This window comes from Aulostomus chinensis, chromosome 15 (assembly GCF_037954235.1).
Source record: "Aulostomus chinensis isolate RoL2024-O1b breed Wild chromosome 15, RoL_Achi_v1.0, whole genome shotgun sequence".
Classification (NCBI taxonomy): Eukaryota; Metazoa; Chordata; class Actinopteri; order Syngnathiformes; family Aulostomidae; genus Aulostomus; species Aulostomus chinensis.
In genome coordinates this window covers 9,350,187-9,461,744 of record NC_141334.1, presented here as the reverse complement: position 1 = coordinate 9,461,744, position 111,558 = coordinate 9,350,187, and the positions used below count along the sequence as shown (strand labels likewise).

General features: G+C 41.8%; 6 protein-coding genes across 15 annotated transcripts; 1 reads left to right on the top strand and 5 right to left on the bottom strand.

Moving 5' to 3' along the window:
* Nucleotides 1-609: 609 nt before the first annotated feature.
* Nucleotides 610-5,353, top strand: LOC147248558 (stanniocalcin-2-like). The gene is made up of 4 exons (XM_086179186.1): nucleotides 610-1,287; nucleotides 2,494-2,636; nucleotides 3,895-4,106; nucleotides 4,342-5,353. Exons 1-4 carry the CDS (start codon nucleotides 1,155-1,157, stop codon nucleotides 4,646-4,648), a joined length of 795 nt encoding a protein of 264 aa, XP_086035312.1. The 5' UTR covers nucleotides 610-1,154; the 3' UTR covers nucleotides 4,649-5,353.
* On the bottom strand, nucleotides 1,120-8,364 carry bnip1b (BCL2 interacting protein 1b). Its single transcript, XM_086179188.1, has 11 exons — nucleotides 8,164-8,364; nucleotides 7,761-7,853; nucleotides 7,575-7,666; nucleotides 7,218-7,325; nucleotides 6,702-6,820; nucleotides 4,339-6,555; nucleotides 3,827-4,089; nucleotides 3,593-3,657; nucleotides 2,488-2,606; nucleotides 1,634-2,074; nucleotides 1,120-1,342 (listed from the first exon to the last, which is right to left on the bottom strand). Exons 1-6 carry the CDS (start codon nucleotides 8,245-8,247, stop codon nucleotides 6,359-6,361), a joined length of 693 nt encoding a protein of 230 aa, XP_086035314.1. The 5' UTR covers nucleotides 8,248-8,364; the 3' UTR covers nucleotides 1,120-1,342; nucleotides 1,634-2,074; nucleotides 2,488-2,606; nucleotides 3,593-3,657; nucleotides 3,827-4,089; nucleotides 4,339-6,358.
* Nucleotides 8,365-9,646: 1,282 nt separating this feature from the next.
* Nucleotides 9,647-40,652, bottom strand: crebrf (creb3 regulatory factor). Of its 3 annotated transcripts, XM_086226105.1 has the most exons (12): nucleotides 40,513-40,639; nucleotides 40,281-40,385; nucleotides 39,865-39,976; nucleotides 31,708-31,953; nucleotides 29,037-29,162; nucleotides 26,681-26,856; nucleotides 23,670-24,832; nucleotides 23,342-23,539; nucleotides 22,625-22,814; nucleotides 22,416-22,489; nucleotides 22,001-22,120; nucleotides 9,647-20,430 (listed from the first exon to the last, which is right to left on the bottom strand). In XM_086226105.1, the coding sequence occupies exons 4-12, from the start codon at nucleotides 31,714-31,716 to the stop codon at nucleotides 20,312-20,314; spliced, it is 2,175 nt and encodes a 724-aa protein (XP_086082231.1). In that variant the 5' UTR covers nucleotides 31,717-31,953; nucleotides 39,865-39,976; nucleotides 40,281-40,385; nucleotides 40,513-40,639; the 3' UTR covers nucleotides 9,647-20,311. The 3 variants fall into 3 exon arrangements, with proteins under 3 accessions (XP_086082231.1, XP_086082232.1, XP_086082230.1); XM_086226106.1 differs by lacking the exon at nucleotides 40,281-40,385 and having other exon boundaries at nucleotides 40,513-40,635; XM_086226104.1 differs by lacking the exons at nucleotides 39,865-39,976; nucleotides 40,281-40,385 and having other exon boundaries at nucleotides 40,513-40,652.
* A 235-nt stretch (nucleotides 40,653-40,887) lies between these two features.
* pcyox1l (prenylcysteine oxidase 1 like) lies at nucleotides 40,888-51,859 on the bottom strand. Of its 6 annotated transcripts, none has more exons than XR_015119560.1 (9): nucleotides 51,519-51,859; nucleotides 50,362-50,568; nucleotides 50,085-50,259; nucleotides 48,890-49,101; nucleotides 48,302-48,442; nucleotides 47,380-47,794; nucleotides 43,797-46,688; nucleotides 42,389-42,535; nucleotides 40,888-41,563 (listed from the first exon to the last, which is right to left on the bottom strand). XR_015119560.1 is itself a non-coding variant. In XM_086227204.1 (8 exons), exons 1-8 carry the CDS (start codon nucleotides 51,625-51,627, stop codon nucleotides 46,439-46,441), a joined length of 1,326 nt encoding a protein of 441 aa, XP_086083330.1. In that variant the 5' UTR covers nucleotides 51,628-51,859; the 3' UTR covers nucleotides 42,646-46,438. The 6 variants fall into 6 exon arrangements, 4 of the variants coding, with proteins under 4 accessions (XP_086083330.1, XP_086083331.1, XP_086083327.1 ...); XR_015119559.1 differs by having other exon boundaries at nucleotides 42,389-42,532; XM_086227204.1 differs by lacking the exons at nucleotides 40,888-41,563; nucleotides 42,389-42,535 and having other exon boundaries at nucleotides 42,646-46,688; nucleotides 47,380-47,505; nucleotides 47,689-47,794.
* A 247-nt stretch (nucleotides 51,860-52,106) lies between these two features.
* Nucleotides 52,107-64,598, bottom strand: tcerg1b (transcription elongation regulator 1b (CA150)). 3 transcript variants are annotated; one of them, XM_086227031.1, is made up of 21 exons: nucleotides 64,428-64,598; nucleotides 63,259-63,514; nucleotides 63,005-63,157; nucleotides 62,458-62,743; nucleotides 62,136-62,378; nucleotides 61,020-61,079; nucleotides 59,285-59,485; nucleotides 58,766-58,872; nucleotides 58,370-58,455; nucleotides 58,092-58,252; nucleotides 57,726-57,807; nucleotides 57,415-57,550; nucleotides 57,189-57,278; nucleotides 56,938-57,056; nucleotides 56,567-56,717; nucleotides 56,184-56,348; nucleotides 55,700-55,882; nucleotides 54,379-54,558; nucleotides 54,187-54,270; nucleotides 53,455-53,555; nucleotides 52,107-52,907 (listed from the first exon to the last, which is right to left on the bottom strand). In XM_086227031.1, the coding sequence occupies exons 1-21, from the start codon at nucleotides 64,472-64,474 to the stop codon at nucleotides 52,706-52,708; spliced, it is 3,093 nt and encodes a 1,030-aa protein (XP_086083157.1). In that variant the 5' UTR covers nucleotides 64,475-64,598; the 3' UTR covers nucleotides 52,107-52,705. The 3 variants fall into 3 exon arrangements, with proteins under 3 accessions (XP_086083157.1, XP_086083156.1, XP_086083158.1); XM_086227030.1 differs by having other exon boundaries at nucleotides 58,370-58,458; nucleotides 64,428-64,595; XM_086227032.1 differs by lacking the exon at nucleotides 61,020-61,079 and having other exon boundaries at nucleotides 58,370-58,458; nucleotides 64,428-64,592.
* Nucleotides 64,599-65,319: 721 nt separating this feature from the next.
* On the bottom strand, nucleotides 65,320-76,261 carry LOC147248553 (clathrin interactor 1-like). Its single transcript, XM_086227281.1, has 12 exons — nucleotides 76,120-76,261; nucleotides 72,263-72,367; nucleotides 71,720-71,816; nucleotides 71,079-71,187; nucleotides 70,652-70,828; nucleotides 70,026-70,194; nucleotides 69,445-69,661; nucleotides 69,255-69,336; nucleotides 69,093-69,170; nucleotides 68,623-68,942; nucleotides 68,114-68,297; nucleotides 65,320-67,995 (listed from the first exon to the last, which is right to left on the bottom strand). The coding sequence occupies exons 1-12, from the start codon at nucleotides 76,158-76,160 to the stop codon at nucleotides 67,625-67,627; spliced, it is 1,950 nt and encodes a 649-aa protein (XP_086083407.1). The 5' UTR covers nucleotides 76,161-76,261; the 3' UTR covers nucleotides 65,320-67,624.
* Nucleotides 76,262-111,558: the final 35,297 nt, after the last annotated feature.

The window sequence follows — 111,558 nt, the reverse complement described above, 5'->3', positions numbered from 1 at the left end:
AACAACAAAGACTTTTTAATACGTAAATCACAGTTTCCTTTTTTCTGTCTCAGGATTCCTGATTTTTATTTTCATTACCTAATTCAGAATGACGTTGCACAGGACGTCAATTTGATGCAAGTGATGTAAGAAATAAAATAAAAAGATCGTGATATATTGAGGCATTTTAACGACCTCTGCTACAAATGGAAGAAATCCAACTAAACTGTAAGTCCTGTAAAGGGGGGGAAGAGAGGCGTCTTGTCCCAGGCTTTGTGGAAGGAGAGGCCCACCGCATCTCAGGAAACATTGGAGTTTAGTAAAAGTTATGTGTGAGGAACTGCGGCACTCCGACAACATGGATCACACGTTTGACGATCTCAAGCTCTCTCTTTCACTCTGGGTGCTTCAGATACGTTTCTCGCTGCACGGCTCCTTGCCAAGCAAGCAGCTGCTAACCCTCAAACTCTCTCCCGCTCTCTCTCCCACACGCAGTCGCGTTTCCATCGCTTCAGAGGACACGCTGGCTCGCCTTGGTTTCAGGGATTCTTACCCTGCGAATGCCACACGAGCCAGGACCCGAGTCCTCACCCTGAACGCGAGGACTTGTTGTTGCAGGCCTGGTTTTTGTCTCGAAAAGTGGGTGTCGAGTCCCCTTCCATGTGGCAGTTAAGAGCCGTATGTCCCCACAACATGAGGAATGCCGGCGTCAAACACACAGGCGCGCGGCTGGCAGGCGGGTTAATTGAGTGTGGATGTCTTGAGTGGCTGACCCCCGCGTGCCCCCGCCGACTCCGCGGGAACAGAACCTTATAAGAGCACTTTATCACTCGCGCCCCTCCACACGAGTTAAACTTTCAGGCTTTTTCTCTCGTCAATGGCGAACTTTTTTTCTTTTTTTTTTGCTCCGGCGCGCATGCACGGGGCTCCGATGTGATTGGTGGACGCACAAGTTCCCTTCACTCCAGCCGTCGTGCACGCGCGGTTCTTATATATGTACGCTTTTACACACTGTAGTGGAAACTCCTCTGATCCGCGGCTAAACTCCTGCTGCCACAACACACACACACACACACACACCCACACCCACACCCACACCCACACACACACACACACACACACACACAAACACACGCACATTAGAAATTGCAACCCAGGCAGCTTCGGTCTCAGACATGAACTCACCCGCGGTGCTGCTTGTCCTGCTCCTGTTCCCGGCCTGCCCTCGAGCGCTGACCGTAGATCTGCATGACGTCCCGGAGAAACAAGTGACTCCGGCGAAAAGGCGCCTCTCTCTCCAGAGCACAGGTGAGCTGCACCGCCCGGTCAACTTTGGGAGCTGCTGTTCGCGTTCAGGTGAACTCTGGGGAAATATCAGGTGTGCTTTCTGGTCGTCTCATTCTTTAAAAAAGTAAAAAGGCACCTCCTGGATGATGCTTCTGCTGTGGTTGCTATGGTTTCGGTGGATTTAAGTGTCCAGTTTGCATTAAATTATTGTAGCTTTCATTGAGCCCCATGAAATGTGTTACTGTTACATTGTTTTCGGGTCTGTCTGCTATACTTTGGGGTTGGAGCGTCTTCGGTTGATGACACGTGGGTTGCTATGAGTTTGACTGTAATGTTGACATGTAAGTCTATAGACATTTATACTCACGTAGTTCTGCTGCTTCATTTTTTCGTAAAATGAAACAGTAATCTGCATTGCAAGGTCCAATAATCGTCTATGTTGCCCCGCCTGTGTCACGGGGCTGCAGGGCACCGGAGTGCGCCTCTGAGCTCTCCCGCTCCGTCCCTGGCTGAAATTCAATGCGCAGCTCCGCTACATTCCCTCCGTAGCAGCCGAGCTGTGCATGACGGCTCCTCCGACCAGGAGCTGACCTGCAGGCAGAACACCAGCAACGGCAGCAGCAACTGCTTTATTTTCAAGTCACAATGTTCAGAATGCATGGTGGTTTACAGCAGTAATCCTCCCATCCAGAGACATCTCCTCACAAAACGATGGTCCAGTACAGGTGCTGCTTTCCTCAGAGCAAAGACGTGCTTGTCCATGGCTGACGTCTCCCCCTCCTCTCCTCCCCCTGCACCACGTGAGAGGCTGTGATAGGAGAGAGTTTTAACAACATTTTAACAAGAGGACTAGGCCAGAGTAACCATGACCAGTTTAATGTTTGAGTACCCCCATCTCTCTCTCTCACACACACACACACACACAAAGTGGCACAGTGACATGCATAGACACCACTGAGAAAACAGCACAAATGCAGGACCCCCTTGTACTTTTTTCTCACACACACACAATCAAAAACATTTTTTTACCTCCTCAAAATGGGTGAAGTGATTGTTTGTTTTTGTCAGCATGATAATTTTAAAAGTTCTGAATGGATTTTGATCAAATCTGGTAGGATATAGGATGAGGAACAATTGATTCAATGTTTTTAATTGAGAGAACCAGGTGGTCAGACTTGGATCATGAGTTGACGTCTCCTGTCTGGTCCGTCTTTGTCTAACCCTCAGTGGAGATCCAGAGCTGCCTGGTGAGTTCAGGGGATGTCGGCTGTGGGACGTTCCAGTGTTTTAACAACAACTCCTGTGAAATCCAAGGGCTGCACCACATCTGTCTCACTCTGCTGCACAACGCCGGGCGCTTCGACTCGCAGGTGGGGGGGGGGGGGGGGGAGGGGGGGGGGGAGAGAAGAGTCCGACTTCATCAAACACACACGGAAACAAACTCAGCATCGTTTCAAAAAAATGTTGATTTGTAATAACTGACAACAGCAACTTAGAACCAGCTTAGATGACACATTGAAATACATGTAATGTTCTTTTTATTTAATCCCCTCAGTCGACAACAGTAATTTGTGAGGAATGCTCTCTGTATAAGGAGAGTATAGCTTTGCATGTTCGCACTGGTTACACAACAAACTAAGAAATGAGAGAGGGAACCGCTTGTCTACTGGAATAGAAGTGTATGAGTGAGGGATGCCAGCGTGAGGAAGAGGAACTATAACGTCTAATTTCATGTGCACAGAGGGTATTTATCTGTGTCTGGTTGAGAGGTGTCTGTTAAATGTACATGTTACCATGGAAACATTAATAATCCTTAGAACTGTTGTGTGTTAAAAGACAATTTGGTGGTTTGGTGTTGGAATTTGTTTGGAATTTCAAAGTGTTTTAGGTAAACTGAGCATACGGCTGGATAAAGAAGATGTAGTTTATACCGGATGATGCGCTTGACAGTTTGTAAACAGACATTTTGGCTGTTGTTTGTCGTTGGTAGCTGTGGTGCCCTATTAGCTTCGAGCTAAATGTACAGTATGTGGGTATTTTTCTGCATTTTGGAGTCGGAAGAAGTGATGCAGGAGGGAAAACTGGTCTTTGTGAGTACTTGAAAAGCAAAATACACTATACACACCTTAAAATAACTATAAATATTAATAATAATAAAATGTGAATACCTTCAGCTTTTGGTTTACCAAAGTTTATGAACTGGGAATGCATCTCTTCAAATTCCACTGCTCATTCTAGATTATTTTAGTTGAAAAAGGATGAAAAACAAGAGTAGATTCTCTTCCCTCGCAGATTTAATGATCAGAGTGCTTTAATAAAGACAAACCTAAAATCCTCCTGCTGCAGTGCTTGGACCAGCTCCTTACGTAGGTTGAAAGGGCTCAGTCTCTACTGAAGAAATCCCAATGCTTAGTTTCAGCTGATTGTACATGAATAAATACATAGTTGTTATACTCATTGATTTTTCTGCACTAAGAGAAGTCCTACACAGTATCACTTTTCAGTCTTAAATGGCTGTGATAGAGCCAGGTTTGCTATTGTGATGGAACAGTGCACACACCTTCCCTAACTGAGACGCCAGAAACATCCTACTAATGCCGGCCTTCCTCCCCTTCCTCTTCCTCTCAGGGTAAGTCGTTTGTGAAGGACGCGTTGCGATGTATGGCGCTGGGACTGCGACAGCGCTTCAGCTGTGTTAGCCGCCGGTGTTCAGCGGTGAAGGAGCTGGTGTTCTCGCTCCAGAGAGAGTGTTACTCCAAACACCAGCTCTGCCTGGCTCTCAGGGACCACATGGACACCATGGGAAACTTAGTCCAGTTCCACCTGTTGTTCCCGCCAGGGTGAGAGAAGGGCGCACATGCACACACACGCGCACGCATGAGATGTGTCTTTCTTGCTTTATCATGCACCACATTTATGCAAAGTAAAACACAATCTCACAGAACGACCATAAAACCGTCATCGTGACAGGCCTGATCATGGGAAATGAAGGACTGATCAGTGTATCAACCAACATTTGTACAAAGAGTGTACAACAGTGTCACATCGTTGCTTTTTTCTCATGTATCCTACCAGGCCGTATGTCGAGCTGATGAACTTCCTGTTGAAGTGTGGCGATGAGGTCAGATTGTGGGTCAGCCGGCGCCTACAGGGTCAGTGTGAGCAGCACTGGGGGGCGCTGTGCAGCAGCTTCAGCGACAACTGTTCTCCCAGCCAACCGGACGCCCCGCAGCACATCACCGCCTCAACTCCCGTCTCGCCCCGACCAGTCACTGCGGAAGAACCCCTGCAGCAGCCAACCAGATGGGCCACGCCAGAGGACAGGAATGCAACCGACCCTTGGCTCCCCGCGTCTGCCGAGTCTAACGTGACGTCTTCATAGACACTTAGGAGTCTTAGAGACAATGCAGGCAGGTTGTATGAAGATCCACAGAACGTGCACTTACTCCGATTGTAATAACAGATTTAGTATAGAAGTAGTACTTTTATCAGTGTAGTATTGCTGTTTAGCATTTATGTTAATATTTCTCTTTACAACCGAATTTACATGGATGAAACTCAATAATCTACCTCACAGTAAACTACAGTGGCCTCAGCAAAGGACACACACACACACATACGTAAAGTCAAAAGGGCTGGTCAGTGTGCCAACTATTTAAGACTGTTTTTTTTTTTTTAATTATGAGGTATGTTATATTAAGCATCATACAGTATGAGACACTATCCAACGTAACCTTGGAGACGGTGCGAGTGCAGTCTGCAGGGGAGAAGCACTCTTAAGTTATATTATAAATATGTGTTTTCTTGATGTTCTCTTTTGTCATACACACCCCAGGTTTCAAGCTATGTTTTGTAAGTTTTTATTTGAATTACTGTGAAAATACATTTATAAGCAATTTTGATTGAAACTAAATAAACTACGATGATAATACAGGACAGAGAGATGGCTAGTAATAAATGAACAGACGCGAATGTGGAGTATTTTGCCACCTCCTAACATTATTCAAACGTAAATTCAGCATACACCCAGTTTAAGACTCAAGTCAGTTAACTCAGCTACTCACATTTTAGTCCAGTATTCCAAGAGCTGAACAGTAATGAGGGAAGGCACACGGTAAACTATTCCATTACTGTAACAGCACATACACACATGACTTCTAAGTCACACACTCTGTAATTCAAAAACAAAAGTAAACATAGTTCTGACCTTGGTTGCTGCGGTAACAAACATAGAAATGCTTCAAACAAATTTTGTCATGTTCCAAACGTGCAGACAATCACACCCGCCTCACGCGGAGCCTGAGGTGTGAGCGTGTTGGAGATGAGACGGCGTTCACACTTACCTACACTGATGTAGTTCGTCACGCTGTGAGCACAAAGTCACGCGGAGCCGCTGACTTCTGTGAGACGAGGCTCTGGCAGCCATTCAGCCAACAAGAGTAACAGTGTTTGCGCTCACACCTGGTTGAACAAGCTTGCTGGAAGCAGCTGCTTGCTTAACATCTCTGTGGTTCCGTGAAATCTCAATGATTAGGTTCACATGGACTGCAATAAGACAACTACTGACCTGATTCGAATTAAGACAATATTTCTGACAGATTGATTAGCCTCGTGGCAAGGAGGTTTCGGGTTCAAATCCATCAGCTGGACAGCCTGTGAGGAACACGTTCTCTCTGTGCCCGTGTGGGTTCTCCCCAGGTGCTCCAGTTTCTTTAGTTAACTGGAGGCTTTAAATAATGGTTCTCTGTCCCTATTAGACAACCCTGTGGTGGACTGGCAACGTGTCCAGGGTTAGTTTCCAGTCCCGTGACCTGACTGAGGCTCAGGTAATAGAGAAAGCTGTTTACACTCTGGCAGTAATAAGGGCGGATATCAGAGTATTGCCGTCATGTACACGTGGTCATTGTGTCAGTTTTAGTCAGGATTCTCTTTCTGCTTTCTGTGTTCTTCCATTGGCTGCTGAACCTTTCAAAGCTCACATCCACTGTGTGACAGTCCAGTCTCAATGCTCCATGGTGTGTCACACCCTTTCACGTCCAGCTGAGAAGAACAACTGGAACATTCTCCTTGAAGAGGAGCAAAACCCGACCGGTTAAATGAAGGGGAAGAGGCGTTTCTTGAGAATGTACAGCACGGTGGCCAAGAAGAGCGCCAGAGCCAGGAAGATCAGCAGCTTGTCTGTCAACTCCCGCCGATTGTACTTGAGGATCAGTTTCCTTCCCAGGTGGATGGTTCCGGTCATGTTCTTAAACTCCTCGTTAGTTTCCTGTACTGTCCGGGAGGAGGTGGCTGCGGTGAAGAAAAGGGTGGTTATGAGAAATATGCCAAAGCAGGTGGAGACGAAAGTGAAGATAATGTATGTGTACACTGATTTCACCGTTGGTACAAATATGATACAACCACCGCAAAAGCATACAAACGCGTGTTTCTCTCACCGAGCGTGCCGATGCAGTCCTCGCTCTGCTTCACCTGCTCAGACATCATCCTGCTGATGGACATCAGACTCTCCGTGATGTTGCTGCTGGTTTCCACTAAGCTTTCTTTGGTCGCCTTCCTGTCACAAAAAGACAAATATCAGACCAGGCTGCTGTCAGTTTAGCAGAGCAGTGTGTTGGACAGTCCAGTAGGAGGAGAACATTCAGGAGTAAAGACCTCCGCCGAAAAATGAGTCCGATCTTCTTTATCAGGAACCATCACTGTTGTTTGCACATGTTTCAAAAAGTATTTGAATTTTCTCCTTAATTTTTCTATACAGGCCCAAACAATGTGAATAAAAATGAATTAAAAAGTAAAAAGAAATTAAGAAGTCCTTTCTCTCAATGGCAAAGACATTTCTGGATCTGCCCGCCAACTTGTTTTGTACTTCCTTTTTCTCCCTCACGTTTCTGAAAATCAGCCCAGGAGTTTTTTTTTTCCGCATAAATCCGCTGGGGTTTAATGAACACACTGACCTCTGTCTGGTGCTCTGGGTCTCTGGCCCACGCAGCAGCTCGTCCTTCTCCATGTTGTCTATGGACAGTTTACAAGCCAGGTTAGCTTTCCTCCATGCTGTCTGGTTACTGGAATCCAAAAAGAACAGGACCAGAAAAATAATTAGGAATACATAAAAAAATTAATTATTATTGTTACTAGAAACGAGAAGAGGAGGCCGCCATCTCTCAACAGCCCATTGAATCAGAGTGACAGAGAACCAAAACTGAGGTGTCTGTTAAGTGAGAAATGTTATGTGAGTCACCCAGAGGCCTGGGTTAATGGTGGCTGGACACTGGCATTCAAGATTCAAGGGTGGAATGATGACATCATGTCACCTGATCATTTGCCTTCGCTGGCTCTCCGTTTCCGCCTGGATGGCCAGTCTGTCCGACTCTCTGTCCTGCTCTCTGGCCATCTGATCCAGGTCCTGACAACAACAGCAACAACAATGACAACATGGCATAAACATGTCAGATTCAGGAAGAAATCAATCAGATGCAACACATGAGAACTTGTCTGACCTGGATTCGGAGTCTCAGCTGGTTGAACTTCTCTTTGACCTGAGAGTTGAGTTCCATGAGAGAAGACTCAGGACCAGGGCAATCTCTAATGTCCTGCAGGTGCAAGAACACACACACACACACACACACACACACACACACACACACACACACACACACACACACACCGACTTATATCAAACATGACCAGCAAATTGGCTTCAGCTCGGCATTGTTGGTTAGGCTAATATTAGCATCAGTGAACATACACGGTGTGCGGGTTTAGTGACACGTATAAGCTAGCGTTAGCCTCACTTGGACATTGTTTCGTCTGTTGTGAGAATTACATTCTTCTACCAAACGGAGCTAAAGCAGGGAAAAAAAACATTAATCAAGACATAAGGCACATTTTCCCAGTCGTTACCTGAATGATAGCCTTTATTTCCAGGTCATATTTTATAATTTCCTGGGCACAAATTCGGACGTGGACGTCTCCTGAAGACGCCATGTTTGTTTTCCTACGGCAAGTTGAAAGCCCAAAAGATGACTTCTAGGCAGACGCTGAGCGACGTTCCCCTTCAGAACGCGTTTAATTACTTCTGAAGGAACATTAAACTTGTTCCCTTTGAGGCATGAAAACCAACATATCGCTTAAACACACAAGACAGTCAGCAGTTAAGAGGGAAAAATCTCAATTCCTCAAATACTGTCTCCGTCCTCTTAAAAATTAAAAAAAGGGAAGAAAAATCAAGGTAAACGTCTCTGAATGTAGTTTTCTCTAAGTATGGTACATGATAGTCATGTAGCCTACAGCACGCTCACAAGCAGCCTCCTCACAGCAATAAGCAAAGAAAACAAGAGACTTCATTGAAGTGCTATGAAATAAAAAGAAAAACTGGCGAGGGTTTAACTTCATGGGGTTGTGGTAACGTTTAAGGGATCAATAAAATATTTCTGCTCGTGAAAAACATACATATTAATAAAGTAATGATTAAATAAATAAAATTTAAATAATACTCAAATTAATCAGGATAATATTAGAGTCAATTTTGGGCAATAACTGTAATGATATTAACATTTTTTATTGGAACTGTTTCGATTAATGCCTAACAGTGATACATCGCTGTTACGCAGACACTGCAATTCACATACAGGACTCGAAGTTTGGATTGCAGTTGAAAGTGAAACTGTTTGTCCATACCAGCATGTGTGTGTGTGTGTGTGTGTGTGTGTGTGTGTGTAGACAACAGCTCAAATGACAGTGGAGAGTCCAGTCAGGTGACAGTTGAAGTGGCACTCCCTTTGTTTTCCACCTTGCTCTGGTCCCCTGAGGGCTGCTTCTTCCAGCAGTGCAGCTAAACCTGAGAACCATCTGGTCTTCTTATGAATTAGAACTTCAACTTCCACAATGCTGAACTTTAACTTTAATCGGCAAAATCTCTCCAGCTCATCTCTGAATCCGAGGGAACATTTGAAGAAATTCTCTGAAGTTGTTCCTGAGATATTGCTTCAAGAACAATGCAACATAAAAACAGTGTGAACACATCATGCCTCCTGTCACTGGCACAAAGGGGTAAAGATGGTGAGTTTGAAGCTGTAATTCACATTCTATTTGTGGGGTAGAACGTAGCATCATGCATACTGTTATAAGTTGGCATTTTACTTTTTAAAGGATCAGTAATAGATTCCATTTTTGGAGAAATCCAACAGTGGTGGAGGGTGAGCAGAACTGTTCATCTGCCTTTTCCATTCTAGTGAAGACTGGACAGCATCTCAGGAACGAAGGTATTTAACCAAGTTTGGCAAACATCCACCGGGACTCAAGGATAACCTGAAAAAACTCTTCACAAGAACACAAAACTAACATCACGCACTGAGGAATGAATCATCCGAGAGTCAAAGTGGGGTGCTAATGGTTTTATTATTTTGATATTAAAATCAATAAACATAATCAGACTATTGTGGTTACAAGCAGAGCTGTGGTACCAACTCCTGGCTGATACAACAGAGAAAGAATGATTTTTTTAAAAAATAAGAAATGAGGCACCAAAAAAAAAAAAAAAAAAAAAAAAAAAAAAGGTGTCCGCAAGATGCCGAGCAGCCAGACACAAAAACTCTGAAACAGAAGAGTTGTTACAGCACAACCCTAATAAAAAGAAAACATTAGATTTCCATGCCTGTGCATAAAGCCACCCACTGTGCCTCCATGAAAATAAAGTGTACAATGTCAAAACAAAAAACAATAGTATAAACCCAGCACGACATTTATTACACAACATAAATAGAACAACTGTCAAGATATTGTATTCGAACAGGCATATATGTGAACTACAAATATAGACGTCATTGCTAAGGAGAGGATCAAGTTAGTTTCAGCAGGATACACTTTCTGCAGGTTTTGCTTCTTAATGAAACTAAAATCACCAAGGGATCTATTATAGAGCACTTAGCAATGAAGTACAGCCTTCCTACTGAGACCGGGAAGAGGAGCACACACAGGACTAACTACAGAGAGATCCCATGCTGTTGATCGAGTCCCAGAAGTTACCATTACAAGACCAGAAGCATCATAACAATGGCATGTGGAGCTCAGGATGGCCGGTACGTCACACATCCTCTACATGGTAGGACTTGTACGCCATGCCGCCGTTCTTTTTGAAAAACAAAACTGAACCGATGCTATTTCTTGTTGTCGAATGTCTCCGTGCATTCTGGCAAGTCTGGAAGGAGATGTAAGTCATTGCAGTGTTGGATGAAGAGTTGTGTGAGTAGAGACGGGGTGGGGGTTGTTTTTATTATCGAGGGTGTGTTGTTGTTGTTGTTTGCTTTAGTAAAATCAGTCTACAGAAGAGGAGATAAATCCCCCGCCCTCTGATTATTCATCTCAGGGGAGGGTGAGGGGTCTCTGCCCACCAGCCTTTAGTGACCCCGGTTAACCTCAGGAGCTCCCTGACGAGACAAACCAAAGCTCTTCTGAGACTAAAGAAACATCTCCGGTGCAGCGGGGAAGTTCTCCCTGAAAACTGATCTTTAACACAAAGAAAAAAAGTCTCTACTAAAATTTGAGTGAAAGCAGGCGAGCGAACTCTGAACCCAGCTCCAAGAACGTGGAAGGTCAGAACCTCCGCGTAGAGGCCAGATAAAAGAAGAGTTGTGTCAAGGTGTTTGCTGCTGCCCCCGTCTGGCTGCCTCAAACCTCCGATGACAGAACGCTTCACGGGCTTCACCACCACCACCACTTCAAGTCACAGTGAAACCACAGAGAGCCACTCCGTTGAGATCTACTCGATCACATCAAATAGGTCACCGACGTGTCTGTCAGCAGGATACAGACAGAAACAGATGGACGGATTCCGATGGAACTTGGTGGAAAAGATAGGTGATATTGACAAGGAGCAAGTGTTCAACCTTCGGAGGGGAGCTGGAGGGAATCGGGTCACGGGTCATTGGCAGCAGACAGCTGTTAGCGGTGGTTTTCTGGACACGCTGGACAAATTTTGTTAAAATTCCTTGAGTTTATACAAATGTTTCAGCTTCCAGAAATCATCTTGATTACATTCTGGATCTGCAGTTCCAAAACCTTGTTTTCATGATGGTCAGTAGGTCTGAAAAATGGCAGCATGTTAATAAATAATCAGGACAATCACCAGAGGATGGTATGGATCGTGCTCTGGACCAGTGATCTGGAAGACCTATTTTAGGCAGGCGGGAAGAAAATGTATGACGCTACAGGGATAACGAGATGATCCGGGGTTCAATCTGTCTCGCTAACTCACACCATTCTTAAAATGGTCTGGAAACAGCCTGTTGGGTTTGAAATGTGTTTGCTTGAAAAACAAATGATTAGATTTCCACCTTTCTGGTAAACGTGACTCGTGGCTCCCATCTGGAGAATCGAGGATTAAAAATGTAATATTTCTCATGACAAATGTTGCTAAAATTAAATCACTGGCAGTACGCAGATCCCGTAAAAAAAACAAAAACAAAAACAAAAAACTGGAAATTCTGCCACTCAGCACTACTGGGAAAGGGTGCCGACTCGGCAGAGATCCACAGTTAAGAAATCGAACTGAAAGACTTGAATAGCGTGCTGATATTTATAGGGGTTGATTTTCCAAAACTGCTCGCATTTATGGGCCCTTGCGATAATGTTTACTGATCTCATGTTTTATTTTTCCGTTTCCATGAATTCAACCGTCAGAGGGACACAAACTTCCTGTTTTCTTTTCTTAATGAGTTTTTGGGGTTTTGTTTTCCTGCACAAAGCGACATTAGACTGCATTCCGTGCTGGAAAATAAGATAGCAGATTATTTTTGTGTATCTAAAGTGTGATCTTTTTCCTCAAATTTCATATTTGTTTTCCTGTCGATGTCATAATTCAATACCTTTATCAGTTTGCATGATTTCCAAAGCCTCTTGTCAGCCATTTATTTGTTTATTGTGGCAGAATTTACGAACATCTGAGACGGTTTTGGCGGTTGGATTCGTATTTATGTCCATTAATATGTAACGCAGTGACATCACGGTTCTACTGCAATGAAACCTAAAAAAAAAAAAAAAAATTCTATTCAATAATGCAAGGAACACTGTGCACTCGTTGTAAAAGTCTCCAAGTGTGATGTGACGTGTCATTTTTGGCAGGAATCGTCAAGTATGGTGTGAAAGAGTCATTTCAGATTTCACTGTGACTGAGAGCGACTGGTGAAGCCTTCTTCAGTTATGGAGTGGAGACTCAACTTATTGCCTCTTCTACGCAGTCGTTTACTGGACGAAAGAAATAAATATCAAATAAACCGGTGTGCACACTGGGACCAGAGAAGGAAAATAAAAGGCAAGAAAATATAATTTAGAAAAAACAAGGTTCTAATGTGCAACATTTCAAAGCATAAATATCAAACCATAATATTAATAATTAAAAAAAAAAGGATTTGAACATACAAAGCAGGACGGAAGCCATACAAAGATACAACATTCATGATCTTTCTGGATCCTGATGACAAGAGTCTCCCTCTGTGAGCCTGCCAGCAAAGTCTGAACGACAGAACTCTCCATCGCGTCTGTCTGTACGATCCTGCTGAGGAAGACTAGTCTACATTCATCAGCAAAGCAGCAGCAGCAGCAGCAGTTATACCTCGCTATGTCAGCATACAGCAGTCACAAACACACGGTTGACCGCAGTCATCAACACAAGGAATAATATGGCTAATACAGCTTTTTAGTGTAGCCATGTTAGCACCCAGCCACTGTCAGATTAGCACCACAGTTAACCTCCATGCTCAGTTTGTCGCCTCATTCGTGCCAACACTGACTTCAGGAGGGTCTGGCACTTCATAATAGCAAAGTTAAGAAACGGAAAAGTTTTTCTTTTTGTGTTTTTCTTTCTTGAAAATGTTTGGAGGGCCAAGTCTCCCTCTGCCTTAGACACAGTGGAAGTTCTCTCGTTTACTCGGACACAGCAGCAGCAGCCGATACAGAAAACACGATAACGTGGCATAGTGGGCAGAGAAAGAGTTCAAAACAGAACCAGGTTTCCCAAAACATCAACACATTTGCCAGGTTGCCGATTATGTTCTTGCTCCTGTCAGACACGGAGCCGCCAACAGCTCAGATCTGCTGTTAGAGGTTGACTTGTACAAAATGCATCCACCTGGGGTTAAAATAAGGTTTTCTGACTCTTTCTATGCTTCCGGTTTAGGTTTTGGGAAACCCAGCCCCTTAATTCCTGTGGGGAAACCCCCTCCAGACTGACAGAAGGTGCAGATTTGTGTTCTCATATATTTGATTAAGGCACCTGGTTCAGCAGGCATCATATTCAAAATATTGTTTTCCTCCTTGTTTATGTAAAAACCAAGAGCGAGGTGAGGAACGGTGTGTCACCATCGCAGGAAGGAAGGTGTGATACAGTAGGGGTGTGTGGTAATTATATTGTTATTGTCATGGACGTCCTACAACTCTTTGTGCTCATTCGATAGCAGCAAATGTGAATTCATTCGAGCAGTGAGCCCAAAAAAACAAAACAAAACAAAAAAAGAATTTGCAACAACACATGGATGACGTTTCTGATGATTGGTCAAATTGATTCTCAGACTATGAGAACCTCGAGACGTCACTCGAAACTCTCGGGGAATCGGCATGCAAGTAGAGGATTCCCGCCGTGTTCTCCACACACAGAACATGTCTGGTTCTAATTTTACATCAGGAAACACGGTGAGGACAGTAAAGCATACAGCCTCCAAAGATGAGGTGATCTTACAAGCAACAATGGCGACCCTCGCGAGGGCCAACAAGACAGGAAACATTTGAAAGACCTTGGAAGAAAACTCAAAGCAAAACTCAAAGAGATGTGACAACACAGCCTGCAGGAGCCGAGGTCAACTCCTTTCTCAGAGCTCCAAATGAGTCCAGATTGTCCGATAAAGCTAATTTTACAAGAGAGTCATTTCCAAATAACTTTCAACAGTTTCCAGGGAGAAACCAGAGATACTATCTGGGAATTTCCAGTGAAGGTGGACACATGAATTCGTTCATCAGTCTCTGGAGGGCAGGTGACAAGATAGAGAACAGGAGTTGAAATTTCTCCTTTTTGACACTAACAATTCATTTTAACCATTTTATTAATGAGGAAATAATTGATTAAAGCTCCTTAAATGTCACTTTGCTGATCCATAAAAAAAAACGGCCCTTTTATAAACTCTGCAATGTAGATTATTTTTCCATTTTCACTGAGTTGAACTTTTCTTCTTTGAAAACATTGGGCAGTTTTCAAGAGAAAACTATTTGAAGTTATTAACTGGACTGAAAAATTGTGAAATAGTAAACCAAAAGGTTCATAACAGATTTTTTTTTTTAACCAATTCCCATTATTGTTCCGCACCACATTGTCATTGAAAGAAAAATCCAAATTTACCAGCAAATATTTAACAGAAATTAAAATTTTGTGGTTAGATACTCATGAATGGAAGTCATTTAATTTGATTCGAGAGATTCCTCTCGGGCCAATCTTAACACTCTAATATTTAGGTATTTCTGAAGTTCGTTTCCATGACTTTTCCAAAATTTTCAGATTTTATTTCGCTTTCAAAAACTTGTCCAGCCCTGGAAATTGTTATTTTCAAATTATAACTTCCCAGGTTTTTCATGAAGCCTGGAAACTTTTCTCTACTGACTTATTTTGAACCACAGGAGAAAAAAATAACCCTGCAGGTTTTGCTTCTTGGAATACGACGATTGAAAACTGCTGCCATTTAACAGAAATTAGTCATAGTGCACGGAGTTCTTTTGAGGAAAACTCAGGGAGAGGATGGGCTTGTAAAATCAAAGCGTTACCGAGTAATTCTTCTGGAGATATTTTATCTGTACAATTTAAAATCAAAGTGATTTCTACTCGCTGATATCAGCGAATCAAAATGATTTTTGTTCCTCTTTGACTCTGGCCCACTGTTATCACATGCAATGAGTCTTTGCTTTTACAAAGGTTTGCTTTACAATAATGATCACACAGGTCAACAACACAGAGATGAGAGTCTGTGTGGATCTTCCTCTGATTGGTCCGGCGGGGACGGTTACAATCAATGAAAAATGACGATGGTTATTGAGATAACAATAATCACATGGACAAAGGGATTTTACGAGTTGCTCTGAATACAGAAGCCAGTTTAATTCTTGGATTATTTCTTGGATAATGACAAACAATCAGCACCATGTGACAAACCCGCGCGGGATCACGTCTGGGAATCAAATCTGTTGCGTGGTATTTCGGAATATCGAGTTGGCAGAGGGCGGAAATGTTTTTTTTTGTGAATTCTTGTGACTAGCCTGTTGGCCTCGTTTGCGTACAGAGCATTGCAACATACTGATTGACATTGATAGTTCAAAACACACACACACACACACACACACACACACATACATACACACACAATATTTTGTACAGAGTAAAGAATGGCGACAATAATTGGAATACATAAATATATTTTCTTCTGATTTTATATTTCATCACACGTCAGATAGAAGAACGATATTACCCTGATTTGCTGAAGAAGAGCTTTATGGATCCACTTAGTTTTTATTGGACAAGAGTAGCACAAAGTTACACACTCTATTAGCTTAATTATTTGACTGTATAGGATTTATGTCACCAGAAATAAAAACAATACGGAATAGTTTTACTGGCGTTGATTTTCACTCATTTTCATGACTGTTAAAATGCCACAGAGTCTCCTGGTTTGAATGTAAAGTTGCACAGCTTTGCGCCTCTCGTGTTTATAAGTAAAATCCTGCAAGGGCTCTTTCTTGAACCAGCCTCGTGAACGACAAGAAAACGCACACGCACGCACACACACACCAACACTTCTCTTGTGCGCCAGTCCACTGTCAGTCAACCAGCGGCCCTTTATCCACTGATGACCCCTACAGATCTGGGCAAAATTACAGCCCAAAAAAATGCTTCAAAGATGTGAAGCTGTATTTTCTCTGTCTGCTACTTCAGTCAAGGTTGTTTTGAGCCACTCAGGCTGAATGGTTTTGTTGGTATATTGGCAAAGCAATGTCGTAAACCTCGGGCACACCCCTCAGCGACTGACATATCTGCCATGTTTTTATTTTTGTGGCTGTGAGAAGTTATTTAAGAAGGCATTAAGTGTCCAGATTGAGTCTTCATTTGTAATTGGCTTGCCATACAGTACAGTGATATAGTAACTTCCCCCAAGGCGGCCGGGAACAACATCTTTTAAACTGGCTCTTCCTGGCCGCCCCAGGCTAAACCCCTCCGCATTAAGTCACAAGTAGAAATCAGTTTACAAATGATAACAATATAGCTCTCTGGAGAAATGTGTCTACACTGTACATCACCCTGAAGAGGAAGTCAAAGCAGAATCAGTTTTTCCATAGGAAACCTCTACTGAAGGCAAATGAATCATGATGCCAAGGGGGATCAGCATCAAGATCAATGTAGGGGCCCTGGAATCAAAACCCTCTTTTTTTTTTTTTCTTTTTTTTTTAAGACCACAAACAGATTATCCACATGACCCTTAACCAGGACATAGACCTATCCTGTCACAGAAACAGGCATATCCAAGACACAGGGCTTTCCAAAGCCATGCAACGATACACACTTGCATGCAACACCTCGTATTACTGCATGGCTCTGGAAACATGTAGACCTAACGCTCATCAGGCCGTAGACCTAGTCCTTGCTAGTCTATACACCTAGCCATGTCAGGTAATAGACCGGCCCTAGCAAGTAGTCGTCAAGTACACTTGCAGCATTCACACCAGGCCTTTTAGCAGCAAATGGAAGAAAAAAAATGCTTTTCTTTTTTTTTTCTTTTTTGGACAAAGTGCTTTTGTTTTTAAACATATAAGATAAGAGTATACTTTACATATATCTATAACATTTAGAGGATACATATTAACTTATAGTCTATTTACAAAAATGTATCACTACTAAGAAAATAGCTATGGACGGGAGCAAGTCATTAGGCTACGACGAGACTAAAAAGTCAAACAAGAATCATGGATCATTCGAGTTTCAGAAAAAAGCACCATTTCTCCCTTTTATAGACGGAAAGAAATCAGTAAAAATATGTATGTGTGTGTGTGTGTGTATACAGACACACACATATATACGTGTATATATATACACACATGTATATATCTGTGTATATATATCAGTGTATATATTAGTTTATATACAGTATATATCTGTGTGTGTGTGTGTGTGTGTGTGTGTGTGTGTGTGTATGTAGAACTAGCTGTTATTCAATCACACGATACAGGAAAACCACATCAGAGATCAGAGTTCATTCGCCACCTCAAACCGATTCAGCCTCCTCAAACTCTGCAGAACGAGCAGCTGAATTTGCAAATTCCCAGGAATGACAGCGTTCCCTCTGAGGAGGCAGTAGGGAGGCAAGCACACAAGCATCATGCACGTTTTGAAAAACTGCCAATTTGCGTCCTGTTTGTCAGTGACCAATCGAGAGGGATGGGAGTTGAACATCAGGAGAGGCCTCAAAGGCAGCGATGTCAATCCAATGGAAGATTAAATTCAACCGATTTCATGATTCATGTGAGAAAACCTCAATGAAAATGCGCGCCGTCCAGGTCAAATGGCTTTCTGACACAACACTTGCAACAACGCTGCAGCTGTATCCTTGCATCCTTGCATCTAAAGACATTTTCCTGCAACCGTCCATGTCCTCACTCCCTGTGAAGGTCATGGCTTCACTGCATTGTGTGCTCTAAATAAAACCAGTCCCGATTCTGTGTATTTTCACTCCACTTCACTCCAGGAAGGAGACCAGAGGGGTCAAGCCAACAGACTGGGATTTAACCTTTCACCTCTGTATTTGGAGAATCTGACCAATTACGACTTCCAATCCACCAAGCTAGCAGGCAGCTAAAATACAAAAATATAACAAGATTCTTTTTTTCTCAATTTTTTTGTGTTTTTTTTTTTTTTTCTCTACGCAAGAAATGTGTCATGCTTGAAAATGAATCAGTTGTCATGAAAAGTGGCATTTGACCATTGGTAGATATATCATTAATGCTTCTATATACAGTACTTAAACACAATTCAGTTAATAAATTTGTTGATGAACTTGACCTTGTCTACATACAGAAATTATACAAAGGAACATAACATTTTGGTTATTCTTGGTGACATTTTGACATACAAGCAAAAATGTAACATAGCTTATCTACTAGCGCTCTTGGTTTTCTGTCCTAGATAGCGCTATAAACACAATTAGCTTGTGGAGGGAGGAATCAGTTTAGGAATGAAGTGCTTCCAAAGCAACAAATCTACTGGAGAAGCCCACAGATGGGGTTAATTTTTCGATTTATGAACAAAAAATAAGTGAATGAATGTTCCTTTTCTGTACAGAATTGGACCCAAGCTAATTTCACAGTTCTATTAAGTTCCCTGACCCTCCCACATTTCTTACATTCAATACGGCGTCAGGTAAGCTGTGCAAAACCTTACTTTAACTGGCTGGTTGCCATTTTGTTGCATGTGTCTTTGGTACAAAAAACAATCAAAATATAGTGTGCAAATATTTTTTTTTGTAACTCTAAACAAAAAATATCTTGTTAACCCACCCCGGATCCCCAAAGACAGAGTACCAAAAACCATAAGGAATCTATTGCAGAGCCCTCCTATATACACAGACTCTGTGGCATCACGCAATGAGAGCTTCCATTTTTATGTACATTCAGAATATCTTTAAACAACTGAAATACACAACAAACCTCACAGGCGTCTCACTCAGTGTAAAGTAGTCCTCTCCTTGGCTGGACCTCGGGGACTAATCATCTCTTCTCTCTCAACCCCTCTCAAACACACGCGCACACACACGCTCACTCAGTCACACACGCTCACTCAGACACACTTGCGCGCGCGCACACACACACAGACACACACACACGCACACATACACAAGGCACAATGAATAGAACTCTGATCAAACACTAGTATGAACACACCAAGCCTGGTCATCTCTACTGTACAAAAAGGGGAGCCGGTGCCGTTTGTCAATGGGAGACACTTGTATGTACAGTTCCTAGAGGAGATGGATCGCCGCCTGTGCCATCTTCATCAATGTCACCACCTCCATCATCATCTTCCTCACTGTCTGCTCCCACACTGGCAAAATGCCCACTTCACCCAGTCCAGTTATAACCAGCATAAGGCCAAAAAGCACCGAACTATGTGCGCTTCCTCTCCACACAGTCAACTACTTCCTGTTGCTTAAGTTAACATTGTCATATTTAGCCATTTCCTGTCAAACGTATATCAGGAATTTCCTGATGCTTTTGTCCGGAGCATTACTGATGCTGAGTGGTAACAGCAGCAGAGCTGACTGCCTGACAGGGGATGGCATGAACATATTTAGGCCTTCAATACAAAATATTTCCAGCCACCCCGTAACGCCATTGAAGCAAGCTGCTTTGTTTCTCTGCAGCTGCCTTGGCAACCATTGCCATCAAAGTGCTTTAACTGTGTCAATTTAATATCCTGGAATTTTAATTTGTTACAAAGGGAGGTGAGAGCCTCTTCCAACACATAGCTGGAACTTTTCCAACCTGATGTTTTCTGCCTTGTAACGATTCTGGTGTTAAAGTATTCCAGTGGTTACACTCGTGTGACTGTCTCAGTCTCAGCCCTGGACGGGCTCTGCAGGAAGCAGACCTCCGATAGGACCCATCCCACGCAATGCTCAGTTAATCACCATTCCAATCACCATTGGATCTAGGACGTGCCGTTAGCTATACATAACCATCACTTGCCTTTAGAGACGCTTTCCCCAACACACGCTCATGATGGGTTGGGAGACAGTGACGTGCTGTCCCTGCACGCAGGTGTGCAGAGACAGAAAGCTAGGGTGTACGCCATACAGGTGCATGGCTAAAACAAGCACACATACGTACACACAGGGAGTGGTATGTGTGTTTGTGTGACTAAAAATGTGCATGTACTCTGGGTGGGAGGGGCATGCAGAGGGAGCATAGTTACAATGGGACAGCACGGTGGTAATATTTAGTCCACTCCTCTCAGTGGACCACTGTTTGACTAGATTTTGGAGGTGGGGACTCTCAGGCCAACCAGTCCGCCGGTGGGATCTCCATGTCCTGTGTTCTCCAAGATCTTGTTGACAAAGTCGGAAGTCTGTCCAGCAACAGGTGGCGCCACTGCACGCACACACGCACAAGCACACACACACACACGCACACACACACACACACACACACACACACACACTTTAATTAGTCAATTTCCAATTAGAGTAGCTAAAGACTTTTATATATTGTTGATTTTTGGCATTTTCTAAATAAATTAGTCATCCTCATCCTGTTATTTTTTGGTCAGGTTTCAGATGCCCAAATGTTGGAGCATTTTTGTCTCATCTCAGTAAAAGATAACTATTTCAGTCTAGATGTAGTCAATGAAAACTGACCTAGATTTCTTTGTGGTGATCTGATATGTCTCTTCAAGTCATTTGACTAAAATGCCAAATAATCTCATTTTAGTTATGCGATTCTTGTTCATTTTAGTCCAATTTTAGCCAATGAAAAAAACATTTTGTCAATTTCTGTTGAAAAAAAGTAGGCTTCATTTATGCAATTATTTTTTTTCTCTGCAACTTATCTAACTTTAGTTAGTTGCTAACCCTGTGACAGACAGCAGTCATTTTCATATTTGACTGATTCAGAGAAACTGTTTCGAGATCTGCTCAACATTGGTTGAAGAGGAGCCTTTTGGATGTGTAAGCACGTGTAATCCCACATGAGGACAGACTAACGTGAGGAAGTATGAGTACGACAGCATTCTGATGCTGTTCAATCAGCGACTGAATGAAAAACTTAACAGGAGATTTTTTTTCTCTACTCCTCACAAGATTATTTCTGGGAACAGATTATATCAGAGCTAATTAGATTAGCAGGACTGGCTGTTCACAGTTGGTTCTACTTTCAGAGGGAATTAAAGCCAATCTGATTTTATGCAAACTGGCTGAACATACGATCAGCAATATAGGAAGTTTTGGCAAATAACTTATATCAGATAATTGTACCTGACAGGATCACAACACAAGACAACATCATTCAAATAATGTTACATTCTGTTATATTTATAAACCGATGATCAGATCCTCGCGGATGACAGGCCGTGCACGTTTTACTGGTGAGCCGAGAAGGCAACATGAAGGAGATCAAATGTTAGTACAAGACGCGTACAGCTTATGGTGTGTTTGTTTCCTTCAAAGTGCTGACAAAATATTTTAGTATCAAAGAAAAATAAAATGTGTCAATTTTCTAAGTTTTTTTGAAGCCTACGAAGCTGCAGTACCTGCTGTCACCAAGAGGATTGAAGTGGTTACATTCTCAGTCTCAAATGTTCCACTCAAGAGCAGCTGCTGAGTCAATAATGACACCTAGTGGTAAAATCTGGTACACTGGCGTGATGTCTGGTATTTCCTTCACCAGCTCAAACCTACTGGCTGCATCTTTAAGACAGGAAAATAAAATAGACTTCCCTCCTCCGCAGCAGCAATCAGTCTGCTGTTATAATCCAGTGACTATTAGCATACACACGTTCCAACAATGCAGCTTTCAGGTCTGACACCTTTTGTTATCTGGAACAAAAACTGCCACCTATTCTTTTTACAGATGTTTTAACACATTTTACTGACACTGATTTTACTTTATTCTACTTCTAATCTGACTTTGATCGACTGACAATGAACCTTCATGTAATTCTCACCAAGCGTTTCCTGGATGAGCCTGTCCAGGGTGTCACTCATGTTGGTTGGACGAGGAGAAGCGTCCTCCACGCGCACCACTATCTCCTCCTTGATGGCGTTGATCACGAAGAGCAGACGATCTACAGGAAGACAAACACGTGCACTAGTTTCAACACAAAATATCTGCAAGTCTTAATCTTCAAGAATTTCAACATCAAAGAAATTGAAGAAGAATATTTGATTCTAGGAACAGTACAAATGATCAGATAGTCGAATTTAAATGTGACGCAGTTTAACAAGAGACACTTGGTGAAGTAAAATCCAATCATGATCATTACATTTATAGTGACTTTCCAAGGAGAAACCCTCGAAGTCATGGAAAACATTTGGAAGCAGAGGTGGAGGAACCTGTGTGTGGTGTCATACGCCACATACCGTATTCTGTGCTGAGCCCCCACAGCTTCACCTTGTTTGCTTCGTACTGGGCCTTCTTTTTTAAACGGCAGGCTCTGTTGAGAAGACACTTCTTTTTATGAAACAGCAACTGACACCCTCCTCTGACACCTATTTCTGACACCTACGTCTGTCAACTGCATTCATGTTGTGTGCATGACTAAAAATGTTTGGATTTGTTATTTTTTTACCTGGATGCCAGCTTGTTCTTCTCCTTGCGAGACCAGGGTCGTGCGGTGAGCGGTAGCTCGCTTACGGGAGTCAAGTCGCTGATCACCTTGTTTAGTTTCCGTAGCTCAGTGCCAATCTGCAGCAGCTTCCGTGGATTGGGTGTAAGGTCTTCCACGTCTGTGCGGCGAGACTTCTTCAGCATGTACTTTCCTGTATGAATAGACAGCCAAAAGAAGTTGAAAGACAACTTTGTGATATCAATGTTAATGTTCAAGCAGGCACATTATGAAACACCAGCAGCATGTCACTGGGCAACTACAGCTCAAAATGAGTGTTTATCTAATAAAAAATGTCAGCCTGTTTTTGATTCCTTGAGCAATTTCCATTTTTCACTCTTTATTAAGAGATTGATCCTGAATATTTCTGTCAGGACGCCATTCAGACAATGTGAACTTGATCTCACTGCTGTCAGAAGAACTCTTCGTTTCGTGACACCCTCTGATGGCAGGTCAGACTTCAATAATCAAGCAAATAAAAACTGTCAGAGTGAAAAAATACATCACCATTCACCCTCAGCAACTGAATGAAATTCAAAACAAATGCCTCTAATAGATAAATGACTGCAAGAGAAGATAATTTCTTTTGATCATTATTACAGCCCAACCCAGCAAGTTACTAGTCCAGATCACGGATCTATTTTTCTGAGCAGTAGAGTTTATCTGAGTGTGTATGTATACCATGGAGAGGCCCGTTCTTCTGGTACAGGTTGCTAGGCAGCGTATGTCTGTCCCACTCAGACGGCTTTAGCATACGTTCCTGTTTGGAGGGGGTGAGCTGCTCGCTGTACTCCCAGAAGTAGCGGCGCTTGCCTCTCTTCCGGCTTGAGACTCCTGCTGTCAGGCCTTTAATGTCATCCATCAGCTCAACATCACAGCCTGGGGAAAGAGAGAGCACAGAGCGGGGAGACGAAGAGAGCGACTTAGCATAATAGCAACATAAATTTAAAATAAAGACACGATTAGCCTCATATTTTTTTCCCATTAGAATAATAGTGTCAGGTTGTACCTGGCTCTGAGAAGGCATCACTCATGTCATCGTCCTTGTCTGCCTCATAGTCTTCATCCTCCTCCTCTTCCTCCTCCTCCTCATTCTCAGACAGCTCATGCTCGCTGCCAAAACCCTCATCGTGGTCTTCGTCGTCTAGTTCCAGCCCATCACCGTCCTCCTCCTCCTCCTCCACCTCTTCTTCCTCCTCCTCCTCCTCCTCTTCGTCATCCTCTTCCAGCTGGGAGTGGGTTCTGCCAGCCAGTCGGCTGCGGGTCAGGAACAGAGAGTAGTTGTGTTCCTCTTCCTTGCTCTTCTCTGTGCCTTCAATGACCAGAACGCCGCCACCGCCACTAGCCCCCGCCACACTATCACCACTGCTCGCCAGTCCAGAGGTGTAGCCCTCCATGGCCTGGCTCGCCTCCACCAGTTGTGGTACGGCGGCAGACCACGTCACAGGCATCTCTCTCCTCGCTGGCCCCTCTGCCCTCCTCTCAAAGCTGCCAGAGCCACCAGCTGCTGCACCAGGTAGTGCCACCAGGGTGGCACTCGCTGAAGTCGAGGCCTTCTCATCTTGTGTGTGGGAGAGAGGCAGAGGAGGATCTGACCTCTCAAAATCAGTCTGGTGGGGCATGTCAGGTTGACATTTAGGCACAGCACTCACACGTACTTTAGCCTTTCGGACAAAGTCAGAGCAGTTGGAGGCTGGAGCCGCCATCTTGGCTCCCCGCCCCTGGGTCTTGATTTGAACTTGGGTCTGGTCCGAGGTGGCACTGAAGTGGTTCTGGGTCTTGGCCATAGTCTCAGTGCTAGAAGGCACAGGCCTAGTGGCTTTCTGGGAGCCCTCGGGGAAGTCTGGGAGAAGGTTGCGAGAAGGTCGAGAGGAGGATGTGGAACTTGGTGAGGGGCGTGCAATTCCAGGGCCCAATAGCTGGCCGGGGATGAGGGGTCTCTTACTATGACAGGGAAGCTGGGGCGGTTGAGGCTGGGGGGCCGGCATGGTCAGGTCAGAGGGAGGGTAGAGCGCCTCACACACAGGCTGGGAATCCTCACTGTTGAGCTGAGCCAGCGTTGGCGTTCGACCAATAACTTCCTCGTCCTGGTAAGGGCTAGAGAAGTCATCCAATCCCAGAAAGTCGACCTCTTTGGTGCCCCAGATGTCACAGCTGGCCAGCCGTGTGTATCTGCAGAGAGACGTGCAGTGAAATATGACCTGAGCTTTCATCACCTTCGCAGTGCCCCATTTTTTATGCTAACTCTGCATATGCAGGTTGGAATATTGCTTTGTTTATAAAGAAGAACGGTGATGCATCTTAAATTATGCAATCTTTTTAACCCTTGGGGAGAGAATATTCCTCTAAATATTTACAAAGCTCCTCAAGTAATAATTAAACAATCACAAAATATATTAATGTAAAAGAAGCTTTGATAATTAAAAGATTAATTATTTGTTAAAATGGCAAATGAAAAGACTGTTTCCGGTCTTTTAAATGTGAGGATTTGAGTTTGGTGTCACTGTCAACCAAAAAGACCAAAATTAGTATGATTTTCTTTGACTTCGTATGATGCCAAAGTGCCCAATCAACTACTTTAAAGAAGAATAAAACAACTAAAACCAGATATGGAAAGAATTATCCATGCAGATTAATATGCAAAATACAGCCACATCAATTCCAACAGACACTTTTAAATAAATCAATGAATCCAGCACGAATTATATCAGTTTTCTGCACCAAGGAATGACCATTGCTGGTACTGTGTTCTATTTTTTCTGCATATCGAATCCATGTAAGTGGGTGAGATGAAGATCTCTCAGTAGGACTAACACAGACTTTTGATCTCAGAGCTGAGGGTATATCTAAAATTAGCAGCGTATTAACTGGACAGTCATAGTCAATTTATTAACCTCTGTAGCTCTGACACACAACCTCAATCAACTTTCTTTATTAGGAGTAGTTTCTCTCTGAATGCTGGAGCAGCCAGCACTTCTCCACCCCAGCCTTCAGAGACTGTTGTTTACCCTCAGCTGCCACTCAACATCACGGGGGAGAAAGTACAAGTACTATTTTGGCAGCAAAGCTTCAGAATAGCTGCAGGACAGACGGAGCATCACCTGAGATCCCAGCAGACCTGGGCGGCCGGCTGTTTTGTTATTCACTTGACTCTCAAACCCCTTCCTGCCCACAAGCAAAGCCACTACCTGTTTGAAATCATCTATCATGCCTGCATCAGAACATGATGAACTGCCTTGACGATTACCAGCCAGTCATGGTAAATCGGTGGTTCTGCCAGAAAGACCTTTAGGTATCTGTCCAGTCTGATAACGTCAGTTAGACTGAGCCCTCATGATGCAGGGGAAGCTCAGGAGAACATGACTCACTTCACTGACTTGAGCTACTGCTGATAAAAATTGTCAAGAAACCAGTTAGATTAGTTTAATAATTGGCTAAAACTAGTTTATTAATTATCAGTTAAGTTAAAAAGAAAAAAAAATTTGCTCCAGCTTCTCAAATACAGACCTGTGCCACTAATGTGTGTTTGATATCAAATGGAATCTTCAAAGATTTAGACTGTTGGCGAGATGAAACAAACCTCCGTCGCTGCCTCTGGGAAACCGTGGGAGGTATTTTCTGACATTTTAAAACTAAAAGGTGAATGACAAAAAAAGCAAATGAAACAGGCTCTAAAATGTAGAATGTGATACTGTGTAAAAAAAAAAAAAAAAAAAAAAAGATGTCCGTTTAAAGTTGAGTGCCATCTAATTACTGAGCTATCTGAAATTCTAAAGGCTTTAAATTCTTGTCTTGGTGTGTTTTGGCCACACACACACACACACACACACACACACACACACACACACACACACACACACACACACACACACACACGACTATTTCTTTCAACAGCTTGTTCTCAAGTGCAGAAACCCTGTTACTGTTCTTTACAGAACAGTTTTTACGACAGAGAGTATACTTTGCAGGTATTTAGATCTAAGAATAAGCTGCACAGCTCATAAATAAACGATGGAGTACCTGGTGAGGTCTTCCCAGTAGGAGTCCCACTGTTCGAAGGCTGAGCTGCTGTAGATTGTCTCGCATTCCCCCAGACCCATGAGCTGGTCCACACTGCCCTCCAACTCCTTGCCTCCGTCCCCGACCCCCACCACGCTCTCCCCATAGGGGCTCTGCCGGTGGGTCATATCTCTGTCCTGTAGGCATGACAAGCAGATGGTGGATTCCTGGATATTTCTACAGATTGTTTGTATTTATACGGAGGATTTAGGTGCATTGAAGATTATAAAAACTGAATATATATGAGAAATACTTGAATATGTGAAAAGTGTAAAGTTTAAATCCCATTTAATCAACCAAAGTTGTGATGTGATTGCAGATTATCACATTTGTTTGGACCGGTAACTCAATACTTTATACCCGTTATGGCAAATATCACATTCAAAAAAGAGGGAAGCAGACTGATCAAACGGAAAATGAAAATGAGAGGGTGAATGTCAATGCAGATTTATGATCATATCCCTTCCCGGTGTTAACCAAACGTAACGGTACGACAGACGTAGCACACATCTCAAACCAAAGATCCTGTGAAAAAAAGCTTTAATTTTACACAAAGAAGGTAACATCCTCGGCCGGCTGGAGTAAAAACTGGAGGGTGGAAACAAAGATGACAGGCCATACAACTCCTGCTCATTCCATTAATGTGTTACTGCGATGCAAGAAATGGGGAGCACAACAGTGACTCAACATTGTTTAGTCTACTGTGGGCAGTAAATTGAGTGAAGCAGCCTGAGTGGTGACAGGTGAGCTTTGTGTTTAAAGCCACTTCATATCACCTGCCTGCGTGCCTGGAAAATGTCATGCAGGGAAGCTCCAGCCTCTCTGCTTTAAATGCCTCCCGGCAGATGAGGTGACTGCAGGCGAACGTTTATCTACTATTTTTCAATTATTGAAACTTGAAACCATTTTTTCCCCACGTGTGTAATAAAGAATCCCAATTGGGTTGAGGAGGAGAGGAGTCGTGAACATCCAGGGGAGATTCTCTGCCTGGTGTCATTGCTTTCACTCCCACTAAGTAAATGGACATGGTATATATGACAGTATAACGTTTAAAAACACATGTGATACAATCCTAATGGTAATGTAACTAACAGTAAAAGGTGATGAAACTGACTAAAGAGTTCATACATAACTTGTTAGAGAAGAATAGCAGAGTTAAAAAAACAACAACAACAAAAACACTGTAGCTGCTTTACAATAAAAACCCTTTTTTCCAGCAGGAAAAGATTATTTTAACACAACTTCAAATATTGCTATCACAATATAAAGTGATACGTCCTCCTGTGATACAACACCATTACTCTAGCATTAATAATTAAAACAGGTGACATTATCAACCGATTCCTCTGTTTCCATTTGAAGAAGTTTAATTTGTGTTAAAGAAGCTAAGATAATACGCTTTCAATTTTTCTTTTACGTTTCCAAATTCTGTGACACTAACAGCCCAACGCCATGTTTAACACACAATTCCTGCTTACTTTGTGTGTTCTTTTTTATGTTACACAGATATTGTGATGTATCATTAATTAGAGGTTGGGAAATATATCGATTATCGGAGAAACACTGTTACTTTGATAATAACATAAGCAAAGTATGAGGATCAACACAACTGTTTGTGACTGTACATGATTAAAGTTGACTAAACTGTATCAAGGGAAAAGGCAGCCCAAACCAGCTCTACATGTGTTCTTGTTCTTTTGTCTGACACACAGCAAGCTTCTTTAGTAATGATTTGCTCTTTTTTGGCTCCACACAAATAAAAATAGCTGAGCTGCGATCACCAAAGAAGCACAGACAGATGCCACTGAAGAGGCTGACAAACATCATGTTTAATCCTTCATTCCAAGCAGTGTCTGGATATGAACTCCAGTTAAGATAACTGTTTCTAAATCATGCTCAAACTAGCCAAAACAATAATCAGCAAGCTCTTTATTGATTTTTCACATAAAGATGCACTGAGAAGACTATAATCGGAGTGATGCATGAGGAAATTAAATTTTGCCTGGCGACCTTTTAACTTGGATCCTCCATTCGAATGCTACTCAGTGACAGGCAGCCTGAGCAGCTGTGACGGATTTGAAAAGAAGCCAGGCTCAAAGGATGGTGGGCAAGGCCTGCTGCCTGTGTGTAGCACAGCCTTGGTGAGAAATGAATGTGTGTGAGCAAACGTATTTTTGTATACACTGGAGGTGATAGAAAGAGTTGTAAACACAACTATTAATCAGGCCTGTAATCTTATACAAGGTTTAACAATTCTGTGTGGTCTGATTTGTGCGTGTTTGTGTGTGTGCGCGCATGTGTGTGTGCAGCCACTTACCAGTTCGTACATGAAATCTGGGTCAGAGCTGTTGGCGAGCAGCTCAGTGCTGGTCAGGGCCTGGTCAGCAAACGAGTAGTTCTGAAAGTCGTCCCCAAAGGGAGGCTCCATCCCACTGACGCTGGGCTACAACACGACAGAAAATAAATAACCCCGGAGGTAAACACACAGTAACGGAACAAGGTTGATAAATCAAGTTTTCCTGTTGTCTTGTGTTGCCCTGCTTCGTTTTGCTCCTAGTTTCAGAGGAGTACCATATTATTTTTATCTCTTCTATCACTTTTTTTGATTTGACATTAGATAAGTTTCCTATCTACCACAATTATATGTTTATTATGTTTAATTCCTCTTGCTCTCAAGAGGTGTCTAACACACAAAAAATGTTTCAGCTCCGCCAAGATTTTCTCAATAAACCTGAACCGTAAGCAACAAGTGTGTGAGTGTGTTTGAAGGGTTAACCAGAACTCCCTTTCTTCTGCTCTGTACTACATTCAAATAGACTTCTTTTCAGGTTAGATTATAATTCTTTGGAATTATGCACAAGTAGTTTGGTATCTGTTGTTGATAGAACATGCTGTGATTACCAGCATTTTCATTACTTGTTGCCTTGGCAACAACGGCTCCTCCTGGGGTCCACGTTGAGATTAGCAGCACATGAGTAATATGGGCTGTGCTCCTCAAAGAGAGGAAAAGATGACTGCAGGATGTGAGGAGGAGGGACGAGGACGTAACTGATCCCGATCCTTATGATTGTCAATATTGTTTGACAAAGGAGAAGGGTTGTTATAATATTCAAGCTGCTTAAAAGGAGCCTGAGATTGCTTTTTTTTATCATATATAACATGACAAAGCACTTTGGAGAAACATGTTATTAATATTGCATAACTTTTGTAAGCCAACTGGAAAGTTAGTATCGCTATGGGTTCCCTTGACCAAAAGCTGCTGAGATTTTCACAGTGACCATTGTGGGAAAAAAAGATTATGAGATGCTTTGTTCAGCAAGATAATCGTCCAACATATGAATGCCACAGGATTTTTAAAGCATATATGCAAATGCTTCAAGTCAAAACTAAGCAACTACACTTCAAAGTGACCACAGTTAGCTTCTTCCCCTTTCAGCACGATGATGTTTAACGGCCATGACAACCTCTGCAATGTTGTTCGGCTACTTGTTAGCAACCATCTGTTGTAAAACCTGTAAAAAGCTTTGATATTCACTAGTCTGGTAATTTCCCCGAACAAATAAAACACTCTTGACTCTTGACTCCCCCATGTTTTATGCCATTGAAAAAAATAGCCAAGGGCCTCATATCAGGCATTTGACCACAAACTCATCGTTGATTTGCTTACAAATTGTTTAGCATGTTTCCTTTATTCTAAAGGAAACAAACAGGAAGTAAGGAGCAGGGGGATAATTATCATTGGTTTGGTGGCATTATGTTTAAGGCAGGGGTGTCCAAACTGGTCCAGCAAAGGGCCGTGTGGCTGCAGGTTTTCATTCCAACCGAGCAAAAGCAACACCTGATCCAACAAATGAGCTGTGAGGACACAGCTTAGTTGATTTAAGTAGATTCAGGTGTTGCTTTTGCTCGGTCGGAATGAAAACCTGCAGCCACACGGCCCTTTGCTGGACCAGTTTGGACACCCCTGGTTTAAGGTTTCATTATCAGGCTGTTGTAACCCACAGAACGCAACCGCACGGAACTGAGATGTATTCCAACTATTTAAAGTCTCATGTTTTGTTACTGTGGGCTCATAATCCAGTACAAACTATAGAAAGGATCTGGATCAGTATTGGGATCAGCACCACCATCCCAATATCAGATATGTGAATGAAGTCCCTCAGTCAGTGAATCACAGAAGAATCCAGACTTGATACTCCATCTTTATAGCAAAGCTGGTAAAAGGACGGGGATTTACTTAACCATCATCTTTTAAATTCATATTACCAGATATCTGAAGAGGAGTCAGGAATTGTATTGCTGAGTAATTGTGTTTTAGGTCTCTGTAGTGTCTAATATGACTATAATGTGATCCAACACAGAGCTGACTGCAGAAAAGAGAACCATCATTTGAAAGGGAAAAACCCTTCAGGGACACAGATCATGTTCTCTTGTGACTGATTGTGTAATGATTCTATTAAGTTAGCACCATGGGGAATTAAAAAAAATAGAATCAAAAATGTATCCTCCAAACACACTGCGTCATTTCATACATATATTTTTAGGATCCAGAGAGTTTCTTGCTCATATTCAGTCACTCACTCATTAGCTGCAGTAACAGAGTGCACTGCAGCCAAACCGTCCCCCCCCCCCTCGTGCAGCATCTTCAGACGTCACACTGAACCAGGGTCAGTCACTCTCCTCCTTCATCTCATTTTATATCTATGATAACCTCTGGTTTCTAATAAGGTCTTGTTTGTTCTCTGATTTTGCAGATTTGGTTTTTATTTCCCTTGACAGACTCAACAGTCAATTTTGCTTTAAAAAGTAAACGATAGTACAATCACTGTAAAAGCCCACATTATGATGGTTCAAAAATATCATGTTTTTTCATACTTTCAGAGCTGATTTCATAAATAGGCATCAGCTGGAATCTGATCTTTTCCCCACACTTTCCTCTTTTCTTGTGTGCGGATGATGATATTTTCTCCCTTCATGGTCCGTCTTACCTGAGGCATTGCCAGGCACAGCTTAGAGCTCCAGCGGGGGAACCTCTGGGCCTCCTGTCCAGTCCCAGTGGTGTGAGTGGGGTTGTCTGATCAGCACAATAAGTCACAAAGGCAGAATGTGGGTGGATGCAGCCAGCAGTGCTGGGGGAATGGGGAGATGGATGGGTGGGGGTGGGGGGGTCAGTAACTGGGCGGAACTTGGTCTTGTCTGATGTGATCTGGTGTGGTTCTCAGTATGCTTCAGGTCTGTGATAAAAAGAGGAAAACAGAGAAAGTGCCCATAAGAGATTAGGATCAGATGAGGTGGAAACAAACAAGTCCTCAACAGGTTGTAACCAGTTTGTTTACAATACCACTAAACTGAGAGTGAGATGTGATGTACTGACAAGTCTGCAAACAAAGCAGAACAGACGGCACTGTGTCACAGTGAAATATGAAGGAACAAACACTTGATTTGAGCTAAAAACAAACAAAATGTATCATTTCCAGTTCAGTGTTTGTTCATGAAATGTCTATCTGAGCTCAAGATCCCTATCTGAGCACCTGAAGTAAAATATGCATACTGGGCCAAGTATCACTTAAAAGAATGATGAGAAATAGCATTGCAAACTTACTACAGTACCTAGACACTGACTGTATTCTAGCATGTATGGTCTGCAATGCTGCTGCATCTGTGTTACTCGGTGCATGTCATAACCCATCGCTTGTAAATGACCAGGGCAGGACCGCTCACATCTGAGACTGATCACCAGTCTCTGTCACTTCTGATTAAAGTGATATTTCACACCAAAACTGTAAACTGTCTTTCAAATATTCACTTTTGGGTGAAATCTCACACGCAGTTTTCCCCCTTTATGAGTTCCTGATGGCTCCAGATTTCAGAGAAATGGAACCATTTATGTTGATCTTGACCATAATGAAGGCCAGCTTATAACAACAAAAACTGTCTGCAATGTCTTACAAACTCTTAAATACATCGTCCAAAATCACCCAGGTCCTCTTTATCCAGCTGTATGCTCAATAATCCACAAACACTAGGATTTAAGCGATTTACTTTGACTTCTGCAGTTCTAGCTCAAGGAAGATCATCAGGGATTAATAATCCTACTCCACATCAACTATCGAGCAAATGACAGCATCAAACTTTTCAGACATTACACTTGCAAGCAGTGTATGCAAAGCAGTTGGCTGCACAGCAATACCCACTGTCTCAGACAAAGGTATTGGTGAAGTCGTTTGAACTAATAGGTTACTGCCCTGACAGTATGTCATAAAAATACATCAGCCTTTTAAATAAATCTTTCTGGACTAATTGTCTGTCACCAAGTACATACATTGGGTTTTTATAGTGGTATCAAATTGGTATTGACAATCTGGTTTCAGTGTTGAACAGGAGTCACAGTTGCAGAGTTAAGATGCAAAAACTAACAGTTTAACAGCAGTTTACATCCTTTTCATCATGCACCTTATTGACATTACTCTAAATGTTCTTCCATCAATCGTTCTCTGTGGTTTTTATTTTTTGTTGTGCTTGTATAAACCAGTATATTAGAATTCGATACTTACAAAAACAGGGATCAATTCCCCTCCCCTCTCATCAGGAGCCTCGCTATTTTACATGTCTAATGAGCTAATTTCTGTTTCTAGGTCACTGATGGACTTCAGATGTTGTTAACTGGTCATGACCCTATCCTCCATATACTGGGCCCTCTCAACTATGACGACAGCGAGGCAGACCTTTGTCTCATAAATTGTCTCTGTATCTTTAAAGGGACGCATCATGAGAAACACTGTCCTACTGCTTCTAAAAATGCTTCCATGTAGCCTGCAGGCCTCTGTTTGCCTCTATGTTGCCTTCTGTCTCCCTCTCTAGTGCATTACGGCACTGATCCATGCTAGGCTAATAATCTCTTATTTTCCTCCCCTTTATTTTCTTCACGACTACTTTAACATAACAGTCTTGACACCTAAATATGCTGTAATGTTCTGGCGTCACAGAGAAAGCAGCTAAGCAGTCTGTTAGCCTGCTGTCTGTAGGCTCAGTTCTGGGATTCTAGTATCATAAAGCTTCCTCATAACAGCAACCAATGCCTGAGTGCAGTTTAAGTTGAGGTCAATCCTGTAAACTAACTAATCAGATCACCACCATGAGTTAACAATAAAATCAGAATTTATTAAGAGCAACAGCACAGTATTTTATAAGTCAGTAAAATTCCTTTCCTCTCATGACAATAATAGGAAACCACCTGTGCCATGGCAAAAAAAAAAAAAACATCCAAAGATTTACAGCTGCATCCTTATACACTTGTGCACATTCTCTCATCTCATGTTATATCATTTATTCCATTTGTGTTTCAGACGATTGTGGGAACGTGCTCACAGTTAGCTTAGCAAACACAGAGCTAATAAAGCCACGTGTTTACCAGCTTCATGGATCAGTGAAACCAGGTGACCTACAGTTGAACCTACTTCATGATACAGGCCTCTGAGAGTTTACTGAAACACCTCTCATGAAAACATTGAAGGTGTGAGCAGTTTTGACATAACAGGACGGTTTCTGGTTTTCCCTGCCAGACACAAGACTGTATCAGCAATTACACGAGGATGATATGATACGAATAGAAACCAGAGTATTGTTAATAGCACTCTCGCTGCATAGACAGAGTGTCTGGTAATGAGTTTGTGTGTACATATTTGTCTGTGTGCATTTAACGTGCACAATGGCCATCATTGTCCTATTGTCCAGTCCCCAACAACACCAGTCCATTAGCAAAGAGCTCATGACGCACACCAGCTCTGCCAACTGAGTGTGTGCATTCCAACTGTTGCCCAAATTATATGTTCAGAAACTCTACCGATCACAAGTAGCCTTGCTCGCAGGTTTTTCTAACAGTCACACTGTATCTTCTCTGGGTCAAGCAGCATCGCGCTAAGACTCAGCTTCATAATTTGATCATGGATTCCCCTCTTCAAATTTATTTGTCACTCTTTCACTTCCGTGCACCACCTACTGCCTGCAATGCTGAGGCTGAATCTTTGTCCCTCCACTGCTTTTGCATAGCAAATAAATGAAAATCTGCACAGACACATGACCCCCGCAGAGAACAGCTGACATGCTCACAGACATAAAACAATCTCACTCCTCTTAGGTCAGTGGACGACATCACTTCCTCTCTCAGAGGGTGCTGACTGACTCAAATGAACTTCTCACCCCTGAGATCGGTCCCCAGCGTGCAAAGTCACTTTATGAGGCAACAGGAAGTGGCAGAAATCACAAAGATGTACATTGTGTGCCTTGCAATTACAAATGCAAGACCAACAAATTCCAAAGAACGTGCAAGTATAATTATGCATGCAAAAACAAATAAACACTATCATTCCACAACATATTTGTAGTTTTGGCAGCTCTAAAATACAAATGAAGATGATTATCACATCTCAGTGCAAGTTTCCTTCCTGGGCAGCTGTGTCTTGTTTCACTTGTAGCAGAAAGAGAAAGAAGAAACAAATAGTCAGACCGCAACACCAGCATTAATCTAGGCTCTGTTTTATATCACTGAAGGAAACGTGCAGAGTCACAACGCTCCTCACCTTTGCAGTTAAAGCTGCACAGAACATTTTCCAGTAGCAGAAATTTATATAATTCAACTCAGTGTTCAGTAGCTGACACAGCCAGTGATGCAGAGGTGGATATTTATGACCAAGTCTGGCAAGCCCCACAAGGCCTGAGCTGAATTTCTCTTTCAAGCCTTGGTCAGACTTAGTTCAGCAATCGTTGATCTTAGAACTTCTCCTTTAGCCCTTATAGGTTGGGATTTCACAGGGTTTAGGGTCACAACAGGATCTTTGGACTTAAGTCCAGGTTCTTGTACAGGGTTCTGATTTCATATTTTCTCCAGGCGTACTGAATAAGACCTTTCTGTTTTCCTATCAAAGGCGAGACAGAGGCCAAAACAAAAACCTTAAACATACAGCACGACAGGTAAAATGAACTGATGAAGAGGGACATTGCTCAACAGTACAGAATTTTTGCAGCATCATGCTGACATCTCAGAACAGCAAAGGGGATAAACAGTTTTACTTGAGTCTGAAAGGGACGGCCAGCTTTTGTCCACTTAGCTCAGGAAATAACATTCTCGCTCTCAGTAATTTGATTGACTTTAGATTATACCATTATGTTAAACTGTGGCCTCACCATTCTCTACCACTGCACCTAACACAGACATATCAAATCTCTTCTCACAAAACGTATGTGTTTGTTCTTTATAGAATTCACTGGAAATTCCATTTGACACGTGAGTCTCAATGCACTCTACAAATAAAGAGTTTCCTGAGTCAATGTCAGCCTGACACATGCAGCAAGCTACCATAATCTCAAAATGGACTCCAAAAATAGCTCTCTCCGCGTCCTCTTTGTTTCTATGCTTTAGAAACAAGCATCAGCCAGGACGCGGTCTAAGCCAACAGACCAATTAGCCAAGTGACAGAAAAAAAATTGACTGCCCTGTGAAAATTACGAGTTTAGATTGATTATGAAATTCCAAAGATTGATGGATTACACCAGAGAAAGCTAAAGATTTGGTTTCTTTTTTTCCAGCAACTTTCTCTGAACATTTAAAGATATTTCTGTCTTAAAAACTGTCATTTGGAAAATACATATAAATATAATACATATAAATTAGTATTCAAAATAATGATATATGCCTCATTATATCTGTCTTGTATCACAACTTTCCATCTTTGCATGCAATCGTATCTAAAAATAACAATAAAAAAAGGAAAAAAGACATTTTCTACATCAAACTTCAGTGCTTCCTTCCAATTCTGTCTGTTCAGGTCTTATTACAAGGAGGAGTTTAGTTATGACTGTGCTGCACTCAAATCATAATTCCACTATCATGCAAACAGCCCACATTCTCTGCCTCAAAACACTGGAAGTGATCCAAGTAGGCCAATCACCAGTGCCTTATTTGGAATGAGTTGCCTACTGATACCAGCCAGTTCCTGATCCCTTCAGAGATCTTAAAACAGAACATGTGAGAGAATCTCTTCAATCATGACATGTCAATAATCCAAAGTGTGTGTGTGTGTGTGTGTGTGTGTGTGTGTGTGTGTGTGTGTGTGTGTGTGTGTGTGTGTGTGTGTGTGTGTGTGTGTGTGTGTGCGCGCGCGCGTGCCCACATAGTGTTTCAAAAGAATACGGATATTGACAAGCAGCCAATGTGGTGCTCAGGTCTGGGCTTTTAATTATTCAGTCATGTGTTATTTTATTTTTCGGTGATATAAACAGACAGCAGGCAATACAGCTTATAAATCCATATTATCATGTATTGACTGACAGTGGAGTCCTATAATGGTTTATGATGGCATTATCTTCATAATCATATGAAATGTCACTCTGCTTATACAATGCTGAACAATACATAATATTAGAAATATTTGAATATATCACGACAATGTTCACAGCAATAACAAAACAGAAATGATTGAGAAAAGGGATAACTTGCATCCCTCAGCAAGCCGCTAGTGGCTCTGGTGGGAGCTCACGGAGGCCCTGTTCAGTTCAGACATGGCATTAGGATGCATCCTGAGTGATCCCATCACAAGTGGACAGCTCTAAGTACACAAGTCACCAAGTTCACCACAAGTGAGAACATTTTGCTCTGTCCACTGCAATACTCACTATACAACTCTTCAGGGAGCAAATCTGCTGTGGGTATGTGGCTTAAAACAAGCCAAACAAAATGTGGTGAGTTTACTACTTTGCTGGATTATTTGTAGATATTTGTGCTTCACTAATTACCCTAAATCAAATGCATTCTAAAACACAAAGCCTTCAGTACCTCTTTGATTTGTTTTTGATAAATAACCATTAAATGTAAAACCACAATGGACAGATAATCACTCACTGCTGCAGCCTTCATTCCAGGTGTCATTATCTAATTCATCTAAATAACAACATGCTGTGCTGTCATTGACGTCCAAACTGGGCTGCAAGCCACACTGGGGTATAGTTTTTATTTTGTTTTGTTTTTTTTATATATTCACACGACAAAGATTTCAACTTGCCAAATAAATGTGTGAAAAATAACATAATGACTTGCAGCATTGCCTTATTTACTGAACAAAGGCAGTGCTAATATCATTAGCACCACCTGTGCTTTTTCTGCTTTCACAGGTCAAAATGTCTTCTGTGAAAAAGGTCAATTTATCTGATTCATCTTCTATGACGCCAGCACGGCTAGTGGGATTCATATTAGAAACATTCACATAAATAGCAAATGAACATCGATAGGTAGAGAGAACAAAATATGAAAGAGCCTGTCATGCATAAGAGAAAAGAGACAAACATCTCTTGTTCTTGATTATGTTATTCGGTATGATTCAGTGTAGGACTGTGTGATGGAGCCATCGCAATCAATAGCAATAAGAAAGCTCTTTAATACAAAGTTTTGCAATAATTTTTCTACTGTGGCACAATCTATCAAATCAGAGCTGCATTCTGACGTGATCTTGTCAATTCAGCTACCTCATAAGGTCAGGATGTTTTGAGCAGACATGGAGGAGATTGAAATTGTAAATGCAAAGTGGAAAGAAGCATCCTACTTATCCCAAGACAACAGAGAACATCATGTTCTTTTGCTGTTGTCTTTGCTTGGAAAGAAGCTACAAAGAGAATTAAGTTAGAATGTGAGTAACGTGATGAAGTTACAGTAGCGTTATTGTGAACCATCTCTTAAGTGAATTCATGTAAGAAAAATTCCTGTTTTGTGATATATATACTGTTTACATTAGATATAATTACATATACTGTGAGAGGGGATTTTGGTCACACTGCTAACCTCTAATTCAAATTCAAACCACCATGACAGCATACTCTGAAAAACAAAAATTAGGTTGCACAAACAAACCCGCTGCATGCTCTCTCTCTATCTCATAGGAAGGCCCATATGATAATAGAGTGCATTATGAATAGCACACAAACAGCCTCGTCTGTTTGGTAAATAAAGTGATTGGATTCCATCTCTAACTTTTATTATAACAGGATGTTAAAAATGAAAGGGAAGGACATTTTTTTTAAAAATCTATTCTTTAAGATTTAAACTGAAATAAAAACACTTTATTGTGATGTATTTTTCAACTGTATCGCCCAGGCCTAATTCAGGGTTTGCTCTATGTGTCTTCTCCACTATTGTTAGGGATTTGATATAATCTGGTTCCCACAGTTCAACCGCTGCTATAAGCATGCATAATTCCAAATAATTTTGATTTTTTTTTTATTACTATAAGTGGGGTAAAAGATGTGAAAAATGTCTTAAATTTGATGCATGGTGACTTTATTTGTTAAATGTACAAAATAATGATCAATCTGCAACTCAAGCAGGGATGCTGCAACTGCTAATGAAAGCCCACCATTACACTGCAAACAAAAGACACAAAGAGTCCCCACAAAGGTTATTGGCAATATTACATGATTATATCCTGATCTACTAAAAAAGCACTTCATATCATATCCCTGCATGTCTACTAAAGTACTCTGTTAACAAATCAAAATTACAGGAGACTGTAAATTCATAAATGTCTTCATTGTTCTCAGACCCTGCACTCATCACAGATCCTCAGCAAGGCAAAACAAACCTCAATCTAACCCAAAGGACCAACACCCACGTAATCCCTCTTTCCTATTGGCCAAAAGCAAACAACGTCCCGCCTCCAGGCTTTTATATATGGCCGCCAAAACTGTCAATCTCTGCTACTGCTTCATAATAAACATCCCGTTTCAATCTAGGTTGAGGCAGAAGATAAACAAGTTGAAGGCCTACATATCCGTGGCCTAGATAGATTTATTTAAAAGATAGATAGAGTAAAATCTGACACTCATCCGCAAAACGTGGAGGCAGGAGAGGCTTACACGACTCGCCGTGACATTTGTTAGCATTTATAGCGTCCACGAAACACCAGAGTTAATCTACGCAAATCGGCGGATAAACAGCAGGTTGTTCATGAAAAACCTAAAGTAATCCAAAATCGAGTGACAACACAACTCAGACGATCTTCTCAGTGGATATCGGGTGTGTTATTGACTTTCTAACATAAACACAGAGCGAGGCTGTGTCGAGGTTTGAGCAGGAGTGTTTGGTGTTGGGGGGCGTGTACCTGCTGAGAGCTCCGGCTGCTGCAAGAAGTCCGAGGGAGCGTTTCACTGGCCCATATACAGCGATGTGTTCAGTTAGGACGAACAATTACACCAGGAATATTTATTGTGGTTCTGTTGAAATAACGCAGAGCTTGGTTTGGGTAGTTTAAAAGTAACAAACCTATCCTCTTACATAAATCCAGTTCATAACCAGCCCGTAACAAGACACTCCTCATGTGAAGAGGAATTAATATTACGTGGATACGATTAAGAAAACGATTGGAGTGTTATTTTTAACCGGTTTAGCTGACTGACATTTGACAGTGACCGAAATGTATACCCGCTCACCCTGAAGCCATAGCTAGAACTGCACGCAAACTCTTCCAGCAATAAGCTAAAACACACGACAAGCAACAAGCTAATCGTGTTTACTCGCCTCTAAATGTGTCTTTTAGTGCGGAACTGGAGAGTCTTGCTTCCCTTTCAGCCGTAGCTGACAGTCAGTATGGCCTCCGTCCGTCCGCCCCCTTCCTCATCCCAGCTGAAGCCCGACACACAACAACAACCAAGCTGCCGTTAGCTTCGGAGCTAATCCTCCGCCACGGTGAAACAACCGACTCACTGCTAGGTAAAGTTCCTCCAAACCAACCAATAACAATCACACTCACTTTTAGGACGTCCATGCATACGTCTCGCTTCGTGTTGGACCTCGTGTAGGTTCCCGTGTCGGAGATAGGCCCCCGTTTCAATGGAGTCCACACGCTGTTACAGCTCTCTCGGGTTTGTTTTGTTTTTCTTCTTCCTGACGGGTTCCTGGAAAGCGCGTGACTGCTTGGCCACGTGGTAAGCCTCGGGGCCAATAGGAGGAGAGCTCGGGGCTGGTTGATTCAATATTTCACTATCACTAATATCTATGTAATCTTGCAGCACTTTATGTCATCACTGCCTTTTTAATAGTAATATTGTGATCAAACAACAACCCACGCCTCCCACACTCATTCAGCCTAAACTACAAAACGATTTTCTCATTTTAACACTTGTATTTTATTGTTTTTTAACAAAAAAAAATAATAAAACAAGAAAAAAAACTAAAAAAAAACCCAGAAGCCCAATGCAACAACATTGCAAGCACCATGGCATCCACATCTTGACAACAGATATTGAATATATCATGGTTTATGGACAGATGGTGTTTTAATAAAACTGATCTAACTTTTCTTTCCCATGAATTCAAAAACAAAATTCTGTTGCCTGCATTTTCTGTGTTTAATTTTTATATACACTGATCAGCCAAAGCATTAAAACCACAATAACAGCAAAAAATCCCCCCATGAGGATTATAACTTTCAGTTTTTATTTTCTGTTTTTGGGAGGAGTTAATTTATTTGAATGGTTATTTTGAATGTTAGAGTTTGTAGTGCTTTAAATTTTACTATGTTTTTACTGATAGGTGTATCTAATATTCTGCCCATTCCAATTAGATGAATTGAGATGTATGTGTGTGTGACTGTGTGTGTGTGTCTCTGCGCGTGCGTGCGTGCGTGTGTGTGTGTGTGTGTGTTCGGGGGGGTTGTGTTTAGTTCAGGGTTATGTTATTATACTCAATACAGCACCTGTCGGTGGTTTTGCTGCTTTGGCTGCTTGTACATCGCGTCACCAATGACGTGCTCCCTCAGGTTTTTTTGAGGAGAGTTCCAGGCAGCTCCAACCCCTCTCTCACTGGAAAGAAAACATGTGGCTCCAATCATGATTAATACCAAATGTTAAACATGAGTACAGTGTGATAACAAAATACATAAATAAACACACTAAACCAGCACGTTATTCTTACAAATAGTAATCTGAAATCATTTGAACAACAATGGTCTCATACAATGCTGAAACATCATTCAGGTTCAGTATGACACTAGAAATACATGAGCATGAGCACTTCTTGGGGGCTAAAGCTGCACTTTTGCAGGGTAAACAGCCACAATAATGTCAGTGAAAGAAATTAAGATCACTATACACAGGGGACTTCCAAAATAACCTGTGACCTCCGTCATGCAGCCATCAATTAAAATCCCAAATCTTTCTCTAAAATCAAAAGTGGAGGAAACACGTACATCCTCCTGTCTGTCTGTGGAGGGTAATGTCTTGTGCTGGTGGCAGTGGGAACACAGCAGCCCCACAGGCTTCCACTGCAATGATCAAACAGTCTCTGACTAAACGGATCACACACATATCAAACGGCCTGCAGAGAGAGCTCTGCCAGATTGGCAAGGATGGGAGAGGATCAGAGAGAAGAGAATGAAATACGGACTGTGTGTGAGTGTGAGTGAGCGTGTGTGTGTGTGTGTGTGTGTGTGTGTGTAGGTGAGTTTGAGCACTCAGGAATTTTTCAGCTTCTAGAGAAATTAAACTCAGGGAATCTGTTGAAATCCAAAGCATCATGAGTTTGAAATACAACAGTGCCATCATTATTACAGCAGATGTATGTGCTTCGCCCTCTAAAAGGCTTGCTATTGATTTACCCTTCACGTTAGGCTCTGCCTTGGCACCCACCTTGAAACACCCGTCACTAACGAACTCCCTCTCCCCTGCTGCCTGTTTCCCCTGATCACAATCAGCCACCTGAGATTTGGGTCTTGAGAGAGGTAGGCCCCGGGGCAGACACATGGGGGTGTCCATGGTGGCACTGGCAACATGCTGCTGAAGAAATACAAAAAAAAATTTAAAAAATCCAACACAGCAGCATAGAATCTCTGCTGCCAACTAGAGATTCATCGGTGAACAGCACAGCACAGCCAGGGCACTGGTAAGAATGCTAATAAGAGCACAGATTAGGCACACAAAGACTACAGCAAAGGCAAACTGATTTATTAAATATAAATCAGCCAATATGCTGGTCTGCCTCTTCACCAGTGGTGTACCTACAGTCTTGTTGATGAGGTACAACAGATCCCCTTTCCAACAGGGCGCTCAGTCTTCCTTTTCTGATGTGGTTGCATAGGCTAGCAAACTCAGAGGTAAATTTTAGTCCAAGACCCTGGTTGGCTGTCAGCACTATGTAGCCTCTCCTGCTAGTGGTAACGGCTATTTAATAGTGACTACAGAGTGTGAAAAAAGAAGATTTGTTAACTGCCGAGTTTCTACTGAGTGAGAACAGGATTCAGCGTGGAGACACTGCTCAATCTGTGGCTTATCACTCAAAGGCTGCTACTGCTATTAAGTCAATTTTTTACATTGTAAGAGACAGGAGACTTTGTTGTAACATAGTTATATTAAAGACTACTTTGAGTTTGAAAACTGTCAAAATACAGCAAATTTAAAAAGTCTCATTTAGTGGGCCTGGGCCAATACTCACAGAAACGGAGTTAATCCTGATAACTACAATGCCGGGACTCTTTACATCAAAGTGTGTGACCTTATTAGTCACAGTGACTTGTGGAAGTTTGTCTTTGATCACTAAAATGAATAATTATTCGCCAATCTCATAATTGTAGGCAAGAAAACCTCAACTACAGTTTCATTTCATTAAACGGACATATGATTCTATTAAGTTAACGCTTTGCTTTCTGCCTATTCCCCCCCCAAAAAAAGAAAAAGAAATTTAAACTTCAAGTCACTGAATCCTACTGCAAAATGAGGTCAAGCAAGAAAATGTGAATTATTTTCAGCGCTCAGAGGTAGATTCTTCAAAAAGTAATTTTTCCATTGTGCAATTATTAATGGACAGGAAATGAAATCCAAATGCCCGGGGAACATCAGAGGTGGAACGTTTAAGAAAAAAAAAAAAAACTGTAAAAAAATCAAGGCAAACAAGTCAATCTTTTATTCTATCAACAGTCAAAAGAATACACACCATTCATTATAATGGCTGTAACTAGCAGATGATACTCGTAGGTTATGCGCTGTACTTGGAGCAACAGTCGTACCAGGAAATCAACAGCTTCATCAGATAATCAGTCACCTTACTAAGTCTTGCCACAGCCGATTATTCCATTTCATGATTTTTATCGGCGGAGGGAGTCTGGACTGTCTGTGAGATGCAGCTGACAGGTCAGTGAACCTTTGCTTTTAGAGTTGAACATCTTGGGGGCACTCGTCCCGTCTCCCACTACAGCGCAGCTGTCAAATCAAGTCCAAAAGTTTAAAAGAGAAAACTTAATTATGTTTTGTCAAACTACGGTGTTTCATCAAGAATTGCCTTTCACACTTTGAGAGTCAGTAACATCATTAAAGTATTGTTGTCAAACCATCCAAGTATAATAATAATAATAATCAGCTTTCCTAGTACAATTAAAGTAAGAAAAGCACGTTCTGGAACATTTGTAGTTCTCAAGATAATCCTCCTCAGAAACCTGAAGAAGTTTCAAACAACACAATGTACTGCATTAGTTTACCTAAAAATCCAGGGAGGTAAAGTGTGCTATTTCAACTAAACAGGGAAAGTTTTCTTTAATTTATAAAAATGATCATCTTTTATCGATTAACTACCGTTAGACGTCTTTAATTCATAAAGATTTTTGTCCCCTGCACGACTTCTCTGTGGACCTTCAGAAAACGCGAGCCTCATACTTTCGGAGTTAATGGCAAAACAATTTTTTTTTTGAAGTTTCAAAACTCTGAAATGCATTGTCCAGTATAGTCCAAGTTTCTTTATCCAGCTGTATTTGTGACCCTTCACCTTGATTTGAGATTAAAAAAAAAACCCAAAACATAACACTGTTCTGGTTTACATTCTTCAACACATACACAGTTGAAATCCCTCATCCTAGTTGGCCCGGGACTTCAGCGATGTATTTTTAAGTATTGAGCAGTTGACTGGATAAAGAAACTTGGATTGTGTGTTTGACAGTTTGCAAACAGACTTTTTGTGTAGTTTTACTTGTTAACACGTATGTGACAAGTGTTTTCTGAATGGATTCACCAAGAAGTCATGCATATGTAAAAAAAAAACAAAAAAAACTATGAATAAAAAAAAACATCTAAAAGTGTATAACAGATAGGCCAATTGTCTTTTTTTTTTAGATGAAGTATCACTTTAATCCAACAGATGCTACAGTGTGGGATGGTCAGCAGGTTTATCTCCATGACAACAGAGGAGACTCCCATCTGGTGATGAAGATGCACATTATACAGTCCAGAAATCTAGTAAGTAAATCTTGAGGTGTTTCGTCAGTCCAGCGATTCATAAGCATAAAGTCAGAGTTTTACAGAGAAACAACTGAAACCAGATGATGAGAGAAAATACTGAATTTAAAAATCCAAACATGCATCATTACAGCTCAACTGCCACCACTTCTGACACCGTTATGGGGTCATCAGATAAAAACAGTTTGCGTTTTCTCATCACTCCACACGATGTTACTATTAAGCAACTGGAGCATTTGGAATCACAAGAATTTCAGTTCAGCTTTTTCCCAGATCCAAAAATGTGCCCTGGTCCAAATACAATATTAGAAAGCATTTCCTCTGTCAAAAGTTAATATTTTCTTCTTGTATAAACACAGTCTTTCATTTTCGCTGTTTCTTGATAAACCTGTCCAACTTTGTCCTCATATGTTTACCCATGAATACAGTGCTTTAAAAGGAACAGGATCTAAACAAGGTTTTAGGGCTCGAGAGAAGAGGAAAAGACGTCATCATTACCACCAGAAGCTCAGCCGATCTATCCTCTGCTTTTATTCAGTCCAGTGTGGAAGCTTGTTGGCTCCATTCCCTGAAAAAAAAATCTTTCCGCTGATTATGCAACAAAAGCCACAGGAAGCGGAGATAATGAAATGGTCTGATGAAAAGGGTAATAGAGCATCTCACCAGGGGCCACTACCACGAGTCATCGAATAATGATTTTATTAATTTACGAAAATCCTACTTAGATTGCTTTAATGAGATCTTCTCGTTGAAGCCGACGCTAACAGCAGAGAGAGATTTATTGCCAGTGATAGCGACGCTGCAGCTGGTTTATGAGCCGCTTGAGTTGAACATTTCAAAGTGTCAAATTTTTTTCTGTGAAATTTGGAATCCTTGAACGTCACTACGGTTTTTGACTTGGTTGTGATAGCTTTCCTTCATTATAGGCATGTCACTGTCCCAGCTGCTGTCGGTGATGGTAGACCAGCACACCCCTGGCCGCTCAACAGCTCATCCACTTTATACTCAGATGAATATTAACGGACGTTTTCCATGACCTCTTGGTTTCCTTATTTCTTGGCAAAACAAAAAGTCTACTGGCAGCTGAATATTTGGATGGAACCATCAAGTAGCATCTGCACTCACTCCCTAAAAGTATAGCAACCATCTGCAATCTTAACTGGGCTTTGAATAATACATAACTGTCTTTAGTGCAGCTATTAAAGTTTGTCTAGTCTTGTTTGTTCCGTATTTGTTTGTTCTTTCAGGTTAGTATGAAAATTTGGGCTATTTTCTGGCTCAAGACTTCAGCAGGATAAATACTTAATATGCAGTTAAAAATATGAATGTGCAATATTATTTTGTGATGCAGCCTTAACTGCGATCACCCACACTTGTTTTTCTGCGTCCCAACTCGAACAAATGAACACAGAAAAAAACTTTGCTCGAGCTTATTTGGAGATTTTTCAGTTGATCGGGTCATAGTTCGGTCTTGATCCTGTGCATCAGGTCTTTCTGGTCCACCATGTCCGTCTGTCGGTTCCAGCGGTGGTACGCCAGCAGGGCGATGTTCTTAGCGGCCACTGAGCTCATCTCCATGGCACTGCCGGCCCACTCTATGCCATTGAGGTAGTAGAGATTGGAGTGAAGCTCCACAGGGGGTAGACCCTGACTGCTGCTGTAGCAGGGGTAGGCCTGCCACTCCGTCACCTGCACCGAGTAGTACGACCTACAGTCGAGAGGGACATTAATGAGGGAACATTCCTATTGTAGCAGAGTTGTGGTGCAGCGATGCCATCAGATGTGATTGGCTTTGTGGACATCAGCTTTTTAACAACTGCTTACGAGGCAACAGTGACAACCCCCCCCCCCACACACACACACACACTGGAGGATAATCTAAACTTGATGTGTCGACAGGCAATGTATTGAGGAAAATAACTTTGCAATAACATAAAGTGACTACTAAATCATTGTCATTATTTAAACAAAACTACTAATAATTACTTTATTTTAAAGCATAAATACTTCTTTTTTTTAATACCTCCGCATTAGCGACAGTAATGGGCCAGAGACATTTTAGAGTTGCCCTTCCCATTTTCTTTAGAACAATACCAGGTACTTCCTTGAATTTGTCACACACTGAAACTTGAGAATGAACTAAAAATTGAGTGGTAAAAGATCAAGGTCACAGGCTGACTTCATGAAGCATAGAACCGCAACGTAGTATTTCTTTTAGATCTTAAATTAGACAAAACTGAGTGTCTTTGGGTTTTGACAAATTAAGCAACTGCAGCATTCCATTTACAGACCAAACGACTAACTGTGGAAATATTCAGCACATCAACTGGCTGTGGCGATAAGTTAGTTACAGCCCTGATTAATATCATGATAAAGGAGCGCAGGGAGGAATTGCTAACCTGAAGAGTGTTTTGAGCTGAGCCTTGCTCAGCGGCTGTGGTGAAAACACTTTGTAGACCCCAGCCTCTTGAGGCTGCTTCCGCCGGAAGCCCACCGAGATGTTGACGGGACAAACACTCGCCACGCTGTTGAAGAACAGATCAGGCGTCTCAGTTGTCAAGATGCTAGCGAAGGGGAACAGACGGGGGTCCGGGAAGCCAAAGAAAGAGGTGTTGAGGTAGCCGTGGACAATGGTGGCAACAGTGCTGTGATAGTTGCCGCTGAGCTGGTCAAAGGGAGGTGTGAAACCTTGGAAAGTGACTCCAGACCTGACACTGGCCTGGAGCGGCGTCGCGAGCACGACGATGTCATACAGATCAGATCCTGTCCCTGCTGCTTTGATGAAGCTCAGCTGGTACTGGAGAACCTCACCTGCTGAGCAAAAACACCTGATCAGGGTCAGTAAGTCGGTACAAATCCACCTCTACTGGCTCACAGGGTATCTATGGGTGGACGTCGAAAGAAGAATAATAAACACTTTCAAAACTTCTCTCCCAACATGGGATGGAACAACTTCAAGATTTTCAATGGAAGAGGATCTTTGCATAGTGGAAAAAAAAGCAGAAGTAGATAGTTAACTCTTGATCCAGTGGTGCTACACTTCACCTACGTACTGGCAAATATCCACAGCCCCCACGTCTGTAAACTATCAGGAACAGCTGGCAGTAAACCAGGTGATAAGAGGGTATTTAGTTCATGAAGTGGAAATTGCTCATGTTCTGCTTAGGGCGGGCCCAATTGAACTGAATCATTGTTGTCAACAAGGAAAGTAGGAAAGTTAAGCAGAAAATTTTTTTTAAAAAAATTTTGAATTGTAAAACCGAATTAACATGAAAAAGCAAGTCCTTATGTTGCCATGAAGGCAACATCAGGGTGGAGTACCAGAGTAGACCGGGGAGATGGAGGAGACTTGTGCTTGCAGCAGGTTGGCGTTGGCTATCTTCAGAAGGCCAGAACACACCAGCTTGTTGCCTCCTTCCACCGCCCACAGGTTGTTCTGGGCACCAGCTAAAGACACAGCGCCTGAAAGAACACACACAAATGCACACGCACGCACGCACGCACGCACGCACGCACACACACACACACACACACACACACACACACACACACACACACACACACACACACACACACACACACACACACACACACACACACACACACACACACACACTAGCAACAGACAGTGCCAAGTGCTATGAACCAATTATCAGCTGCCCACACACTTTCCTGTTCTCTGGCTCCCACAGGCCTCTCTGTCGTCTCACCTTGCTTTCCTATCTTCTATTCTCGACTCTTACCTCCTCCCTTCCTCATCTCCCATATCACTTTTCTTTTCCTTCCTCTTCCTCTCTCCTGACCCAGCATCTGCAAGGACGCTAGTGTTGGCTTCTACACTGCTCGAACACCACTTCCCCTCCTCCCCCTTCCTTATTCCACCCTTCCATTTCTTCACTCTCATCTGACCTACGAAGGCAGGGATGCTGACGTTTTGCCCGTAGTTGACTCTCATGATGGGTGCGATGACCTCGTCGATGAAACGCTGGGACACGCCCAGCTCAAGCAGCGAATCGGAGAGTGGCCTCCGGGTCATGTTGATGAAGCCACTTCCACCCAGAGAGTCCAGCAGCTCCTCCACTGAACTGAAGGCATAGCCGTGGGCCTGGTACTTATAGATCCTACAATACACACACACACACATCAGGTCATATATGTGCAATATTATATTATAAAGGATGGCAAGAAAACTTTACACTCAAAGCAGCAGTAATAGTAAAATTCAAGGGAAAATGCTCTGGTACTGGATGCATCTAATTGTCTATACTTTTTCTATAGCTTTTGAGTACACATATTCTATACGCTGGTCCTTTATAACTTATTTTATTTTTACATGTTCGATGCGTCACTCTGTAATGTGTCAGTGTCCCTTTTGTGGGATCAAGAATCTATTTCAACCTATCAATGTCACCGAGGTACAGAGAAGCAAAGAAAGTGATACTGGGAAAACTCATAAAACCAAGAGCAGTAACGGCGTGAAGAGGCTGGTTTCTGAGGAACTGAGTCAAGACAACACAACTGATATTTGAGAATGGTTGCACCAGCTGACGTTCACAGCAGGATTAGCTGGAAATGCAGCATTAACTCTGTTGTCATTCTGTATTTTATTTTGCTGTTGGAGGATTAAGCGTGCTGATATTTTATTACAGCAGTATTTGAAACTTCCCGCATAAGCGCAGTACTTTCCCAGGACTTATGCTCGGGAATTCAAACATTCTGTTGAGGTTTCGCAGTGATTACAGCAGCAGATGTCAATCATTTTGGAAAACCTAAAAAGCTCAGCAAAGGCCCATTTATCCATTTACTGAAACACTCATTCCACACATGAATTGATTGTTTTTAAGTATTTAATTCGCTGTGCAATATAGAGAGAACTACAGTGGCGAAGGTGGGGTACACTGTAAATGCCTTTTGCAGGCCTGAATACACGGGTAACACTTTATTTTCAAGTGTTGGGGACATTCTAACGAAAGCTTGGCCCCTCAACAAACCCACACACACAGGTCATGTAATAAATCAGGTCTTAGCTGCATTGTAGCTACAATTAAAGCCCAGCATACCAAGCCAGGAAACTTCCTTCAAAACACACATATTTCTGGCTTACCTCATGAATTTCTCCATGATTTCCTCCACCCACATCTGCAGGCGTATGAAGCTTATGCCATAGCGCCACCACAGCCGGAACAAGTCCAGCAGATACCAGTCCGTCTCCTCCAGAATCACTTCCTCATTGTTGAACACAGCCGTCTTTCCGGCCACGCTGCGGCGATACTTCAAACCTTGAGGAGCCAGCACAAGACATCCACATTTTTATATTCATCAACAGCACATACAGCCACACAATGTAAACACAAGTTGTGTGTGTGTGTATGTAAACTCACCCAACTGTTTAACAAACTCCTGCATATGGAGGTTGAGGGAGTGAATGATGGAGCCTCCAGACTCATAGTCATGATGGTTGACTGTTACCGTGGCGAGGCGACCTCCAACCTCACCCTTCTCATATACGTCAATGTGGACCTCAGGGCCGAAGTGCTGGCGCAGGAAATGTGCAGTGGCGCTGCCGCCTATCCCCGCCCCGACCACCGCTGGAATCACAGGGGAGGATTGAGACGGTCATCACTGACATGCAGTTCTGTATTTTATCAAGATTTAACTACAGAAAAAACTCCCTCGAAACATAAAGAAAGAATCACATCTGAGTGTTAAATGTTTAGCATTCTTGCTTATCATTTTGCCTCTTTTGCACAGGTTGTGCTGTCATCACAATACCAGCTCGTCTGGTCTAAATGACTGAGGAAGGAATTTCCACCTTCAAGCCAAGTTCACCAATGCAAGGTTGAGTAGGATCTTCATTAAATCCTCTCTCGTAACTGTTGCTCCCACATGTTAATGACAGACAAAAAAAAAAGACGGTTATTCATTTATGTGGGCACTGTCTTGTGTGTGTGCGTGTGTGTGTGTGTTTGAGAGCTATGACCAACAATTGAAACATTCCTGGCAACACCCCCCCCCCCCCACACACACACATTCTTTAAGCACCTTGATCAATATTAAATCTTTTTGAAATATCCTTTATTAGGCAAGGAATTTGAAACTAAATTATTAAAGTCTAAAGGTGCTGCAAAGAATTTACCTTCAGTAAAATTACTGTTGGCTTATTCCTGTAAAAATTATTGTCCTGATAAAATCTCGACTCATTTCATGCCTGTGTGTAGGAGGTCTTAGTGACAACATGATTATATACACATTCAAAATATGGTTTTATACCAGGATTACAACAGCGATTTCCCCCTACATTCACAAAATATGTCAAGTAATGCAACTTCTGCTTCCTCTTTTCCCATTAGCGTGTACGCTAGTTTATTAGCGACGATGCTCCTGAGGATGGATAAATAGCTCAAATAACGTGTCAGCTCACCAGAACTAGATGCAAACAAGATAGCTTATTAACTCAAAAAGACAAGAAAAGAAAAAAGATAATTTATTCTCTGAGTGCAGGCTAACATTAGCATGACCCAAAGTTGTTTCCACACACCTATTTTAGAAGGCGGAGCTCCGTCAACATGAGCAGATCCCGTTGGGTCTCCGGTGGCCGACCACACTGACAGCAGGAGAGCGAGCAGAGGTTGCAGAGGGCCGCTCATAACGGCGCCGGGGCGGAAATGTCCGGGGGAGCGAGGAGATGCTAATATTCGTTAACCGGCGACACAGACAGCGGATCTAAGCGGTGAGCATATTCAGAGAACAGGTGAAGAGACAGTGGAACGTTTGTAAATTCATGAGGAGGAATATATATTTTAAAAGGCGAGTAATACTGAACAAAGGGTGGGTTGTCGCTGCTGATGCCGCACTGTTCACTCGAGGACGCTCGGTCACCGCTACATCCGGCAATATCACGTGACCCGAGACTGGCGCGCGACGACCAATCAAAGCAGTATGAGCAGATGACGTCTCGCCGTTGTGTATGGATATCAAGCATGACAATGTCCGAATAAAACTAACATCTGTTAAAAAAAAGTCACATCATGTAAGTTATTACTCTGAACCATAGTTTCCTCTAATAATGTTCATGTTAAATGCCTGATGTGTGTTCATTCGTAAATAAAATCCACAGGACAACAGATTGAAAAACAGTGGAAGTTGCCTTTATTTCGGTCAACAGAGAAACTGCTGCGACATTGGAGAAACCACTGAGCAGAAACTAACATTCACACTGAGCCGCTGAAACATCGACTGGCACAGTGGAGCTGTAAGGCTTTAAGAACGCCTCAGACACATGCACACACATACCACACAGACACTCTACCACACGCATACTCTCTCTCTCTCTCTTTCTCACAGACACACACACACACACAAATTCATTTACATCGGCTATCTTACACATCTGTGGCTGCTTGGACTGCAGCCTCATCATTAGCCCTCGCCCTCGAATGTGGTCAGTTAGAGGGAAGGGGTCAAGGGTCACCTTGATATCAGGTAACCTTAGTTCCCTGCACTTGGATGCTGGGCTATTTCAGAACTAAGATGTGACATAACACAGAGACCTTAACCGTTCATCTCTATGGTATATCTGTAAGCAACATAACTCCCAGCGATAACACTGCGAGGCCAGCCGTGGGCCTGGAGGGTGGGATTCTGGAGGTGTCAGGGGGAGGTCATGCTCTGGCCAAAGGAGGGCAAGGAGGAGTAGGGCACTGGCTGAGAAGGAGATTTGATTGGTCACTTGGTAGAGCGCCTGGTGGGCTCAGAGGCCGTGGGAGGAGGAGGGGGCCCACGGCGGTCAAGGTCTTCAATATAGAACATGATGAGCTTCCTGCGCTCCTCGGGGACACACTCCAGAACAAGGTAGCGCTTATCATTCTGCAGGATTTTCTCCACATCCTTCAGGTGCTGCTCTGACTCCTGGATCAACTTTCTTGACCTGCCAGATGAGATGACAGTTGATCACATCCCGCCATCAGTGTCTGCAGCTCAGTCTGTCTCAAAATTAAACTTCTTTTCTTCAAAATTATGAAGACTACAGGGAGGTATTTCACCAATGCATGTGAGTGGCTTGACTTCGTCAATGATGAACTCAAACTGTGTCTGAAGTAGTTACTCAGATACTTGAGTCACATAAGAGTGTAGAACCTTAAAACTTGTGTTACAGATCCATCAGGTGAAGTACATAAAATTGTTGTAACTGTTTGTGAGGTTAGTGATACATTTTGAAAATCTAGTGCAGGGGTTCCCAAAAATAAAAAAAAAATTGAAACATACTTAAGTACTAACAAGCCTATCTGACAACATCCAAAGTTAAGTAGATTTCAACACTCAAGTAGTATTTGTACAACCATTTTTTTCTTTCGAAAGTATTACAGCTATATTCATGATTTTTAAAATCTTTTTTGACTTCAGGAAATCATCTTGCAATCTCCCATCTGCGTCTCACCCTTGATGTGGGGAGCCCCTGGTCTAAGTGTACAGACCTGTATGTGATGAACTTTGTCTCCTTCAGCAGGGTTCTGAAGTCAGCTTTGGCTGTGATGTACTTGTCTTTGATGTAGTCTTCAAACTCCCGCTGCCTCTTCTACAAACACATCGCACAGCAAAAGTCATGTAACACCTACATGCATCTCACATTAGACAGCATAATTAAAAAGATACCATAACACCTCAACATCAGCTATCCCCGCAAATTTCTATCAGGGAACTTCACACACAGCAGATCAAGAAGGAGGAGCTAACACTGACATGTTATTCCACCGCAGCCGAAATTCTGTTAGCGGCAACCCGTTCGTTTAAATTGGTGTGCCAACATTTTGTGCATATTAGCACCATCTTCTGGCAGTACTAAGTTATTAGAAGGTGTCAGTAAAAATGAGAATAAATACATTACGAACAGATGTCGCAACAATTATTCTTATTTTCTAAAAACCCGTCTTTTTTTTTTTTTTTTTAAACACATTCTGTTTTTGTTTCTACATGTTCAGCAACCCCTACAAAAATAACTGAGTCCCTCACAAAGAATAAAGACGATATTAAGCTTCTAGTCTCCAGTTGCTATGTTTGGCGTTTTTCCCCATCATTTTGTTGAACATTTTTTTGGATGAAAATACAGCACAGCCTCGCCTGACACGGTAGTCGCAAAATATCTCATGGAAGTATCCTTTCCTAATTATACAGAAGATTCTAGAATTCTAAGAAACCAGCAGCCTTACTCTGTCACTGGAGGAGAACTTAATACAGCGAGGGTCCTCCTTAATGACCTTTTTCACCTCCTTCCATGTAGTCGTCAGAGTGATCTACAACATAAATATAAAATCCATCAAGACAGCCTGTAAAATCAATCAGTCACGTGCTTCCAGAGATAAATCACTGTCCCAGTTTTGGATGTGCATATTATTTCTCACCATGCTGGTCTCATCCAGTAGCTGCCTAAAATGTTCCTTCTTCTTCTTGGCCAGTGCTTCTACGTGTTCATTGAACAGCTTCTCTTTCTCCTCTCTCTCTAAGAGGGACGCAGACTCCCAGCGGTGGTCCTTCCGCAGGTTACGACGTGTGTCTGACCATGTTGCATCTGAAGAACGTACCTAAGATTTAACAACAAAAAAACATGCTAAGTTTCTGGTGCAAATTCAATAAATAATTACACCTGTAAATCCTGTGCATGTGCAACGTCATCTCAAATGTTTGACAAGTTCCTGTGTGAGAAACCAAGCAATCACATTCTGTGCTGTAAATCATTATCAGAATTCAAAGGTCTCCGTTTTCAATTTGTGCATTCGCACGAGTCTCTTCATCAACCAAAGTTTCAGGCAAACAGCATCCATGTTCCAAGCGTTCATATAAAAGGTGTGCTGTGATTATATATATATATCTATATCTATATCTATATATATATATATCTATATATATATATATCTATATCTATATCTATATATATATATATCTATATATATATATACACATATATATATCTATATATATACACACACACACACACACACACATATATATCTATATCTATATATACACACATATATATATCTATATATATCTATATCTATACACACATATATATATCTATATATACACACACACACATATATATATCTATATCTATATATATACACACATATATATCTATATATATAAATAAATAATAAACACTGCTGTTTTCAAAAGAACAATCTCTTACAAAATTATATAGCATTCAGATACATACAGATATTTCCTCAACACTTGTACAGGGCTGTACAAAAAAAATGATTGCTTTTTGTTTGTGGGGTGGTTATATAATTACACAGACTGAAACCGCGATCTGATAAATGGTTCAGCACTAGAATAAAGGGCACTGTTTTTTGTCTGGGTTAAATCTGGCCTGTCAGACTGCACTCGCAACCCTCTGAGCCTGAATTTAAATTAAGGTCAGTGAGTTCCCTAAATACAAGCACAAATGGGATGCTGGCAGTTTTAGGTACGCTGTATAATGAGAATTATTTTAAAAAAATGAGGTTCACATTACACAATGCGGTCTCCTAAAGAAGTTCGGTAATATCTGTCAAGAATCCCATAGTGGTCTTTGTGACCTATTTATTTGAAAGAGTATATGCTAACAAGGTTTTTGATTTTTTTTTGTGGACACAAACAAATTATGACTTACTGAAAAATGATGACCGCTTCATTCAAACCTTCAGGGCGAAATAAAGAGCTTCAGACCACCATTCTCACCATATCAGACATGAGAGCTTTGAAATGCTGGATGGCCTCCTCCCTCTTGTGCTGCTCCCTTTCTCGGTCAATCTCTTTGGTCTGTTCTGAACGGGCCTTCTGCACCTCCCGCTCCCTCTCTCGGAGACTGGCTTCAATGCGAGCCTGCCGCTCCATCTCTCGCTCCTTCTCAATGTCCACACTCTGTAGGGGATGAGGCACAGAGTCACAGGGTTTTTGTTTTGTTTGTGGCTTTACACTAAAGCTTCGAATCAGATTAAATAATTGTGCCGAGAACCTCTGAACAATGCCTTTCCTTCCATTTCAAATAAATCAGGATGAAAACCCCCAAAGATGAAAATATGTAACATTTATCAAGTCTGTGTTGGCATCCTGTGCAGCCACATGAGAACTCAACATAATACAGCAACAACTCCTCAGCTGCTCTTCCTCTCACACTTGACTCAAGTCATTTCAGCAATGTTTCAAACACAGCAGGTCCTACCTTGGCCTGTTTCTCCATGTACTGTTTGAAAAGTTCTTCTCTGAGTGCAGAGCTCTCCACAGCCTTATATCTGGGGTCGGTCTCCAGCCTCTCCTTCACCTTGCTCCACCGCTGGCCCCCCTCTATATGTTGCTCACTCAGAAGATCAAAGAAGTCAAGTTTCACCTGCGCACACACACACACACACACACACACACACACACACACACACACACACACACACACACATCAGCTATTGTCTCTACAACTACAGGTGAATAATTTAATGACTAATTCAATGCTCAAGACAGAAGACGACTGCAATAAAAACCATCTGAGGTCATTAATCAATTAATCAATAACACCCCCCCCCCCCCAAGATGGTTGAATTGAATGAGTGATACCTTCTCTCCTCTCGACTTGGAGTCTTCTTTCTCTCTCTTCCTTAGAGCTGTCATGAATTCGATGAAGATAGCTTCTCTGTCCTTCATCTTCTCTATGGTCTTGAACCTCGGGTCTCGGCCATGCTTGACTGCAAACTCACTAAATGTTGTCCTGTCAACGCGTTGAAACAACATTTGGAAATTGTAGGGCATGGGGCATGATGTTTTTGCAGTAGACCCAAGAACACAATTAAATCAAGTATTATTTTCAAATAATGACAATAACTTATCTTACTTAACTTACTGTATTTTTTCTGATGAGACTGGAATAGAAATGCTGCAATATCTATCAAATTAATAACCGTGATCATTTCAGAAAAGTAGCACTTTACCTGGGCGTGAGCTTTGCCTCCTCCATCATCCTCCTGAACTCGTCTTTGGCCTGCATCAGCTTGTTCTTCTTCTCCTTCCTCTCCTCCTCTGCTCGTGTTTTCACATACTGATCAAACACCTGAAACATACACATGAATTAAACTAAGGCTAAATTATTTTCAAAAAAAATTGTCTGTGACTAACAATAGTGTGGGAGGTGTGCTTGAGTAATGTTGCAGGAAAAATACACAATAATAGAGAGGAACTACACCTGTTTCCTCTCTTTAGGGTTGAGCAGGAGGTAACGAGGGTCGAACACAATCTTGTGCAGCTCTTTGTCCCAAGTTGAGAAGGCAGAAACCTACAAGGCCATCACACAAACAGCTATGCAGTTACATTGTAGCATTTAAATAACACTCTTTTGTGGAATGAGGTGTCCAAAAATGGAGGAATTATTTGTTAAAACATGTGCTGTCAATTTAAAGATTTGGCCTTACCCCTCTCTCCAGGAGCATTTCTCTGAACTGGGTCATGCGGGCCTCTAGCGGCACAATAGCTCTTTCTCTGGCAGCTCTGAGCTCAGCCTCCATCGCAGCTTCCTTCTCGGAGTCTGGCTCCTTCATGTCCTCCTTCCTGTTTGAGTGAAACCACAAAGGTCGCAAAAGGTGAGAGAAAGATAAATGGGGACTGAGGTAGAAAACAGGATCAAACATTTCAGAAAACAATAAAGGAATAACAAAGGGAAGTTCCCGAAAGGGCAATTCTTGAAGGTTTTGACGTACAATGACTTAAAACACACACGACTTACTTCCTTTTTTTGGCTTTGGTTGGCTCCTCATCCAGATTCTCTTCAGTAGCGATGGCTAATTCTGGCTCCTCCTTACTGATCCCTGTATATAAACAAACATAAAAAATGAATGCAAGACACACAGTGGTAGCAGCAACCATATGTTATGATCTTAGTTTTCATCTGGAAATGCCTTTGATGACACAAAATATAAAAATGCCAAGCTGTGTGAGTGTAAAAATGTCTGGAAACTGTTTTTGTGTTATTTTGAACATTTAAGCAATCGATGCTGCCATGCGATCAATAACCTTAAATCTGTTCAATCACAAACACCTCCAGTTCTGTGTTCCCTATATCTATAAATGCAGTGGAGTGTGTGTCAATCACCTGTTTTCTTGCTGTCCTCGGAGCCTCTCTTGTGCGGTGGCTCCTGGATGTGTTTGTCAACATCAGCTCGACCAACCAGCTCCTCAGGCCGGTCCCACATGGACAGTCGTGTTGTTGGGTTGTAAAAGAACACGCGATCATCACCAGTCCACACCACACACCTGAGTGACACACACATCCATCAAGAGGCGAAACAGTGAGGAGGGGAGACATTAAATTACATTCATTGTAACTGAGCAGAGAGGAGAGATATCATCAGCCGTTATGCATTAGCATACCAGGGTGTACCAGGAATGGGGTTGGTGGCTATTGGTCGGGCTTTCTGTGCTGCTTTTTCCTCTTCTGTCAATTCCACTTCTTTAGGCTCCTTGATAAAGCAAAAAAAAAAACTAAACACCAAATCTTGTCATTATCACTCCCTCCAACTGCAAACTATGTCCCTCAAAAGTGCATAATTCTGTTTGCATTTGGATTAAACAATATTTGTCCTTTCTGACTTAATATAGATATTTGGTACCAATTGAGCTATGAGGTTCAAACAGTGAATATCGTGTGCAAACCAGTTGTTCATATGTCTGAGATATTTTTAGTGAAAAGTATTACAACATGCAGTGGCAGTATTGTACGTATTCACCAGGACAAAACTGTGGTTGTTCATTCTGGCTTTCAAATACCTCCTTCTCATTATTAGCATTTTCTAGTTTGTTCTCTTCATCCTCCATCTCCATTGCTTCAGCTTCCTCCTGTGCAAGACGCTCCCTGGCCCTTTCTGCTTCTTTTTCTAGGGACAGAGTGGAGGAACACATGCACAGGTAAACTAAATGTGATGTCTTTTACCTCTACAAATAAAACTTGTCAACAATTCTTCCAGAGTTACATATTCACTTGATTTAAAAGGGCTTAAATCTGCTGTTTATAAGGTGTCATACCTGCAGGTGATATTGGTAAATTTTACGACAAATGACAGTGTTGAAACGGGATGAATCTTTAGATATTGGTAGTACTTGAAAACAGCTCCAAGCCTAGCATTCATACCTGTCATACAGACATGACACTTGGGATTAAAATCATCCACCAAATAAAATTACGTTGCAACACACACTAAAAGCAAAGAGGGTTGTCTCACCATGTCAGGCATGGCAAAATTTCTGTGTGTGTTCTTATGTGTGAGTGAGAGATTAAGTTAGGCTTACCTTTCTCCACCAGGGCCTGCGGTTTCTCCCAAGTGGACTCCAGTGTTCGGTTATTATAGTAGTATGTTTTCCCATCGGCTGTTTTATACTCGGACCACTCAGGGAGCTGCAAAGAGCCCGCCAGGGAGGCAGGAGCTGCCGAGAGAGCAAGCTGAGGGTGCATCATGGAAACTAAAGGCGGGCCCATACCAGGAAGCATACCTGTAAGTGAGGGAAAAAAGACCAAAAATGTGATTGGCAGAGAGCTATTTTCAGACTTAACATGAATAGTGCCACAGCTGCAGTGGTCTATACTTAAGAGAAGGTATTTGTTTAAAGGAATCAGTTTGTGAAATGTTATTTCCTTGTACTACCAACTTTAGTTACATGTATTAGCAAAACCAGAAGGGAGCTTGACTGATAGAATGGCACCTTATTTCTACTGAGATTTGTCTGGTATCTGCAATTATGTACAATATACGTATTATGCCCCCATAATGAAATGCATTTCTGGATGGATGAAAATGTTGCCTGATTCGCCTGTAATAAGAGACTAATTTTGTCTGTTTTCTGCCACTTAGTCATGAAGAATATGCCCATAGAGCTGAATGGAGACAACTGCAGAAATAGAAAAAGCCTATCAGCGTGTTTTTGCTAGCACTCTGCTAAACAGTCTGAAATCTGCAGCAAACTTTCAGTTTCCAATGTAATTGGGAGGAGAAAAAAGGAGGGGAGAACACAGATAACTGAGGTACCTTTCGAGAATAAATGGACTTTGAGTGTATTAAATGGATTTGTGGACACCTGACAAATCTCTGAGGAAATGAGGCATTATACGCAAACACTGCAACTTAAATATGTGTCCTTTGAAGTTTTGCCTGTTCATCCAGATGAGTGAATAAAAAGAAACATTTTGTGGGGGAAAATGCACGTCTAAAGATGCGCAGAACAAACAAAACTGAGTGACAACAAACACAGGCCACATACACAAACAAAGAAAGCAGTGACCACACGCACACAACCATGCCACACAAGAAGACAACCACAGGACCACAACATGGAGCTTTAACTACACTACAACTACTAATGATGGTACTGCTACTACTACTATTACTACTACTTCTACAGAATTACCACAGGGAAAACTGTTAGAGATTTACTACAGACTCAACTGGAATTACTGAGTGTTTCAGACCCTCCTGACACGGACCACTTCAGTCTCTTTGATTTAAAGTCAACAGCCAAAAACCTCAAACTGACAGTTTATGAAGACCAATAATGACACAACCAAACGTTTTAATTGCTTTAACACCTGACTCCATTTTTACCAGTCACACAGGGAAACAATCTTGTAGTGCATGGGACAACTCCAGAGGACAACATACACCAAAGTGCATTTATCATTTACTAAAATCTGAATGTTTGCATCCAGTAATGAGAGAATGCTAGAAAGCACATTCTTTGATAATTCAGTTGCAGACCATAAAAATGTATGTCACACAGATCTGTCTTTAAAATTCCGTAAATACACCAAACTGAACCTGTGAAGTCTGTAAATCACGATTAAGCTGTATAATCATCTTCTGTTTGTTGAAATGGGGGGAAAAAAAATCGTACACCGGATGGATCATGTTCACAGCATTCAAAATCATGCCATTGTTTGAGGGTTCCCATATATACCATATGACTCATGTGGACATCATTCACTACCATGCCATCTACTGTAAGTTTGAGAGACGAGCGGCTGGGTGTTTACCGTTGGCGCTGGGGCCTGCCTTTACACAGGGTGCACCTACTATCTGCATCATTGCTACACCTGTAAGAACAACGGACAAGCAAGCATCTGGTTGAACACAGCAGGACACTGGACATCGGCTTCCATGGTGTGTAAGAGTTTGTGTGTGTGGCCCCACTCAAACATACACACGCTCAAATTCGGGATTGTGCATCACTGTCATGTTCAAAGAGATATGATAATTCTTGTTGATATTCATGAGCCTGTGATGTATTTACAGAAGCTAGGAATGAGCTGAGCATACTTTTAGCTCCAAATCCAAACAAACTCAGATTTATTTAGAGGCAATGATGTAGAGTTTAATAATTTTGATAAGAAGAAAATAAGGTAAAAAGCAAACAAACTTATTTGGAGAGGTAAAACAAAACAAACAAATCTTTTTCAATCAAGATGCTCTTAGACTGATGTTTATCTGCTGAATAACCATTAGCCATCACATAGACACAATGCTGTCTGGTTATGTTTGTCTTTGTTGCACACATAATCTGACAAAAAAAAAAAAAAAAACCCACTATCAACTCAGCATATCTAAACCTGACAAGCTTTTTTGATCAAATAATGCAAAAATGAAGGACAGAGAAAAAGAACGAACCAATGAGAAGAAAGAAGCAACAGAGACGGCCTTGACAGCCAACGGACTAAAATGAGCATTGCAATACCTTAGAATATATCTAAATTAAGCCAATATTCTCAAACCATGTGACCATCAATCAACACCTTGAACCTCTAATACATCGGTTCCGACAGAACAAAACAGATTTATCTATGACCAGAAGAAAAGATCTTTTAGAGAGAGCAAAAATGGAATTCGTTGGCCACCCTTACTTTGCTTTTTATGTTCTCCAACATAAGGCAGCTCATGGGGGGGGGGGGGGGGGGGGAATCAACATTACCTTTTTACATGTCAGACTAAACCCAAGTTTATGGACCTTATTACCAAAATCAGCCTTCCGGTCATTCGATGCTTTGTCAAATATACCACATATATTAGCAGCAAAGCCACCACCCTTTAGAAGCCTCTCTTTTTCTACAGATAATCATCAAACATGATAGCAAAAGCAGCTATGTGGTTCTTACCTGGAAGAGGGATGTGCATGCCCGGCAACGGCACCCTGAAAGGCGGCACCATGACCGGGGGGAAGGCAGGTATGGCTGCGGTGGGCTGGGCCACACTGTGAGGCAGGGCGGCAGGCAGCAATGGTACGGTCTGCACTGCCGTAACAGATGACGGCACCGTGGAAACAGTGACCACCGTGACTGGAGACACAGCAACAGTTGAGGTGACTGTGGCGACAGGAGGCAGGTCTGCTACAACTGTGGCTGATGGGGACAAAAAGACATTTTTGTTTAGCTGCTCAGGGAGTGTTTATGTACACTTGATTCAAGACAAAGAACAAACCTGCAATAGACACAGTAGGGGACAGGGTGGTCGTGGAGTCTGGACTTGAGGTGAGTGTGCGGGAAGGGGTTGTGGACGGGGCCTGAGTAGGGGAGGCTGCTGCTGTGCTGGCTGTAGTGTTGACACTGCTTGAACTGGCAGCTGCAGTCACACCAACACTTGTACCCGGCCCTGCAGTCCCCGCCCCGCTGACGAGTAGAGGGTTGAGTTCAGACTGCTGGATGATTTTCACACCATCTGGTTTACTCCATGATGACTCTCTTGTCCTGGCATTGTAGTAATAGGCCTTTGGATGGGAAGATAGGGATCACCACTTTGATCATCTACCACTGTAATCTTGTCTTGGCTACATCAACACAAATCTACAATGGTCCATTTTCCTTTCAGTTCAAATGACATCACATGGCAATATTAGTGCAGTCTTAAAAAGCATATAGTGAACTAAATAATTCATTTTAACATGCTACTGTCCATAGATGCAGTACTAGAGATTGAAAATGGGTCAAATAATTCTTCATGTATTTCAGGTTATGTGCTTCAAGCTTACCTTCCCCTCTGGTGTCTTGTTTTCTACCCAGATTTCCTCTGCAGGGTTTAGTGATGGGCTTCCAGATGAGGGAACTGGGGGCATACCTGGAGGAAACAGCATCCCTGGAGGGGGTGGAAGGTTCCCGATGGGAGGGGGAAGGAAAGGTGGTCTCTGCAAGGAAAAGAAGAGGAAAAATGGTGAATAAAGCAGAAAGGAGATGTTTTGGAATCAAATACACACCAAATGTCCTTAATCCTCAAAAATCAAATCACCTGAAGGTGGGGAGGTCCAATGGGTGGTGGCATGCCTCCTGGAGGTGGAATAGGTGGCATGTTGGGGTCAAAGGGTGGACGTGCAAATGGGGGTCGCGGTGGAGGTCCCCTCATCATCCCAAAAGGAGGGGGTGGTGGTCTAAGTAGTGGTGGAGGGCCACGTAATACGGGGGTCTGGGCGGGAGCTGGCGCGGGAGCAGGTGCAGGCATGGGCACAGGTGCAGTGCCACGGAATCGCACTGCCTGCTGTGCCATTCTAGAACAAAAAATGTATTTGGACATTACAGCCAATGTATGCCCCTATGCATTTTCTACCAAACCACTCCAGCAGGTAAGCAAGCAACAATGACTCAAATTGGACACTGAATGTTGTGCATCAGATGTTCTTCTGTCAGGCTGATTCTGCAATTGTTCTGATCGAAACCTCTCAACATTAGATAGATTTCACTTATAAACTTCACGATATTTCGTATTAGTCGTGCAATTGACGACAATGTGGAGGAAGCGCCAGTGTAAACTGGAGTGGTTTAGCTTGCAAGACAAAAAGAGGAATACAGTACTGGTTTTCACTAACGGCAAGTGAAATCAATAAATATTTATTGTTTTATGAGGCTATTTTTCTTCTGGGAAACATGCGGTTACAGTGTAGATTTTCACGGGTCTTAAAACTCGACGGCGAGATGTTCTGATAGTTGTACAATGGCAAATAACTTCGTCCAACAACAATGAACCGTTATTTTGAGCTGGTCCTTTCAAAACACAAAAGCCATGAAGTTATAGTGACTTGATGTTACGTACCTCTGCTAACTAGCGGAATAGTTCTTAGCGCTATTAGCAAGCAATTTAGCATTTACAAAATATTTATATCATAAACTCAGCCCCTGGTGAATTATTCAGCCCAGTAAAATGGAAAAACATCCGGTTTTGGTTGATCTGGCTGCCAGTATTTACCGCGTGCCACGAGTGAAGAGCAAACGCGAGTCGCTTCGCAACATAGGCTAACTAGTTAGCTAGTAGCCACTTAGCTAATGCGGCTAACATTCATGAGTAATGCCATTGTTTATCACAACTTCACGAGAAAAGACAACGTATATGTATAACCCTGGCTTGTGGTCAATATCCAATTTTGCTGCTATTCAATTAAACACTTGTATCCATTATTATCTGACCTGTTGTCGCTGAACCCGATCGTCTCGCTCTCTCCCTGGTCCGCCATTACAGGAACAAGTAACGTGCTTCTTCCTGGAATCGCCCATCCGTAGTTTTTACGTTTTCTATTCGTTCAATGACAACGTCAATCATAACACACAATCAGTTATGTGAGCTCTGATTCGATGAGCATTTCTCTCTAAGGCTTAGCAAAGCGTTCGTTGGTCAGTTTGGGGCAAATATGTCTTTGTTCATTCAGAACGCAGCGTGTGGATGATAGGGTGAAAGAAATGAAGATCTCAGAACAGGAGAATTGTATGAATCAAAAATAGTAGTCCCAGTCTTAATTTTTTTACAAAAAAAGGCGACCAGCATCAGCATTGCAGTAGTGTTTTGGAAGTTGGGATATATTAGATATAAAGACAAATACTTCATATATCAAAGTGAGCTGCATTGTACAGTCAATGAGAAATACGCATCAATTTAGGTATAAAGTTAACGCTCATTTTCCAAAATACCGATGTTAACTCAGCATTATTGATCTGTGTATGAAACCCAACTAACTATGTTTTTAAATCTACAATGATTTTGTTTGATCACATCATTTTGACACTGTAGCATTGCCAGAAAGGGGTCTCCCCTGTTGCTGTAGTACTAGTACTTTTTTTTTTTTTTTAAGAGAAATATGATGTACACACCTGGTGAGGAGTGTTCCATGACTGAATGTCATGATTTGTCGTGGAGGAAAATGGGCCAAACTAGAGAAAATGCACAACATTCATAATTCTGAGTGAATGTGAATAATATAAAATCTGGGGGAAAATGACAAACCACTTTAAAAAGTAAACTGATAAAAAAAAATCCATATTATGATCCATATTATCCATATAAAAAAAAACATATCAACATATACAATCAAAAACCTTTATTTTAGCTAAACATTTCTAAACAACTCCCTTCTTTTATTCTCTGTTGGCTTTCAATTTATCCATTTCAAAATATTATTGAGTCGAAATAGCCAACACTCTTCATTACTTATTTTTAATACATTTATCAGCCAAAATTCCTTAAATCCATAAAACTCCCCAAACCTCAGAAAATACAGACCTGATATCTGTGTCATATGGCAACAATGACCCGACTGTATGTGTATGATACAAGTATCATCATGAATACAGTCTAGGCTTCACTTGGATAAAATGATAATCCAGGATTTTTCATGTTATAATTTAATTTAATTTAGAATGACGTACAGAAAATATAGAGTACAATCAAAAGAAAGAAGCTGTTCTTAAAAAAAAAAAAATCCATCAACTAAACATTATTAGTAGCTCTCCCATATGGACATAACCTTACAAGGAAACTAATAAAATATTAAACTAAAAGCTATGGAATTATCCTTCTGAGAGTAACAAAATAAAGATTTGGTCATTTGGAGTGCATTGCCTCAGAAAGTGACAAAAGGCTCTGCTTAGCTGTGTTTGCACATCAAACAAAGTAAACTATACTCATACACAAAGCTACATACACTCATTTTTCCACACATACACTCAACACCCCGGAACCATCTGGATTAATCTCAATAAGCTACAGAAGAAATCATTTATTGTAACTCAAATAAATCATCAAATTCACGAGTTTATCTCATCCAAAATTAACAGGGGTTATTTTGCGGTCCAATGCTTGTGAGGAACAGATATTAACAAAGTGAGCCGTAAAGTGAGAAATGTTTGCTGGCAGAAATACTTAACGATTAAAGGAACATTGCTGGATTGTCTCCAAAATTCTGTTGTATGAAACTGCCTTCCCCATGGAAGAAAATACAAGGATTGTGATGGTTAGTGATTGTTTTCCTCTCATTCCCTGTGTCCATGATATCTTGATGAAAACTGATTATTTTGTAGCACTGTCCAGTTAACACTGTCTATATATAAAAGTAGTTGGTGTGGGCTGGAAAATGGTGCTTTCATGATGTATCCTACCAGAGAATGTCTGAAGGGACTGAATGGGTGGGTGGGAGCAGTAACAGTGATTAGAACTCTGAGCATAATACTGACTGATGCTTTCATTAGGCATTTATTTGAGATGCATTCAAAATGGAATGGGAAGGAAGACCTGATGAATTTTCATAATTACAGTATTTGGACATTTGTCCTGAGAAGCAGAAGAATTCACTCTGTTGTTCTAAAAAACAAAACAAAACAAAAAAAACCCTCATCAACAAAGCATAAAATACGCTGCTTATAAGGGGATAATTTGATCCTCTACAAGCCAGCAACCATCGTGTCTCGCAATACAACTTCATTCCTCAAGGTTATAGAGAAGCATCCATGGTTCTATGACATTTTCTCTCTGAAGTTTGTCACCAAAGCTCTTCAGCATGTGGCAGCTGGGACCTTGGGGTGATGCGCTTGTGAGCAGTGATTTATGGAGGACGCTCATCTCACTCTTCCATTCATTAAACATAGTTGAGTTGTGGCATTTAAATTGCAAATCAATTGCAAATTGTGAATTCTGTTTTGTACTGTGAGGGCAGACGCCACCTACTTTCTGGCAATATGCTGCCCCCTACTGATTTGGAACGTGAACTATGAAGAACTAGCCTGTTGAAATCTGCTACACGTTGCACCCTCAAGGTGTCCGTGTGTCCATCTATTGTTAACAGCTACAGGCTCCGTGGAAGGAGGGAAAAAAAGGGGGTAGAAAGGAAAAGATCTGCATCCATCCTGATGACAATATGATATTATTACACCACATGTATCCACTAGCCCTCTGCTGGAGGACTACACTATGGGTTCTGTATATTCCATACACAACTGTCAGTAAATGTCCCTCCTCACTTTAATGTACTGGCTTTAATTGGGTGACTGGATTTTGATGAAATGAAAGGCTGCAGTGCAAAATTAAGGCAGGGATGCAATTCTGATCAACTTTGTGTAATGAAGGGGAATATATGGTTGGCTATGGGTTGACAACACCTTGTCCTTCAGAGTGACATCATCACACATCAAATGACCACTGATTTAGGGTCACCAGTGGATGCTCTTCTATGCCTCCAAATCATGTCAGCTGACTGGGATTGGTGCCAGCACGCGGAAGCGGAGAGAAGATACATGCAAAATTGTCTTCAAGTACAGCAGTCCTTCTGTGGTTCACACACTCCTACTCCTTTCTGACATGCACACACACAAACTTACACACAATTATTTCGGCTCCTTCATTTTCCAAAATTGCCAAAGTTAGCAAAGGCATCTTGTTTGGGTGGAACAATGCCTGGGGTGAGGCCCATACCAACTCCCGGCACTCCCATGCCAGTCATACCGCCCATCATGACGGGAGCAGCCAGGCCCATATTCATGCTCATGTTCACTCCCACCAAACCTTGGTTTACAGGCACCCCGCCCATTCCCATGGTCCCAGTGGTCATTGAAGGAGGCATGCCCACTGCCATTGATGTAGGCATTCCCATGGTCATGGAATTGCTTGCAATCATGGGACTGGCTGGTGGTCTGATGGGGGTCACATGAGGGGGAGAGCTGAGATTTAGTCCTCCAAAGTTCTGAGCCAACAGATTGACAGGAGGCACTCCTGTACACACAGGAGGGAGGGGAGGGGGGAGGGGAGTGTTAGACCAATCTGAGTTGTTCTAATAAGTCCTCTGATACCAAAAGTCACAGAATATGAATCAGGTTACCGAAAATGTTACCTTGTTGCTGGATGATATTGTTGAGTGTGGGCGGTGACTTGGTGGGGTTGAGACCTGCTGATAAGAAGTCCAGGCTGATGTTAACTGACGGGTCTGACCAGGTGGACCCTAATGATCCCTGAACTCCCACCCCAACCTTCTGCTTCTGTCCTACTGGCTGCTGAGACATCATGCCTCCCAAGCTCTGAGACACAGACACAGACACAGACACTTTGTTCAATACCAAAATGTCTGTATAAATCAGACACATCAAAGGACCCAAAAATAGCTAAAACAGCAAAAGCAAAAGCTACCCAAAAAACATAATCAAGAACAACGTTGTGTTCTAAAATACAATCCCAAACACTAAAACTGAAAGTATTCTAAAGCCCTAACTTACACATTTCATCTATTGAAATAGTTATTTAGAATATGTGCAACAGATTTGAAGTATCTATATTAGTCTGTCAGTGTAATTCTCATGGTATTTGAGCTAAATGTTACCCAATGGTGGCGTGTACCGTTCCTACCTGTTGGGACCGAGACAGGGGCATGGTGGGCATAGCAACAGATGGTCCCGGTGTCGCCCCTCCCAGAGAGAAAGTCAAACTCTGAGAGGCACTCAGTGTTGTATGTGGATTGGTTACTTGATGGTTGACCCCACCCATTAGGTCAAAAAGCTCAGCAGAAGGTGGTACAGTGGCAGCATTAGACACTGGAGCTGATGGCGGCTGGATATTGCCAAATAGATCCGTGACAGGCTGGGAGGCACCAGAGCTAGAAGATGTTGGTGGATTGGCGAAGGCATTCCAGTCACCAAATTCTCCATTTCCATTGGCTGATGCAGCAGCTAGTCATGAGAGAGGAGGGATATGTTTATTTATGACCGAAACCTTCAAAGCTGACCCTCTCCTTCACCCTAGCTTCAACTCAGATTTACTTTCTAAACACAACACAATCACAATAAAACATACACCATAAAAAGAGTGAAATAGTGTACCAGTGGAGGTTGGGAGGCTGGCAGACGCTGCTGGAGAGGAGAAGTCAGCAAAGCCCGCAATGAGGTCTGAGCTGCCACCTAATGGAAACACACATACACATATTTATACAAAAAAGTCTTTACAAACAAGGACGACACAATTATGAAATGGTTAGTAGTTACCTGCTGTGGCACTCTGGTTGGATGAGGGGTCGATCTCTAGCAAGTCTGCTAACCCGCTACCGGAGGACTGCCTGACAGATGACTTGAAACAGAAATAGAAATGGAAACGTAGTTCATTTCAGTTCTTCTACTACACCTGGTTAAACCCACCTTGTTGAAAGTTTAGAGAAGTGTGAGTGTGTGTGTCTACCTTCTCCTCAGGACTCTTGTCTCCAGTGTAGTGGGCTGCAGCACCCAGATCTATAGTCTTGCTGCTTGTTGCCCCGCTACGTTTCCGTGTGGTGGTGGTTGTGGTTTCTGTAGCCTGTGTAATCTGGATGCTCTTTGTTGTGACAGTTTCTTCCTCATCTTTGAACTCAAGTGTATCCTGCCTACCGTTTCTTGATGCTCTGTCGTCCTCGTTGTCACTATGGCAACCATACGAAGGATGTATTAGAAGCAGCACTTGGGAAATGATTCTATTGAAGGTTTTGCTACTAGCCAATATTCTATGTCTGTGTATGCAGTTGTCTCTGTTTATCATTGTCATGGTGTTACATAATGGATAATTCATGACATAGTGGCTAAATTATTTTACACACATTGAGACCAAAAACCATCTGATATGCTATGAGTGGGTGGTGCTCTTTCATTTTTTGTTGTTGTTGAATGAGTCTGAATTAAACTATGAAATACCAACAAGCAGCATAAAGCATGTAGCAGCAAACACTCTCGAACTTTTTATAAGAAGCACATTGTGTAAGTGAGCGTGTTAAGATTTGTTGAGTTTACCTGATTCTGTCGGGGGAGTCATCTCGTTCTTTCTTCCTGAATTTGTTGAGTGTGTCGTCGATGGTGCTGCCTATTTTGTCACTGATCTCTCCGAGCTTCTCACTAAAGGGGAAAGCTCCCCTGCTTTTATCCCAGTCCTCATCCCACTTATTCCGATCCAACTCATTAGCTGGAAGGAAGAAAAGAGAATAGAGTCTTTGTAAACTGACTAACATCCACCACATGACACACACAGACATATCTGTGGATTAAACCACCTGCTTTTAGCTCTGCTGTGCTGAGAAACTTGCAATGATCAACAGCAAAGCAAGACATCACAAGCAACACTAAGTTTAGAGCTACAAAAGGATCAATTGTTGTGTATAAATCATCTTAATTTGATGAATAAAAAGTCCAAAATCCAAATATATTAAATGCACAATAATTCAAAGCAGTAAACCTCACACTGCAGATGACAGAAGTTTTGGATTTGCCCAATAAAGTATTCTTATCTAAATTTAAAACAGCTTCTGACCTTTAAAAAGGTCGGGGTGCAAGTACGACTCAATGTTAGGTACATTTTTCTATACTGATCCCAGAACTATTTATGCTCCATTTTCTTCTGTTTCTCCCAGTGAATTACGTACAGTTCTTGAAGCTTCCTCCTCCTCCCCCCATACTGTCTGAAGAGACTCCGATATATTTATCTTTGTTCTTCTTGGCTTTTTTCCTCTCTTCTCTCAGTCTGTCATCATCCTGGATGAACTCCACCATCTCTTTCACTTTCTGACGAACATTGATACCCTGATCCTTTCCATTCTCATCTGTAAACACACACAGACATTTAGTGACTCACTGACCTTTCCTCCTGTGTCGCCTTTTGGTCAATAGTAAAGCGTTTGAAAAGTAAATGTCAGATTTTTCATGAAATTTGCATTGGTATTCAAGGCTCGCTGTGAATAAATGTTTACTGAGTTTAACCTTTCAATCTTTTCTGTAGCATCTAATTTGCACAAATGACATCTAAAATTTACATAGAAAAATACAAAGGATCAGGAAAATGAAGAACTTAACCAATGAAGTGATAGTTTTCTAACGATCGCAGGTCATAGATGTGTTCTCTGGAACTGGTTACAACTCGTTCAGATCCATTCCTGATCAGGTAGGCCAGCAGCAGTAAAGCCTGACAGAGAGAGAGACAGAGAAATATTAAAAAAAACACTTGAGCGAGAGCTTGAGAGAAATGAAGGAGAGCATTGCAAGGTGAGAAATTATGTATTCTAAAATAATATTAACAGAAAATTCAGATTGTTCAACAGGTCTAGACTTCTTAGGCTCCAAGGCTCTTGAATAATGCAAAGTATTTGAATATCCTTTTCCCATGATTATGAGGGAAGGGAATGTAATTAAGATGCACCGCTTTGAACTTTGCACTAAACATATACAGCATTTATACATGTCTCTATGTATAAATGGATTCATTTCAAAGAAAACCGTGAAACTTCAATACCTCTCAGAATCAACTTAGAAACACTGCTTCTTTTGAAATTGCTACACTTCACATGTACAGTCACAGAGCATGATGAAAAATAAAAGTCAGTCTGACAGCAGCTTTTTCAACATTTTTTTGTTCTTAAAATGGAAATAGAGAGTAATTATTTCTGGCACAGATAGGAAACAACTAAAAGAAACCTGCATGGAGAGTTGGACTGTACCTTGTAAACTCGTCTCCAGTTCTTCTTGTTGTCTTTCAGCATCCTTGTCCACAGCATGTTCATCACTTCGGGGAACTGCTCATACATAAAGGTAGATCTACACACAAACATCGTCAGATCAAAACACAGGTCTAATTAAACAACCTCACTTTTTTTTCTAGATGACCTTTTATTCCTCATCAATAAAACACCAGGGGTCAGAGACATAAACCTCATGACTATAACAGAGTGTATGCACAAGAACAGAAACATGCACACACATTACATCTGTTAGATTCATAAAGACGTGTATCTGTGTTGCTATTTTCTGTCTTCACGCTGTCAGCTTGCAGCCCAAAACTCTGCATGATGTGAAGAATTCATCCAAGTTTGCACAGTCTCACTGCAATTTTTATGTACATAAACAGCAGTGATACATTGACAAGTCTGTAAAGACACACAGTCTATAACCTCATGCATGACGTTACCCATAAACAGTAGGAACGTGCGCATGCATGCGTGTGTGTGTGTGTGTGTGTGTGTGTGTGTGTGTTGAACACGCACTTGGCTATTTCTCCCATCAGTTGTCCAGAGGGTCCCCACGGGTCATCATTGGTGGCCTCTCTCACCTTGGACTCGATCTCGGAGTAGTTCATTACCACATTGGTGCTGTCGACACAAATATCTTTCATAAATATACATATCAAGCGCCATGACTGAGAAGACATCAGCATTTCTAAGGTAAAACCACTGTTGCTTGACAATCTAGGTTTCCTGCTTATCGTCAGCACACGCTCTAAATCCCAGTGTGCTCCTCATCACATGTTCAGTGGTCATACACTTATTATAACATATTCAAGCATCTGCTATATATACACAAAAACACACAATGAGACAATGGCAGTGACGTGGCCGTGGTCTGCATCACTATTTTTGTGTGTGAATGTGTGTCTATGTTTGAAAGAGAAGAAGCCAAACCTCCCCATGTGCAATGTCCGTTTCCTGCCCTTTTTGTTTACCGCTGTGTTAGATTCTGTAGTGTGTGTGTGTGTGTGTGTGTGTGTATATGCGCATGTGTGTGTTTTTGGTCCCTGTTCCTGTGTAGGAGACAGTCTGAGGAGTGGCAAGAGCATTTTCTACACTTGTTTTTCGGTTTCCCCTGACACATAACACTTGCATACATCCATGCACTAACTACACTGAAACTACGCATCTATTTTGAATTGTCTCTAATTTGTCTACTTTAATCTATGATGATGCTTGTTTTTGTCTGGACTACAGATCCCATCCATAGGACTGCAACTTGACACACTCTCTCCCTCCTCTGTGCCACCGCCCTGTCCCCCTGCACCACCTTATCATTCTTCTCCCTGTCTCCTCTCATCTGCCTTTCTCACATTTCTTTCTCCTCCACTTCATTTCTCTTCAGGACAAGGAAAGTAAGAAGCATCAGTAAATTACTGACACTGCCTGTGACTGTGTTTTTCCAGGAGATAATAGAGTCAGACAGCGAGAGCTCCACTACAGTGGGTCTTACTCTGCAGGGAAAGCAGAGCTGCTGCTGCCAGCTCTGTTGAGGTAGATCAATAATGGTGTATTCAACATGCCCAGCCAGGCACAACCAACAGCTGAACTGGTGTGTATTACTCCATCTAAGCTCTGCTAACTTTGTCAACACCACTTCTTCATAATACATTTTTACACCCTTATTTATACACGTTTGTTTATTACAACCATGTTTCACCCCCCTAATTCTTTACAACAAAACAGTTAACATTTAAAAGACAAATTGGTTGATGAGAAAATAAATAAATGCTGTAAAAATATTAAACATTAAGGTTAAGGATATTAATATTACACACTTGCAGTTTTAGGAGCTTTTTTGGTATTTACTGTTGTTTTACTCTATTCTGTCTTCACACAACTTGTCTGTAGTTTCTCCTCATCACACTATCAATATAATTGGTCCTGGTGGAGCCCACAGGAGAACACAGTCTCAAACTAGGAGCAGTCGATGTCAAATGTGATGTTCTTTTTTATGCTAGCAGCCTTGCTCTGTTTTTTTTTTCCTTCTGGAATCTTTTGTTCAATAATCGAATGTGGGAAAAACGGAGGTGATTTGAAAAAACAAAAACAAAGGTCACTTTCCCCCTTGGCAATTATAAGAGTATAACATCACCATGATCTCACTATATCAGACAGTTATATACTGAAATATTTGAAAGGCAAAATTTACATAAGAATATATCCATGTCCAATCTAGATTTAGGACAAGTAGGCAAACCAGTATACGATTATTGGGACATTTACATTCCATGACATATTCTTAAGGGTTTTGGTGTTGTTCAAACACAGTTACCATGAAAGCTGAAGCACAATAAAAGCAACCCACAACGAGCTAGAATGCACGCCCTTAATGGCACTTGAGAGTAAAGATCAACGCTGTTGATGAGATGAGCACAATACTCACTGAGAAAATGTTAAAGGACCAAATCATGCAGCTAATCCTGTTCCTCCATGCACTTTATTTTCATTAGTGAACCTGCTTATATCAACCTGTTTTTCATTTTAACCAGTATGCTGCATATCAGAAACATCCAATTAGAAACCAGGACTGTGCATTCCAGTGAAAGCTGCACCAGCGTTGATACAAATGAAGTTTTCTCTCCTCTTCATAATTCACCTCTGCATGAGCTACAACAAGTCCAACATTTAAGAACCAAAGTGATGCCAAATAATGACTGGTAAGTTAATAAGTCACCGCTCACTGAGGCATAAAATAAAAAGGCATTTCCTTCCTTCTTCACGGAGCTTCAGATGTGGTCCATTTCAACATTTGTCTGTTCTCATTAAGTCGAGCACGCACATTTGACAATCTAGATGTGCTTTTGTAATGTAGAGGGAAGGAGGAGGGGTGTATTTGCGTGTTCCTTTCTTCTGGGTTCAAGGAAAAAACCCTAAAATTATGAAATTTGTAAAGAAATTTCAAGGCCTGTTGCCAAAAAAGATATTTTTCTCTCCTTCTTTTAAACTTTTATTTTCAAACTTTGGAGGCTAAGTATGGATTTTTTTCAGAAGTGTGGTAAAACCACAGTCAGGCCATGAAGACAAATCTGTTGAGATGTTTAGGAATCCTGTGCATGTACTTCTTTTTAACTTACTTAACAGTACTTCATGAACTGATAATTCCATTAAAAAAACACAACCACCAAGACACACGTGTTAAGCACTATTGCACAGTTAAAACCAACAATGTATTAAAATGATGGTGCAACTGAAATTATCTAATGTCATGAAAAACGTACATAATAGTGAAACAAACCAAAAAAGTCCTATTCTGATACAAGTGATGGAGTCAGTTTTATTTGTCTGTATTGTTATTGACAGTGTTCTTGTCCAGCCATGCCACAGACTATTTAAAACTTTATATCCAGTTACCACAAACCTTGCCCTCTTAACACGGATATAATCTCTATTAAATCTTTACTTGGAAATACATAGAAGATTAATTTTGTGCTTTACATCGGTGCATCTTCCAAATGTGAGGGGGGGAGTGTTTACACTGCAGTTATTCATCTAAATTAGCCTGTCTAGCACAGGAAGCAGTTATTTACTCCCCCTCTTAGATACAACTACATTTATTTATTTATTTATTTATTTTTTCTGGAATAAATCTTGTCAACGCCCGCAGACCCATGCACGCGTCCTGAGAACGATGTAACTCCAGCATTGGCCGCTCCATTATGTTGTTCATGCTTGCCACATGCATTGTTGTCGACCTGTCCTCACACGGGGGCATGGGCCTTGTTTGGAGCGAGTACATTAGCTGCAACGTGAAACGTGGTGGAAATCTTACTAGCAATCCTGTTTTTTTTGTTGCTGTTGTTATTGTTTTGCCGCTAGACAGCGCATCAATTTTAATATGTCCACGTAAAGTTAATCATCTTTATGTAAATACATCATGGGAATAGAGGCATCACCAGGGTGGGTCAGGGCGTGATTCTGCAGCAGCAATATCGGAAACTTGCACATCTAATAGAACCGACCCTGGTTTAGCAATGCTAGTAGAATTAGCTAACTGGGTAGCTGTGGTGCTAGTACAGAAATAGATGCATTTAAAGTTTGAAGTGTTGGATTTTTCACGCCTGTATGTGCCAGTGTCGCTGAATCTCAATTTGAAGATGCCAATTTCAACACATAATTCTATGAACGCCTCAAGGTTGAAGATTGGCAGCTAGCCAGCTAGTCACAGCTAACAGCTGAGGGACTATGGCCGTGACGTCACAGATCGTATCCTCTCCTCTGTCAGCGGTAAAAGCTGCTGATGCTGCCGGGCTATAGCCGCCTAGCCGGTTAGCTTAGTAGCCACTTAGCGGTTTAGCGAAGACGCACAGCTCCACCTGCTCCTCCTCGGTACTCACGCTTTGTCCACCAGCTCTCTGACTTTCCACATATTCAGCATCTCCGTACGGACCCGCGGGGTCGCCGCCTCAAATCTGCGTCGCCCCCGTGTCTCTACGCCCCGCAGACAGAGGTGGTATCCGGTTACAGACGACAACCCCCCCCCCCCCTACTCCTGGAGCTGTAGTACTCAGCAGCCGCTGCGGTTAACGGACCGGCCCCTGTTGCTACGGAAACGTCGATCTCTGCCTACGTCACTGCCGCTCGCGTGTTGAAACACAAATGGCATATGGCAAGCCGAAATAACGGTATATGTATTACAAATATTTAAAAAGAAAGCATTTGAGAAATCTACCCTAGATATTTATATATTCATCTGTGACGTCACGTGTCTGTCACTTTCCGACAACCCCATTCGTAACTCCAAATTCAGTTGTCTACTATTAAATGGTTATGACTCATTATTTTAATATCAGATTGTACAGGGAAAAATACCCAAAGTGTAATTCTGAATATCTTTTATTTGTGTAGAGACACATACAATACCTGCAAGTATAATTTACGATAAACTTTAGAATATTTTGTGGCTATCTGCTCATAGATACAGACAGGATGCATTTTAAATCAGTTTTTCTTTAACTAAATCCACAACTTTCACCTCTAAAAAGCACACAGCCATCAAAGCTACACAATCCTGTAGCCTAATCTTATCTCGTCAATGCGTCACATAAAAAAAAATTGTAAAATACTCTGAATCCAATTCAGTTATATCAAATGCTGAGTTGAAGTCCTTAAAATCAGTCAGGCACCCATAGGCCGATGTTATTGCAGTTCTTAGCCAAGATTTATAGCAGTCAGCTTGCCTAAAACCCAAAGAATCTTTAGAAGAGCAGTCAACATGATCGCTGTTTAATACCTATAAAACATAACCCTCGATTTTCTTTTTTTTTCTCCACTGTGTCAGTTCTTTAAATACAGATCCAAAAATGTTTCCTCAGCCAGGTGCAGCTGTAGCAGTGTGCCGATCGCTTTTCCAGAGGTCATGACATTTTTCACCCTGGAAACTGATGTTCTTTGGGAGAACCAAGTATTTATGGAATATCTGCACCGAATGCTGGCTCACCACTAGATAGTGCTGTAATTCTACTGTTTGGTCATGGCGTGTGAAAGTGGTTCTCACTCATACTATATATGTCATAGCTGTGTCACTCCAGGACAAACAGGAAAGTTTATGCAACTTTCTTGAGAAATAGAGACAATTTCCACAAGAAGAACATAAGTCTTATTATTATGGTGTTTTCAACATAAAGTCATTGTTCCTGCAGTTAATTACTCGTGGATAGGCACTAAATATGACATGCAGTATTGCTATTTGAAATGAATCAGTGCCAGTTTTAATGCAGAGATTGACCTGCAGTTTATAACACTTATAGTTCCTTTGAAAACATTTTTTTTTTCTGGATGAAGTAGCACATTTTATCTATTAATCAATGATGTCCTCCAGTGTTGTGGAATTTTATGTTCCCTGGGAAACAATAGCACTCGATTGACATTGATTTGATGGTGAGACCAAATGTCCTGCTGTAGTTTTGGCCAGGTCTCCCTGTTAATTTGATCCTTAATCTCTGTGGGACTAACCTGGTTAAATAACCTCTTACAACACCCTCTGAGCATGTAATGTACAAATGGGTGGTACAGAGAGTTTAGCTGAGCCAAGAAAACAACACTTGAACACTGTGTTCTCTGTTTTCCCTTAAAATGACTGCATCGCAGTTTAAAAGTAAGGCAAACACATTGCATGACTCAACAAGGAGGTGTAGACAGAGAAAGATATGGGATAAGAGCAGAGACAGTGGAGGAAATGGTTTGAGCATGTGAAGGGAGGGTCTTGTGTGTGTGTGTGTGTGTGTGTGTGTGTGTGTGTGTGTGTGTGTGTGTGTGTGTGTGTGTGTGTATTTTCTCTGTTCCCTGGAGCCCATCCTGTAGATCGCTTGGGAAAAAGACCTCTAGGTCTGCCTGAGGTCTGACTTACAGCCAAGAAAAGCAAGACTAAAATAGAGAGAGAGAGAGAGAGAGAGAGAGAGAGAGAGAGAGAGAGAGAGAGACTTCAGATCTGAGAATCAAAGATGTGGGCATGGGGAGAGAGAGAGAGATGAGAGATGGTGAGGGCGTGAGAGGAAGGAGGAGCTAAAGAGATGGAGAAAGAGTGTGGACAAAGAGCTCTGTATCTGAGGAAAAAAAGTATGGAAAATAAAAACATTCACATTATGTCACACACACACACACTGCTGATTGGAACCATATGCTGACAGACAGAAAGAATAATGGGAAAATGTGAATTGTTTGATTTGTGTTTTCTTTTAGTTGCATTGAGATGGGGAGTGGGCGGTGGATGAGATGATGATCAGCCATGGGAAATTCCAGCGCGTAGACATGTCCACTGTTCCGCATTGACAGGTCCACTCCATTAACTGCAAGGGGGGACTTCCACAACTTTCTGTGTGAACAAAACTTGAACACTGCCTAAAATGTCTTATTCAATAAAAAATATTCTGATACTGAAGGATCCAATTGCTAACGACTTGATCAGTCTCTCTTTTTGCCACAAACACATAAAGAAGACCCAAAAGCATCAGTTTTGTAATGCTAAAAATTAAATGTTTTTAGAGTACAGAGAAGTAAATGTGCACCTTGGCATTTAGGAGGACATAAATGACATACACTTGCTTCCATTAAGGCATCGAGCAGCCCATTTTTAAAAATTTCTACTCAGCTCTTCCTTTCGTTTTTGTGTCTCGCAGCAGCAGTGTGATTGACGAAGCAGGACAAGCTGAAGACAAGCACCTGTTATTGAAAGCAAACATACACGAGGAGCCAATTTGTGTGTATCTGTGTGCATTTGTGTGAGAAAACAGAACATTTTGGACATTTGCTTCAAATAAGAGAAAACAGAAAGAGGGAAAAATAGAGGAAGAGAGCAAATGAGTGGGAGAGAGAAAGACGGAGGTGAAGGAAAGGCGAGGCTGATTTGCTGCAGATGCTCCAGTCATCTGGGAAAATGACATAAGGTTGAGCTTTTATGGAAATGGGTGTGTTTATATTGGCGCGTGGGTTTGTGAAAAAGACATTGTCTCCCACATTTAACTCAAACTTTCACCAACAGAAGTGGCAAATAGCAGATTAATGGTTATAAGTCTGCAGTTGTATGCTGCTTTAAATCCTGTTGAAGAATGAGCTCTACATGTCTTTTGTAACTGCTGCTTGGAAGCCTTTGTGCATGGCGGTGGTCCCGTCACCCTCGCTGATTTGCTCTCCAAGAATTTAATTTTGGTGCAAAAGTTGGCTCAAGGTTTACTCCATTTACATAAAATAAGCCTTTATACTTTTTACATTTCGTATTAATTTAAGAGATTTCAAATATGCGTAGCTGTAGACGCTGACATTTAATCAGCTAAATGCTGTATTTTGAATGTTAACATGCTGCATTCATCACCATCCATCCATCAATCCAGCTGGGGCTTGTCCCCAAAACCTTCTTGCCGTGAGACGACAGTGCTAACCACTGCACCAGTGTGCCACCCTGCGTTCATCTCACTATCAAAAACTTCAATGATATTTTCTCTTGGTCCCCTTGGGAACAGTGGAAGAAAGCTGGGCACATTTGTTATTTAGACAGTCATGGAGTCATACTAGGCTTTTTGGTTAACTTTCAATCCAATACTCAGTCTCCTTCTAGCTCTGTTTTTGTTCTCCAATAACTCCTGAGGAAAATATCCGGTCAGAGATGGCTGCTAATTTTGCCAGCTAATTGGTTCTTGGCTCTACCTTTTTAATGCTGAACAAAAGCCATAAGCTGTGGGTATTTTGTTTTCAGGTTGTCTGCACATCCAGTTCTTATTAATGCAAGTTTGAATTTTGGATTGCGTTTTGGAATACCTTGGGAAATTTTCTACAATTTTTCTTCTAAAATGTAAGTGACCTCTTTGTTAGTCAAAGATCGAGGCCACTGCAATGGGCAGTGGAATATTTGGTATTTCTAGTTTTTGTTGTTGTTGCGAAAAACCACATCAAATGAGGGTGAGGAAATCTGTGAGAGTGAACCAAAAACACAACAAGCTATGGGCCAAACCCCCCCCCCCCCCCAAAAAAAACCCATCAAACTTAGAGATGCAAGAGCCGCTTCTTAAACGCACCAGAATGTAATCCCATGTTAAGATGCAAATAGTTGATTAACTTTACAAATTAAGATTGGCACTCTTTCGTATTGCTGCACTGAACAGATATTCTCTCTTTTTTGTCCTCTCGGCTGATTTTTCTGTACATAAACAATCCCTGTTTGCATGCAAACTAACACTTTTAATGCGGAGGAGTATGTGTATTAACCCAAAGAGTTAAAAAGTTGAAACCCATGCTGGAATTCCTCTGGATGCACGGTGTTGAGCATTTGTTCAGCCATGTGAATGTTGTTCTTGACTCATGACCACAGCTCTCGCTCTCTTTAGCTATCAGCTGCACTCTCCCATGGGAAGAGTGTTGCTGTATCCTGTGTGTCTGTTTATGTGTCTTTTTACATGGAAATTAGTGGTGAGTGCCCTTAATTCTGGTGCATGAAGACATTCATGTTCCCACAGTGTTATTCATGCAAGTATACACACCAGGCCAATATAATATGCACACACAGGCACGCTTCTACTTGGAAAATAAGTTTTGTAAAGCCAAAATAGGCATATTTCCCTCTGGGCCCATCCATTAATGGATCCTCCCATTAATGATGTTAAAACAGACAACTGCATTTATTCAGAAAATTTTAATATCACACATTTATTGTTGTGTGTTTTAATTGATGTTTGTCTCATTGATTCTAGAGCTGTAACCATTTGGATTTTTAAAGCTACAACAGGGTTTCTCCTGTGAGCTGGAATCATAACTCTGACTCTCATTATGTCTCCGCTGTGTTAAAACTTCCCCTCGGGCCCTCAGTTGTTATTTTAAATACTTGCTAATTGTCGAGCTTTGGCTCAGTTCCTTTCCATCACCTTATGAAATCCAGCTCATGCAATTAATGTGTAGAGTGGTCTGTGTGTGTACGTGTGTGTGTGTGTGTGTGTGTGCGCGCGTGTGTGTGGTGGGTTTTACTGGCTGGTGATATCAATGTATTCAGGGCATGCTTGTGTAAACAGAGTGAAGTCACATGCAGAGATCGTTTCCACTTTCCTTTACATGAATAATATTATTGTAAACTATCTGTGACCTAACCTTTTCTGCTATAACTTTCCCCCTGAATGAAAACACATGTGGCCGGTTTTGGGAAGGCTGGCCACCACTCAAACTGTGATTGATGACATCATTGCTCCCCGGTGTGAAAGTGGCAGATTAGAGTACCTGAGCACTCGTAAAATTGGACTTTGCACTGTATTTTTGGTTCTACTTCAGGAAAACAATACCATGAGTTTCTCCTGTTTTAATAACCGGTAATTACCGGCGTTTATTGTCCACTGGTAGCAGTTTTTGCTTGGTGCCTTACTTATTTGTCATTGGACATATGGAGTGTTTTACTTTGGACATGTGTGCATGTATATTACGCAAAAAGATAGAATTTTTTTCCTGCATGTGGGAAAAGAGTGTGAATACACTGATGGTGGTGGATGAGGGCCTGATTTCAAGGTCTCACAGGAAATGCCTGTGCAGATGGAACAGTAATGTGGACACACTTAGAACTGTATACAGGAAACAGCCCACTCTGCAGCTGTGTGTGTGTGTGTGTGTGTGTGTGTGTGTGTGTGTGTGTGTGTGTGTGTGTGTGTGTGTGTGCGTGCGGGTTCATATGTGAGCTTGTGAGCAGCGATTTACTGATTTGTATTCTCTCCTTACATTATTTATTTAAGCAAGACTGGATGAGAGATGGCTTCTCTGATCTGACACTGTAGTTATTGAACATCAAATTAATCAAGACTGTTGCAGCTAGGATACATGTATGTGCGTATGTCTGGTGTCGTGGTAAGAGCATATATGTGCATGGTCATGGGAGTGTCCGGGTGTGTGCAGTGGTGGGATCATAGAATAATAAATAAATAAAACATAAATAAATCTGCCAAAACTAGGGCGGAAGGGCTTGTCATGCCCTCTTTAGTCCCTCTCTGCATGCTTTCCTTCTTTCTTTCTATGTCCCTGATTGAGTTGCACCCTGACCCACTAGGAGGAGGCCAGATGAGTGCAAGACACACCCAACTTTCCATCTTGGTCAACTTTCATCCTGTTGCTTTTATGTAATAAACAGTTCACTGCGCCACTGCGGATGGGTTATATGTAGAGGACAATTTTTTTTAATCTTTCTATAATCTCAATAAAGGCTTCTTGCTCGTATTCTTCCCCTCCACCTTCAGTTACACGCATGTACTGTAATAAACATCTAACAACATAAGATATAAAATACAACTCTTCCTGTTGTATAACAAACACAGTTATGTGCTTGCTTGGTTGTTTTCGTATTTTAACAACAGGTCGCACAGACCTCTGCTGAGCTGAATGTGGCCGAACTGAGTGGGTTTATAGCATGTTCCTATTCCACAAACTTGAAGTCATCCTTTGCTCTCATGGTACCAGAATCAGCCATTTAGGTTCAGGTAGAGAAATTTCAGTTACTAGAGAATCAGTTGAGGAGAAGAGGACAGTCATTCATGGATGCTGCACAATTTATTTGAACAATTCTGATGATTTGCTGACTTTCTGTGTGGTAGTGCTGGTTAAGGTGAGGCCTGAGCGCCAAATTTGAACTAGCACAAAGTTCAGTTTGGCTTGCATGATGTAAAATAGATAAATGAATAAATAAATAAAACTTGAAAAAATGTAAATCACAATTAAAGCTGTTAAACCAGTTTGGCATGAGTGAAGTAAGAAAAAGACCAAGGCAGAGACAGCAGCATACAGACAAACGACTTTTCACAACCCGATAGATGTTTGTTTTCATGCCTGCGACCCTGTTTGAATTTTAGACCTCCAAGGGCACCCCTGCTCTATAGTCCCAACATGAGGCACAACCAATGTTGATATTTGGATGAAATGTAATGACTTACTACCTATGTCTTAACTTTCAGAGCTCCCATCATGTAAACATCATTTGAATTTGTTCATCTCTTGAAAGTTCAAGATATTAGCATTTAGCACGTGCAGCCTCACAGAGCCGTTTGATATTTTGAGCTGAATCAAAATATACTCGTTCTCTTTTGGAATTTGCAACACAACTTCCTCTGTTACCGTTTTGTACGTAAATGTTCATTTGCCAGGAGAACCTGCTCATCTTCATGTTGAAATGACAATCATGGCTTCAACACACCCTCAACTTTGACTCTTTAGAACAGATATAAACACTTCTTGCTTTCATCTTTGGTACAACACAGCTTTTAGACTTAAAGTGCACATAGACTCATTTGTGTATTGGTCTGCATTGTTGATCTCCGGTGCTGATTTCTACCAACTGCTAAGGATTCATTTTTCACCATGCTTCTGTTTTATGTATTTCTGTAATATCACCAGTATATTTCCATAGTGTAGCTGTGTTCAAGATCTCATAACTGATCAGATAACAGTCGGACCCCCGACTCTCACATCTCCTCTGCTGCTTCACTGAAATGACTCACATTGCATCCATTTAATATATTTATGTTCCGTTTGCGGTCATTCAGCGGATCCTGTCTATGCAGTGTGAAGTCAGCTCTACTTCACTACATTACACACGTCATGCCCTTAATGTTGGTGAATAAATAAATATAATTATCAGATCACGGAATATCAAATATCACAGATCCGGTATGGATTTCCTCTTCCTTCTGTTTCCTGTCTGTCTTCATGTGTAGATTTGACTTGATTCAAGCATGGGTCACTGGTACAGGAAACCATACATCTACCAGTGGGACAAAGGGGAAGTCCCCCCCGAGTCGAAGGTATTCAGAGAGAGAAAAAATGTTTGGAGAGAAAACAGATTTTCATGTAAACCGTCTAATAAGCATTTTTAAACATTTCATTTTTGTGTCCGTGCTCTCGTCAAGAAAAGTCAAAAATTGAAAAAACTAAAGCTGCTCAGTGATGACAGTCACGCTGCTGTTTTCAGACAAATCCCAAACTATGTAGCTATTTTTCTTAATAAACACACATGATTACACAAAGAGCATTTCTGTTCTATTGAGATATTTAATCAAAAAGGAAATGTTAAAATTTTAAGAACATCTCTCTCATACACATACATGCACGCGTGAGCATGCATGCACACACACACACACACACACACACACACACGCACACACACACACACGCACACACACACACACACACACACACACCCTCCTCACTCGGTCACTGCTTTGATTGACAGTCAGATAGGTAAACCACAGGGCATTCTGAGGCTGTTCAGGTGTGTGTTTATGTGTGTGCGCGCATGTGTGTGTGTGCGCGCGCGCGCATGAGTGTGTGTGTGCGTATGTGTGTGTGTATGTGTGTGTGTGTGTTGTAGCCTCATTGCTATTCATCAGACTCTGCTGTATTTGCGTCTCATCTGCATACTGGTCCAACAGGGAACAGATTAGCATTAGAGAGAGAGAGAAAGATGGAGGGAAGGGGAATCACTTTAATTTTTAACAAGATGATATGAAGGAGACACAAAGATCTAAGTAGTGCTGGTGCTGCTGCTGACACAGCCAGGAGAGTGAGACAAGAGAGGGCTGGGGCAGGGTGGGATGTGTGTGTGTGTGTGTGTGTGTGTGTGTGTGTGTGTGTGTGTGTGTGTGTGTGTGTGTGTGTGTGTGTTTGGATGGTGGCGGTGGGTATAAGACAGCTGTAAGGCAAGGAGAGGCATCAATCATAAGAAAATGAAGCTGTGTGGAAATGGAAATAAACACTCTGCCTGTGTGTGTGTGTGTGTGTGTGTGTGTGTGTGTGTTTTCGAAATGAAAATAACGTTAAAGACAATCCTGTGTTAATGTTGCATATTGATTTTCGTTCTCTCTCTCACTTGCTCATCCACCGTGGACCGACGGGTGCACGGTGGGTGCTTATGGGAACTCAGTTGAACTCACACATCAAATGTTCATAAATAAATAAGTGGGATAAACAATGTACCACAGTTACAATGGAGTCAATATCTCATTAGTGGACTACACACGCACACACACACACACACACACACACACACACTTTTACTTTGATAACTTTGGATGTATTTACATAGACTTATCTCTTGGAGACTAACCATAACCACCGATTCAAAAATCAATGTTTTTCCTATTAGGAACACAGTGCCACACTCAGTTAACTGATCTTACATCTGCGTCCTTGAGAGAGGCTTAAGTCACACCCATAAACAAACACACTATAAGTACCATGGTCTTCATTAAAAACGACTCATAATATATGTTAGGGACATAAGTTTCATTGAGTTTCCAGCTTGTTAAACATGATCAAAGGATGTCTGCTGTAAAATATGTGATTGCATCTATTGTAAGTAATATGCATCTATGTTGCCTTTTAAAATAAATAAAAGTTTTAAAATGTGTGAAGACTGTGGGTTGTGGTTAAAGTTACACTTCACCCCAAAAATGTATTTTGAGCTTGCTGAGATGGGTTTTTCCCTGTTACATTATTTGTTTGTGACTCCAGAATACAGAAAGAGCCAGAATCCAATATGTAACTTGAAGCCTATTGTAACCGACTTTTACAAACAGCAAAACCGTGCAAAAACATTTGTAATTTCTCAACTGCATCATCCAGTTCAATCCAAGTTTTATTTAACCAGCTGAATCTGCAGTCACCCTCAAACACTTTGATTCCATTGGATAAGGAAGATTAACCTTACCAGTTGATGCAAATTTGTACAGTGACATGTTTGATACCTTTTCAGTTGTTAAACATTTGGCCAAGAAGGTTGTGCATAGCTTCAAGCCAAATATACATGGCTTTTTTTCTCCATTCTGCAGTCACTGAAGTTGCAGAAGTCAAGCAGTGGTGAAAATATGTCTTTTAGAGTTAAAGATATTTTGAATACATGAAAGGCAAAATCCTTTTTTTTTTTTTTTTTTTTTTTTAACACATTCGCATTTAGGAAACCAAAATGACATTGATTCATAGTAAGACTTTCTAGAGGTCGCTTGACATTCATTGACATGGTTAAAATAATAACTCGTTGTTGGAAATATCAAACTTGCATTTGGAAATATTTTGACACTGAAAATTTGGTATTTTGTAAAATGATGAAAATGGGATTAGAACAGTTGCCTGCCGCTGAACAGCTCAGTTAGTTTGACCCACTCACTGTTTTATGTTGTCATATTTACTAAGGCTGCACAGGGATCTCTGTAAAAGCCCTGACAAAGCTGCAGTTTGAGGGGTATTTGTTGCAAATGGAAAAGAGGATTAATACTGCAGTTACAACTTGAAGAACAGAGTGGAAAACAACTTTACTTTTTTCAACGCACACGCACATGAAAGTACATTTAAACAGATAGAAACCCTACGTACACTCGCTATTATATAGAGCGAGATAAAAGAAATCCCAGGTTCCAGAACTTTAGAGAACTTCGAAACAAAGCAAGAGCATTGAGTAAAATGTCACGCTTCCATAACCCTCTTGCTGCAGATAATCCTCTAGGGTTGTGTGTGACAGCACATTCATGTTTCCGTCATGAGAACATCAGGTCCATGGTGTGTTCACATCAATGCCATGGAAATAATTAGTACCCTTCCCTCGCTTTATCCTCTCATTTATCTTTTTGACTCAAACCCTCCCTCCATCTCTCATCACCCCCGTCTTTCCCTTGAGGCTGTCAGAGACCTTGATCTGATACGTACTCACTGCCACCTTGATGCTTCATTCAAGGCTTTTATCCACATAATGGCTGTTTCACAAAGATCCTTCTTTGGTAGGATTGAGGGCTCCAAAGAGCTGTGGCCATCCAAAAGTTTTTTGAAACCACAAGGCAGGAGATGGAGGAATGCAGGTGGAGTACATCTACTCTGATTCAGTCCGCTAACTGCTTGGTGGCCATGCCCATGTATCTTTTTTATCACTTCATTCTATATTCAAGGCAACTTGTGATTGACACCATAAATTCATTTGGAAAATCTTTGCAGAAGTAATGATCCAACTTTTGATCCTCCCTCTTCTCCTCAATTGCCCTGAGCTCCTTTGACAAAAAAACATATTTTTGTAAGAGCAATAGTTCAAAGACATTCCTTTTCCCCCTGAAAGCAATATGCCTTTGAGAATAAGGATAATAGTACTGTTACTGAGGAATTAAAAGCATGCATTATAGTGCAAAGTATTATCACTGCAACCACAGATATCATTACTGGCAGTGTTGCAATAGATTCAGAAAAACAATCATCTGGCCTTCCAAATGATTTCAACAATGAAGACCTCCAGTCTGCTGACCAATCAGACGCTCTGAATTCTTCTTCTGTTTTCTTGACTGTAGCGCCCGATCAGGAGCAGTCAAAGATCACCAAGGGACAATGTAGTAATCTGACAGAGTTCTAAAAGTCTGTGTCATTCAGCTAAATATCACCAACGAGAGACAAGATAACTATCAGTATAACTACCACTTTCTCGCCTCGTATTCTCAGCAGATCTGGGACCTGCCTGAAACACGCTGTGGCTCTTCTGGTGCTTCTGGCATGAATAATGTGACAGAGATTTTAAAATGTGTTTATTTTTTTCATTTTACTTTTTAAAAGTGGGATTTAGAAGAGTCACCACCAGCTATAAAAGAGTTCTTGGGTTGAGAACTGTGGATTTAGGCTGTGGAGTTACCAGCCATTTCTTTTCACCTGAGAGTGAGAAGGTTGACCAGGGGGATGGTGACGCTTTTCAATCCAGTTCTCCTCACACTTAAAGAAGTGCTCCAACTGACCAGAGGAGACGCGAGTGCAGTGAGCTGGACACGTCATCTGGCTTCCCACCAGCAGACACGACCTATTGTGTCTGTATGGAGGCCCAGTTTAGCTGGAGGTAGCACAGGGATTCGAACTGGTGACCCTGTGTTGATAGGCAACTGCTATACTACCTGAAGGCCCCTGGCTTCACTTTTCAGAAGGTCTATCCTTCTTTTACACAGTTAATGGGTCTTTATATATATTATAATCGGACTTCAACAACAACTACAACTACTGCTTATCCTGTTAAGGGTTGTAGGGAGGCTGGAGTCTGCCAGCAGCCTTCAGGTGAGAGGCGGGGTTTACCCTGGACGGGTCACCAGTCCATCACAGGGCCAACACATAGAGACAGACAACCATTCATACTCACATTCATACCTACGGTCAATTTAGAGTATCAATCAGCCTCGTCCCCTCTTGATGTCTTTGGACTGTGGGAGGAAGCTGGAGTACCAGAGAGAACCCACACAGGAACAGGGAGAACATGGAGACTCCACACAGAAAGATCCTGTGCTGGAGCCGAGGCTCGAAACCTCGAACCTACTTGCTGTGAGGCGACAGCGCTGACCACTGCACCACCGTGCCACCTTTGGGATAATGTTTTCGCCATTTTTCTCAGCTGTTTTTTTTTTTCACTTCAAAGTTCAATTAATTTCGCAGCTTCTTTTTTCATCCCCATTAAGCTGGTTGATACTTCAAAGTGTCTAATTAGGCTACATATATACTCTCACACCCAAATTGTCTACAGGTCAAATATAGTACATTTTAGGTCTAAATTCTACTCAGCTTGAGTAATTGTGATGTTTGTCTGATTCATTGCATACCCCTATCTTCTTACTCTCCCACTGTCAGAAAACTTGCCACCAAGTAAGTGTGACAGTGATTCGCTTCTAGACCAGTTAAACTCTGATGTGCAGATGTCTTGACAACTTTTGAACCATCCCTTCTTCATGATGTCCTAAAGCTTTTATAGAGGCAGATTGCCCCAAAATACAGGATGCAACAGCAAGCAAGCAGGTAGCAGAGAAACCTGGAATCCAGTCAGGAAGGAGACAACTACTGTGAAAAAAAGAGATTATAATGATTCAGCTGAACCACAACAAGACACAGACAACAAGAGACAGGTGCAGAACATGAGGTCAGGTATGGAGCTGATTGGGTGAGGAGACAAGGGGAACCGGGCAGAACTGATGAGGTACAGCTGATTAATAAACAGTAAAAGAAGAAACACACGAGGGAATCACAGTGGAATAAACCAGGAAAATACTGGTATCACAAAGAATAACAGACAAACAAAAAAAAATCCAGAATGAAAAAAACTAGTCCAAATAGGATTGTGACAAATCTTTTATCATCCTTTTAATACATCAGTCCATCCTCCCATTGGGGCCTTGATGATAATCGGCCTCACCGAAGGACCCCTCTTGTCTCTACCCCTACATCCCTCTGGGCCTCTTGGCAGCGGCACTTCCCGACTGTAGTGCCACTCCTAAAGTGTCAAAGCTCCCTGAGGACATGGACTAGATGGTTGTCCCATTGGGGGCTGCCACTGGCATGTTCTCGTCTCTTCTGTTGTCTGTATGTCTGTCTGTCTGTCTGTCTGTCTGTCTCTCTCTCTCTCTTACACACACACACACACACACACACACACACACATACACACACCTTCTCTCTCCTCTTCAGACAGCAGTGGTCTCGGCGGGGCTGCCCTAGAGCATGGAGGCACCACGCTGGGTACCTGAGAAGCCAATGATACCAGGGCAGGGCCAGAATGTTAAGTAGTGTGTACGTGTGTGTGTGTTTTTGTGTGTATGCATATGTGTATGTTGCTTGAGTGGGGTCAGGTGTTAAGTGGTAGATTAATCAGTAGTAATTGTGTGTATGGTCCATTAAGGCAAAAGCTGGCTGACAGACAACCGTGAGATAGAGAAGGGCAAAAAAAAAAGAAAAAGCAATGGGTATGTTTATATGTGCATGTGTGTGGAGCAACAGAGAAGTGAAACTGGTAGAAATAGCATTTTAACTGTACAATCCTCTCTACAGCCCTCTATCCTCCCTGTGTCTTTTTATAAATCCCTCCTTGTTTGCTTTTCATGCACCCCCATCATCAATCTTTCTCTCTTTTTTAGAAATTCATCCATCTGTGCCCAGAACTGTTGCGAAGTTCCTATCCTACTTTTAGAAGCAGGAGTTACTAAACAACGGTCACCACTGGAAAAACAAGGCCTCTTTCTATCTGTCTCGCACACACGCACACACGCGCGCGCGCACACACACACACACACACACACACACACTACACTTTTCCCCAAGTGATCTCTGCAGGCTGATTTGGTATTCAAGTGCTGTTGCAGGCCCAGCAGGCCTAAAACTCTCTTTGTATTGTTTTATTACCCAGGGGCTTGGCCTTGCTGCACACACACACACACACACACACACACACACACACACACACACACACACACACACACACACACGTGCGTGAGCACACACACATGCATGCACACACATGCACCTCAGATAGCATAAAGCCGGATTAGCATATTAGCATCCTGTCTTTCAGTTGGCTGTGTCTGCTTTTCTTTCTCTCACACACTGTCAGAATGAAGAAGTTCCATGAGGGGAAGGTAGACAAGGAAGAGAGGGAGAGACAGAAAAATGGAAGGGGGGGGCAAGGAGTGAAATGAGGAGGAGGAGTAAGGGAGGAAGAAGTAGGTGGAGGGCAGTTCATTCCTCTCCAGTAGACAGATGGTAGTCTGACTCCTACTGAGTTGACGATCAGCCAAAGATGGAGAGACTGAGAGGAAGAGGGAGGGAGAGATGAACCTTCCCTCTACTTTTTCATCTCCTCTTTCAATCTATCACTCATTCTTGCTGCCAGCCTCAACTCTTTTTACCCAACCTCTCTCATCTTTCCCTCAGCTACACCATTAATCTCATCTTTCAGATCGCTTTTTTTGTTGCTCATCCGTCACAGGTTACTATTTTTCATCTATACTTCATCTCTCTCTTTCCTGTGCATGCATCCATCTCTCCTGCTGCAGGAGAAAGTTATCTAGCCAAGTCTGTGTGCATGTAATGACAAATAAAGAAAAATGTTGAGTCACAATCCTAACAGTGGGAGAGTGACCTAGAATCAGAAAAAAACCCAACAAAATGCAAAGGAACTTCATTTAAATTTAAAAAGGGTAATAGACGAATAGTTTTGGACATTGATACATATTTCTGAGTCATTAACTGAGATAAAAAGGAAACAAAGAGCCAAACACTTGAGATTTGTCATCCACCTGCGAAGGCCAAGGATATCTTTCAGGATATAAGGTGCTATGATTTGTATGACACAACAGGGGGCAGTATGGTTTTGTCCATCACTTTACTCAGCACACACTCACAGCACAACATAAGAAATGTGGAGTATCATGTCTACCGCATTATGGTTCATTTACATGTTTTTTAAAAAGGTGCAGAAAATCTAAGGATTGATAGAAAAAAAGTCAGTCAGAAAATAAACCAAGGAATTGCTTTGGAAACTTTATAGTTCAAATAACACACTATTAAGAAATGTTCTCTGTTGTGTTTCTTGCTCTCCTTTATGTAATTTTTGAAATATTTGACAAATCAATTGGATCCTTGGTACAAACGCACGAAATGAGAAGGTGCAGTTGTCAGATTTTAAACACCCATACTTTCAGCTTCCTCCTGAATTTAAAAGAAATCTTTCCTTCAGAATCACGAAGGGGAATTTAATTAACAAACCATTGATTTTTATTATAATCTAATGTTTGTCATTGCTTTGGAAAAACGTGTCTTTTCTGTTCTACAAGTATGGATCAAAAGTAGCAAAAAAAAAAGTCTCAAAAATAATTATTGAAATCTGATGAAACCTTTAACAAAATATAAAACCATCTTTATAATTCACAGTAGGGGCTCGGGCCCGTCTGGAGTGGGAGGTGCTGGTCGTGGCGAGAAAAATACAGAGAATTCAATGTTCTTTTCTGGATTTATATCCATGGACGGACCACACATTCCTGCGAAAAATGTCTATGAACTTGATGAAGCTCTTTGGGGAAACGTGAAACTATGAATGAAGAGGTGTCATTGAAGTAAGTCAGTCAGAGGAGTGTGTGGTCCTTCCATGGGAATAAATCCAGAAAAGTTGATTCTATGCATTCAGAAAAAGATACCAAACCAACACAAACATGAATCCACTCGCACCCTTGAGCTGATTTGATCTCATGAGCGACGCATGCGTGCAGTTCAAACAATTAAAAGAAGTAGATATCATATGGAAATGAAAAAAAAATGCTTTAAAGTTAATACGTCCTGAAATATTGATGGACTTTAAACAAAAGACAATCAGCCTTGTTTGGATTAAAAAACATTTCTCTGTGGAGAAAAATAATTGTGACATATAAGAGTGTTATATGATATTTACAATAAAACTATCAAATGCATGCCAGTGGTGTGTTTCTCCCTGGAGAGAGTGGAACTGACAGTTTTTGATGCTAATATCACTGCATAAGAACATACAGCCGTGTATCCATCATACCCGTGTTTGTATTTATTAGCGCTTGCTGGTGGGGCTTCATCAGAACTAAAAAGGCAGTTTGTTTTGTAGCAACACAAGAGGTTTCGTAAGTCTCTTGCTTCACAATCGCTGTGTGTTGAAATGAGTTTGTGCATTTGTGTGCTTGGTATGATAGTATTGTGTGTGCGTGTTTTTTGCATGAGCAAATTTTTCAGTGTGTGATGTACTGATGAGAAACACTAAAATGACAGCTGTGAGCGTGTACTGCCAGTGTGAGACTTCTGTCACTTTTTCAAACAAATATGTTTGGAGTGTGTGTTTGCACGAGTGTGTGTGTTGAGGATTTACACATTAGTATATATATGTGTGTATCAGTATGTGTGCTGTCATTTATTTGTCATCTGCCAAGTAAGACAGAGTATCTTTCATCCTCTTCCTCTCATCTCATTCTTGATAGAGAGCGTTGTTGTGTTTGCACACACACACGTACAGACAGACCGACAAACACATAGGTTGTTTGTCTCAAAATGAGCCCATAATTATACTGCTTGTTTATACTTTGTCTCCGAACAGAATGCTACAAAGTGTTGAATCCTGTTTTGTTTTTGCAGAACAAAAATAGTTTACTTTGTCTCTCTCTGTAATGATGCCCCACACCATTGTCATTCATTACACTATAACAGCACTGAATTGTGTGCAACATGCATGTTGTTGCAGCAGAGAGATTTTGCCTGCATTCTTGTACTGTATGCCATTCCAGCAGTGTGATATTGTGCTCAGATGAAGTGAAGAAGTCGCTGTGGCACTAATCACTGTGGATACTGAAAACTGTGGTTACTCACCCCGCAGTGAGTTCACATGTCAGAGGTGTTTCGAACTTTTCTCACTTTGCTTGTCTTCTCAACTTATAGCTCACCCAGCACACACAGTTCTGCAGTCACAAATCCTGAGAGGAGAGGTAGAATGCTGACTTAAATGAGAACAATAGGTACAGCAGTTGCAAACGACTCAAAATATCTTGGACTTGGGACAAGATTTATGGTTTGTATGCGATTGCTGTGCTGTTCTGTTTTGTGGTTATTTGCCTAGAGTTTGTCGATTGAAATTGGCATTCTTGTAAATTCAGGGATGATTACATCTTGTATTTCATACAATTGTTTGTAAAACTGTAAAATAAAAAAACAAAAACCTGTAAAATGTACGCTCATTTTTGTGTTAACAACTAAATCATTGAACAAAGTGCACCCTAAACAAAATTAGATAATTTCACAATAGTTGGATTATAAAGAAGAAAAGTAGGGAAAAGTCCCCTTTGCACATGAAGCCCTGTCCTGATGACATCCACTGACCAGGTGTGTCGTATGACCTATGCAGACTCTAGAGACCATCTCCTGGGATTGAAACATTATCCATGTAACTCAGAAAAGTCAATTCTATCCGCAGACTTAGACAGTGTACAAAATCTTTCTGTTGAGCAAAATTTCAAACGGTATCTTCAGTTTGAGATGAATTCTTGCCACATCTTCCCGGTATTTTTCAAGACTGTGTTTAGCTGCTTTAAGAGCCATTCTGCCGTAAATGTACAGACAATAGCTACTGGGACAGTGAGTGACAGTTCAGGCTGAATGATCTCCAAGTTTACAAGAAACTCCACTTCTATATATATTTCAACCAGAACCTCCTCTCCTCATGCCCATGCCTAGATATAAAGTCTCAAACCCCTTTTTATGAATATGAATTTACATTGTTTCCTTTTACACTTCCCTTGAACACACCTTTGGGGTGCATCGGGACAGCTGGGAATAAGGAACAATCCCCTCTGATCCACTTGCCAGTAAAGAGCGCGTACATAACAACACACATGGTCACTCCCAGGAAATCTGATCTATGTCTGGTCCGTCAGGTAATGCTACGTAGCTATAGCCAGAAAGCTAACGCTACTTTTGCCAAATGCCAAACAGCTGGATGGTGAAGACCAATTCATGAAGGTAATGAGCGTAACATCTCACATCTAAATCTAGGTTTTGTGGTTTAAAGAGTTTAGGCAAAGGAAATTTATTTTTTTCATAGCACATTTACACACGTGCGTGCGTGCGCACACACACGCACACACGCACACACACACACACACACACACACACACACACACACACACATGGGTGCTGTTCTGGCCACCTACCAGGTATTCAGAAATCCCCAAACTTTTGTATGAGGAGATTTTCAGTGTCTGGTATTGTGAGACTAACATCAAAGTAACTTATTTGTCTCTGGAGCAAATACATCTCTTATCTCTCACCACAAAAGCTGCCATGTCTCATGCCTTCTCGGAGCTCTCAAACACCTCTGATTTTACCCCTCAGGGTTGTTGTGAGTTCCACAGGCGTTCAGTGTGTTCTGCCACCTCGGAGGTCTGAACTTTCCCATTTCCCAGTTGCTCATGAACACACTATTAATCAGTTAAAGTTTGTCTAGCTTGACGTTAATCAGTCACGCAGCTCTCTCAACATATTTCTGTAAGATAGAAAAAAAAATTGTGAGCAGATCATGAACCTGCAATGTTCTGATTTTCCTCATTTTGTTTAGCTAATCCACCTAAAATCATATGTGTCTCCCGGGTAGATCCATGACACCAGCACTAACACTGAAAATACTGTGTGCCGAATATGTTACATGAGATATTTTCAACATGGAAAATATAGTAGCCCTGAGGCTATATGCTAATGTTGAATAAGCAGCCTATGAAGCTAAGTGAAAGTTTGATTAAAACATATTCTGGTGTTTTTATTAATCAGGCAATACTTTTGATTTACAATCAAAGCAGTGACCTACAGCGAAACATCAGATCAAGTATGTTGCGTTTAATGAATCCACTATTTTTCTTTCTTAAAGTCATGATTAGCCGGGGTGAGTCGCCTATACTGAGCATAAAGTGTTACCACATTTACAGCCACAGAAGTGTGTGTGATATACCTCTCATAACATTGCACGAGTGTGCGTTTGGAAATCTTATATTCATATTCATAAAAGGATATGGAATGTTACCATAATAAAGAGGGTTGCTTCCATTAACAAGATGAGATACATGTTGGATCGCAGCACTTGAAGGTTTTACACACACACACGCTCAGAGTAAAGATCATTACCGCTAATCACTGATGTGACAAAACCTAAATCAATTCCAATCAAAGAGGAAAGATAGCTGCACCAGCAGGTGTGTGACCTTAGTTGTTTGCATTTGTCTTTCTTTTCCCACCATCTCTCTCTCTCTCTCTCTCTCTCTCTCTCTCTCTCTCTCTCTCTCTCTCTCTCTCTGTTTTTACCCTCAGGCTACCTTCTGGCTGTCCCCTGAGGCATCATGGTTAAATGTGATCTGCTGGGCAAGTTGTGGCTTGTATTTGTTTGCGTGTGTGTGTGTGTGTGTGTGTGTGTGTGTGTGTGTGTGTGTGTGTGTGTGTGTGTGTGTGTGCTTGTGTGAGTAAATAAGTGGTTGTTAATTTATAGACAATCAGGAGGGCGATGATGATGTGTGAAAGTGAACAAGAGCGCACAAGGGGTACACACACATTTGCACTGTTAAAAACTAAGATGAGACAGATAGATAGACAGATAAATAGATAGATCGATAGATAAATAGATAGATAGACAGATAAATAGATAGATAGATAGACAGATAAATAGATAGATAGACAGATAAATAGATAGATAGATAGACAGATAAATAGATAGATAGATAGACAGATAAATAGATAGATCGATAGATAAATAGATGAATAGATAGATAAATAGATAGATAGACAGATAAATAGATAAATAGATGAATAGATAGATAGACAGATAAATAGATAAATAGATGAATAGATAGATAGATGGATAGATAGACAGATAAATAGATAGATAGACAGATAAATAGATAGATCGATAGATGAATAGATAGATAAATAGATAGATAGATAGACAGATAGATAGATAGACAGACAGACAGACGGATAGACAGATAGACAGACAGATAGATAGTTTGGTATGTTTGATCATTTTATAACCTAATAAGGTTTTCTACATAATGAATCATACATACATTTGTCACAATGGGATCTATACTCAGTTACCTTGTCCTCCTTATTGATATTTCTCCTCTCGGGTCATTTTCAGAAACAAACTGGGACGTGGTTCGTTACTGTGTATTTTTGTATTGCTGTGGAGGTGCCTGCTCTCATCTTGTTTCAGGTGTCAGAATGTCTTCCTTTGGATGATGTGTGTTGATCATGATTGTTAATGGAGTTGTTAAAGAATGATGACGATGGTGCAACTGACAGAAATAAGTCTGAATGATGGCGCGTTTTCAGAGCAGGAAAGAGACATCAGTCCCGGTGAACTATGAATAGACCTTTGCAGCTGTCCTGTCTTCTCTCTCAGTAGCACACACACACACACACACACACACACACACACACACACACACACACACACACACACACACACACACACACACACACACACACACACACACAGAGCTGTCCTGGGTGGCCACAAATGAGTGGCTGCAGCTGCCCCTAAGCTTTGCCCAAGTCACTCTCCAAGTTCAACAGTATGACTTACCAATCATTCCCTCCAGGCCACAGACTGATGAACACATTATGGAAACCATTAGACCACTGTGTTGCAGCCTCTGTGTCTGTCTGTGTGCATGTGGTGTGTTTGCACTTAGCACTCGGCTGGGTGAAAAGGGTCAAAGGTTTAAGAATGGCTGTGTGAGACCAGTTTAGTTCATGATCCAGTGCAGTCTGAATGAAGGTCACGTATCATCATCAGTGATGCTAAATCCTGTCAAATCTCTCTTTCTCTATTGCTAGCTTGTTCCTTGTACCAACTTTAGCCTCTCTAGTATAAGTTGTAGTTGTCTGCGACTTCTGAAGATTGTCAGGCGCTGGGATCTTATTCTTTCTCATACTCAACAAAATAAGATCAGCTTGGATAACCGTCAAAATGAACTTGAACTACCTGACTTAAATCACCTGAAGGACCTGGCAGGCTGGAATTGTTGAATCGGCCAGATACAATCACAAGAAATCTTGTGATTGGTCCATTAACAAACATTGCTAGTAAGTTGACATAGTTAAATGAAAAACCATATCTACATCCCTGACGGACTCTTAACTGCACTGATTCCAATGACATATATCAATACTACCAAGAGCTTTTATTGATTCAAATGCTGGAGATCCAGTTCTAAGAGTTATATCAGAAACAGCTATTTTGTTTTCTTTGGATAAAAAAATGAAGCCCAAAAGCAACTCAACCTTCTACGATGACTACTGTAAAGGACTCAGACCTGAACAAATAAAAAAAACGGATTTCAGAACTGTGGGAATAAACTAGAAAATCAACTCCTCTACCTTTGCTCCATTTAGAGCTTATTGTCTCATTGCAGGCTTCATAATAAGTGGAGGGGAGACCTTCAAGATAAGACCATGTCCTGCAGCCCCCAGACCAAACCTGGCAGCCCAGATCATTATCACACCTGACCTTACTGCCCTGATAACGATCGCAGCCATTACACAAAACTGCCGCACAATTAGAGCAGCACACAAACACAGTCACGCAGGGCACTGTAACACATGTCTGGATGTACAAACACACTCACACACGCGCACACACACACACACACACACACACACACACACACACACACACACACACACACACACACACACACACCAGGACAATCTGTCAGCCCTCTCTCTCTCTCTCTCTCTCTCTCTCTCTCTCTCTCTCTCTCACACACACACACACACACACACACAGTCAAGTCCGTCCAGCATTAACATGCTGAAGTAATTTCCAGTGTTGTGTTAACCTCAACTAAACGGTGAACACTAACCACAACTGCAGTACAGTGATACAGCACTGCCACCCAGGTGAACTGTAAAAGGGTGGTGGTGGTGTGTGTGTGTGTGTGTGTGTGGGGGGGGGGGGGGGGTGTGTGCATGCAGGTGGTCCAAGTCTGGTTGAATCAAGGATAACTGGTTATAGATATTTGAAGATGAGTCGCCTCTCATCTCTGAACCGAAGAGGCTTGCCGGCAGGTAGGGTTTGATTTCAGTTGATAAGACGGTTTAATTTTCCTGAGCTGGACTCCTAATGACTCCTAATGTATTTCATGTTTGAACTTCTGTATTTGTTTGGTTTGAGAGGACTGGCATTCATGCTTTTGTTATCCAAATAAAGCAAACTGAGGGAGTAAATAATCGACTCCGAGTGTAACTAGTACAGCAGCAGACTTGTGGATTATGGTCTAGACGGGTTTTCCCTACTTCGTGTTCCCAGTTCATTTTTTTCAAAACTTAAAACAATGTTCTCAGTTTTGTTTAACAAAGAAACACCAGGCTCTCTCCAAAGCAACAGTCCCATTGGTTAGAGTTATGGCCATCCATTTCAATTATGGACTTATGTTTTGTCTGTAACAGAGAAGAGTTCAGAAAATTATGACATAAAATATATATATATATATATAAAAAAATGAATGGGATTTTTTTTTTTGCCTTCCAAAAACAATGCTGCCCAGAATAGTTTCTCCCACTTGATCACAGGACTCTCTTGAGCTTTCCAAACTCGGTGGTTACTGTTGCTTCACAGTAAGAAGGCTCCAGCCCCAGCTTTCCCAGGTCCTGACTGTGTGGAGTTTCTCCATTTTCCCCGAGCGCCATCAAAGACATGCACGTTAGTAGGACTTTCTTCTTCTTGTGGTTGCCACATGCAAAAGTATAAACCCCCCCCCCCAAAAAAAACAAACATGACAGGGTAATTTTATTAATGAAAACAATAGAAACCATTCTTTTTGTCTAAGCTGGATTGTTCTGTGCATATCATGTCATTGTGTAAATGAAACAGTTTTACTTTTGCATATTTGAGTGTGCTCTTATTGTGACTGAGACACACACGTGTCAGAATCCTGATGTCCAATCAGGGCGCTCATATGCTTCACCTGACATGATGGATTTTAGAGCAAGCTGGGTTTACACACACTCAGTTTCTTCCTTCTGATTGCAATCATTCTGACTGATGATTTCTGTTTATTTGTGTACACGTGATCCAATCCTGTCGAGTGTTTACATGAGCTGGCGCCTTTAATAAGGACAGATGCGTGACATACACAAATATGATGGAACGGTATGAAGATGACGATGGGGATCTATCGTCCGTTTAGCGCAGAAGTTGCTTTCATTTTCATGCTTTTATTCAAGTGGCAGCTAACGCGCTCTTACGGGGAAGCGCCGAATTCATTTACAGTTTGAATTAAAAACAAACTCTCTGCCATGGACCACTTTTTCTAGGGAGGTGCCAATATTTTTTTGTATGTTGAGAAACGTAACCAAGCATTTGAGTCAAAAAGGAACACGCGCAGCAGGAACGCAACCAGACAGAAACCATTTTCACCGTTTATGTGATAACATTTTATCTGGATTGTTTTATGAAGAACTTTCAACTGCCCCTCCCTGAAAACTGACTGAATTTTTATTCAGTTGGGCCTGTTTGTTTGGACTGAGGCGTTTCTATGCAAAATTCACACTTTTAAGGCCTTTAAAATGATCGTAACTGGAATATTGGGCTCCATGTAAACCCAACCACATTGTGAATGCGCAACTAAGTGATCTTTTATTTGAACTCTGCTTTATAGAGTGTAGATTTTATGTCAATTATATATATTTTTGTTAATCCCATGAGATCATGTTGTTGTTCTTCACAAAAACATGCCAACATTTTTGTCAATGTCATACCACAGTGTTTCCTGAATGTTCTCCCTCGCCACAACTTTGTCTTCACCCTTTATCGTCTTCTAATTTTTCCATTATGTAAAATATACATTCCCTCTCCACTCTATATGCTTTTTCCCTGAACTGGTGCTGTGAAGCCTCTATAACTCCTCCACACACACACACACACAAACACACACACACGCACGCACACTTTGTTTAACATGTGAAAGCACCTCTCAGTTCCTAAAGATGAGAAATGAAAATGAGGCCCATGGGCTTTCTGCTGTAAACTCGTCCTGACAATTTTTACAGCTTCAAACACCGAGATCTCATGAGGATGTGTGTGCGTGTGTGTGTGCATGTGTGTGTGTGCGTGTGTTTACATTTGTTTGTATATGTATGTCTGCTCCAAAAAAGGGGGGAAGGACTGAAGATGTGAAAAACCATTTCAATAAACACTTAATTGCTTTTCACACGTCTCTGATGAAGAATGAGTCCCACACTGTTTGATATGAAAGCTGAGATGTCAACATTTATGAATGTCTGTCATCACTTCAGGTGATTGGTGATAAAATCTTTTATGATAAATTTCCCTTAATTGTAAAAGACAACCCAGACTTTCAGAACAAAGCCTTTACAGCACTTACACTGTCATTATCTCATCATCTTTCCAGCATTTTCTCTTCATAAATTTCAGAATTTATTGCGGCTTTGATATTGTGCTCAGATGTTGTATCTCTATGTAGTCTGAATCACAACATTTGGCTGATTATACATGGAAAGGACATACGTTGGCATTTTATTCAACTTTTTTAAAAAACAATGTTTCCAACGATGACATTTGAATTGGAATAATGTTCATCAACATCTTGTATTTGTCAAAGTTCTCAAATGGCAGAGATTTCACATGAGTCAGTTGCGTTTCGTCAACTCTTCCTCGAGCGGAAGCGTGCATGTGAGTTCATACGATTTTGTGCCACAATGTTTTTGAGATGTTGCTGACCAGCTGACAGAAACTAGCAGCGCTGGAAACTTTACGGCCAAGGTTTAGGCAATAAATCATTATTTTATTTATTTGGGGACACTGAAAGTATCAGTGAGAATACTGGAAGGCTGTATAAGTGCTTACATAAAGATTATATCTGAAGAACGCTGGTTTCTGTTTCTTCTGTGCTGGAAGATGGAACTGGCTTTTCAAAAAAAAGGATATGCCATGTCGTGATATTTTGGTTTTTAAAATTTGAACCAAGAAACTTAAAAAAAACCAACAACAACATGTCATTTCTGTGTGTAAACTACTATTTCAGGTGAGTCTGGCCGAAAGTGGTAGCATCTACTGGAATGAAAACTAGCTGTAGCATTGATTGAGAGAGCATGCATCGCTTTTGGAAGCGAAGGAACAAAGGATGCAACGTAATTTGCAGGATGCATAACGATAAATTCATGATGTTATCGTGACTGTGCGATGGTGTATTGTCGGTCCATTGTTGTATTATCGTCACCTTACATGTAACGTTAGACGACAAGTAACAGCTGAACTTCTGTCGCTCAGTAATTTTTGTTTCTTCTGATTTTGCAGGCCAACTAAACTCAAACACAGGCTCTTAAAATCTGCTGGTTAAGGGGATTCGCGTCACAGACCATATTTTGTGCCACGTTGGACAGGAAGTCTTCACTTTCAACTAAAATATGTATTCCCTTAAAACTTTAGCTAGGAAAAGCGAAAACTCTCCATATTCGCCGAAGTTATTAGGCATGATGTGAAATATATATAAAATAAAGCTTGTGGGGGAAGTGACTGATTATATTGAAATGAAAAAGCTGAAACTGTTTTTCTGCCATGACCTGAGGAGCTTTCTGTTGTTTGGGTCCCTGTGTGGGAGATGAACGTTTGAAGCCTGGTGGGAGTCGTAACAGGAAGCTCTGAAAAGCTTCATTCTTGGGTTCAGTTACAATTAGATCCCTAACAAGGACACATACAAACACACAGCCATGATTGCATCACTTCTGAGGACATTGCGTTGAAATTTCAGAAAGACTCACCTCAATGCTAACACCCTCGTCTTACTCTGAGAGCAGAAGGGAGGAACATCTCTCCAGGCCAGGTGTATGTTATCTTGCATGACAAGTAGCCTTTGTGTGTGTGTGTGTGTGTGTGTGTGTGCGTGTGCGTGTGCGTGTGTGCGCATGCGTGCGTGTGCGTGCGTGCGTGCGTGCGTGCGTGTCTAAGTGCACATTTTGGGAAACTGAGGATATTCTGCCAGGCATCCCCTTTGGTGACACTTTTAAAGGACAGATTAGGGGTTAACACATTTTGAGTTAAAGTAATTATTGAGTTTTTGTTCAGATTAGTTTAGGGGTTGGGTTGAGGTACAACCCTGAAAAAATTCTATTTTCATGAAGATGAGGATGATAAGTATTTTTATTGGATGCGAGAGATGTTTTGATTTTAATGTTAATTTTGGAGGCAGGAATTTGAGGTATTGTTGACCTGTTATGGATTATACTGAAAGATTATTATAATATTTTACACATCCATTTCCTCACACACAAACACACACACACACACACACACACACACACACACACACACACACACACAGACGCACACACACAGCAATACCTATCATCAGCCATCACCTTTCTTCACAACCCCTCCCTGAAGATGACCTCTAAAATTTGCAGTGTGTGTGTGTGTGTGTGTGTGTGTGTCTGTGTGTGCGCATGTGTCTGCTGCTACTGACAAACTAGACCTGTGATGATTGAGATAATGCAGGGCTGTGGCTTGTGGACAGACGAACCCTATACTGGCACTCATAAATTTGTATTTATTGTCACATGTGTCAAACACCAACAGTTTGCCCAAACAGAAGGCTGCAACATTCTATAAAACGGTTTTACAAATCTTTTTTTGTCCCGTTGCCCTGCTGCCTGCCAACCACCCCCCCCCCTCCCCTCGATGCTTTATGTTTTCCTCATTGCTGTGGATTGAAGCAGAGCTGACAGAGCTAACCAGAGTTTTACTGCCTCCTTCCTTCTCGCCCACCTTCCCCTTCATCCCTCCAAAGTCTCCCAGAGAAAACAGAACTTGATGGAGTTTACGACCTGATTACTGCCTGGACACACAACTGGATACTCCCCCACAGTGCCACAAAAACACACACACACACACACACACACACACACACACACACACACACACACACACACACTCAGGCAGAGTCTCGGCATTAGAGGTTTACCTGTCATCTCGCATTAGTAACACTCCAAACGACCACTCACACAAGGGAAAAAACTAACTATTCCAAATAGCAGTGTCTATTTGTGGTAGAGGAGTGGGCTTGTTATAAATGTCAGTCCATTAAACAGAGATAGCCTTCCATGCCTGGGAGCTGTTTAGGTAAACTTAGACATGACTGCGTTTCTGTAAATCCTCACAACACCAACCGCTATTAAAAACCTCTGGCAAGTGCAAGTTGTAAAAATAGTGGACCAATGAGGTGATAAACCATTAAGGCCAGAATTCTGTGTTCCTGGTGGGTTGAGCAACATTACACGTGTCAACATGCTATCACATGGCTGCTCACCTGCCTCTCTAACTGCAGCTAAGTGTCGCCGTGGGAAACAGGCCGCTCTCACAGGATGAACAAGATGTTTTATGTGCCAAGCCACAGCTATGAAAATAGAGCCACAAACATTTTAGAAATTTCTGTTTGTATTTGTCCATTTGTTCCCTGGAAACGGTTTTCATTTTCTGTTACCATGTAAAAATATCTCGCTATGTTATAAATATAACAGACGAGACAAGTGGTAGCTATATCTTGATGATCTAAATGAATGTTCCTAATGTTCCGTTTTCCTTCCTTGCACAACCATTGCAGCATCCTAACTTTCACTCTTCCACCATATCAGTTTAACTTACTTATTCTGCTCTGCACAAGGAATGCAGTGTATTAATTGACCAATGATGTGTTGGGGTTTGATGATTAAAAGCTCATTCGTAAATACAGGCCAAACGATTCTTGTAAGCCGAGCAGCTACAATTAGCTTTGTAGAGGCTAAAATGGCGAGGCTCTTCCTGATGTGGCGCTACTGACAAATGAGTTTTGATTTTTGTTCAGTTGGATGCCAGAGACTGTAGCCCACTCTATGTTTTATCTGCAGAGCTAATGTTTTAAATTTCCCAAAAAGAACATCTTTGTTTTTCTCCTCAGATGTTATCGACACTTCCAACTCCTCCGCCTGGAGGTTAACGCCTCGTTTCCACATACAGATGTTTGGGGCCTGTGAATCCATTAATACTGTGAGAAGACCTTTCATTTCCTCCCTGATCTCCTATCCGTTTGCAAAGCTCCTCCCTTTCTTTGTTTTCAGTCTGGTATCTGTCCCAAGTAAGTTGAAAAAAAAATTATTTCAGAGCTCCGATAGACATCAGATGGTGTACAAGCTAAAACAAGCTAACAGGCTATGAGTGAGCTAAGTGACTGTTTTTTTTTCTTTTTCTGTATCTGATCCCATGTGACACGTCGATGTGTCAGAAAACATTCAAAATTAGTTTCTCGGAGTCAGCTGATCAACTGACATTTCTGTTGCTTTACAGGGGCGTACTAAGTGTACAAAATTACAAATTCCAGACATCTGTAAGTGGAAACAAGTAGATGAGAAAAAAAAAAGATTGATGAAGTATGTAGGTATCTGATGTGAACGTTTATTCACGTTATGTCTTTGAGTATGTAGGATTTCCCAAGTGACGTAACAATAAGATAGGAATCCTAAAGTTAGTTGTTACTGTAATAACACTTTCAATGATATTTGGAAAGTGATCATTATATAATATGATCATGATCGGTGTTCAAAAAAGGAATGTCTTGTCTTTAAAAGATGATAAATAACATAAAGACAAGGTAGTTTTAAAAAATAATATGCTACAATGTTCAGGATATTATCACTCAGCAGCACACAACATTTCCCAACTCTTAAAATCAAGATTCAAAGAGCCATTTTATTGGTTTTTCCTCAGGAGAAAGTCAGAATTTCAGATTTTCCAGTATGTCTGGAAGGCAGCTTAGCGGCCGGTGATGTCATTAAAGGAAAGGATTTCAGTAGTGATGACTGGCCAGCTGTTAGGTGAGGTCTGTCCTGGCTTCTCTATCTACACCGCAGTTCCCATGAGCTTTTCCTGCTGTCATTAGGCGGCCATGGACAACACCTGTGGCCTGTTGATGATGTAGACATCACACACACACACACACACACACACACACACACACACACGTGCAACATTATAGGAACAACATTCAACACAAACACCAGTATACGACAGACACACTCACACGTGCCCGCACACACACACACACGCGCGCGCACACGCACACAAAGAACGTCTGCACCATAAAAATCTACACATGCAGGAAAAAGGTTATTGTACAAAAGCACTAAAGACTAAATAGTAAAACCGAGCCATTAAATGAAATGAGAAATGTGAATGAAAACACAGACGCAGGAATGGACATATTTAGCGCACACCTAGTTGGTGGTGCATTAGGGTGCGTCCTGATGCTGTGCTACAGTGGTTCTCTGTGCCTAACTGTAATGTAATAAAACTACCAGCTCACTCCCACACAGACCTGCCTGTGCAGCAAAGCACTCTGGGTATAGTCACCACAGGGTCCCACGAGACGCAACATGAAACCGCTGAAAACGGTCTTCCCAGAGTGTATGCGCACGCACGCACGCACACACACACACACACACACACACACACACACACACACACACGCTGCACCACCTCTCACATAGGGAAACTGAAAGAGGAAACCTTTATGAATAAACAGATGAGAGTCCATTAGTTGTAATGTTATTATCCAGCTGCCTGAACTGTGACCTCGCTGACGGTGTGTGTTGATGTGAGCAGCACAGACAGAGAGTGAAAGATTAGAAGCCTAGTTTAGTAGCAAAGAAGCATTTTCTATGAAGGGATCCCTTTTCAAAAGCAACATGATCACGCTTCTACTGGAGTCTCGGATGACTATCGATCGATCCCCACTTAGCTACGGGACCATCTTACCCAACATGTTATGACTGCTAGATTTTGCTGTTTTTTTCTTTTTTCTCTGTGCTTTCCTTTCAGAAAATGTTCAGGGTCTATTTTAAGCTTTTCAGTATTTGGGCTTAAAAGGTAGAGAGAGCATTCGTGGTGCTAAAAACTCTTAAGAACGCTGAAAACATCAAATCTATTTTAAATGTATGCATAACTCTTCTACAATATGAATGTTATGAGAGGTAAAACTGAGGAAAAGTGTCATCAGACAGCACTAAGTAACATGCTTCTTACATCCAATAGATATATGCATTATTTATTGTTTTCATAAACTGTTTCTAAGCTAAGTTTGATGCAATTTTTACAAAATTGAGCAAAATATGAATTTGTGTATGCATCGGCAAGGCTCTATTTCAATACAAAATGAATGTGATGATGTAATTTAACCCGCGGTTAACTCCTCCACTGAAAAAAACTGTTGACATCAGACGGGCTGGCGACACAGAGAGACTGACTGACACACAACAAAACTAATTTTTTCACCTCAGCTGAATGAGGTTTCCAAAATTTTTTCCAAAATTGTGACAAGTTTCTCTTTGCGCACAAATCAAAAAAGGTGCCTAAAAATGTTGTATGGAAATCTATCATCAAGCAGTAAATCTCACAAAGTAACATTTTCACAACAGTCTTGCAGTAGCTCACTGTAAGCTAGCTTATCTACAAGACCTCAGGACCTGCCATGTAACCCATGGAGAGGTTCAGGAGGGGAGTGCTGGGAGAGGAAAATGACAAGGAAGATGTCCAGCAAATACTGGTTTGAAATCGGGATCATCCACAGGGAAAATGACTGAGGGTCTGATATTTACAGAGTACTGTGAATTTACATTTCCATCGCTCTGGAGTAGCTACTGGAGGCTGTCGTGGTAATCTGGACATCATGCCTGCTGACATTTTTTCATAAATTCTCCTCAATGAAGATAAGCCAGTGTTGCTTACTTGATACAAGGAAACACCTCACGGATGCGCTGGGACGCATCATCAGTGATGTATCCTGGGGTCACTGGGTGTTTCGGGTCTCACATCAGACACCCTTGCCCAGGCAAGCCCCGACTTGCATCCTAGCAGCAGTCCATGGACCAGCCCTCTTTATCCACAGCCACCAGGTGGCTGCCTCACTCGCGGATCTAATTGCCTTCTTCTTTGCCACTCCTACAATTCCCAAGCGACTCAGGACTTTGCAAAACCCCTGCAGCCAACTTCTATGGGCTCATAGAAGGTCCTCCAGCCTCTCTCCCTACACTCCTCCACCAGCTCCAGGTACTTGGGCCGCTTTTTCTTGTTGGCTTCGTCGATTCACCCTTCCCAGGGTACTGTTAGCTCCAGAATGATCAGGTGTTTTGAAACCTCGGAGGTAATGACCATATCTGGACGGAGAGATGTTGTTATAATGTGTTGGGGGAATCTCAGCTGCTTTCCCAGGTTGACCTGCAGCTGCCAGTCAGATGCCGTGTGGAGGAGGCCTGTTGTTACACGCTGGCATGCATGGGGTTTCTCTCTAGCTTTAATGAAAGGGACTACCTTCTTTGGCGCATGATGGTGCTTGCTGGAGCTGATGGCTGAGGCTAAGCTTCCTGCAATAGCCTTAAGCACCTGGTCATGGCGCCAACGATAGTGTCCATCAGCCAGAGCTTTCGGGCAGCAGCTGAGTAGATGTTCCAATGAGCCTCTTCCACAGCAAAGAAGGCAGGAGGGTGTTTCACTCTTTCCCCAGATATGGAGGTTCGCTGGGCTTGGCAGGGCGTCGTAGACCGCTTGAATGAGGAAACAGACCCGATGGAAGTCTGCCTGGAGGACGTTTGACCAGGAGATCTTGCACTGTAGTGCGCTCTCCCACCTTGTCCACGCTCGCTGCTGCGTAAGTCCCACTGCCCTGCTCACGCGCTCTTCCTCCACGCCTGCTCGGACCTCTTCCTGGATCAGGTGGTGTCTTTCCCTGCCGCGGTTCTGGCTGACCAGGGTCTTTGGGAAGAATCCAAGGCCTGCTCTGCCTGTCGCCATGGTGCCCAACAGTGCCTTTTGTCTCAGGCGTGACTCTGCCACTTCCACTGCTTTCCCAGCGTCCCACTTTCTCCCTGTCCTCACCTCGATGCCAGCTGATGGCACCTTGCAGTCCCTGGAGTTCCTGTATTGTAGGGCTTCTCTGGTGCATGTCACCATAAATTCTTCAGTCAGACCACTGAAGGGGAGCTGCAGTGTGTTGCTCGTCCCATAGGGGGGAGCGCTGGTGAGGCTGCGTGGAAGGCCCAGCCACTTCCGAAGGTAGCCGCTGATCTTCCTCTCTAAGGATTCCACTGCTGTCATTGGGACTGAGTAGATTAGCAATGGCGTGTGGATGGAGTGCTGGTAGATCCAGGCTTAAATCTACTCTTGTAGAGCACTAAATATTTCTTTGCAACATGAGTCAGTGCTATTGAAGTGGGCTTGTTGTTAGTGCTCGTTTTGATTATGATTACAACCTAAAATTGAACTGGATTTTGTAATTTGATGCTATGGTGGAAAAGGGGCAGCGCACACCAAGGTACCTGGTGAGGGGCTGAAGACTGGGGAAAAAAGAAAGTGTTGCAGACTCAAGGCTCCATATGCATAATTTTTCATGACGTTTTGACTGTGTGGCCTTCTCTTGAGTCTGAAGAAACATCACTCATTAAAAATTATGCATATGGAGCCTGGAGTGCGCGAGACTTAACTAATTTGTTACTTACATTAAATTCTGATATTTAGCTATGACGTGTCTACAGTGCTCGTGATGCTACACAAGACTCTACTCTTCTGAAGTGCCCTGATGTTATTTGAGAAGGAGGTAAATACTCGTTACACTGAAAACAACTGAAGAATAAATGAAATTACTTTGTGACATTTTTTTTAAGAGAGTAATACGAAACAAAGCAAAGATATAGGGGTAAACAAATTTAACTTCCGTTTTCCAAATGTCAGATGTGGATATTCTGTTTTATATTTTATTCTGATGTTCTAATTAAATATGATAAACTTTATTAAATAGTGGGCCCTCAACTGATTCCCCCATTACAGTTTGGAAGCAATAAGATCACTTTACAATCTCTTTTGTAGTGTTAATTTTTCCTCCATACCTGCTTACATAAATCCGCATCTTCTAGATGATTCCTTTTTAAAAAAAATTGTCCACAGGGGTTCTGGCGAGAGCGTTCATATCATTGTCACCTTTTTCACTCCTGATGAGGTTTTGCCTTTTTTTTATTTACTGGTATGTGATGTTAACAAGCTGCATAGGAACCTCCAGCATCCTTGTTCTCTGTGCGACTCCCTCGAGTGAAGTGGCTTGTGTGTGTGTGTGTGTGTGTGTGTGTGTGTGTGTGTGTGCGCGCGCGCGCGCGTGTGTGTGCGTGTGTGTGTGTGCGTGCGTGTGTGTGTGTGCGTGTTACTGCTGATGATAATGAAGTCAATGAACATGAAAATGAAGATCCTTAACTCTTACTTAGTGGCATCGGTGACTGTGTGTGTGAAAGAGGAAGAGAGGGTGTGCCAATGTAGTGCTGAGAAGAGAAAGGGCCATTTATAGCTGTCACACACTGACAACCATTACCCCTGCATTTACAATGCTCTCAGCACTGTCAGGAAGACACAGACACACACACACACACCCCCCCACACAGAAACACACACTCCCCACTCTACCTGACAGAGCCTAATTATCGACACCTCTCCCTGTCGGATGAAACAAAAAACTGCTCTATTTTCAGACTGATGGAGTCTGATGTCTCTCTGTCGTGTTCTTCTTCTTCTCCCCCTCTCAGCGTCTGTTGTCGTCTCCGCGCCACGCCGCGCCTGCCGCCCACCCCCTTATCTGACGTTTGATACTCCACTCGTTAAATAAGACTCAAATTAAAACAGACAATGAGGAAAGTTTCCCCCTTACAGCCACTTTCATTTGTTGTGATAGTTATTCAGACACAGAGACGTACAGTGTGTGTGTGTGTGTGTGTGTGTTCAAGTGCTTTCTTGTCTTTGAGGCCTGCCTCATTAGTTGTCAAACAGAACAGCTGTACTCACCCCTGGCCCACTATCCCACATGTGTGTGCGTGTGCGTGTGTGTGTTATATGGGTGGGGGTTTGAGATCAAGTGGTGCCTCTGTAGCTGTGCAGCATTTGTTTTATTGGAGGTCAGTTCAACTTATCCAAGCTCTGATTCATAAATTGTCCCTCTCGCCTGATGCAACCAACACCACAATCATGTCATACTGTGTGTGCATGTGTGTGTGTGTGTGTGTGCGTGTGTGTAAAATGACAGTACATTTCTCTAGGACATTTCTTAGCTGTGTTTTCAGTTTTCAATGGTTGAAGAATGCTTGCAATAAACTGATCTAACAAACCATAGAACCAACAGAATCGGTGATGTTCACCACAGCTGAAGTGTGTGTGTGTGTGTGTGTGTGTGTGTGTGTGTGTGCGCGCGTGTGTGGTTGTTGGCACTGCCTGGTGAGTGGATCACATTTCAAAACATTCCAGAGGCATGTAAACATACACAAAGAAAATCACACACATGGACACTCCAGCACACATACAAACACACATCATATACACACTTCATAACATTTTAGATTTATTTCGTAAATAAACTAGAGAGAGAGAGCAAAGCCAAACGTTCACACATTGGAATAGAATTCTCCATGTGTGAAACTTGTGCGGTGGAAGCCGGGCTAATGAGGGGAGAGGAGACTCAGATGAGGACAGATCAGAACCTGCACTTTTACTTCCCCCTAAGCAACAAAGACCTCCAAGTACTGCACTTCAGGTGACTTCACCTCCAATGGCACCTCTTCTCACTGGAAGTTTGTCACTCCTGATCCCAGGGAATCACTCCTCTGCTGTGGGTCGTCATCAAGTGCTGCAGCAGCATTTGACAGAGGAGTGCTGGAGCAGGGAGAGAGGGGCTCTTCAAGACCAGAGGGGTCAGACACTGCTTTAAAATCAGAACCGTTGCTTTTAAGACCAGCAGAGGTTTGTTTAACAAGTTATGATGATAGTCGTCAGCTGCATCTCACTGAAATATACGTCATTACAGGGTGAGATGGGATAGAGGCGATCTTGCTGGAGTGTGGCACGGAATGGCAATGAAAATCCACTTAGTGGTGTAGTCTATGTGACACGTGGGCCTGGTAGTCCAAAGCGCCAGGATTTC

Coding starts and splice junctions, on each gene's coding strand:
- LOC147248558 (XM_086179186.1), top strand. CDS start 1,155: ATGAACTCACCCGCGGTGCTGCTTGTCCTGCTCCTGTTCCCGGCCTGC. Junction 1,288..2,493: donor CCTCTCTCTCCAGAGCACAG/GTGAGCTGCACC, acceptor TCTAACCCTCAG/TGGAGATCCAGAGCTGCCTG. Junction 2,637..3,894: donor CCGGGCGCTTCGACTCGCAG/GTGGGGGGGGGG, acceptor TCTTCCTCTCAG/GGTAAGTCGTTTGTGAAGGA.
- bnip1b (XM_086179188.1), bottom strand. CDS start 8,247: ATGGCGTCTTCAGGAGACGTCCACGTCCGAATTTGTGCCCAGGAAATT. Junction 7,667..7,760: donor AGCTGAGACTCCGAATCCAG/GTCAGACAAGTT, acceptor TGTTGTTGTCAG/GACCTGGATCAGATGGCCAG. Junction 6,821..7,217: donor ACCCAGAGCACCAGACAGAG/GTCAGTGTGTTC, acceptor TTTTTGTGACAG/GAAGGCGACCAAAGAAAGCT.
- crebrf (XM_086226104.1), bottom strand. Junction 22,815..23,341: donor GAAGAACGGGCCTCTCCATG/GTATACATACAC, acceptor CTATTCATACAG/GAAAGTACATGCTGAAGAAG. Junction 20,431..22,000: donor GCTCATCCAGGAAACGCTTG/GTGAGAATTACA, acceptor GTGTGCGTGCAG/TGGCGCCACCTGTTGCTGGA.
- pcyox1l (XM_086227201.1), bottom strand. CDS start 51,627: ATGAGCGGCCCTCTGCAACCTCTGCTCGCTCTCCTGCTGTCAGTGTGG. Junction 48,443..48,889: donor CAGCATCCCTGCCTTCGTAG/GTCAGATGAGAG, acceptor GTGTTCTTTCAG/GCGCTGTGTCTTTAGCTGGT. Junction 46,689..47,379: donor CAGCTCAAAACACTCTTCAG/GTTAGCAATTCC, acceptor TCTCGACTGTAG/GTCGTACTACTCGGTGCAGG.
- tcerg1b (XM_086227030.1), bottom strand. CDS start 64,474: ATGGCGGACCAGGGAGAGAGCGAGACGATCGGGTTCAGCGACAACAG. Junction 62,744..63,004: donor ACAAGACACCAGAGGGGAAG/GTAAGCTTGAAG, acceptor TCCCATCCAAAG/GCCTATTACTACAATGCCAG. Junction 58,459..58,765: donor ATGCTAATAATGAGAAGGAG/GTATTTGAAAGC, acceptor TGCTTTATCAAG/GAGCCTAAAGAAGTGGAATT.
- LOC147248553 (XM_086227281.1), bottom strand. CDS start 76,160: ATGCTGAATATGTGGAAAGTCAGAGAGCTGGTGGACAAAGC. Junction 71,188..71,719: donor ACTGGAGACGAGTTTACAAG/GTACAGTCCAAC, acceptor TCTCTCTGTCAG/GCTTTACTGCTGCTGGCCTA. Junction 69,337..69,444: donor ACAAGAGTCCTGAGGAGAAG/GTAGACACACAC, acceptor TTCTGTTTCAAG/TCATCTGTCAGGCAGTCCTC.